This window comes from Paramormyrops kingsleyae, chromosome 2 (assembly GCF_048594095.1).
Source record: "Paramormyrops kingsleyae isolate MSU_618 chromosome 2, PKINGS_0.4, whole genome shotgun sequence".
NCBI classification, from domain to species: Eukaryota; Metazoa; Chordata; class Actinopteri; order Osteoglossiformes; family Mormyridae; genus Paramormyrops; species Paramormyrops kingsleyae.
Window position 1 is genome coordinate 21,569,437 of NC_132798.1, and position 144,179 is coordinate 21,713,615.

Below are 144,179 nucleotides of genomic sequence, written 5' to 3' on the forward strand. Positions count from 1 at the left end.
AACCAGGGAGTCAGTAACTGAATAAGCCAGTATGAGCGAGCAGGGGAGTTAGCAAGACATAGGCATCACTGTCACTGAAAACCTTCCTGCAGTCAAATCCTCCAACCTATCCTCGGTTCTGATTCTCTTGGACCTGTCAGCAGCCTTTGACACACTCAACCACTAGATCCTCCTGGATACTTTCTCCAGCCTTGGGATCTCAGGTACAGTCTGGCAATGGTTTGCATCTTACCTTGATAACTGGTCGTTCCAAGTGGCATGGCAAGGCTCCCAATCAGCCCCAAGAAGGCTGGCCACTGGTGTTCCTCAGGGTTCAGTCCTAGGACCCCTTCTCTTCTCCTTATACACGGGTTCTCTTGGGAAGGTCATATCTGCACATTGGCTCTCCTACCACTGTTATGCTGATGACACCTAACTCTTTCTTTCCTTTCCATCCGATGACCATCAGGTCTGAACTCGACTCTGACTGCCTGACTGATATCTCCTCTTGGATGACATCCCACCACCTCAAGCTAAACCCCAGTAAGACTGAACTGCTGTACATCAAAGGCAATTCATCACTGACTCTTGACCTTACATTTCCTTTGAAAACTCTCTTATTGACCCCTCAAAAACTGTAAGAAGTCTCGGTGTCATTCTGGATGACAAATTGTCATTCTTGCCACACATTAACAACCTGTCCAGGTCCTGCAGATTCCTTCTTTACAACATTAGAAGGATTCGTCCCTTTCTCATGACAGACACTACTCAGCTACTCATCCAATCCTTGGTCATCTCCAAGTTGGACTATTGCATCTCCTTATGGCTGGTCTTTCATTGAAGGCAACAAGGTCACTTCAGCTGATCCAGAAAGCAGCTGCAAGACTCATCTTTAATGTCTCTAGATTCTCGCACATCACACCTCTTCTTCGGAACCTGCACTGGCTCCCTATGGCTGCCCGCATCATGTTCAGATCCCTAACACTTGCCTTTAAGGCCAAGACTGGAACAGCTCCTCCTTACTTGGCAACACTGATCAAGCATCGTGTCACTTCCTGTCCTCTCAGAGCATCAAGCGCTGCTCGTCTCGAACCACCAACACTTAAAAGAGGACAACATGCATCAAGACTTTTTGCAATGTTGGCTTCTCAGAGGTGGAACGTCCTCTTGCCATAAGAACGGCCGAGTCCCTTCCTGTCTTCAAACGTCGTCTGAAGACACACCTCTTCAAGGAGTACCTTGGAGACTAGTACCCCCACTAACATTCTTTTTTCTAACAAGGTTTTTTTATACAACGTTCTTAGCGGTAGTTTGATCTTGATGACAGTTGTTGATTTTAGGTCTAGCTTATAGATCGAAGAACAGTCACGGACTACAAAGCACTGGTTGTAAGTCACTCTGGAAAAGAGTGTCTGCTAAATGCTGTAAATGTAAACGTAAACAGGCAATAGCATAGCCCAAGGGACTAAGAACTGCCCCTATATAAGGAGTCTATACATCTCAGTACTGAAAGACCTTTTTGATGCGTACATTTGTACTTTGTTGACATGATATAAAAATGCATGACTACAATGTGAAAAGTTGAATTTTACTGTGAAATATCGTTCGATTTTTTTAAGTAATCACATTTGCATTATGTGAAAAATATTTCATAATGACTGTCTAATGAAAATTACTAAGTTATTACAAAATGCAGTTTAAAGATTATATGTAGAAGACATATAATACCTTTAGGGAATTATTTTAAAATAAAAGGACACACTAATGGAACAGTGTGAATGGACATATTTAGTGCTATCTGCTTGTAATCGGATCACCCAGGACGTGTATTAATACCAGGTGTGAACAGTGCCAAAGACTCTCGGTTCCAGTAATATCCGGGCAGACAGGACAATCAATTGAAGTGTAAACTACCGCAACATAAAAAGCATATCTAGTTTTTTGTCAGGGGCAGCACCCGTCTGTCTGAGTCTTTCATGTCACCTCCCTGTTTGGCCAGCAGATGTCGCTGGCCATCCTGTTCTCTCCCGTTGTGCAAGTCTTCAGTGTGTTTTCCGGGCTCCCCAGATGGTTGCATGGCTCAATGAGCTGAGTGTGCAACTACCAGTAAACCCCTCAGATGTGTGTTCAAATTCCACATCCTCCGTTTTTGTATTTTTGTAAATTTTGTTCCCTAGTGTTTCATTTGTGTCAGTTTTCTAGTCCCTGTGTTTTTGTGATTTGTATTCGGTTATGGTTACTTAATGCCTATGGTTGTTTTACCTGTCTGTTATTCCCTTAGTGTTAGCTTCTGTTTCCTAGTTTGTGTTTCATGTTTTAATTTATTAGTTTCACCTGTTGCCTGTTTACCAGCCCTTATTAGTTGTTCTCACCTGTCCTGCATTACTCTTGTTATCCCTCTGTATTTAAGTTCCTGCCTTAGTTCAGTTCCCTAGTGCAGGGGTCACCAACATGGTGCCTGTGGGCACCAGGATGCCCCCAAGAACCACATGAGTCGCCCGCAGACCTGTTCTAAAAATAACACAACTCACCACTGAAAAGCGTCTAAAATTTAATTTTATCCTGTTGCTATTCTTCTTTAATCTCATTTGCATTTATATAGATTTGAAAATGACAATATCTATAAAAAAAAAAGCATTTAAAACATGTTTATTATACATGAAGTTTAGATAAGTTTAGGAGGGCGTTTCAAACTGGTAGCCCTTCGTATGGCTCAGTACCCGTGAAGTAGCTCTGTTTCAAAAAGGTTGGTGACCCCTGCCCTAGTGGGTCATTGTTGTACGTCAGTTGTATTTCATGTGCTTTTCAGTAAGTGTTTGAGAATGTTAGAAGTTTCCCTGTGTTGATCAATTTTTGTATTTTGTTCCTCACCTGCCTGCTCCTTGTTGCCCTGACTTTTTCTAGTTAGTCTTTGTTTTTCCCTATTTTCTTATTGACCCCTCGTGGTCCGTTTTGTTTTGTAGTGTTCCTCATGTTTTCAGTTCTGTTAATAAACCCGCATGTTCCCTGAGCCGCCAGTGGATCGTCCACCTTCTTCCCAGCCTGTACTATGCCTCGCCCCTGTGCCTGAGTTTGACAGTTTAACAAAACCTTATCAAATGTGAAAAAATAAGAGCTACAACGTGTTGCTTTGAAACATTTATTTATCACCAAATATTACGCTCTCTTACTGAAAGAGTGACAATAAAGACAATGGGAAGCGGGATCGTGCCAATAGCACTGAGGTTTCAAGCGCTGGCAATTCAGCACTTAGTGATACAAAAGCACTGGGCGTAGGACACAGAGAGATGGCAGACTGATGGCTTTGTCAGCAACGAGAAAGAACAGCTTTTGTGTAACAGATTGGGCTCACCATTACAGAGCCATACAGAGAGGAAGGGAGGACTTTGTTTGCATTAGTGTGCTGTGCAAAAATAAACAAAATCCTTCTTTCTTCAATTTGGTCCTTTTGCGCATGTAACCCAGAACAACGCACTGACCTTAAATCTGTGATCCTTTGATATGAAAGAAACCAAGCAGAGAATCACAAAGCTGAAGGTATTCTAATAAATCACAGAAGGTGCCAAACTCTTTTCTTTCACATGCTATGGAACACATTTGTGCTGATTACAATGTCTTTAAGGCCATTGGTCACTTGGTGTCATATGTTTACATACAGGAAGTATAACCGATGGGGCGGGGGGGGGGGGGGGGGGGTGCAACAAAAACGTAGCTACAAGGGAACATTGGGGAATGAGCATGTGGGAGAACATACAGAACATTTCTACTGGGCCCACTTCAGGAATCAGTGAGCAGCAACTGACCTGGGGATCAAAACCCTGAAGTCTCAGCTCCTGTACATCTCGCTCAGCTGATGTGCCCAATGCCAGTATAGCATTTCAGCCCTCCATTTCAGTACAGCATTTCAGCCCTCCATTTCAGTACAGCATTTCAGTCCTATGTTTCAGTACACCATTTAAGCCCTCTACACAGACATAACTGACATTCAATCAGTAGCTGTCAGCCCTGGTCCTGGACGTTCTGGTATGGCTTCTGCTCCAGCCATAATTGTTTGGGCTTATTCTGCCTGATGTTCCATATTTTTAATCTTCATTAGTGTTTGTAGTAACTATAAACAAATGTAATAATGTGTGTGACACTTAGAAATAAGGTAAATTATGATTGTTAATTCTTAATTGCCTCCAAGTAATGGTGCCACACGGTCAACATAAGTCTGATGAGAGCTAACTGCCACTGTTAGAGCCTCCTACCCCCCCCCTACATACACACCAAGTGTGGTGCACCGTCTCAAGTGTCATGCCCATAGTCCCAGCCCTTACTGCCGAGAGCCCAGTGAAAGTCTAGACAGACTATGGCAGCAATGTAACACAGAAGGCCACTTCACATTCACTGCTGCCCGGCGGCCCCCACACCACACCCAGATGTCCACCAGCACGCTGCCTGGCCTTCTGAAGCCTGAGCCGCTTTGTGTAATGCATGCAGGCACACGCAGGCCAATGGCTGAATACCCACAACAGTGAAGGTGTGTGGCTCTGTCAGCAGGACTGGCGGGGACTGCTCCAGTGACATGTGACACGTGAAGAGCAGAACCTGACCCCTCCCTGCCTTATAGAGCAAAGAAAGAAAGAAGCCCTGTGTCTCTGTGAGGCCTTTCAGGATCTTACATGGACTCCTGGGGGAGAGGGCCCCATCCGTGACGACGAGTACATCAGCCAGACGCCACGGGATGAAGCCGGCATGAATGTCCGGCTGTTTGACAGCAATGGAGGGTTAAATTGAGGGCTACAATTCCTGAGGGCAGATGAACCGCAAAACTCAGAAAACAGCAGAACAGCATAAAGTATGACAATGAGGACGAGAGTAAATAAGTGGTGCCACCCCCCCCGTCCAGTAGGGCTGTGCGATATGGACAGAATCTCATATCCCGATAATGATATGTATCACAATATGACCACATGGGCAGACCTATTTCTTATCACATTTTGAATCATATACTTGACAAATAAAAGGTGCTTATTTATTTTTAATTAATTTTTGCTTTTATTTAGAATATTTGTGCATATTTTCAATTAAGCATGTAACAAAATATAAAATACTGATGTATAAAACATAAAAAGGTAAACAGAGAACACTTAGAAGATTAGTGGCGAGTCTGTTGCAGGGACCAGTTTGCAGAGAATTTGCAAAGTACGGACTGTGCCACCTGCCCCATTTGCGCCTTGCATGTCTGCGCATGTGTAACATTACACTTTACGCCACATTTTACGATGGTGCCCTATTTGTGCCACTTTGTTTCATGACCCAGTCTGATCTGTTAGCATTTCTTTTCACAACACCAGGGCTGCTTGTGAGCCATCTCCATCAGCCCAGAATGGGATATTCAGCCAGATATTCTGTTTTCAGATTCTTTGTGTTCTGTCTCTTTAATAAAAGTTCTGTAAGGCACCTGCACTTGTGTCCAAGTGTTTATGGGTCTCCTTAGGTACCCCAGTCATGGTGGGGTGACCGTATGTCCCTGACGCCTGCCACTGTTTATGCTGCAGCAAAATCAGTAGATTATGCCAAAAGGACAAACAACTGGAGAAATGTATGTTATTTTGCCAATTTATTTTTCTGATCCAACTGATGTGGAGTGATATTAATATGGCTGAAACAAACGCAAAATACGCCAAACTTCATTTTTAAGTTAACAGTGAACCAAAGCTAGAAGTATACCAAAATACAGTGTTACTGAATATAAGCAATTTCAACTCACGGAAATATAAAACTATATTTTAGATACTTAAGTAATAGTGATGATCCAAAAACTGGAAATAGACAACCAGCGTGAGTTCTGAAATAAAACAAATAGTGAATGCTTAAAATCACAAGCAAATAAAGATTTTTTTTTCAGTCAGCATCTGATCTCTCTAAACGATGACAAAGTCACTCTAGTTCGCTGTAAATATAGTTTGCCGTAAAATGATAAAGTGAACAGCTCGAAACACCTCCAAATGCTGCATGTGCGCAGACGTGCACGGCACAAATCAGGCAGGTGGTATGGATTGGATAGTGACATCAGTGTTGCTAGATTTGGTGAGTTCCCGCCCAGTTGGACAGTTTGCTTTGGGCAGGTGAACAAAATTTGGACTGGTTTGGGATCAATTTGGCAGTTTTCACACATGTGTAGGCTAAAACCCAAGAGTGCATATATTCCATCCAAGGACTCATCAGGATGTTACCAGACAGCCACGCTCACTGCGGCTGGTGACGTTAATTCTAGAGATGCACCGATTCGTATATCACATCAGTAATGGCACCGAATCAGACCTATTAGATGGATTGGATGCTGGCATTGTGGCATAGGTATCACGCGCACAGACCTGTCTGTATGGAGCAAAATGTAACAATAGCAACAACCACTGATGAATCATTGTGCATGTAAATAATTATCGTAAATCTTTAAAATAATCTAAATCGACACTGTAAAAGTGTGTTCGAGTAGTGTTAACCCATAGGCTGTACGACACAGCAGTTAACATGATCCCTATGGGGCAGGGTGAAGGAGTCTCATTTGAGACGTGCATGACGTGTTGGTGAGAAACGAAGCTTCGTTTCCAAAGATCATGTGACAGTGTGGTTTCAGGTGAGGCTCCTGAGCATCGCGTTCAAATAGTGGTGAGACTAGCTGGGCTACTGAGCAACCCATCTCTACTTTTTAAGCATGGTGCAGTAAGTAATCGTCACAATTAAAATGCTGAACTATTGATCAAACAGGCAGTTTCATGTGCATTTTTGTGGCTTTTGAACCATTTTGGGCTGGAAAATGTGAATAAAAAAAGGAAAAGACCTCTTTTTGCTCTAGTCGTCTGCATGCTAATGAATAGTTCTTTTTGCTACTGAAATTTTTGCCGTTCCAGAACAGACACCATCAAGGCTGCAAAGGAAGCCCCCACTTGTGTCCTGTGTGGGCTCCCCCATGTGTGTGTCTGCATGCGTGTCCCGTGTGGGCTCCCCCATGTGTGCGTGTCTGCATGCGTGTCCCGTGTGGGTCCCCTCTCTGTGCGTGTCTGCATGCGTGCCCCATGTGGGCTCCTCCATCTGTGCGTGTCTGCATGCATGTCCCGTGTGGGCTCCCCCATCTGTGCGTGTCTGCATGCATGTCCCATGTGGGCTCCCCTATCTGTGCGTGTCTGCATGAGTGTCCCATGTGGGTCCCCTCTCTGTGCGTGTCTGCATGCGTGCCCGTGTGGGCTCCCCTATCTGTGCGTGTCTACATGTTTGTCCCGTGTGGGCTCCCCTATCTGTGCGTGTCTACATGTTTGTCCCGTGTGGGCTCCCCTATCTGTGCGTGTCTACATGTTTGTCCCGTGTGGGCTCCCCTATCTGTGCATGTCTGCATGCGTTTTCCCATGGGGGCTTCCCTATCCATGCATGTCTACATGAATGTTCATTGCATATAAACTGCTTGAGCTACTACTTAAAAGTAAGCGTACAGCCCTGATGCTTCATATCGCACAGCCAAACTGTCCAGGATAAGTGGCTGGAAATTAATACATTCAAAGTAGAATAAAATAAATAGAAAAGAGACAATTTTCATACATATATATGTATTTTCAAAAGCATGTGAGGGGCGTTGGTGAAGGTTCTAGCGCACGCTATGATATACCAGTGTGACGGGGCATTTTGGGATAGGCAGGACACCAGGGTACACATAACACTCAAACGTTTAACCCTGCCTGAAGGCCAGCTCATACTTCATTTTTCCATGTGCACTTTTGTCATGCAAGGGGGAGGTGATGTAAATTTCATCATCAGGGGTTGGCTGAGGTTGCTGCACAGGTTGCCCACATTTTTACATGTAGTGGAATCCGTGTGCATCGACTGCGCATAATTGACTAGGTATATCCAGTAGGGGGCATTCATGTAAACCTTGTCCAAAGTTTGTTCAATTTGTTCCGTTTAAAACAATAAACATCAAGAGTTCTGGAAACCTTGTCTCATTTGTATTTTATATATTCCACCTATGTTTTGATTACTATTGAGTTTTACCCGAAAATCATATTTTATCATAAGAATCGAATAGTACTTTCAATGAGAAATGTGATTGGGCAGAAGTAAATAGTAAATACTAAACATATTTACTGTCTATATTGTTTGTGAGACAAAGCCGACGTGAATTGTTTTACAAAAAATGTGATGTTTTTATCGTTTTAAAATCCCGACAAGACTTAAAACTTGCTGTTATAAACATTTTCTCTTCCTGCTTTTGCATAAGCTTCATTCCGATCAAGACAATGACATATGTCCTTCGCTAGTCTGGAGAAATTATTTCATTAAGCATGCACCGAGTACAACCATTCACATCCACGGTATGAACACAAACTGCTGCACGGACGACAGTCCCCAGCCCAGGAGTGCACAAAAGCGCAGGTGGAAAAAGTAAAGTATGAACTAGGCTTCACTCAGCGCTGGATTGTGGTCCCCATACACAATACTACAGTGATGCAAGACACTCAGTGGTCACAAACCATTTAAAAATGTGCTGTTCCTGTTCTGTGGTGGGGGGTGTTTCACTGAACTTCACAGTACGCACAAAACACATACAATGTTAAATTCTTTGGCTGAACAGAAATCGACCAACTATTTGAAAAGATGGAAAAGGAGATGATTACAAGAACCCCAGCCGTGACCCACAAAGCCTATAGCAGTAACACCAAAGATGATTACGGTATGTGTGCCTGTATCCCATAATGCACTGTGCTGTAGCTGTCCTGCATACCCAGAGCCAAAGGTGTATTATGCAGGACTGGTCCCTTAACTACATTATAACTCATTTGGACTACGTGGTTGGTCATTTTCAGTTCTCCCATCATCGTACGTGAATGTGACTATGAATAAAATGCTATACATGACATAAAAAAGCGGACTGTCCATTTAAGCAGTGGACTAGCCAGTGCTAATGGCAGTTACACCATTCACCAATAGCTTATCACCGGCTGCTTATTTATGTGCCAAGAAGACTGAGATATAAAAAGGAAAATAGGCAACCGATCAGGTCAGGGGGCAACAGCTGTGGGACCCCCCCCCAGAGCAGTTAGAGTGCCCAGAGCGCAGAGACCTGCAACACCTCAGCCCATGGGCTGGACACCAAGCGAAAGAGAACCAGGGATCCACTCCCATCCCACGGTCCATCTGAGGGGGGTGGGGGTGTGGAGAGGGACTTAAAAGCAAGAAAAGGCAGACAGGGGCTGGAGTTGGCCTCCATGACACATCATCTCTTGGCATTCTGGTCCTCAGTGGTGGGCGTGGTAGTGGGTGTGGCCATGGGTGTGTTCTGGGGCGGGGCCTCACCCTGGGCGTCAGGCTGCACCGTCTGCACGGTCTCCACCAGGCTGCCACTGGGCAGCACCACGTAGCGCGCTGCCAGGTCTTGTGGGGGGCGCTCCCGCTGGCCCTCTTTACTGTGCCACATCCCGTAGCCAAAGTATACAGTCAGGCCTGCAGGGAGACACGCATGCTGGGTTACAGAGGGACACAAAGACACAAGGACACTGACAGACACACACAAACAGATACAGATAGACACATTGCATGCTGGATTTAGGCAAATGAGTGAAATGCTTACAAACTCCCTAACTCACTCAGGCACTCATCTTTATGGTTGGGGATTCCTGTCCTGCCGGATATGACCCTAAAAGACAGTGCGGTCCCAACACTGCGGCTAAAACCCACCTAATCTGCCTTAATCATGCAGGCCTCGTGAAAGAAAGACTGACAGCCCTCCAAAGAACCGACATCCTCCAAACAGAACTGCAGTTGAAAGTCACAGGCCCACAAGCTGGGTGAACTGGGAACACTGGTACTATTCCGTTTGACTCCAAAAGCATCCCGAGGCTCAGGGCTGAAGATCATAAACAGGCTGGGGACATTCGGAGGGGTCCCAGGTGATCTGCTGACGATTCCTTATTAATCTTTTAAATGCTGGACCCAAATGGTGCCCGAGGAGAGTGACTTTCCAACATGAGCAGGGCCTTTGGTACAGGGTGCATGAAAAAGCCATTTATGTTGATCAAACCATTTGCCATCTGTTCATCCAATGCAGCCCTAAGAGTGTAGCAGGCAGCAGGTGGCACTAAGGATGGGATGCCAGTTCATCAGAGGGCATAGGGCAGGGGGCACCGAGGACGGGATACCAATCTATCATAAGGAACAGGGCACCAAGGACGGGACGCCAGTCTATCACAGGGCAAGGGGCACCGAGGATGGGACAGGAGTCCATCACAGGGCATAGGGCAGGGGGCACCAAGGACGGGACGCCAGTCTATCACAGGGCATAGGGCAGGGGGCACCAAGGACGGGACGCCAGTCTATCACAGGGCATAGGGCAGGGGGCACCAAGGACGGGACGCCAGTCTATCACAGGGCATAGGGCAGGGGGCACCAAGGACGGGACGCCAGTCTATCACAGGGCATAGGGCAGGGGGCACCAAGGACGGGACGCCAGTCTATCACAGTCTATCGCCAGCAGGGGTGCCTTACCTACAACAAGCCAGACGATGAAGCGCACCCATGTGAGGGGGCTGAGCTTGAGCATGAGGAAGACGTTGAGCAGAATACTGGTGCCTGGGATGAAGGGCACCAGCGGCACCTGAACCGGGGAGAGGAGAGCCGGTGTGGGGACAGCTGGGGCAGGGGAATAGCCAGGCAGATAGCCCAAGCGTCACCTCACCTCCCCCCTGGGCTCATCACAGCTGTTTTCATGCACAGTCAATTTATAAGGCAGTAATAGAGGTAAAAATGGTGCTGTTCTGATTACATGTATGTATATGTTTCCCATGTGGGCTCCCCTATCCGTGCATGTGTGCATACGTGTCTCATGTGGGCTCCCCTATCCGTGCTTGTCAGAATACGTGCCATGTGGGGACTCCCATATGTGTTCATGTCTGCATACATGTTCAATGCGGGGTCCCTTGCGCTCACCTGGAAGGTCTTGGTGTTGGCCTGCTGTTCGTGGACCCAGATGAGGGCCAGGCTGAGCAGGAAGGCCAGGCCAAACACAACCACCAGCAGTGAGATGCTCCACAGGGGCAATTGCAGCGCGCCGCTGCCGAACACCAGCACGGCACACAGCGAGAGGCCACTGACCATAAGCGCCAGCACAGAGAAGGCCACCACTTCTCCAGGCTCGCAGTCACCCAGCACATGGCCCAGGTAGGGCTCCCAGCGGGCCTTCAGCTGGCCCGCAGCCCGGCGCTCGCGACTCTGCTTCTCCTGCTCTACCAGCTGCAGCTTGTCAGAGAAGGACTCGTACTCCTTCAGCTCACCACTCTCCTGGGCCATGGTCTGGGGCTCCAAATCGGTGGGTGATGGCTCCTGCTGGGCATTGGAGGAGCCAGACCTAGAGGCTGCCTTCTCGGGCTGGAAGCGGAGCACGATGATGCTAGCCGCCACAAAGGTGTAGGCCAGCAGGGTGCCGATAGACAGGAACTGCACCAGAGCCTCCAGGTCAAAGATGAGGGCCAGCAGAGCCATGAGGCAGCCGAAGACCTGGATGGCGATGACGGGGACCTTGGTGACGGGGTTCACTCTGGAGAAGACGGAGAAGAATAGGCCATCCTCTGCCATGGCATATACTATCCGGGGCAGTGAGAAAAGGTTACTGAGCAGGACGGTGTTCATCGCTGAAGGGAGGAGAGGAGGAGAAGTTGTGCTTATCAGTGCCTCATCAAGAAGGCATTACAGTAAACATTGCCGGGGGGGGGGGGGGCAAACAAGCAGACAGAGGGAGAGAGAGATAGCAGGCAGACAGGCAGCTGGAGAGAGAGAGAGGGCAGGCAGACAGGCAGCTGGAGAGAGAGAGAGGGCAGGCAGACAGGCAGCTGGAGAGAGAGAGAGGGCAGGCAGACAGGCAGCTGGGGAGAGAGAGAGGGCAGGCAGACAGAGGGGGAGAGAGAGAGGGCAGGCAGACAGAGGGGGAGAGAGAGAGGGCAGGCAGACAGAGGAGGAGAGAGAGGGCAGGCAGACAGAGTGGGAGAGAGAGGGCAGGCAGACAGAGTGGGAGAGAGAGGGCAGGCAGACAGAGTGGGAGAGAGAGGGCAGGCAGACAGAGTGGGAGAGAGAGGGCAGGCAGACAGAGTGGGAGAGAGAGGGCAGGCAGACAGAGGAGGAGAGAGAGGGCAGGCAGGCAGGTACACAAACCCTCACCACAGATGGAGCCAATGGCCACAATGAAACCAGCCCAGCTGTATCCACGCCGGAAAAAAGCATCAGACAGGGCAGAGTTGGGGTCCAGCGTATGCCAGGGTACCAAGAGCGTGAGCACGGTGGACACCAGGATGTAGGCACTGGCCGCCAGGGCCAGGGAGATGGCGGTGGCCACTGGCACGGCTCGCTGCGGGTTCTTGGCTTCCTCGCTAGAGGCGGCAATCACATCAAATCCGACAAAGGCATAGAAGCAGGTGGCTGTGCCCGCCATGATGCCAGACAGGCCGAAGGGGGCGAAACCGCCCTCCTTCTGGCTCCAGTTTGCAGGCTCGGCCAGCATGAAGCCGAAGATGAGAATGAAGACGATGACGCATATGCTGATGGTGGAGAAGATGTGGTTTAGCCAGGAGGACACACGCACGCCAAAGGAGATGAAGATGGTGGCCAGCAGCAGGATGGCAGCAGCCAGTAGATCGGGGTAGTGGGCAATGAAGGGCACGTTCCACTGCATGATGTGGGTCTCCGTGAAATTCTGGATGGCATGGTTGAAGATGGAGTCCAGGTAGCCGCTCCATGCGCGGGCCACAGCGGCTCCACCTATCATGTACTCTAAGATGACGTTCCAGCCGATGAGGAAGGCCCAGATCTCTCCCACGGACACATAGGTGAACATGTAAGCAGAGCCAGTCTTGGGGACGCGGGCACCAAACTCAGCGTAGCACAGGGCGGCCATGAGCGAGGCCACCCCGGCGATGAGAAAGGACAGCACCACGGCCGGGCCGGCCGTCTCTTTGGCGACGGTGCCCGTCAATACGTAAAGCCCCGAGCCCACCATGCCACCCACCCCCAGCAGCGCCAGGTCCACCGTGGAGAGGCAGCGCTTCAGCGACGTTGCCATCATGTCCGCTTCCAGCGTCTTGCGCCGGTTGAGCTTCTGACAGAGTCGCACGGCTGGCGCACAGCCTGGGGTGTGTGTAGCCATGGCGATGGTGGCCTGGACTGGCGGGCCCTCAGTGGGACAGAGATGCGAGATGAGGAGCAGCTTTCAGACGAGGTGTCACGCCACACACATTCCCCACCTGAGGGGACACGGCACCTGTGACACACCGACAGTGTAAGCTATCAACAGGGAACTACAGGGGTACCAAGGGCCTCTGGACTTTAAAACTGTCCCCTGAACAAATACTGATGTGATTCATTGAACTATCAAACCAGCTTAGGATAAAACTGTCTGGCAAGAAACTAAATAACTAACTTTGTTTTTGTCATACATATCACAGACTTTATTTTTTGCATTAGCATCTCTAGCCTGAGCTCTTATGAACTGATACAAGAGGATTCAAGGGAGCCTATGATAAACCAGGACACAACACCACAGCGCAACATCTTTCCATTCTTGCTACCCACCAGCTAACCTCACCACAGAGAAGGCAGTCAGATATGCCAAGCCTGCAAGTGAGAAAGCTTCAAATACAGGCCTGAACACAGATATCTGATTCACAGAGTGCTACTGTATTCCACAGATGAATAATCTCAAGTGCCCATCAGCAGTTACTGGCAGTGCAATTCTAACCACCTTCCAATTTCTCTAACTAGATCTCGCTTCCAGGGACCTGTGGCCTGTTCTACGAAGCGGGATTACTGGCTTATCGGGGTAACTTGTCGGATTTAAGGTAGTCTGGGCAAAATGTAAGTGAGCGAATATGAAGTCAATTTAAACTGTGGTACCTTAAATCCAACAAGTTACCCCGATAAGCCTGCAACCCCGCTTCGTAGTGCAGGCCAGGTAACAGTTCCCTCTTTAATGTGGTTTTGAGCAAGAGGAGGAGCAACAACTGGCATCTGTGCTGAAGAAGATTATTGGAGAAGTTTAATGATCACGAAATGTGATCCTGCTTAGTTTTATTAGGAGGAACTCGCTTCTCCACTATACTAGTGCAGCCTCCACCTGTGCGATGTAGGTGGGTCACCACTCGTAGGCCACGTGGCTGATAGGGAGAGATGTCATTATTCAAAGATCTTGACCTGTCTGGCCAGGGTGAACAGCTGTTTTGGTCAGCACTGTTACAGCGAGAAAGCCAAAAAACACAAAGTATAAACCTGTTCCCAGACTGTTAAGGTCTGCCGGCTTTTGAAACGACATTTTGCAACTGTTTAGTTTGCCAGATTCTTATTTACCAAAACGACATGGAAGTGACTGTGGAGCGGCGGTCGTGACTCGTAGCATCTGTGTTGCCTGCCTCAACAGCGGTATCAATTCGGGTGTATTAGTAGCAATATTTTAAGAGGTACTGCTAAATATTTTACATTTGTCCACGTATCTAAAACCAGTATGCGAATTCAATAATCCTACTTTAGTTGTTTCTATTTTTTCAAATTGCCAAAATGACTAGCACTAAAGCAGAGTGTGTATCCATCCCCCTTGGCTGGACGGCAGTGTAGATGGAGGACCGCGCGGCCCCGAGCAGGACGCTCCGCGGCGCCGCACCGCCTCGTCTCATTCCCTGCGCTCGCAGCACCACGAAGACACGCCACGATTACGTAATTATCCCCCCCCCCTCCCCAAACACCAGCCAGGAATTAAGGTTAAAATCACCTGCTTTTCCCGGTGCGTAATAGGGAAATAAACGGAAGAGGCGCTATGGGTGAACTGAATATTTATGCTATTTAAAACAGCATCATTTATAATTTAAAACAAAATGGAAACGCCTGCTGTGCCGACGAAACACCGTCTGTACTATTTCTAACGAGAAATACTGCATCATTCCAAATATTATGTTTTGACATGTTTTCATCGATATTTTCCGGTATTTAAATAATATCCCCGCTTTCGTAATGTAAGGAGAGATACGATTGTGCGGCTGCGAAATCCTTGGTGAAAAAAAGCATCGTTTTTCTAATTCATTTAAGCCTATTACAATATAAGAAAAGAACGCAGTGGTACATTTGATAAGGTCCACCGGTAGTATTAAGCGGGAAAACGGGGACGCTACCTTTCCACCCAGGAGACGGACACCACTGTTGCCGGTCCGGCTGCGCTGCGAGGCGGATGAGCGGCGCTCCGGTGTGTTGAGGATCCACGGAGGGTGGGGTGCGTAGCCGCTCTTAAAGCTGCAGGGCCCCCGCTTCAGGCTAACCCTAATCCCAAGCCTGAGTGTCTGTTAAACGCTTCACGTTATTAAATGCAGGTTATTTCATCGGTTCATTTAGATAAATGTATAACACTGCATCCCTCGCGTGCTTAAGCTTTTACTATTAAAATAGAATAGTGATGTTTTAGTAATCCCCCTGGGGAAATTGTCTTTTTGCCTACAACATCTTGTTCTCTGTGAGACATACATACACATATATACAGGTGAGAGCAAGCTTGGGATGGTCACATTACAGAGTCTTGTTCGGGAGCCCATGGACTTCAGCGAACTATTATGCTGAGGCTGGGGCTCAAACCGATCACAGGCATAAAAGGTTAGCCGCTGAGCAACAGCGCCCCCTTTGAGTGAGTCGTCATTACATGTCTCACATAGAGTTCCTGGCCCTTGGTGGACAGCCAATCACAGGCCACTCGAGGGCCAATTCTGAGAAACTACCTGAATCTTGTGTTTTTGCACTGTAGGAGGAACCAGAGTATCCATGAAGAGGAAGTGAGGTGTGACAGGTAGTGGTGTGCGATACTACAAGATTTGGTATTGATGCGATACCAAGTAAATACAGGGAAAGTATCGCCGATACGATACCGATATTTCTTAATAATTAAGGTGGATGCATCATCAAATTGCTAAAACTGAATTAATTTTCATTACCTTTAAGTGTTTTTGTGATTTTTTTTATTAATTAGGTAAAACCCAGGACATAATTTGGGCAAAGTTTATATGTACAGTAAATAAATACTGCAGCGCGGAGGTACCGGCCGGAGCGCGGCATGTTGGACTGATGCCAGTTTGTAAATAGTTCTCAGTAATCCCTTGTGTGATTAAAAATGTGCTGTGTGTTATGTCATGTATAGTGGTTAATGTTTATTGTTGTATGTAGTGTGAGTGTGTGTGTGTGTATGTATGTATGTATGTATGTATGTGTGCGTGCGCCAACCGTGTGTATGAGGAGTAAACGGGGCGACGTGCACGGTGAGCAGTGCCGGTGTGTGCGTTGTAGTAGTGCGGGTGCAATAAACGCCATCTGATGATTAAACCCCGAACTATCCCTGCTGTTTAATTATTGCGAGCATGACTCAGCCTCCCACTATTATAATACGTTATTATAAATATTATAGTGTGTGTCCGCCCGCCTGCGCCTGTTTGCTAGCCTGGCCCGCTGAGTCACGTGACAGCCGGGAACTGCAATTGAGAGCAGCAGCGCGAACACAGACAGCCGCAGTGCATTCGGGAGAGAGATTGAAACTGAAGTATCGATCTAATTGAACTAGTATCGATCAATACCAACATTATTATCGATACTTGGATCGATCCGCCCACCACTAGTGACAGGCAGTGCAGTGCAGCTCTCTCCTGTATAACACCGAACGGGCGGCGTACACTCAGACAGCCCGTCAACCTTTTCCAATCAGACAGGAATCAATTTGCCACAACTAGTTTTGGGGTGATTACTAAAAAATTACTAAAGTTACCAATTATTTCTTTAAATTGTACCAGGACGCTTTTACTTGTTAATCCTTCTGAAACGTAATAACACTACTTATTACTTTTGAGTTACTCTGTAAAACTACAAACTTCCCATTTTACTACATAAAAATACAAAAACAAACGTCGTAGTCCTTTCATAACTTCATTTTCGATGCTTTGTGCGAGCATGCTGTCTTAGGTGCTTGGGCAGGTTGCTTATGGAATTTACAGCGATAGAAAGGTGTTTCCGACCTGGGCATGGCCTTTCCACAGTAATATTCTTGACTTTCCGTGCAGTAAACTGAAAATAATGAGTATCTCACCTTACTGAAGCACCCTGTCTCTTCTGTCATGTTTAAAATTTCCTTTCTGATCGAGAAATGTCTGACTAAAAACAACCAGCACGCACGCGCTTCGTATCGTCTAGCTCTAAAATAAGCTTACACTGTGGCCATTCTTGGTACACTGTATTGACCACCAAGCACCCAATGGCATAACTATTCGTTTTATAAGTTAAATTTAAATATTCAGCCCAAAAAAACATTCTTTTGAAAAGGCTGGTTGTAACAGAACACTCCATAGATCCCAGTTAGAATTCAGGGGAAAATAATGGTGAGTTTTGACCTCAAGTTCAAAGTGCCTACCACGTTACCCTGCCAGGTTCTGCTCAGCTTTTCTGTGCACCATTCCTGATCTTCGTTTAGATGCCAAATGGCAACATCTCCATTCACACCAGCTTCTCCTTTCAGCTCTGTGCTGCTCAACAGTTAGTCAGGTCCTACAAAACTGCTTCTGCCTGGTCTTTGCTAAAATAGTATAGTGGACTGGTAGTACAGTGGATCATTATTGGATGTGTTGGAATATTAGACTATCCCACTGAGTTTAGACAGATCTGGTGTCCTGGTTCTGTTGATGATCTGCATGTTTAGGGGCAGCAAGCACCATCTCCATTTCATATGAAATTTGAATTATACCAAGTTTTACCTGGTGACATATTGAAGCAAGGGTGAGCAATCTTATCCAAAAAGGCAGCTGTGTGTGTCAGATTTCACTGCAACGCCCTAGAGGACTGATTGTAAGACTCCTCGTGCCTGGGTTTGAACAGCTGACCTAAAGGTTATCCCAGAAACCCGCACACACACAGGCCTTCTGTTGCTAAGACTGGATTAAGGGGACAACCCTATTTAGTCATACTCCAAAGGGCACAGGACCCAGGAATTTTGTAAAAATTCTTCTAACGATTATAGCCCACTGCAATGATCCAATTCTGTTATACATTTAACTGCTATATGGAAAGACTGCTGATCTGAAATAAACAGGAACCTAGTATCAGAGGAGATATATCATTAAGAAAGGCTCTTGGTTGGTAAGCAAACATTGGAGTTAATGCTGGTTTTCACATGGCTTTCCTTCACAATGTGACACACCAAAACACGCTACAGATTAACAGAACTATTAACAGGTTTATTTACCATCAGATTTTCACACATTTTGGAAATGGGGCAACAGAGCCTCTTATTTTCATAAAGCAATTTTAGTTGCAGCTCAGGATTACAGAAAAAAAAACAGACTAAAGTGACGTACGTCAGTGTGTCATACACACAAACCAACATTCATGCTACCATACGGTAAGGAAACACAGAAAATAGGATTCTTGCGCTCAGTAGTGCTGACAGGACCCCCATTAGGTCGACAGACTCCATTTGCTAACTGCTTTTCCTCCAAAAAGTCCCCCTCAAAGACCGACTGTGATGGGATTTTCTACAGCATCACGGTAGGAGAGCGGAACACCACGGGGTGATGTTCATGTGAGTGTAGGTGGCAGGCTTGGCCAGGGCCCCCCTCCCCCAGAGGCACACTGCCCTCAGGAAAGGCTCCTAGACTGAGACTCCTTCTGCTGCAGCTTGAGAATCAGCTCCAGCAGGTTCATCTGCATGGTCAGTTCCTACAGCAAGGGGAGGAGACACCAGCTTACATCAACCAGTGAGCTACCATGCACCCCCCCCCTCCCCCACACACACACAGACACACACACATACACATACAGACAATAAGCATATACACATTTCAGAATGGAGCAACTTTTTAATCCACTGGCTTCACTGCTGTATCACATTCATTCATGCCATCCATCCAATTCCTGCAACTTAACAGGTCTGGGTCGCAGGGACAGCAGTCTGAGTAGAGATGCCTAGACCTGCCTCTCTCCAGCCACCTCCTCCAGCTCCTCCGGGGGAATACCAAGGCGTTCCCAGACCAGCCCAGAGATATCATCTCTCCAGCATGTCCTAGGTCTGCCCCAGGGTCTTCTCCCATTGGACATGCCTGGAGCACCTCCCCTGGGAGGCATCCAGCAGGCATCCTAGACTGATGCCCAAACCACCTCACCTGGCTCCTTTTCATGTGGAGGAGCAGCGGCATTACTTTGAGCCCCTCCTGAATGTCAGAGCCCCTCACCCTCTCTCTAAGGCTGAATGTCAGAGCCCCTCACCCTCTCTCTAAGGCTGAATGTCAGAGCCCCTCACCCTCTCTCTAAGGCTGAGCCCACTACCCAGGCTAAGAGTGATTCACGAAAAAGTAAAAACAAGGAACCAGAAACCCCGGCTGGGAAAGGGAGACCGGTGTCCTGTCCTGTAGCCAGGCCTGGGGGAGAGCTTGTTGGTGACCTCCTGGCGGCCTGCCCAAGCCCCAGTGAGCCCCATGGGACCGTACACCTGTGGGCCACCACCTGCAGTAGAGGTCATAAGGGTCCAGTGCTATGTGGACTGGGCAGCAGTCCGATGCAGAGGCCTTGGCGGACTGATCCTAGTTTACCGTGATCTCATCCATCTATCCATCTTCTGTACCCACTTCTTCTATGCAAGGTCGTGGGGGTTCAGAGCCTATCCCAGAGGCTATGGGTGCAAGGCAGGGAACAACTCAGGATGGGGTGCCCATCTCAGGGCTCACACACACACCATCCACTCACACATGCACACCAACGGGCAATATGACAACAATTAGCCTCAGCATGTTTTTGGACTGCGGGGGGGAGCAAGAGTACCCCCCACAACGTGGGGAGAACATGCAAACTCCACACACGGATCCCTGGGGTGAACTGAACACTGGTCCCAGAGGTATGAGGCAGTGTCTCATTCCTCCGACATAACTCATGAATAATACAGAGGGTAAGAGTAAGAGTGCAGTCTGCCGGGCTCCATGGGAAGGAAGTGGCTGGGAGGAACCTGGGAGTTGGTGGTCCGGTAGAAGCCTGGAACCCCTGCCTTCTCTAGTGTCGTCTGCTGGTCCACCACCTTCTGGTCCAGCTCCACTACAATCTTCTCATCCATCATGCTTTGCTCCTCCTTCACACGCTGCTCCAAGGCCTGTAGGGTGGAGAGGGTTAAATTGTACGATTTGGGCAGCTAATTACGGTTAATGGACAGCGTGTGCATGTGCAGCGTTTTATTCAGGATGGAGAGCAATGGCACTCAGTCCATCTGCAGAGAGACACAACTGTGACCAGCACAAGAGCTCGAATCAACCAAAAACATGAGCAACATTTGGCTGAACTGAAGAAAGATATAGGATAAGGGTGTTCTTCTGGGAGCGGGGGGCAGCGGTTGTTTAATATGCACATGCGTATCCAATACAGGTGCATGCATAAGAATATACTTCAGGTAACTGGAAATGGAGGGAAAACCCCAACAGGGAGATGGATGGATGGTACCGTGTTTTACCTACATCCTTGTTCCACAATCACAACAACCAGTTGCTGACCTCTGTCTCCGCCTGCTGGTTCATCCTCAGAACTGCCAGGTTGTGGGATTTGCAGGCCTGTAGTGCTTCCTTGTGCTTGCGAACAAGCTCCTGTTTGAGAGCTGCGAGAAAAAATAAAACAGAAAAAGAACAGTCTGATTTAATACACAAGTGATAGATGGACTGCAGAGATAATCAGATACAAGAAGATGGCAAATCACAAGTAGCTTAATAACACCTGCAAAACCAATCAATAGCACTGAAGAAGATTAACACGAATAACTATATAAACATTTAATCCACAGCATGCTTCTGAAGATACTGGATTATTTTTCCACCATGTACCAATTCATGTTCAGAAGTTTAGTCAAGCTTATAAATTTATCATATCACTCTGTGTGTATGGAGGGGGTGACGTGTAGTTCATGGGGTCAGAGTAATCATATCATCACTGGGCCCTTGGACAAGGACTTACAGAACACCTGCTCCAGTTGGCTGACCCTTGGTTTGTCTCTTACCGAGAGCAAGATGGGTAATGTGAAAATGAGCCACCAGTGTACCACTAACCAATTTTTCAATACCACTGGCAAGCTTCCAGGATAGGCTCTGAATCCGGACGGACGGACGGACGACTGTCAGCAGCCATACAACGTGCAGTGGAGACCAGGTAATCCAACTGAAGCTAAGCAGGTTTGGGTCTGGCCAGTACTTGGGTGGGAGACCCACTAGGAAAGCTGGGTTGCTGCTGGAAGAGGCGCTGGTGTGGCCAAGAAGTTAGCCCATCCTGTGGTCTGTGTGGATCCCAGTGCAATGGGCATCTTTCAAAGAGTAGGAGTGCTACCCCGATGTTCTGGCTAAAATTGCCCACTGTGGCCATTTTAGATCTCCTATTTTTGCCTAGTGAATTCCCTCCATGCCCCTTCACCAGCTTAGCTACTGTATGGTGAGCGTACTGGCACAGAAAGCCTGCCGTTGCATCATCCAGGTGGGGGCTACACAGTAGTGGTGGTTGAAGTGGCTCCCCATTGATTCTGCAAATCAATTTGGTTGTTTTGAAAAGCACTATATAAATGTAACATTTATTCATTGGGAATCAAGCTCAGCTTGTTAAACAATATGGCGCTTTCTGCTTCTTACCCACCTCTGTGTTCACTATGCAGCTTCTGTCTCTGATTGTACAAGTTCCTCTCCGTTAGGTGCTGAATCTCAAGCAGCCCCTGGACGATTTCGTACACGGTGCCATCGATGAGCGCAAGGGCCAGGTCACTCAGGGTGGTGTGCGACAGGCGCTGCTGGAAAGAGCTGGGGGGGGGGGCACGACACACACTAAGCTAGAGAGCCTCACGGCAGCACTTTGTAGTTTGTACAAAGATATTTTTAAATCGTGCACATGCACTACTAGCTGCTGCCGTCCTGTTTTATATTGACCAGGTACAGACGCCACGGTAACACCGTGTATCTATGCACATTAAAACCAAGGCTACAACTGAGGACTGCTTTACAGAAAAACACAGTGAACTCGATCCGCTTTCACCTGGCCAAGTCTTTTACAAGCGTCTGGAGCTCAGACAGGAGGTAGTAATGTCTCTCCTGCTGCTTCGCCGAGTCAGTCTGCTCGCCATAGGCACCGGAGTACGTCTCCATTAATTTATAAACACAGTTTAGCTCACACACAGGTCAGTAAGAATCTGCTATGAACCCGGGAAAGTTCTTCAAAAAATGAAACACAATGACAATACAAATTAATTTAGTGTCTGCAAGGAATTTCTAACATATTGTAATATAGAGTTTCAGTTACGAGAGGGCGATGTAGCGTGTTAACCACAGCGGGAGATTTACCAGAATCGCGAAGTTACAATAAAAACCAAGCAGTTGCTTTAAGGAATCATTTAAATAATTACAACTCTGATGGACTTACGGATCGATTTAGAGAAATTCGGAAAACAACCTACGAGCTGAGAAAGAACTTCAAGTCTGCGACACCGACGCGCTAAGCAGACGGAAGACCCCAAACTGTGCTGTCCACCTGCGTGCCGGTGCGGTTTTATCACCTTAATTAATATGCTTTTATAGCAAATCTACAATATTTGGTGACAATTCACATGTCAAAAAGTAGTAATTTTAGACTATTAACATGCATACGAATGGTACACGTATGAAAAACACGAAGGGGGGGTGGTGATTTCCGCAGGGGGAACGTGAGTTTGTAAGGGATGCGTCTCCACGCCAGATGGCGCCCTAACACCACTGTATCCATAGCCAGTATTAGCTGGGTGGTATTCACACCCCCTACCTCCCTCGGCTGCACGGAGGCATTTTCGGGGCTGTCATTTCAGCCAAAGACTGATATGCACCGGAGCAGCAGCTTTTTCTCTTCATTGATATTTATCTTTATGTTTTATATTCCCAGTTGCTTTCTTTTAAGACGACTGCCTTGCTATAAAAGTATGACGGAGTGTCAAGAAATCGGCGGTGTTGATTTCAGTCCGCTTGTTGTTCACTAGGAGTTCATGGGCTTGGGGTGATGCTGTCATGCAGAGCCGCAGCTCCTCGGGGGACTGTCACATATTCCTCTTGTCTATAAAATATCATATCGTGTTAATGTGTCAATAAAAGCGTATGCTTCAAACGTAGGTACTTACTGCAATATTTAAGAACGGAGGTATGGATGCACATGCCGGTTTGCGTCGGATGTGACAGGAAACAGGCGCATCATTTTCGAGAACACAGGCTAACGGCGAGCGTTTTAAGAATCTAGAAAAGCGGCGAAAATGGCGAAAAACACGTCTCTTTATTTTCGCATTGTGGAAGGACGGAATCTGCCTGCCAAGGATGTGTAAGTTTTAGAGATATCGCAACTTTACCTATTAAACTGGCACCGGTGATTTGCAGTCAGTACTGTACGATGTAGAATAAAAACGACAAAAGCATTTAATAAAACTAAAGAGCTGTCATATTGAATACATTCATATACAGTTATGGGCGTTAATTTACGGTTCTCTAGAACCCTGATTTTAAATTCTTAAATGAGGCACGCACTGATTGCTTATGCTTTGTTTGTAAAACCCTCTGAATAAGATTTAGGTTTGAACAGAAATGTGCGATTTTTGTTTTTTTTTTTCGTTTCTTAGTGTACATATTATAATTGTAATGTAACAGAGTAATGTTTGTAAGATAAGCCATTGTAAACTGCAAAGCTGTAAACTCAAAGAAAGTAAATCGAAGAATTCTGTAGTAAATTATAAAATATATCGTGTATTTCCAGATGGATTTAACGCATGCCTAATGAAGTTCTCCTTTTCTCTTTCAAATAGCTCCGGAACCAGTGACCCATACTGTATTGTAAAAGTTGACAGCGAGATCGTCGCCCGGTAGGTTTCTATGGCGCAAAACTACTGTACTTCCTTTTGTAAGTGAAATTTATGGTGTATAGGTTAATTAGTAATAAATGGCTTGAGCGTGGCTTCTGATACTAAAGCTTTACTTGTATAGAACCTGTACGGTCCCATGAGGTTGCCTTCTGACTCACTGAGAGCAGCGCAGCTTTGTTTGCTGTGCATTTCCTCCTCCTTTGCATTACGTCGTGTGGAATCGTATTGCTCCATCATATTTTCTTCAGTTAATAGTTATATCGCGGCAGAGAAGGCTTGGGGGGAGTGAGTCGGACACAGACACCACCGCGTCGGGCGGGGCAATAGGACAGATTACACCGTACGCCGCCCGCACACTGGGTGGCGTGTGCGGGCGGCAGAGGTTTCAAATGTTACCGTGTTTGCCGCGGACCAGGGGGACCGAGATGGGGGAGACACTTTGTGTGTGTGTGTGTGTGTGTGTGTGTGTGTGTGTGTGTGTGTGGAGGGGGGGAGGGGGGGGGGGGGGCTGTAAAATGTGTGATCCTTGTGAGCTTCTGAGAGCTCAGAATCTGATCCAGCCATAGAGTTTAAAGACACCAGTGGGTAACCATGGAGAGGTGCATAAATTATTACAAGGCAGCTTCTGTCAGGGAGAGGAGGGAGAGAGAGAGGCAGAGATAGAGGGATGAGGTGGACTGGCAGGCATGATAGTGGGGGTGGCTGCAGGTACATGTCGTGAGCTACAGTGGGAGGTGGTGGGGAGGGCTTTTGATCACTGGAGGGCTTATGATCCAGCCTACAGCCGTGCCAGTGCTGCGTCAGGGCGGCATTGGGAGATGCTCACTGGACCATTAAATTTGTGCTCCCAGGCACTTTTCCTCTTTCATGGTGGCATATGCTATGAAGTGAAAAGTGATTTGTTGTCGTTGTTGACACACCACAGCACAACAAAATGTATCCTGTGCATTTAACCCATATGTGACATCATGACATAGCAGGTGTTGGAGCACGGCGTCTCCACCGGGTCCGTGGATGAGAAGAGATTCACAGCTGACACGGGGAGAAGTTGCAAATCACCGGTTTATTGTCTGACAGATTGCAATCCGGGAGCGGCCGTCTGACATACATTCAGCATGTACAGGAGGAGGCTCTGCCATATGTATCAATTGTATCCCTTTTAAAGCCCTTTGGGCATCCCCCCCCCCTTTCTCGGTACCTTCCGTGTACGTGACAACCACATGTGTGGTTCCAGCCGGCTCGTACTGTTCTTGGCCTTCTGGAAGGCTAAAAGATAAGTAGGGGCCGCTGATGTTCTCTGTCGCCCCCCCCTATCTGTTCCGATTAGGTAGCCTTGGCTTGCCGGCGCGCCAGTCAGTTCTTGTTTTGCCTAGTTACAGCCTTATAGAATCATTCCCTTTATTTTATTAATTATTCCCTCAATTCCCCCTTTTGATCTCCACTAGGAGATCACCCTATTGGCGGGGGAGTTGTAGTTCAAAGCTGTCCAAATTACCTTTGCCCCTCTCCGGCCCGACAGGCAGGAGAGGCATCATCTGCGCTTGGATGCCATCCTGCTTCTCTATCACGGTAGTGATGAGACGAACTGATAGTGCGCGCAGGCAGGGAATACAACAACACCCGCAAGTAACTAAAATTGCAGCAAAAGTAGCAATGGATAATAAAAGCGAGCCCATTAAGCCTTTCCACTGTCCGAACGCTGAGGTCAGCCAAGCATCCCAGATGTTATTGATCCCGGAGTGTGTATGCATTGTTTTGGAGAGGGTCCGGAGACCCTCGAGTGCCCTGGTCACTGAGCCGTCTGGTGCTGTGTTGTTGGGAATGTAAGTACAGCATACTTCCCCAAACATAGCGCACACTCCCCCCTTTAGGACTCCAAAGAGTTCCACACACAATCCTGTCCATCCAGCCTAGGAAGGAGGGCAAAAACCCTGAGCTTCAGGGAAATTCCACTCCCAGCCCGCCACAGGCGCGGCCCCCCTTCGGGGTCCATGGCTGGCATGGCTCACAAACCACTAATCATTAACACTTTAAGCATTTTAAGCATCACACATAACACACTTGTTTCCCCCAACATTCCCCTTTTTTATCTTGATCTTCATCCTGGTCCTAGTGTTGTCTGGCGGTGGATGAGGTGCTTTTGTTCTTTCTGGTCGTTGGAGCAGGGGTGGACTACCCTGCTCTGGTTGCTCAGGTCAGAGGATTATTCTGCCCCTTCTGTTGAGACCTGAGTTGCGTCTAGTTCAGCCGAACTGACGTTCTGGATTCCTTCCCTCAGGGCCTCCTGGATCTCTGCCGTGGTTCTCCCTGGGTCCTCTGCAGCCGCGCACTGGCTCCAGTGAAACCACGTGTCGCCTTTGCCTTTCAGATGAACCGCGTGTGACGTCCTCTCAGTGACCTGGAAGGGGCCCGTCCACCTGGGCTCTGACCACTTCCGTTTGATGACTTTCAGTAGGACCCACTCTGGTCTCGCCTCCTGGATCTGTTTAGAGAAATCTGCAACGAGACCTTGCAAACAATCATAATATGCCCAAGGATTTTGCTCCCCCTTCTCGTCGGGGGTCCAGATTACCCCTTTCTGGGGTCCTGGGAACTGCCTGCCTGTCTGGAGCTCAAAGGGGGTGAACCCGGTCCCCCTGTTTATGGAACACCTCACTGACATCATTACCAGTGATAAAGCGTCAACCCAATTCATTTTGGTCTGCGCGCAGATTTTTGCCAATTTTTGTTTTATTGTTTGGTTCATTCGCTCCACTTTTCCCTGGGACTGCGGATGATACACAGTTCCGAACGCATGTCTCAATCCCAACGCTTTCTCTAGGGTCAGTCGGTAATTCGAGTGAACTTCCTCCTCTACCGTGATCATCTGTTTGGACACCACGTATCCTGCGACCCTCTTTGCTTCCTCATCTGCGGCCTGATTTCCTTTCGCTACCATTGTTCCTGACCCTTCATGTCCCTTGCACTTGGCCACTGCCCCTTTTTTGGGAAGCATCAAGGCCTTTGCAAATTCCCTCATTTCTGCTTCGTGTTTTATTGGCTTGTTTCCCGCGGTCAAGAATCCTGCCCTCAGCCATTGGCTGAGTTCCACATGCACTGCGCCTACAGCATATGCTGAGTCTAAGTCTATGGTAACTTCTTTCCCTTCTGCTAATTTCAGGGCCTCGATAACCGCTATCACCTCGGCTCTCTGGGCTGACTGGGCTCCCCCCAGCCTGTCTGCCTTCAAGGTTACATAATCCTGGCCTTGTCTGGCCACCACTGCATACCCTGCCTGCAAACCTCCTGTGTCTGTTCTTCTCTTGCCGTCTTGCTTTCCCCTCTTCCTGCTTGAAAATAACTTTGCATATTTGAGTTAGACACCCCATGTACAACTTCAACTCATAAACCTTGTTTTTTTCCTTTCATAGCACTCCCCCCTTGCGCAATGGTCAAGACCATGCGCATGCATTATTAAGGTGTCAACCACACGACAAAGGCACAACCAAAAATCCATCACGGTCGTAAAACAGACCATCAGAGTCCTTAGCATCCCCTTTGTTTCCACACAGAGGCCTCATAAGGCCCCTCCCGTGGCTGAACTCACACCCCAAGCATGCAGCCTGTTCTTATCAGTATTGCAGCTTAGCTTTGTGCACCTCAAGCCCCCCTTTCGCTAAGACCTTCAGCAACGGCGGCTTCAGTGCCTGTGCATATAACACAGAGCAGATCACCCACATACTGTAGCAATGTGATTCAATCCATCCAAATCTGCCCTAAGCATGTGTTCACATCCTTGCAGTATCCTCACGTGGATGAACTGCTGACCCCTATAGGTGATCGCAAACAAAAACTGTGACTGTTGTGTTAGGGACACCCTGAAAAATTCCATCTACAAATCCACAACTGTGAGCCACTCTGCACTGGGTGGCACATCTGTTAGCAGGGTGTGAGGACTGGGATCTCCCACTGATTGATCCTCCACTAACTATTTCACACAAATCATAAACTAACCTCCACATTTTGTCTCCTGCCAACATTCCTCTACACTTTATTTCCCTTCACACTGCACTCCTATCATGCTCCACAGCCACAAACCTCTTAAGTCTCCTACATACTCTGCACTCCACTGACTCTCACCAACTCACCTTCGGTAGCAGCCTGCATTCCATCACACTGAAATCTCTCCATCGCAACAAACAAGTATGTTTGTTCAATTCAGCCTATTGCTATATTGTTCCTGTATAAATGGGCCCCACTGTTCTAGAATTTCCCAAACTTTATCAGTAACATCTTCAATCCCGTATGAACTATGCTGTCCCCTATTGAACAACAAATTTTGTCGCAGAAGGCTGTACTGTCCACTGAGCACCTCTACGCCCCCCTCTGTACATTTTATGTCTATCTGCAGCTGACACAAAGCATCTCTGCCTGAAAAATTCACTGGGATATGCTCTAATATTAGTATGGGCATATTTACATGTTTGTAACCTATCTGAACTTCCACTAAACAAGATTTTGGAACATACAGGTGTGTCCTGGCTGATCACAGCTCCAGCACACCAGCTGAACCACCCTGTTCCCCAGTCTCTCCAGAGTCTGGGATCATCAAATTTGTGGGTAAATGGGTGCCCTTTGAGGAAACCCCCATCCATTGTATCTACTCACTCTGTTCCAATTAGGGACCTGAGGCCAATTAGTGTCCTGGGGGGCCCCAGCGACAGGGGACTGTCGGCTGTCCACAGGCTGCCCCCGGGGCTTGGGTCCGGAGAGACCACTGGTGCCTGGACTTTTTTCTTTTTAGCGGTCAGCTCCTCCAGCTGCATCTGATTCCATTTCTTTGTCAGTTCCCTCTCACGCTCTTTAGCAAAGTCCTCCTCCTCTCTCTGAATGCCGGATTCTGCAGGTCCTGCTCCGTCTCAGTGCGCCACCGCTTTTCTTGAGCTTGCAGATAGGCAGCTGGGCTCTCCCCCTCCTTGATGGGCTCCACCTTCATTTCAACCACACTCAGCCGTGGAGGAAACATTAGTCGCAGCTGATGCCAGCAGTTAGCACGGTAACCGTCAAAGTGACATGCATCATTCACAGGAGTCCCTGTCGCCGCTGCCAGGCCACTGCTTCGCAGCAGTCTCTCCATTCCATCTACCCCAAAAACGCAAGCCAGAACCACCTTTATGTCCCCTATCGCCAGGAGCCGACCCATAGTTTCCTCCTCAAATGCTTTTATCCATTTTCTGGCCCCTTCTGCCAGAACTGGGAGTCTGAGAATCAGGCCCTCCAGATCCTGTCCTGCCCACGGCACATACTGTGTCTGTGCTCCGTTCACCCTCAGCGGAAGCATTGGAGTGTCCCTGGTGGGGGGCTTCACAGCCCACCTGCTTCTCACTATTCTATGATCTGCATTATCCTCCTCTACTCCTTCCTCACTCTCTGTTTCTGTCTCCTTCTCCTGAAACTGACTCCATCCTTTAGATGGAGGGTTAGGGGTGTCCAGCAGATGCACCAGCCCTTCTGCATTACTACCACTTGCTCCGTACCCCACCTTTATCTCACTCCCTTGTTTCTCAGGCCCACATGCCTGGCCTTCTGTTCTTCTCTCACTCCCTCGCAGTCCTTCCTGCACTGCCTGCCGCAGCAATGCACTCACTTCCCTGTATCCATCTAAACAACTTGCCGTTCCGTTCTGCTCCCTACTTCCTTCATCCTTCTGTGTCACCTCACCTCTGAATTCTACCTTCCCCTCTATTACTGGAAACTGACCCTTGTATGAAGGAGGGGGGGCTTCCACTAACGGACACTGACTTTGATATGACAGTGGCCATATTTCTTCCTGTCTCATCTCTTCTTTCTCACCCCCCTTCTTCTCATTTATTGCCTTTCTCATGGCTTTCTGCTCCCTTCTCCAGGCCTCTCCCTTTGCTTTAAATAACCTCAGTACCTCCAGTTCCTCACTCCTTTTCTTTTTACGCCTTTCTGTGTTCTTATTAGCCTTATGATACTTTATCAGAGTCTCCATCTCCTCACACACTGCCACATCCCATGTGCCCCCTTTAGGCCACTTAGTTACCAGGGCCTTTGTTCTATTCCGCCACTTTTTAGACATCTTTTCTATCCTCGCTTTAAGCAGGGGGTGCTCTCTCCCCAACTGCTGTACTGGTGTTTCTGCTGCCTTTACCGGGGCCTGCATTTTAATGCTTTTCTGCACTCTACTGTCACTTGAACTGTTTTCCTGTCTAAAAGTTAACAGAGTTCCTCACAGTCAACCCGTGCTCTATTCTTTTTTTTTTTTTTTTTTTTTTTTTTTTGGAATTCTCTCCCTGACTGTAGCTACTTCACCTTGATGTGTGGCTCTAAATTATTTGTTGTTATTTTTTATTATTATTTATTTTCTACTTATTTCCTCTCCTAACTAAAATCCCTAACACTGCACCCAATTATCTACGGGCACACATATACTAAAACCTCTTGTCTATAAACTGTTATTTTTCTCACAAAGATGTGGTTTAATACCCTTTATCTCTAAACTTAGTCTCTATAATCCATAAAATCTATTAATCACAATATTTTATTCAAATACATTATTTTAAGATTTAATTATTATTTAATTATTATTTTAAGATTTATTATTAAGATTTTAAGTTCTAAATTTACCAACCCGCACTTCCACTACTGTCAATGACGTTTTATGGAAATGCACAAATGCTCTATCCCGACCCCTGCTAACTTGATCTCTTCTACTTTGTACTTATTTCTGCTTTATACATCTTTACTTGCAACTTATCTGTTGAACAAGGACCCAAAACTGCGGACGTAATTACTTTCCCCACTTCTGCATCAAATTAGCGCTCGCTCTCTGGCGTGCTGCTTCGTCCCTCTGCCTAGCATGCTCTCTCTCCGTTTTCCACAGTAATTCTCCCAGTGAGCGCCTGTCTCCTATCTGTTGTTCAGCACCCCGGACCACTGCACACATACGCTCCCAGGCGTCAGCTACCTCCTTATCCTAGTCGAATGTCCTACTAACAAACACCACCAATACATAAATCAACAACTTCTAAAATAATAAGACTATATTCAGAGCAGCTTACTGTTGTGTCCCCCCTGAACAGGGCACGTCTAAGCTCCATCCCAGTCAAACAGGCCCGCTCCCAGCCGAAACCCCCCCGATCCCCAGCAATGTCAACTTGGAAGGGGGTGTTCTGTGAGAACTCCCCTTCGGTTCTGACAAACTGTAAGACCGCAAGCAGTGACAGCAGAGCCACGGGCAAGTTCAACCAACACAGAGCAAGCGGCGAGCACCCTGAACAGGAAGAACCCACAACGCTGCTCACACACAAACCAGCACAACTGCACCCAAGCTGGTGCTTTGATTCACCCTCTCTCTCTTTTTTTTTTTTTTTTTAGTTTTTAGTTTGGGGTCCTGAATTCCCTGGGTCTCCCACCCAGCTTTTCTACCGCTCGTAAAATTCTATTTCCCTGCGTGGGTCCCGTACCCTCTGCTCCCTAAAATTCTATTTCCCTGCGGGGTCCCGTACCCTCTGCTCCTTAAAATTCTATTTCCCTGCGGGGTCCCGTACCCTCTGCTCCCTAAAATTCTATTTCCCTGCGGGGTCCCGTACCCTCTGCTCCTTAAAATTCTATTTCCCTGCGGGGTCCCGTACCCTCTGCTCCTTAAAATTCTATTTCCCTGCGGGGTCCCGTACCCTCTGCTCCCTAAAATTCTATTTCCCTGCGGGGTCCCGTACCCTCTGCTCCTTAAAATTCTATTTCCCTGCGGGGTCCCGTACCCTCTGCTCCTTAAAATTCTATTTCCCTGCGGGGTCCCGTACCCTCTGCTCCTTAAAATTCTATTTCCCTGCGGGGTCCCGTACCCTCTGCTCCTTAAAATTCTATCTCTCTGCGCACGATACCTAGACACAATGCATACACAACACATAGACAACACAATATACTGTATAAACACAGTGCGTGCAACCTCTCCTCCGTCTTAATTTACCAACGGGCCCCTGGACACTTCAAACTGCTCAATTTGGCATATCCAATGTGCAGATTTTGATATAACAGGCTCTGCTTACCTCTTCTGGTTGGGCCCTGCAGTTCTCTGTGTCCAAGTAGGCCGCGTCACCACTTAGCCGAATCCTGCGAATCTCCTGGGGATCCCGGACGAGCCCCCAAATTGTTGGAGCACGGCGTCTCCACCGGGTCCGTGGATGAGAAGAGATCCACAGCTGACACGGGGAGAAGTTGCAAATCACCGGTTTATTGTCTGACAGATTGCAATCCGGGAGCGGCCGTCTGACATACATTCAGCATGTACAGGAGGAGGCTCTGCCATATGTATCAATTGTATCCCTTTTAAAGCCCTTTGGGCATCCCCCCCCCCTTTCTCGGTACCTTCCGTGTACGTGACAACCATATGTGTGATTCTAGCCGGCTCGTACTGTTCTTGGCCTTCTGGAAGGCTAAAAGATAAGTAGGGGCCGCTGATGTTCTCTGTCGCCCCCCCTATCTGTTCCGATTAGGTAGCCTTGGCTTGCCGGCGCGCCAGTCAGTTCTTGTTTTGCCTAGTTACAGCCTTATAGAATCATTCCCTTTATTGTATTAATTATTCCCTCACAGGGGGCAGCTAATTCAGAACCCAGAGAGCAGTGCTTGGGGGCCGTACCTTGCTCAGGTACTCAGGGGTACTTTGCTGTCAGGGATTCAAACCAGCAATCATTTGATTACAAGTGCACTTCCCTAACCATTAGGCTACCACTGCTGAAGGCATGTACTAAATAAAAACAAGAAAAACAAACTACCATGTACACCTTAGTGCATGAAAAATAATATGCATCAAGGTTACGATTCCATATCTGAGTGGCTCAGTTACTGGTGTGCATCTTGGGGGAGTTTTCCACAGTTTGGCTTTAACAATATCCTGCCCATGTTGGCATTGTTCTTCTGTGTTGTGCTACATGTGACAGCAACGATCAATGTGGATATAATGAACATGATTAAGGAAGATCTAGAACCACAATTAATTAATTAGCATGTAATGTGTGGTTATTGTGCTGTACATTAATGTCATGTGAATTATTCAATGTTAATTGTTGTAAATAGTGATGTATGTTTGGCTACCGTGTGCTGTATGAGTAGTTGAGGCAGCCGGCGCAGTGTGTGAGTTCTAAGAGTGACGTGTGTGTTTTCCCGTACATTGACTCCATGTCATTAATTTGCTGGCGATCACCATGTTTGGTAGCTGCGCCACATTGGTGTCAGAAGTGGGAATGAAGGTGGAAGTGCTCAGCAGGCAGACTGTGAACCCACTGCTGCAGTGAACCTGAAGGGTCCCCCAGAAACCGAGCAATATTCCTTCCCAGGGTGACACGACTGTGCTCGTGCCCTCCACCTCCCCAAGCGACGGCACCGCGACCTGGAACGGCATGACATGGGGACACAGTTGATTCTGACAAAGACCCCCCTAAAACAGCTCTTCTAGGATGGAAAGGGACTCTGGAAACCTACCTCGTCCAGGTCCAACTGGCGATGTGGCTCAATGGTTGGTCCTTCATAGAGATGGCAGGCCACCTGGCGATGTTGGAAGGAAAGGCGCTGAGGGCACTCCTAAGCCTCTCTCCTGGGGAACCACCATGCTGGAATGGCAGTTTGGCCGGGGACAGTCTGAGGGGAAGATGAAGGAACAGCTTGGTGACCGGCGCCGTGGAGACTGCCGAGGAAGAGATGAGTGTAGATGTGCGTGCCACAACTACTGTACCTCACCAGCAACCTTCTCCCCTGTGTCGCACAGTCTGTCTCCACTGCAAGGAGCTGGGACACATCATTGGAAACTGCCGCACTCCAGTACCATGCTCTCACTTTGAAAAGCAACTAACAAATGCTGGGCGGATGGTGCCACCCATAATGCAGTTCAGTCGAATTCCTGCAGCTGCACCCAGAGTGGGCCAGCTTGGCAAGGCCTGTGGCCTGTTTGTCGACTGTCTGGTGGACGGCATGCCCCCATTGAGACCACCCTGATCCTCCCTGTCATGCTGCCAGGCACAGACAGAGCTGCGCCGGCGGGCTGGGAGGTGATAAACATCCAGCTGACCTCAGTGTCGGGCCTGAGCATGGTTATGAGGAGGAAAAGGCAGTTGGGAGTCATGTTGGCAGGACACACGGTGGTGCAGGAGGTCTGGCTGGCCTACATCGCCAACCTCTGCATCATTAGCTTAGACTTCTTAGTCCACCTTGGGGCCATCATTGATGTGCCAAAGGCAGCCCTCCACATCAGTACAGACGTGGTGGTCCTCTAGCACAACAGTGGCAGCCGGCAACAAAGGTAGAGGAAATGAGGATGAGAGGCACCCGTGTAGCAGGAGAAGAGTGCAGCTCGCAGATATCAAGGGAAGGTCTCTGCCAGTGACATAGCCGCAACTACAGCCCAGACCAGGGGAACAGCGGAACCACAACGGCACCATCTCCCAAGACAGTGCAGGATGTCCAGGAGCTTAAGTCAGGACTTAATGGCAGAGCAACAAGATGAACTCAAGGCTCTGCTGAGCTTGTTCCAGGACATCTCTGCTGCCCATCCGAAGACTGCTGAGCCTGTGACATCACAACATTAACACAGGAGACGCCCTGCCCATCTATCTGCGTCTGCACTGGCTGGCCCTGGCAAAGCAGCAAGAAGCAGAACAGCAGATCTGAGAGATGGCAGCAGCGGGACTCACGAAGCTGTCCAACAGCCAGTGGGCAGCTCAGGCCATCCTAATTTCCAAGAAGACACAATGGGACACAAACATCACCTCCATCACTAAGAAGGCCCAACAGTGACTGTACTTCTTGCCTCAGTTAAAGAAATTTAAACTGTCGCAGAAGTTCATGGCTGAGTTCTACACAAATGCAGTAGAATCAATTATTACATCCTCCGTCTGTGTCTGGTTTGGAACTGCAGCATCACCTTCTGAAAGGAGACTACAGCGCATAGTGTGATGCCCCCCTTTAATGAAGCCCTGTACTCATCTAGGATGATGAACAGAGCCAAAAAGATACTGTTCTGACCCCCTGTATCCTGGTCCCTCCCTTTCCAGCATCTTTCATCTCAGTGAAAGCGGAGAATAAGAGCCCTGAGCACAAGGACAAACCGTCACCTTAACAGCTTTTGCCCCCAGGCCATCACCCTTATAAATAAGGCCTCATGAGATACTGTCTCATACTCTAATCACCTGCCGCACAAGCTTCATTAACTTCGGAATTTGTTTGCACCAAACCCAAGCTGTTTGTGCATTACATCCATCTAAGGACAAACTGTCACCTTAACAGCTTCTGCCCCCAGGCCATCGCCTTTTTAAATAAGAACCCATGAGAAGCTGTCTCATATTCTAACCAACCACTGCACAAGCTTCATTAACTTATAGAACTCGTTTCCACCAAACCCAAGCTGTTTGCACATTACATCTATCCTTTTATCTATTTATATCTTTATTTGTCTACATGCTTACCTCACCATTGCACATCTACTGTACAATATTGTACTTCTCTGTACTTGGTGAATAAAAAGATTTCTGATTTCTGAACGTGGTGACAAAAAAGGGCTCCTGTCTGCTGCAATGCATGGATGATGCGCTGGGGTACATTACCAGGTGGATGGGGACCAGCTCGCAGGACCACTGGTGTAACTATTGGCAGGTCAACCTGGCCCCAGAAGCCTGTCCTAAGACCACATTCACTATTGCACATGGACACTTCCAGTTGATGCCATTTAGCTTGTATAACTTCCTGACTACTTCAAGAGGTTGATGGAGCACGTCCTGGTGCACATCCTCCAGACCCAGATCCATCTACCTCGATGATCTGCTGATCCACGTCTGATTTCACCTGGGCAGTGCTGAACCTAAAGACAGTGTTTGCGGTGATCTGCTGGGAAGGTTTGGGACCGAACCCCTGGAAGTGTTCCCTCCTCCAGTGAAAGATGAACTTCCTGCGCCATGTCATCAGCGGGAGGGTGTGGCCACCAACCCGGAAAAGACTGCAAGCTGTGTGAGATTGGTCTGCCAAGCGAACTGTGTTGGAGCTGCACAGCTTCCTGGGGCTAGCGTCATATTACCATCACTTTGTAAAGCACATCATCAGCATCAGCAAGCCGTTGGTGATCGCTGGATGGTGCAGGGGAGTGCTGCTGCAGCTTCCCCCAGGCTTCCTTCACCCCAAAGTGCCCTGCCCCCCACAGCTCCATGCACCATTCTCAACTTAGTGGGGCGCAGGGCACTTCGGGGTGAAGGAAGCCGGATGGAAGCTGCAGCAGCGCTTCTACTGGCCCAGCTGCTGGAAAGGCGCCAAGCTGTGTGTGCACTGCTGTGACGCATGCACAGCTCGGAAGAGCCCCAGCCAGCAGTCCCAGGCTCCCCTACAGCCATATCTGGTAGGAACCTCCATGGAGCGTGAGGCGGTGGACATTCTGGTTCCCTTTCCCCACACTGAGGTCACGAACCACTACATACTTTTGGGTGTGGACTACTTTGCGCAGTACATGGTTCCCGACCATAGCTCCACCACAGTGGCAAAGCTCCTGGAGGAGCTGCATAATGACCAGGGGAGAAATCTGATGTGCAGGTGTTCGGCTGGGAGTGCTGGTGGCTTGGGATCGGGCCCGGGGTGGTGATGGAGTGATGAACAGGGTGTGGATCCCAGGGCAGCACAAGACTGTCATGCTGCATCGCGACCGCCTGGCTCTGTACCAATCCCTAGCCTACTTAGAACAATCATCTCCAGGACCTGGGGTGAGTACCTCGGCAGTCAGAGAAGGACGGTAGGCACTTCGGGCCCAGCATCCATGGAGGGCTCAATGCTGCCCTGCACGCTATCTGGACTTTGTGGGGGTACCGGGATGGTGTAGCACTGGGATTGCCTATCCCAATATGGGGATTTTGAGCCTATGGAGGGCTAAAGAGTAACTCAGAGGGTGGTGAGTGCCTCAGCAGGCAATGATGCTGTGCCTGTGGTTGGAAGGTTGGCGGTTCAAATCCCAGGCTCAGCAGAGTGATTTCACTGTTGGGCTTCTGAGCAAGGCCCTTAATCCCCAACTGCTTTGGATGAAAGTGTCTGCCTAATTTTCTAATTTTTTTTTTGTAAATCCCCTTTTACTAAATATGATGGAATAGCCCATTAGACCTCCATGTATTTCTTTCTGAATGCTATGTAATTATGTAATGCTCTGTCCCAGTGATGAAGCCTTATGGTTTCCCTTGTGGGGTGCCCCCTACAGGACAGCCACGGTGTGGAAGAATCTGAACCCATTCTGGGGAGAGGAGTACACCCTGCACCTCCCCATGGGCTTCCACACGCTCTCCCTCTACGTCATGGATGAAGACACCATTGGGTAGGTCCATGCCTTGTCATATTCATGAACTTGCCGTCAGTTTTATCTCAAGATCGTAATTACAGTGAAATTCGCTAGAAGCTGAACCAGAAAATTTCATGATGGTGCTCCCAACCTGAGTGAGACGCTTTGTAGCACGGCCACTAATGCAGCCCAGTGGTGGCCTGTCCCAACAGCTGTGCTGGTTATGTAATACTTCACTGCCTTTGACAGTCCTGATCATTTCCTGCTGTGTGAATATGATGACAGGGTTCCATGCTAGTGCAGCCTGCAGACCACTGCACTGTCGCCTGCGCATCCTTCTCTGGACGTTTCCGTGCTTCTCTGAGAGCCAAACACTTGTGTGGGGAGCATCTCTGGTGGCACGTTGTTTGTGCGTCGGCCCTGATGTGGCACATTACCTCTCTGCATACATCTTTGCTCTGAACTGGCCTTGCTGCTTTACTCATACATCTTTAGTGTCTTTTTCTGACTGACTCTCCCTTTTCCCCTCAAAGCCACGATGATGTCATCGGGAAGATCTCGCTGAGCAAAGAGGCCATTGCGTCCCAGTCCAAAGGTATTTAGCTGCCTTTTCATGCGGGTGAAGGTGTGACCTCCAGAATAACTGGCTGCCATATCACAGCGCTTTTTTCTTGGGAAATAACTCAGCCCTGCTCAATATGCTTCCATATATTAGCAATGGGCAACAAGTATGTACACAGGCATGTACACACACTTCATTGTGTTGTGTTCATGTGTGCCCGCTGGCTACCTCTCTGCTCGCCCTCCGCTGCATCTGCAGTTCTCTCCCTTCGTGTAAAACGCATGATCTCGCCAGGACTGGACGGCTGGCTGAGCCTGCGGCGGGTCGAGCCGGACGAGGAGGTGCAGGGCGACGTCCACCTCAGCCTGGAGCTGCAGACAACCGGCCAGAGGCCCCTCCTGCGCTGTGATGTCATCGAGGCCAGGTCAGTCGTGGCCCCCCCGGGCCCCCCTCAAAATGTCATAAACGTGTAGCGTGGGCTTCATTCCCACAGCCAGCACTGTATGTGTGGAGTTGGTATGTCGTATATTCGCTTTGTATGTTCAGTTTGTGTGTTCACATGGGCTGCCCCAGTATAAAAACACGTCAGTGAATGAAGTGGTGTCTCTGAAGTGCCAGTAGCATGAGTGTCCTTGACCAGACTCCAGGCTCACCAACCGCAATAGTGAGCATGGATGAGTGGATGGATGGATGGATGGATGGATGTGTAAGTTAAGCTTGGAGATCCATCCAGCAGGCTGAGCTGATAATGACGGGGGCAGCATGGAAACCATGCACAGTCCCAGATCTTCTAACCTGGGCCACAATGATCAGCAACAGCGCTATGGAGCTACCGCTATGAAGGCCGTTATTGGAGCTCTGGAGCTACCGCTATGAGGGCTGCTATTGGAGCTATGGAGCTACCGCTATGAAAGACGCTATTGAAGCTAAGGAGCTACTGCTATGAAGGGCACTATTGGAGCTATGGAGCTACCGCTATGAATGACGCTATTGGAGCTATGGAGCTACCGCTATGAATGACGCTATTGGAGCTATGGAGCTACCGCCGTGAGGGCCGCTATTGGAGCTATGAAGCTACCGCCGTGAGGGCCGCTATTGGAGCTATGGAGCTACCGCTATGAATGACGCTATTGGAGCTATGGAGCTACTGCTGTGAGGGCCGCTATTGGAGCTATGGAGCTACCGCTATGAATGACGCTATTGGAGCTATAGAGCTACTGCTATGAATGACGCTATTGGAGCTATGAAGCTACTGCTGTGAGGGCTGCTATTGGAGCTATGGAGCTACCGCCGTGAGGGCCGCTATTGGAGCTATTTAGTGCCAGCCTATCAGTGACAATTGTGAAGTATTCAAAGTTTTATTACCATGTTTTCTATACATTTCTTAATTTTCTAAATTATTTGAAATATTCAAATTCAGTTGTTCTATTAGTGAACAACTTTTAATTGAAAGAGATGTTAGCACAACATGTAGGTTCTCGTTATAGATTCATCAAATGAATTTGAATTTATATAGTGTATACTCCTAGGTTGCAGGCTCACATCCTGACAGGGACTCAGTGACTACCTTGTGTGAAGAATACACCCAAGAAACAGCATAAGGGTAGAACTGCAGAATGGTACCAGAAGTCAGCTCAGCTCGCATCAGCAGCAGCCCAGATCCTCCAGAGACTTAAACACAGTCGATCTAAACTCTGGCAAGCGGTCCCCCATGATTGCTGGCATTAAAACAGAGAACGGCTGAACCACCCCACCCCCCCCATTCACCATCACAGGCTCCAGACCTCCTGCAGCACACATGCTCAGCAGCGCCCCCTACACCCACAGAAAGGCCAGGGATTGTGGAAAATGCTGCCCCCTCACTGTCCTTGCTTGCCTCTGACAGTCTGTGTGGTATGAAGGTGTGTGTCTGGATTGCAGTGTGCTTTATAACCTGTCAGCAGGGCTATCCAGAGGGCTTGCAGTGTTTGTGGGGCCGCAGGGGGGCAGCAAGGGGAGCAGCAGGGTGGTGACAGGGGGGCGGCTCAACTCTGATAATGTGACAAACCACATTCCTTTGGAATTTCTTTGAGATCCCTTCATCTAGAATGGGACTGGGTGGAGGTGGCTGGAAAGTTGTGATTTAGACAGTGGTAACTGATTGGGCAGCAGTGACTGGGCTGCAGTGATTGGTTGGGCAGTGCTACTTGATTAGGTATTGGTGACTGGGCAGCAGTAATTGGGCAGTGGTGATTGGGTAGCAGTACCTAGGCAGTGGTTAAGGTTAGGGGGTTAGGATCATGACACAGGAAGCCTGTTCAGAGAAATCACCAATCAGGACCATCCTCTGTGCACCCCTCCCTCTGCCCTCCAGGGACCTGGCTCCACGAGATATTTCCGGAACTTCTGACCCATTTGCCAGGGTCCTTTTCAACAACCACAGCGCTGAGACCTCGGTGAGCATGGGCAGCAGTTACACGCCCGGGGGGAGTTTCCTGAAACACAGGTGGGCGTCATTAACGATGGTGAGACTGACCCCTCCTGGAGGATGTAAGGTGGCTATGAAGGTGGGCCAGCAGTGTTCATCAGTACTGGGGCATTACACGGGGCTAGGACCTAGTGACACACCGTCATCAGGCGGCCAGGAAACCTCCAGTCATATTAGCTTCACCTTGGCAAAGTGGTGCATAGAACGATTGTTAATCTGTTAAATTTTAATAGCCATGGTGCTCAGTAGCAGAAGGATTATACTTCCATTTAATTTTAAAAAAGCATTTTGTGGTGCTTGTTCGAATCCCTGATCAGCAAAGTACCACTGGTGTGCCTAGTGCAAGGTACCGCCCCTATCATGGCTCCCTGGGCGCTGAATTAGCTGCCCCCTGCTATGTCACGATATCACATATGGGGCTGAATTAGCTGCCCCCTGCTATGTCACAATATCACATATGGGGCTGAATTAGCTGCCCCCTGCTATGTCACGATATCACATATGGGGCTGAATTAGCTGCCCCCTGCTATGTCACAATATCACATATGGGGCTGAATTAGCTGCCCCCTGCTATGTCACGATATCACATATGGGGCTGAATTAGCTGCCCCCTGCTATGTCACGATATCACATATGGGGCTGAATTAGCTGCCCCCTGCTATGTCACGATATCACATATGGGGCTGAATTAGCTGCCCCCTGCTATGTCACGATATCACATATGGGGTTAAATGCAGAGGAAACATTTCGTTGTTGGGCACTATGTGCTGTGGTATGTCAACAATGACAAGTAATACCTTCCCATTCCCTTCCCTGCAAAATGAGCCAGATGTACTGGGTATGAACAAGTAGATCCATTTTTATTCAATTAGGCATCAACATTATCGTTACTTAACATTTCTGTTTCCATTAGCTATTGCCTGAATGATTCGCACAATAGTCTCGTTTCCACAAAAGTGGTCCTGGTGCCAGACTTTTTCCCAATCCAGCACTGGTTCCATGTGCTTCCACCGCAAAAAAAATGGCCCTGGGACAGAAAAAAACGGCTCCGGTATGGCACCATACGAAAACCTGGGTTCAGAATGTGGCACCGTAACACCAGCGAAAGTGAGATGGTCTATGGCATCCATTCGTATACACAGAAAATAGTCTAATAACAACGGTGCTGGCAGTGAAGCAGCTTGCTAGCTTATTAGCGGAATCAGGTTACATCGTTTTTTTATTCTGAGAAAAACAAAAGATCGATCTGCTGGCCAGATTTAATAATAAAGTATAAATATGTCGTAGGTCGAATAAATAAAATATTATGGTGTTTGAGTGGCGAAGAAATGAGGCAGACAGCAAAGTTCAGTTTTTAGCAGTTTTTAGCATTACAACATGATCCTTTGAAGGACAGCAGTAAAACAGCAAGCGAGACACACAGATGGGGGAGCCTTTACAGAAACAAAATGTCATAAAATAGCTTAAAATGCAAGAAGATCTAATTGCCTGTAGAGTGGAGCTCCACCGGAAATACGTCACCTCCACAGGAAACACGTGATCTTTAAGGGCGTAAAGTGGAGCTCCAGTTAGGGTTAGGGTTAGGGTTAAGGTTAGGTTTAGTGTTTATTTGCTGTAACACAGAGTTGAGGTCACGTGTTTCCTGTGGAGGTGACGTATTTCCGGTGGAGCTCCACTCTACAGGCGTCTGCAGCTGGACCCTTGTCTTCGACTGTATTTTACAGAAAATATTAACTTGCACTAATATAGGTGCCGGGCTCATGATGTGCTCTGTTATACACTGTGAACGTAAGCGCAGTATATCAGTTTAATTTTTATTCTGCTTAACAGAGCAAATACTTCAAAATGGGGTGACACAGCATCTCTTGTGTTTTATCATTGAGTTTTTGAGCCTGGCAAGTGATTCTAATGACAACAACTGTGTTACACCTGTTACGTTCAATTAATAGTGCAGTCAAAAGCTTCAGGTGAAAGTCATCACAACAACAACTAGCACACACTGCTATTTGCGTGACTAAATTTACAACCCCACGAAACCCACATCTCCACAAGCTCCACATCCCCACTAACCCCACATCCTCACTAACCTCACATGCCCACTAACCCCACATCCTCAGTAACCCCACATGCCCACTAACCCCACATCCTCAGTAACCCCACATGCCCACTAACCCCACATCCTCAGTAACCTCACATGCCCACTAACCCCACATGCCCACTAACCCCACATCCTCAGTAACCCCACATGCCCACTAACCCCACATCCTCAGTAACCCCACATCCTCAGTAACCTCACATACCCACTAACCCCACATGCCCACTAACCCCACATCCCCACTAACCCCACATCCTCACTAACCTCACATGCCCACTAACCCCACATCCTCACTAACCCCACATGCCCACTAACCCCACATCCTCACTAACCTCACATGCCCACTAACCCCACATCCTCACTAACCTCACATGCCCACTAACCCCACATCCTCACTAACCCCACATGCCCACTAACCCCACATCCTCAGTAACCCCACATGCCCACTAACCCCACATCCTCAGTAACCTCACATGCCCACTAACCCCACATGCCCACTAACCCCACATCCTCACTAACCCCACATGCCCACTAACCCCACATCCTCACTAACCCCACATCCTCACTAACCTCACATGCCCACTAACCCCACATCCTCACTAACCCCACATCCTCACTAACCCCACATCCTCAGTAACCCCACATGCCCACTAACCCCACATCCTCAGTAACCCCACATGCCCACTAACTCCAATTGAGACTGTAGGAGTTCTTATCTTATTTCCTTTTCCACTCCTGCATGATCTCAGGTGCCGTAGATATTCTTGCAGCCCTGTGTTCGATGGCACCCCTCTGTCTGTGTCAGATCATCAAGAAGACACGCTTCCCGCACTGGGGGGAGCAGCTAGAGCTGGAGCTGGAGCCGAGGGAGCTTACTGGAGGGGGCAGCCTGACCCTGGAGATCTGGGACTGGGACATGGTGGGCAAGAATGACTTCCTGGGAAAGGTGTGTGACAGATAGGATGGAGCGTCCGAGGAAAGGGACATTGTTACATTTAGTGCAAGCAGAGGCAGCCTACTGTGAGTTTAGTTGCAAGAGGTTCATTTTATACAGGGTCAAGGTTGCCTGAGAACTGAACAAAGACTTAACAAGCTGACCATAAATACATTAAGAGCAGAATCACAGAAAGTTATCACGATCGCCACTGTGTTTTAATGCTGTGTCAATCTGAACATGCCATGTTTATATGCATTTGAAGGCTTTCAACTCTTGATATGAACTGAAGTAGAGACTCTCTACTGCATGATTGTGGCCTGTAGGTGGAGATTTCCCTCACCTGCCTGTTGAAGAGCCCCCTACTGGAGGGCTGGTTCCGCCTGATGCCCCTCAGAAATGCAGAGGATGACGCAGGGTGAGGCCATGGCCACCAGCCACTAAGCAAGCAAGGATAAGCTAGGGGGAGTCGTTGTGGTGGGCTTGTCTGCTTTGAACCCTCACCAGAGGGCTGTCAGGGGTCTCACAAACGACCACTAATGCTAATGATAATCTTGGCGAGACAGAGCCCATGTTGCAAGCAGCCACTTGTGGGGGGTTTATTACTGAGTGACTCATCCTCGGGGGGTGTGGGGGGGGGGGGGTGGCTCTTTTGGAGGCTAAACCGCATAAGCATATCTAACGGTTCTTTTTCTGAGCTAATGAGTCTCATAGATCAATGATAGCACAGGCTATTGTGATCTGCAGAAATCATTAGTGAAAATAAGCTTTGATAATCCTTTTCTTTCCAGTCTCAATAGCTCAGATAAGAATATCATTATATGGCAGAGAGTGTTGGATTCACCCTGCTCAGTCACTCACTCCTGATCCTGCCATACTGTCCGTACTCTCTGCTTAACGCCTCCCCAGTAGGAGCAAGCTGGGTGCCGTGCGGCTGAAAGTTCGCCTCATTGAGGACCAGATTCTGCCCTCCATGTGCTACCAGCCCTTGGTGGACCTGCTGGTGGAGTCCGTCATCTCACCTGCGGAGGCAAGTCACCCGGCTCCATCACCCCTTCTAGTTGCGCTTTCCCCAGCCCGGACAGTACACAATGTGCCTGTGGTTGCAAAGCTTTACTGAGGCACTCGGTCGCAGCCAGTTTTCTCTCAACAAGCACTGTTGTAGTTTAAGGCACTCTCTTGGGATTGCCCCCCCCCCTCCCCCCATTATTAGAGCCACACAAGACCAGAGTCTTAGCAGAAGTGCGCTCAGTATCAGGCAGACCAAGACGGTGCTGTTTTCTCCTTAGCTTTTTGGCTTGTTTGGGGCTTGAGCTCCAAGCATGTTACAGGGTATCAGATATTAGTGTGAGTGATGTGGGCACCAGTTTGGCTTACGGAGGTCTGTGTCTGGCATCCATTCTCTGAGCATTGTCCCCCCAGGTGGATGATGTGAGTCCGCTGACCATGCTGGAGGAGGTGACCATGACGGAGAGCCGGCAAGATGTGGCCATGACACTGGTGAAGATCTACCTAGGCCAGGGCCTGGTGGTGCCCTTCCTGGACTATCTGAACATGCGTGAGGTCAACCACACCTGTGAGGACACCTTTTTGTGTGTGTGTGTGTGTGTGAGAATTATTAAAAATTGAATTAGTTTATACAATAAAGCTGCGATATTGGGATACACAGCTGTTATATTGTTGCGGTACTACATGGAATGTTGCTCTCATGTTGTGTGAATCCGGGGATCACCCTGACCACAGCTGGATGGGCGTGGCCTGTTAGACTGGCCTAGCCCACTTGGGTTTCCTACCTGCTGGAAGTCACACGGCCATCACTGTTTAGCTTTGACAGGTGCCATAAGCCTGGCATGGTTGCCCTCTTCTCACTGCCATCATATTTATCAGCTAACTGGTGCTCGCTAACATTAATGGAGTAGAAGGATGGTTCAGGTCCCTCCTTCGTCGATGTCGACCAGGGGTCGCTTCCCTGAGGGTAGTTCCCCACAGGGTAGTTCCCCACAGGGTAGTTCCCCACAGAGACCTAGGAGGGTAGTCTAAATCCCCTACCGAGAATGCGGGTGGTTAGAATCCCATGTTTTTGGTGGTATTTTATTGTGCGATCATGTGCTTTGTGTCTGGGAAAGTCTGGGTACTTCATGGTCGGGGAAAGTGGGTGGACATGTGTACCTGAATGGGAAGGTGCAGATGAATGTGTGGTTAGTGGGTCAGGTGCTTCGTGATCGGGAAGGTCCGGTTGGTCATGTGCTTCATGGGTCGGGAAGGTGCAGTTGATCATGTGCTTTATGGGTCAGGAGTCTGGTTGGTCGTGCACTTCATGAGTTGGGATGGTGCGGTTGGTCATTTGATCATGTACTTCGTAGCCGGGAAGGGTGAGAAGAGGAGCTGAGTATGTAAGTCTCCTCTACTGCTAGTACAGAGCCTCACTATCACCAAAGCTTTATGTTGGTGGTGCACGACAGGCCAGCCTTGACCAACAAAGGACCCAGCAGCCTCCTGCAGCTAAGATGGGGGACTGGTCATCCTGGGTCCACCCATGCCACTGGATATGGAGTGGAGTGCTTGACAGACAGGCATTGGTCAGGTGAACTCAAATGGCATGAGATTACTTACGTTCTGCTCTGAGCACAACCTGACTATAACCAACCCCTTCTTCTAGCATAAGGCTAAATTTAAGACATCATGGATGCACCCTCACTCCAAACACTGGCACTTGATTGATTATGTCATAGTGAGATGTAGTGACATCAGGGATGTTCAGACTGGACAGGCTGCCATATTATTAAAACTAAGGTCCAAGTCCACCCCCCCCCCCCCCCGTGAATACGAGGGCCCAACGGAAAGTGACTAGATTGCACTCGCCTGGGAAACATTGATGCAAGAGTTCCGTCGTTCCCTTGCTGGAAAACTGATGAAGGTCTCCTTCAGCTCTGAGAACACCATGGACCAGAAGTGGACCTCTATTAGCTCAGCTGTCCAGACTATCGGCTATAGGAGCAAGAACCGTCAAGACTGGCTTGACAACAACTCGGATCCGTAACCATCCGTAACTTGCTGAAGAAGGTGCATATAGCACACTGGGCAACCCCAAACAACCCCTCATCCAGCAACACTAGGCAGCAATAGCAGAAAGCACGACAGGAAGTACAGGTGACTATTTGCACCATATAGAACAAGTGGTGGACAAAAAGACACATGAAATCCAGTCATTTGCTGATAAAAATGGCATGCGTAACTTTTAAAATGGTGTCAGAATTACGGTATATACGACCCAAGAAATTGCTGCACCGATCCTCTGAAAAAAACAGATGATTTAACAGTTTCCCGTAGCTTTCTTAAATTTACATCGTTCATCTTTTAACATACGAGCGACATAGTGTTAAGTAGGCTTCGGGAATCTCACCCCAGAACAGCATCCTGATGAGGTGGGCTGAATTTTTTGATACCCTATTAAATCAGAATTCTGATGTAGAGCCCACCATCCTGGATGCACTGGCTCAATGTCCTCCCATTCACAACACCAGCCAGCCCCCAACGTTCCTTGAGGTTTTGTCAGCTGTCGGTTCCCTTAAATTAAACAAGTCCCCTGGTACTGACGAAACTCCGGCAGAGCTGCCAAAACAGAGAGGGTACCTCTGTACAAGAACCCCACACTAATATATCACCAAAGTCTGGCCAGATGAGAACATCCCACCTACTGGAGTGATGCCAGTATTGTCACTGTTTACAAGAACATGATTGAGAAGGCTATTTGTGGCAACAGTAGGGGTATAACAGCCAGGAGACACTGAAGGAGACTCAGGAGGTACATATCCATGGCATGCATAAGCAGGAAAGGACAGCCAGGAGACAACAAAGGAGACTCAGGAGGAACACACCCATGATATGCCAGTGGAAGAAAGGACAGCACGGAGACAGTGAAGGAGACTCAGGAGGAACATACCCATGGCATGCCAGAGGAGGAGAGGACAGCCGGGAGACAGTGAAGGAGACTGAGGAGGAACATACCCACGGTATGCCAGAGGAGGAGAGGACAGCCGGGAGACAGTGAAGGAGACTCAGGAGGAACATACCCACGGCATGCCAGAGGAGGAGAGGACAGCCGGGAGACAGTGAAGGAGACTCAGGAGGAACATACCCACGGCATGCCAGAGGAGGAGAGGACAGCCGGGAGACAGTGAAGGAGACTCAGGAGGAACATACCCACGGCATGCCAGAGGAGGAGAGGACAGCACGGAGACAGTGAAGGAGACTGAGGAGGAACATACCCACGGTATGCCAGAGGAGGAGAGGACAGCCAGGAGACAGTGAAGGAGACTGAGGAGGAACATACCCACGGTATGCCAGAGGAGGAGAGGACAGCCGGGAGACAGTGAAGGAGACTCAGGAGGAACATACCCACGGTATGCCAGAGGAGGAGAGGACAGCCGGGAGACAGTGAAGGAGACTCAGGAGGAACATACCCATGGCATGCCAGAGGAGGAAAAGATAGCCGGAAGATAGCAAAGGAAACTCAGTAGGAACACACCTATGGTTGTTACTATCACTACCATCACATACACATGTCCCACCTACACTGAATTTGTGGGTCCAGGATTGGATTATTCAGCCATCTAAGAATTCATCGATAAAGACAGAAGTGGATGTCATCAACCCCCGTCACATTCAGTCTCAATGGACAACCATAAACTAATCCTGGATTGGGGCTGTCACACGCCCCCGTAAACAGCACAGCACTCTCCAGCCTGTGCATAGGTCTTATGACTTTCTGCCAAGATGCTGATGTCTGCAGTCACATGCTCACTTCAGATTCTCAAGGTTCTTTTCACATATGTCTCTTAATCCAAGTGAGAACAGTTCCTGGATTCAGCGTGAGCACTGTGATCCTGTGGGTGGTGATACTGATCAGAACCTCATACTGATTAGCTTCTTATTTTCTCAGGGGTGATATTAAAATATCTTACTTTCACACATTATCTCTCATATAAATTAAGTACCACCTAATAATAATGTAAATGATCCTGCAGCCAGAGAACTTTTCAGATGAGATCTAGGTCAAAATATCAGCTCATATTTAGGTCAGGATCCTAATAATTACAACTATCTTCTCACATCCTTACAGTACCTGTTAAGTTATAATGTATTTATAACTCTGAGTTTATTGCCATTGCACATTTACAGATGTCTTTCTCAGACATCGTTCTCTTTGCTGAGCACGGTTCTGTGCACAGTTTGGGGCGTGTAACCTTGGATGCTGCTGACAGGAGTGTCAACCAGGGCAGGTTTCTGTAAGACAACAGGCGATGCCAATGTATGGTCGCAGCGACCAACCCAAAATGATGCTGCTGTCCAAAAATATCTGACAAAGTATTGTGCAAAACACCACACTTAGGTTAATAAAAGGAACTTCAGTGAAAGCAAACTTTTTCTGCCTCGTTAAGCTTATAGACTTCAGTGTAATGTATCTTGTGCGTTCTTAGTACATAGATAATTGAGGCACGTTTAACCAACCAGAACATGAATTCAACCATCAGGAAAGATAAACTCACCAATATTCGCCAATATATCTGAATGTGGGCAGTGGTGGCTTAATGGTTAGGGAAGCGCACTTGGAATTGTAAGATTGCAGGTTTGAATTCCCGACCAGCAAGACACCACTGAGATACCTTGAGCCAGGTATCGCCCCCAAGCCCTGCTCCCCGGATGCTGAATTAGCTGCCCCCTACTATGTCATGATGTCACATATGGGTTAAATGCAGAGGACACATTTCATTGTTGTGTGCTGTGGTGTGTCAACAATGACCACTGATCACTAAATTGAATGAGCCAGGAGTTATTGTTCTTGTTGATCAGCTAATCTTGTGTATATACCGTAAAAAAGATGATTTGTTTTTATGTCCAGCTTTTTGATTGTGCAAAAGGAAAAATCAGTGTCTGATAGTTTGTCTACGAAGGCGTGTGTCCCCAATTAGCTGAACACAACGACACGGTGAAGAAAAAGGCTGATCGATGCCATTCCGTTTTCGGGTTGGCAGGAGCTGCCATTCAGGACACGATGAGAGTGAAAACTTTCCTGCTCTTGTTCTGGCTTTTGCTGGAGTGTTTGTGTTACACATGTCATGTAAAACAGTTCTGTAAAGCTGTATAGCCTACGCATATTTTAGTCAAGTCACTGCCGTAATTTCACTTGTATTTCTGAAAAGGACGCACCTGTTGTAAGCTGTTAAAAACATCATTTTTGTCAGCATCACTTTAGGAGCATCAGCTCTCCAGGTTAATAGTTACACAAATGAAGGCTCAAGATACAGGCTGAATAGGGCTACATGTCATTGAAATGAGCAACCAATGGAAAATGTTTAGGATTACAGTGTAATGAATGTTTTAATATTTACTGTAATATGTAATAATGGGGTGGAGTGGGGGGGGGGGGGTCAGTCTATAGAGTTTGCGTTGTTAATAATTTTGAACCGCTGGTCCTGTAAGGCACTGCGATGCTGATTTAGGTCATCAGGAAGGAAGACTCCTCTGATATGCACATGGCTGCTCCTAAGTGTCTATAAACAGGCCTATTATTGGCTACTGTTGCCATGGCAACAGCCAAGTTTATTTCCAAAGCCATGAAGGCAACCCATAGGGATGAAAATAAGGACAGAAATATTTTGTAGATTTTGCAGTATTTGAAGCATATGTAATTATTGATTGATAATAGATAAAAATACTAAATAGGCCATAAATGTGTAAATGCTGAAAACCTATTCAGACTATACAGAGAGTTATACCCTGATATACAATGTATGTGTCTTATGACATTTCAAACATGTGAATGAAGTTTCATTTTTTTTTTTTTTTTTTTTTTTTTTTTGATGTATGACCAGTATGTCCAAATCGAGCCTAGTACGTTGGGGAAAGTCTGTAAGTCTGTACAGATAATAAATACCAGTCGTATGTGAAAGAAATCATGTAATAGTACTGTCATATTGTCATATTATCATAATTGTCAATTATTGTCATAATTACAGCATGTTTGTGTCTGTCTGTACGTTCACACACAAGCTTGTAAACTGCCAACATGATACAGATGCCAATCAATCCAATTTTCTTGTTATTACAAATAAGAAGGAACCAAGCCAATTTTTCAAGATAGACTTTTTACAGCTGTGAGCAGCATCAGGGCAAGAGCTACACGATGCATTTCAAACATAGCAAGAAACTAATGGGGCAATGCAGTCAAAAGACAAAGTACAACACTGATGGCATTCAGCGACCACGAAAGACCAGCCAGGGGAGATAGAGAGGTGTGGGGTTGGGGGGGGGGGACCTCTCAGGCGGTGGAGAGTCCCCAGGTGGTGCTGGTTTGCTGACTGAAGAGGGATGCAGGTCTTGAGGAGCATCTTGAGGGAGATGGGTGCCTGTCCGTTAATGTAAGCCAGCACCAAGGACTTGAACTTGATGTGAGTTCCTCTAGCGAGCCAGTGAAGAGAGACCAGAAGGGATGTAACATGAGACCGCTATAGCTAAGTGTACCCCGACCCCTTCAGAGAATCCTGCAGCTCCTGCCAGCTGCACTGCGGCCCGTTTGAAACCAAATACGTGAAACACCTGAAGCCTGTCCACTGACGCTCTCTCCTTGTCTATCTCCCACTCCCAGCTGACCCCAACACTCTGTTCCGCTCCAATTCACTGGCCTCCAAAGCCATGGAGCAGTTCATGAAGGTGTGTATCCCGTTATTCCGCTCCCCATTTGCATGGGGCTTCCCATGTCTCACACTCACACCTGCTCTGCCCCACAGGCCGTTGGCATGCTGTACCTACACAAGGTGCTAAAACCTGTCCTCAACCGGATCTTTGAGGAGAAGAAGTACGTTGAACTGGACCCATGCAAAATCGAACTGAATCGAACCAGGTAGATGTTTTACTCGCACTCAGCCAATCAGGGGAGAGGAAGTGTGGGAGGCGGGGTTATGGGGCAGCTTTTGAAGTGGAGCTTTTCAACCTGTTCCTCCTCTGATGATGACAGGGTTTGGTTTGTGGCAGGAACAATCAAAATACAGCACAGAAACCTGAGTGTACCAAAAGTGAAACTCCACCCAATAATGCTTTTTTTTTTAATCCGTCTATCTGCATGAAAATTCCGTACACATGGCTCAGTATGTGTGTGTCCTGATCTATGAATCAGGCAGTATGCAGCCTCTGATTACATGTGTGTTTGTGTCCTCCTGACGTGAAGGTCTCTTCCCACCCACACACTGTATGCTGCAAATGCTACACTGCGTATATAAATATGATGGTTGCCCATGACAACTTCTTGTCGCATAGAAACAGTGACAATGTCAACAGAGGGTGATAAGTTTACTTTTCTGAGTTGTTTTTTGTTGCTATCAATTTTGTTTATATGTTTTTCTTAAGCTTTGGGACAGCTATCTTTGATAAGATGGACAGATTGCTGCAACCACTGCGACAAGCGTTAACAAACCCCTGACTGACTCTGCTTTACCCACAGCCACAGACAATAGCAAGCCTCTGAGTGACTCTACCATGCCCACAGGTGTTAGAGAACCTCTGAGCAACTCTGCTGTGCCCTCAGGTGCTGGCGAGCCTCTGAGTGACTCTGCCATGCCCTCAAGTGCAAGTGAGCCTCTGAGTGACTCTGCCATAGGGAGCCTCTGAGTGACTCTGCCATAGGGAGCCTCTGAGTGACTCTAACGTGCCCTCAGGTGCTTGCGAGCCTCTAAGTGACTCTAACATGCCTTCAGGTGCTAGGGAACCTCTGAATGACTCTGCCATAGCGAGCCTGTGAGTGAATCTCCTGTGCCCTCAGGTGCTAGCAAGCCTCTGAGTGACTCTGCCGTGCTCACAGGTGTCAGCGAGGCTCTGAGGGACTCTACTATGCCCTAAGGCATTAGCAAGGCTCTGAGCAATTCCACCATGCTCTAAGTTGATAGCGAACTTCAGAGTGACTCTTCCATGCCCTCAGGCATTAGTGAGACTCTAAGTGACTCTGTGCCATGCCCTCAGGCATTAGTGAACCTCTGAGTGACTCTGCCATACCTGTAGGCGTTACTAAGGCTCTGAGTGATGGAGAGAAAGTGAGTGTAGGAGAATAGTTGCTTAGCAACCAGCCCAGACCCTCTTTAGATAGTAACACACTTAAGTCATGGTATACTGCTAAGCAACTACGTGTAGCTGCTGTGTGACGATGACAGGTACCTGCATTTCAAAGCGAGCAGCCTGAGAATATTCAGGGAGCAGTAAACCAGGCTACAGAACTGCAAAGAGCTCATCTACACACACAGCTCCTCATTCAGACTGACGTTCCCTCCTTTACTTGCTCCCCCATCATCTGAATTCAAATTCAATAAACTGGGTCCTTTCAGCCTTTTAAAATAAACACCCCCCCAGGCGGATCTCCTTCAAGGGTGTGGTCTCCGAGGCAGAGGTGCTTGAGAGCAGCGTGGAAGTCCTGCAGGGCTACCTGTTGGCCATCATGGATGCCATCATCGGCTCTCTGGCACAGTGCCCCATCGTGATGCGTGTCGTCTTCAAGCAGCTGCACAAGCGTGTGGAGGAACAATTCCCAGGGCCTGAACACGAGGTAGTGAGCGGTGCGGCCATAAACATGCAGGAAGAGCACAAGGAGGTCCTCGCACGGGCACAAAGACACACACTGTCACACAGGAACATGCATCATGCATGAGATGCCATCTTAACATCCCTCAGCAGCACACGCCACCAGATGGCAAGATAGGAACAACTCACCGCTGAAACTGCATCTCCTTTATGGACAGGGATGAACGTGGCCTGTGTGATTTTGTGGCCTGTATGTCCTCTGCATGGATTTGTTCTGTCTGGTTCAGGCTTATCCTGTCTGTCCCCCAGGATGTGAAGTATCTGGCCATTGGCGGTTTCCTCTTCCTGCGCTTCGTGGCTCCTGCCATCCTGACGCCGAAGTTGTTCCACCTGCGAGAGCGACATGCGGATGCACGCACTGGTCGCACGCTGCTGCTGCTGGCCAAGGTGCACACCCTCACACTCGCACGCACGCTTGCACCACCCTCATACACCTTCACCCTCCCATGTGCCCTAACAGTGCCCTGGCACGCACCCTCACACGTGACCTCACACACATTCTTGCACCATACTTGCACGTGCCCTCACACTGCTCTGTGTGCCCTCATGCGTGCCTTCACACTTACCCTCATTCTTGTCCTCACATCATGCTCACACCAAGTATGCACTGCCCTCAAACACACTCTCACACGTGTCCTCACACCACCCTCACAAGCAGCCTCATACCTGGTTGCACTGCCCACACATGTGTTCTCATACCACCCTCACAAGCAGCCTCATACCTGGTTGCACTGCCCACACACGTGCTCTCTCATGTACCCTCACATGCGCCCTCATACACACCCTCGCACCACCCTTGTATCATCCTCACATGTTCCCTCGTTCGTGTTCTCACGTGTGCCCTCGCACACACCTGCCGCACACTGGCACACATCACCGGCCTCCCCCACAGCAGCTGTCCTGCTGCTACACCTGGGCTCTCTCCTGCCCCCCAGGCCTGCCCACTAACCGGACTGACCCCCCCAGGTGTGGTTGGCTGTTTGTCGGAGGGTGAAGTGGAGCTTTGCTCCCATCCACACCTCTCGACACAGAGCCAGGTTTGCCAGGGACAAAGGAAGCCGTCGGCATGATCTGTGGAAAGCAGCAACTTCAAAGTGGGGTTTGGGAGGCCCACAGTGGCCCAGCAGCTCTTTTGGGGGGGGGGGGGGCATGTGGTCAGTGTAGCATTACATCAGATGTGCGACTTTAACAGGAAGCAGGACAGATGTAGGGTTTGTGTGTGTGTGTGTGGATTAGATTTATATTATATTGTGGGGACCAAATGTCCCCCACAGTGTGATGATACCCTGTTATTTTAATGGTGTGGGGACCATTTTTCAGGTTCCTATGAAAATATATGAATGAAATCAAAAAACTAAAAATGCCAGAAGTCTTGGATTTTGTTTGGTTACTTAAGGGCAACGTTAGGGGTTACGGTGGCCATGTTGAGTTTTCCCCATAGAAATGAATGGAGAATCCCCACAAAAATATAACTACAAATCTGTGTGTGTGTGAGGGAGTAATAAATAAATCTCCCTCATCTTCCATTTCATTCCCTCTCTCTTTCCCTGATACCTCCTGCCACTTTTTCTCCCTCTCTCAATCTCCCCCTTACATTCTGTCTTTCTCTTTCCATGATACCTCCCTCCACCCTTTCTCCATCTCTCTCCTTTTCATCCCCCCCTCTTTCCCTGATATATCCTTCCACCCTTTTTCCCTCTCTCTCCCTTTCATTCCCCCTCACTCTCTCTCCCTGAGACCTCCCTCCATCCTTTCTCCCTCTCTATCATTCCCTCTCTCTCTTTCCCTGATACATCCCTCCACTTTTTCTCCCTCTCCCTCTCTCTCCCTTTCATTCCCCCCCTCTCTCTCTTTCCCTGATACTCCCCTCCGCCCTTTCTCCATCTTTCTCCCTTTCATTCCCCCCTCTCTCCCTGATACCTCCTTCCACCCTTTCTCCCTCTCTCTCCCTTTCATTCCCCTTCACTCTCTCTCCCTGATACCTGCCTCCACTGTTTCTCCCTCTCTCTCCCTTTCATTCCCCCTTCTCTCCTTCTTTCCCTCCTTCTCCCTCCCTTTCTTACTCCCCCTGTCTCTCCCTCTCTCTCCACTGCAACCTGTTCCTCCCATTCCCTCCTTCTCCCTCATGTTCTCCCCCCTCTTCTTTGACTGCACCCCACCCGACAGGCTGTGCAGAGTGTTGGTAACCTGGGTCTCCAGCTCGGCCAGGGGAAGGAGCAGTGGATGGCCCCACTGCACCCTGTCATCCTGAGCAGTGTCGGCTCCTTCAGAGACTTCCTGGACAAGCTCATCGATGTTGATTGTGAGACCGGTGAGGCTTCACTCTCCTCTGTGTGGCCGGGTGAACGATGACAGCTGTGTAAGGGAGGGACCTCGAGTACCTGGCTATCTGCGTGCGCTCACTCCTCCAGGCAAGTCCCCTGCGCTCAGGTGTCAGCGTGCGAGGCGACAGACAGGGGGTGCCTCATGAAATATGCATGGGCTGAACAGGTGGTGATGCTGTACTATGGGATTACCCTGTCAGGATACAATGTCCCTGCCCCTAGATGTACTCACACGCACTGCAGTGTTGGTACAGAACAGCTCCGTGACAGGGGGCGCCCCTAGATGTACTCACACCCACTGCAGTGTTGGTACAGAACAGCTACCTGAAATGGGGCGCCCCTATATGTACTCACATCCACTGCAGTGTTGGTACAGAACAGCTACGTGAAATGGGGTGCCTCTACATGTGTTCTGGCCCTCTGCTGTAACAGTATGGAACAGCTATGTGATGTTGGGCACCCCTAGAAGTATTTGTGCCCTCTACTGTACCAGCAAGGAACAGCTGTGTGATCTAGGGTGCCAGGATCTGAGAAGACACTGACTTTCCAGCCAGTTTCACGTGGATGGAGGGCACCGCACTGTAGGGGGAGGGGACTGGTTTCGATGACCCTGATAGGTTAGCATGGTGTGACCGAAGAAAAACATTGTAACTGATATAGGGACAAGAACACCAACATTTCAAAAAAGGTAAAGAATATTAATAGGGCTGACAAAACATGATTGTTTCGTGATGCTAATCCAGGGTGTGGCATGAGCTAGGAGAGGCACCGCAAATATATACGTTTATTTATATGCATAAATAGTTAAATTAAACATGTCACCTCTATGCCTCTAGTTCGTCTGTGTACTATAAAGTATAAAATAAAAGGTTGTCATTTATTTTAATTAGTATTAATTAATCATTCATTTACTGTATTGTTGGGGAGCTTTGACCTGTAAAGTAAGCTAACTACTTAAAAAATTCATCATCAATACTTTTCACACTGTATTATTGAGAGGGAAAAAATCCTTTTGAAAGGTTCTCCAGGGGTGAGGTGTCATGTCCTTTGAATGCCACTGAGTGTCTATTTCCCTTAAAGATAAATGCTTTTCGTCTGCTATAAGGAAACACAGTGGGGCTGTTTTAGCTCAGGCTTACTGGATCAGGGGCAAAGCGAGACACCCCCTACTGAAATGCCCTGTGACCCCTGTACTGACCCCTGCATTGCCCTGGCCGATGATGAAAGGGTGAGGTTTTACTATGGCTTGTTCTGACTCCTTTAGGTCTCTGCCCTACCGCCTCTATCTCTTCCATGGTGCCACACTTCTGTTCGTTTTTTCAGTGCTGCAGCCCCACCTTGTGTTCAGTTAAAATAATTGCGCCCTTGAGCCTTTATAAGGGACAACTGCTGAATGTTCAGTCCTCACAGAAAGCCTAGGGACAATTACTTAATTCTGTAAAAATGTAGCAAGTTTGTTGGTTTCACAACAAAAGTCCTTTGGCAAGCAATGTTTAACATATGTGCACATATCTTCCACACAAACATTTTCTTTTTTTATATGTCATAATGTTTTTGACTGATTCATTCAGTTGCCATTTTGCAATTAATTGCAGTTGTAGTCATTGGCTCCCAAAGAGATACTAAACACAAATGCTTGGTATTTTATGTTATTGCAAAGGTGTTACTAGTTAAAAAGCACCCAATGGGACTGCTTGTCAATTAACTTTTTAACTCAGAACTATAATTTGGGTTTCAATTTATTACTACTTAAAATCAATGTTTTACTACACCTACTGGGTGTTTCTAGTGTGATTTTTTGGTAAACAAATGAATAAAGTAATGAATGGGGGTGGTGGTGGGCATTAAAAAAAAAAAAAAAAAAAAAAAAGAATAAAGTAATGATTTTTCTTATTAAACCAAAAAATGCAATATTTTTATTAAATTAAGCAAGCTTCCCAAGAATTTCCGTGAGCATTGTATCTGCAGTTAAGCCCTCTGGCTTTCTTAGAGAGTTAAAGGGAGTGATGTTAGGTTAGAAACCAAGGCTTTGAAGTGTGTATTGAGTATGAAAGGGTGTGTCTGCTGCAGCCTCGCTTCGATGCTTGAATCATTCTGAAAAATTTAGGTGATTGATGATGAGCTGTGAAACCCAGTAGGACATCCTAAGTTTCGAATTGTAGAAGTGAAACTCTGCGTGTGAGTAATATTGGTTGGTTTGAGGATTTTGAGTGTTGTGTTGAAGAGGTCACTATTGCAAGCTGAGATTTTTGAGGAGTACGTTATACGTATATATTAGCCTAGTAATGGCAAACTCGAAACAGTGCATCGAAATGTTTGAAAACCTTTGCGATAATTCTGTACCTAAATGTTATCCCAAAATCCTTAACAAAATGACAAAGTCAGGTGACCTCTCTGAACAGGGCCTCATAAACTCATACCGTTTCATTTGTTTTCCTCCATTTGGTCCCAGCTCAAGCACAGTTGAACACTTCACTGTCTTTTTTTTTTTTTTAAATAACTTATAATTTTTAAATATAAAAATGATGACAGCAATAGAATTATACAAAAACTTTAACGTAACTGTATGCAGTTGCACATTTCTCCAAGACAGTGCCCATTTTGCCACTACTTGTTTCTGTGAAACAATGGTTTGAATGCTTTGAAAGATTACAACTGTTTCCAAATCGATATTTTCAATTGTCTCTGTCTCTCAGAAGCCCTATTTCTATCATTATTATATTCACCAGTAGGTATCATTACTGTACGCTGTTAAATGAGGCTTAAAGTAAGGAACCTTTCAGTGAAACATTTGGCCGGAAAGCCCCAGTGCTTCACGAAGCCTCATTTCACCATCACCATTTAAAAACTGTGAAAACATGTGGTAAGCTGCCCTCATTTTACATGTTACTGTGACAGCTGAGAGGCAAAGTTCCTCTGTAGTGAGCAGGCTCACTACCCTCATTTTACACATTACTGTGAGAGCTGAGAGGCAAAGTTCCTCTGTAGTGAGCAGGCTCACTGCCCTCATTTTACACATTACTATGACAGCTGAGAGGCAATGTTCCTCTGTAGTGAGCAGGCTCACTGCCCTCATTTTACACATTACTGTGACAGCTGAGAGGCAAAGTTCCTCCGTAGTGAGCAGGCTCAGTGCCCTCATTTTACACATTACTGTGACAGCTGAGAGGCAAAGTTTCTCCGTAGTGAGCAGGCTCACTGCCCTCATTTTACACATTACTGTGACAGCTGAGAGGCAAAGTTCCTCCGTAGTGAGCAGGCTCAGTGCCCTCATTTTACACATTACTGTGACAGCTGAGAGGCAAAGTTCCTCCGTAGTGAGCAGGCTCAGTGCCCTCATTGTACATGTTACTGTGACAGCTGAGAGGCAAAGTTCCTCCGTAGTGAGCAGGCTCACTGCCCTCATTGTACATGTTACTGTGACAGCTGAGAGGCAAAGTTCCTCCGTAGTGAGCAGGCTCAGTGCCCTCATTGTACATGTTACTGTGACAGCTGAGAGGCAAAGTTCCTTTGTAGTGAGCAGGCTCAGTGCCCTCATTTTACACATTACTGTGACAGCTGAGAGGCAAAGTTCCTCTGTAGTGAGCAGGCTCAGTGCCCTCATTTTACATGTTACTGTGACAGCTGAGAGGCAAAGTTCCTCTGTAGTGAGCAGGCTCACTGCCCTCATTTTACATGTTACTGTGACAGCTGAGAGGCAAAGCTCCTCCGTAGTGAGCAGGCTCAGTGCCCTCAACTCCCAACCAGACAAGCTAAAGATATGAAAATGAGCAGAACGGTAATTGATTCACTGGAATACTCCACATCCTGCAGAAAAGTGCTGTATTTCCCAGAATATGTCTAGGAGGTGTTTCCATTACACCCGTAAGATAAACCCAAACAACCGAGCTTGTAAATGGCAGTGTATTCATTGGGATTGACGTCGCAAAGCATCAGACACCTTGTCCCTTGCACCTCAGTTTCTGACAGGCTGCAGCGGGCTCCATTTCTGCCCTCGGTGACACTGAAGGAGGGATATCTGCACAAGCGCAAGACAGAGGGACCACAGCTGCTGACGCGGTTTGCCTTCAAGAAGCGCTACTTCTGGCTGAACAGCGAGAGCCTGTCCTATGCCAAGAGCCCCGACTGGCAGGTGGGCCCCGGGGTGAGGAGAGTGAGCGGGATAGATAGAATGCATAGAGAGGTGAAAGACAGAAATGGGGTGAGGAGAGCGAGAGAGGGAATGTGCAGAGAGGTGAAAGATAGAAATGGGGTGAGGAGAGCGAGAGAGGGAATGTGCAGAGAGGAGAAAGATAGAAATGGGGTGAGGAGAGCGAGAGAGGGAATGTGCAGAGAGGTGAAAGATAGAAATGGGGTGAGTAGAGCGAGAGAGGGAATGTGCAGAGAGGTGAAAGATAGAAATGGGGTGAGTAGAGCGAGAGACGGAATGTGCAGAGAGGTGAAAGATAGAAATGGGGTGAGTAGAGAGAGGGAGAATGTGAAGAGAGGTGAATGAGGTGAGGAGTGTTAGTGCTGTTCCTAATATTCCGCGTTCTTCTTGGTGGGAGAATAAAGTAATTGACGCGAGACTTCTTTAAACTTTCCAAATTCTTTGGTAAGTAAACATACCACAGTACAAAAAAAACTTAAACGTTCTTTCAATATCAAGGTAATATGTTTGTAGTCATGGTCAAAGACTGTTGTGCCCTCAGTTACATACAGCACTACAGTGATTTACGGCACTTAACACGTGACGTCAGACAGGTGTTCATATCCGGCAAACAAAATTAAACTGAAATTCAACATTACAAATAAACAGTCATTCCTTTAATCATTTCTACAATATCATACATCACAAAAGAAACAACATCATATTCTCTTATCTATACTATGGCTCTAACAAGGAGGGGGGGGGAATGTGCAGAGAGGTGAAAGATAGAAATGGGGTGAGGAGAGAGAGAGGGGGAACGTGAAGAGAGGTAAAAGATAAAAATGGGGTGAGATGAACTAGGGGTAATGAGAAGAGAGGTTGAAGATAGAAATGGGGTGAGGAGAGCGAGGAGGAATGTGCAGAGAGGTGAAAGATATAAATGGAGTGAGGAGAGTGAGGAGGAATGTGCAGAGAGGTGAAAGATATAAATGGAGTGAGGAGAGTGAGGAGGAATGTGCAGAGAGGTGCCTGGTGGATGTTCATCCCATCACGAATCCCTTTGTAGACGATACCTGACTCTCCCCCAAGGTCTCTGAGCCTGAGAAGCTCATTTACACATTAAAGTAGCCTCCTGCTCTGCTATTCATCTTTCACTTTGTCCATGTTCCTCTGGTTGCTGTCATTTTTTTGATCTCCCCGTTCTGGCTGTTCACTCTTTCAGCCTAACCCTAAGCCTAACCCTAACCCTACCTCCTTCTGACATGTCAGACTGTGCAGGGACAGTTTGTAAGGTTTCCTTCACTAACCCAACAAACCCACCCCAGGTGAGGTCCTCCATCCCCATGGAGCATGTTTGCGCTGTGGAGCGTGTCGACGAGAATGCCTTCCAGTTGCAGCATATCATGCAGGTGCTGATGCGGGATGGAGACGGGCAGACAAGCACCATGTACCTCCAATGCAAGGTGTGTGACATGCCTCCTGAAGTTCTGAAGCATGCCAGGAGTACAACATGCCTCCCAATGCTGGGGTGCATGCCGGGAGTATGACAAGCCTCCCAACGCTGGGGTGCATGCTGGGAGTATGACACGCCTCCCAAAGCTTGGAGTATGACATGCCTCCCAATGCTGAGGTGCATGCTGGGAGTATGACACGCCCCCAACGCTGGGGTGCATGCTGGGAGTACGACACGCCTCCCAAAGCTGGGAGTATGACACGCCCCCAACGCTAGGGTGCATGCTGGGAGTACGACACGCCTCCCAAAGCTGGGAGTATGACACGCCCCCAACGCTAGGGTGCATGCTGGGAGTACGACACGCCTCCCAAAGCTGGGAGTATGACACGCCTCCCAATGCTGGGATGTATGCTGGGAGTATGACATGTGTCCCAAAGTTGCAATGTGTGCATTTCCCACAATTCCATTCTCCTCTACTACTGGACACATCAGCGAAGTTGGGCGAGTACACACCATACATCCAGCTGTGGAAGGTCTGGATGAGGGGTGACGGTGGTGTGACTCTTGGGGTACCTGAGGCACATATGCCTTTGTGAAACTCCTTGCCCTGCCCCCTGCAGAATGTGAACGAGCTGAACCAATGGCTGTCGGCGATCCGCAAGGCCAGCATAGAGACCTCCGGCAAGCTTCCCTCATACCACCCAGGGACACATAGAGGGGGGAGGTGGACGTGCTGTCTGCAGAGCGACCGAGGAGGTGAGGAGCGCACACACACATACGCACCCACTGAAACACATGTTTGTATTCATATCTTTGTGGGGACTGTCCAGTCATTTCTATGGGAAAAACCCTAATCCCAACTATGACAACCTTAACTACTACCCAGCCCTAACCTTAGCTATAAGTAACTAAACAAAATACAAGACTTTTGATATTTTTAGTTTTTTTATCGCAGCCATAGATTTTTATAAAATTGAGTTTCTCCTTATGGGGACAAAAAAATGGTCCCCACAACATCAAAATAACTTGTGCAGGTCCCCCCTGACTCTTCTTCCGTGACCTTGGGGGGGGGGGGGGCTATTGTTAGCCATCAGGCTGGTTCTCCAGCGAGGCCTCACCTCCGCTGCCTCGGCCAGACACATCTGGCAGACGTGCTCCTGCTCCAAGCTGGCCAGCTGCTGCCTCCTGCTAGTGGGATCGCTGTTGGGGCAGACCAAGGGATTGGAAGAGCAAATGATGAGGAGACTTGGTTGCAGGAAAGAACCAGGCTCTTTTAATCAGTACTTAACAGGAATAACACAAGCATCAAACTACCACTGTGACACACACAAATTGGAAATGCAGGGAGGTCAGACACCGAAAGGAAAAACTCACACATGGTGGGTAATTTATACAGTGCGACAGACAGGGGAGGATCGGACAAGACACAGGCAAACACATACACAACAATAGGAAATACAACAAGGGGCTATTTAGAATAACACAAGGGGCTATTTACAAATACTCTTGGGGCATGCTGGGACAGCATTACAATATTAATTACTTTTTGCTAATATATTGTGTGTATTGAGTAGGGCTGTCCCACACATCTTACTCAACTCAATAAAACTATATTTAATGCTTTTGCGATATTTAAGAGTTCAATATTAAGTGCACATCCAAAGAGAACTTATCTAATATGGAAGTGTCAATAAGTTGGTGGTATTGCAGTTAATAATAATAATACATTTTATTTCAGGGCGCCTTTCAAGAACCCAAGGTCACCTTACAGACATAAGAAATAAAAACAATAAATTACAATAAGATAAAAGAGGAAAAACTATAGACAAGATTGACTGCAAGTAAATACTGTATTTAAAGCAAGTAGACCATTTTGAACAGATGTGTTTTGAGCTGTGACTTAAATGAGGAAAGGGAATCAGTGTTCCTTAGGACTGGGGGAAGTGAGTTCCAGAGCCGAGGGGCGGAGCGACTGAAAGCTCTGTGCCCCATGGTAGTAAGACGGGCAGAGGGAAAAATGAGATGAATGGCAGACGATGACCTGAGAGAACGGGAAGGAGTGGCAATATGTAGCAGTCAGGGAAACAGGTGTAGGTTGATGCTGCAGGTCAGATGACGTTTGTAAGTCTATAGTAAACTGTAGACTTTTTATAACACGTAGGCTATTAGAACATTTTGAAAGGAACCTTCGTTATATTTGCAAATCTTGCTATTTTGTTTTCCTATGACTTGACCAAAAATGTTTTAGCGCAACAATAATGGTTCGATCCCAGCAGGCTATTGTTGTCTTTACGATGTGACAATTGCATGCGCGTGAAATGCCATGTAGATACTAACATCGCACATCGTACAAGCTTGTGAGGGCGGCACAGTGGCACAGCGGGTGTCGCTGTCGCTGCACTTCGTGTGTTTGCGTGTTCACCCTGTGTGGGCGAGCGTGGCTTTTTGGCGGAGTCTCCGGGTTCATTCTACTGTCTCGAAACATACAACTTAAATGAATTGAATCCCCTTAAAGTGACCGTGTGTGTGACTCTGCAATTGTTGATTGGTTCCTGCCTTTAGTTTAAACCGTTCTTTTTAAACCGTTCTTTTTAAACCTTTTGTGAATTAAATTCGGCTAAAACACCGCGGTACTTAGAATGCGCGTGCACGCGAAAATGGGAGGGGCGGAGGGGGGTTCCGCACGACACCGGCAAAGACGCACTTGCCCGTATAGATCGATGCATAAACACCAGCCTCTCCTGGTATGCCGACATTCTCCTGCTTCTCCCAGCTCACGGCTGCAGCCGAACACATTCTGCCGTGACTCTGGGAGACTGGAGCGACCCTCTAGACCCCGACGCAGAGGCACAGACCATCTACAAGCACCTTCTTCATGGAAGGGACGCACTCAGGTATCCTGTTCTTAAAAGCGAAAGTGTGAAATTCTTTATATGACCACTAGAGGTGAGCATCAATGCACACGTGAAGCTTGCATGCCGTCATTCATGACCGTTAATTTCGGCGAAAGCATTTAACTCGGGCTGTCACATTAAAGTAATGATATGAAACTTTGAATTTAAGGGTGTGGCTGTGGCTATGATCAAAGGAATTTATTTGGATGGATAGTTGTAGCTCTATATTGAAAAGTCTAAATGTTGCTTGAGTTGGGTGCTCTTTCGTAGTGATGGTCAAAATTCTTGAGCCATTTGCTCTCTGATCAAAAAAAGGGTTCAAAGCAGGCCCAAGAGCACGCCCCAAAGCAGGCCCCAGAGCATGCCCCAAAGCAGGCCCAAAGCAGGCCCCAGAGCACGCATCAAAACAGGCCCCAAAGCACGCCCCAGAGCACACCCCAAAGCACGCCCCAAAGCACGCCCCAAAGCAGGCCCCAGAGCATGCCCCAAAGCAGGCCCCAGAGCATGCATCAAAACAGGCCCCAGAGCATGCCCCAAAGCACGCCCCAGAACACGCCCCAAAGCAGGCCCCAGAGCATGCCCCAAAGCATGCCCCAGAACACACCCCAAAGCAGGCCCCAAAGCACACCCCAGAACATGCCCCAAAGCAGGCCCCAGAGCATGCCCCAAAGCACGCCCCAAAGCAGGCCCCAGTTCAGGCTCCAGAGCACGCCCCAAAGTGAACCAGGAGCACCATGTAGTCAGCTCAAAAAATTCAGCAAATGGTTCATGAAGCATCGTTTTGGCCATCAATACTCTTTGGTATCAAGGGAAAAGATTCCAAAAAGCAAAAGAGAAGAACTCTGCAAATCAAGATACTTCCTAAGCTAAAAGGTCTTTGCGTTATTAATTATAACGACATGTCCGAACTGGACAGTTAAATTAATTGCCTGACTAAACCATAAAGATGTCATCAATACATTTCTTCTTGGAGTATTGGGGGAAAAGAGTACATTTTTAATCAATCAAATAAGCCCTTCTGGGAAAAGCTCCCGGTTTGGGGCATTATATTGATGACATCCTTATGATTTGGTTGGGCAATGAATGAATTACTAGGATTCTATAGCTACGCCATCACTATCAGCTCAAATATGAAGTTATCAATCGACTATACCAAAATACATACATTTTCTGGATTTGGCCATGGGTATAGATTGTCTTGCCTGTTGTGTCCTTGTGGGAGCTTTTATGTGGGTAGGACTAAAAGGAGATTAAAAGAGCGTTCTGCTAAATATAAATATGCGATTCGTATCAGTAATGAAGACTGCTCCATGACTAAGCACTATAAAGAGGTGATCAATAGCAATCCATTATCCTTAAAGATTCAGGGCATTGAAATTGTAAAACAATCTGTATGGTGGTGAATGATTGAAGTTGCTGCTTCAGCATGAAACTTTCTGTATCTGGAAATTGGAAGCTATGGAGTTCCCAGGTCATAATGAGGAAATAGATGAGTGACCATTTCTGTGACATTTTTTCTCTGTGCGGTTTTCTGAGTGGTTTGTACCTGAGAGATGTCTCTTCACATGCAGTAACAGGTGGCTTCAATGCTTGTCTACCTGATAGATTTTTGGGGGGGGGTGGGGGTGTGGTTTAGTATTGTTGGTGCAGCTGTTGTTTGATTATAGGCATCTGTACTTTTGCCTGACCAATCAAGTGAGCATATATACCAGGGGTAGCCAATATTATCAGCAAAGGACCAGTGTGTATGCAGGTTTTTGGGGTAACCTTTTGATCAGCTGTGCAATGCCCAGTGTGAGTCTTCAGCCCATCAGTCCTCATATTAGTAATCTAATTAGGGAGCTGCAGCGAAAACCCACATTCACAGTGACTCTTTGCGGATAAGACTGGCCTCTCCTGGCATACGTGCCTCTTACTCAGCTCATTTGTATTATGCCTTGAAGACAGCACAACCCGCTTAGAGTGGCTTTTTTAACCTTTCAGTTAGGATACGTCATTAAAGACATTTTTATTTAAGGATGGCCTTGGTTTGGAGAGTTTTTCTCTTTTGTTTAAAAGGAATTAATTTATTGTAGTTTTCTGCCTGTGTCTTTCCCGTTTGAGTGGCTTTCTCAGCGTGTAGAGACACAGACAGTTTTCCCAGCATGCTTTGCTCATCTGCGAGCTGCTCTGAATGGGCCGCTGTGCACTGTGATGACAGGGAGCGGTACCTGGAGCTGCCGGATGATGACGCCGGGAGGAAGCCCCAGACCTCCAGCCAGTCCTCAGGTGATGCTGCTGGCTCCTGTCCCATGGCCTGGACTCTTCACGCTCTTCCCCAGCCTTCAGCTCAAGACTGAGCCTTATGACTTTGCTAATCTTCAAGAGCGGCATTGATGAGGCAAGGTGTCTTGATGGCTGGGAAGGTTGTGAAAAGCTGATGTTCTTCTCCCGCTGTCTCTCCATCCTCTTCTCACACCCCCCTACCCACAGACGACACAGCGTGTGCTACGCTGCTGGCCCGGCGTGGACAAGCTGTGGCCTCCAGGCTGCTGGCCGTGGTACTGGACCTGGAAGGTGCCCACCTGACCTTCCAGCAGCGGGAAGCTGAGGAGGCCATCAACCACATCATGACCCCCTAGGCTTGGGGGCTGTGGGGGGCTGGGAGGGCTGGGGACCCTGGGTATTAACAGTTCATGGGCTGTCTTACGTCCTGCTGGTTTTTTGTTCATGAGTGGGCCCTGTCCTGCTGATTGGCTGATTATGGCTGGGGCTTCATTTCCCACTCTGGATGTTGCACGCACCATATTTGTCTGTTGTGTCAGAGAAGCATGTCTGCAGATTACGGGCTCTTCATGGAACCTCCTTGTCATTGGACCTACAGGAGTCACGGGCATTGGCGCCCTGCCAAGTGTGTGAGTTTTTTTACTTCTACTCCTTGAATTGGACCTTTGCGAGGTGGTGCCAATCACCATAGTGACTTCTCAATTGCCCTGTGGTTTCTGTGAGAGGGTAGTGGTGTGGCTCTGTTTATTTAAGGTGGTCCTGTGGTCATCCCACAGTCTGCACTGTCCATATGCTGTATATCCTCCTCTTGTTGGAGCATGTGCCCTTTCCTCAAAGAGTGCCATTTTGCCTGGCCCCGCCCCCTCCTTGCAAAATATGGGTGGAGCCAAACATGGGAGTTAGTGTGGGCAATGACATATATTTAGTCTACCTGCAATCACAATACTGGAAGTGCAATGATTTGACCACCATACTAGAGAAGTTGAAGCAATTCCTGCAGTGAAATGTAGTCCTGAATCACTCCAGAGACTTAAATTTAGGCTTAAATAAAATAGATAAAACACATTTCAGAGACTAAACTAAATCTAAAATTAAATCTAAGAACTAAATAGCAAATAAGTGATATGAACACTCAAGTAATTAGGATTTAAAGTGGCATTGTGCTTGTCCAGTGTGGGTTCTAGTGAGTGAGGCATGTCTTGGTTGAGGAGCCAGATGACCTGAGGAAAAAAGCTCCTTCTGAGTCTCTCTGTTCTAGTCATGAGGCTGCGGAACCATTTGCCTGAGTTCAGCAGACGGAACAGACACTTGATGAGATGGGAAGGGTTTTTAATGAGTTTGATGGCTTTGGTCCTGCAGAGCCTGGTGTAGATGTCCTGTAGGGAGGGAAGATAAGATCTGCAGCTGCACTCTGCTGCTTTGATCACTCACCGCAGGGCTTTGCAGTCTTGGATGGAGTAGTTACCAAACCACGCTGTGATGCTCATGGTCAGGATGCTTTCAATAGCACCTCTGTAGAAGGTCTTTAGGATCGTAGAAAAAAACTTAAACCTCCTTAATTGCCTCAAATGATAAAGTTGTTGCCTTGCCTTAGTAATTTGTCCATGTACACTATATTGCCAAAAGTATTGGGGCACCTGCCTTCACACACACACATGAACTTTAATGACATCCCATTCTTAATAAATATGCTTTAGTATAGAGTTGACCCACCCTTTGCAGCTTTGTGATTTTATGCGGCCTATCACTTCGTGGCTGAGTTGCTGTTGTTCCCAATTGCTTCCACTTTGTTATAATACCACTAACAGTTGACCGTGGAATATTTAGTAGTGAGGAAATTTCACGAATGGACTTGTTGCACAGGTGGCATCCAATCACGTTACCACGACTGAATTCACTGAGCTCCTGAGAGCGAACCATTCTTTCGCAAATGTTTGTAGAAGCAGTCTGCATGCCTAGGTGGTTGATTTTATACACCTGTGGCTATGGAAGAGATTGCAACACCTTAGTTCAATGATTTGGAGGGGTGTCCCAATACTTTTGGCAATATAGTATATGTGCATGGACCAGGTGAGATCTTCTGTGAGCTGAACCCCAAGGTACTTGAAGTGTCTCACCCTCTCCACTGGAGCCCCACTGACGTAGCAGGGGGGGGTAGCTGTGCTGCTGTTTCCTGCTGTAGTCCACCAGACTCCCCCATCTACACTTTGCAGTCTTTGGAATAGCACTGGGTGGTATATTGGTACATCCAGCTTACTGGTTCTAATTTCCCGTACAGTATGAATTTTTAATATACCGCCATGCCATAGCAGAGCTACACTGTAGCGCTTATTTGGCAGGAAATTATATAATATTCTTCGTACTAGAAGCGCTATGGATCACTGAGCAGAGGATACTGAGAGAGAAGCCCTTTTAACTGTCTGTACCCTTCTTACCAATAGTTTTAACTTTGTAGCACAACAATTGATTACCCACAGCTTACTTTCTTTAACAAAGAAATGATGAAAACTGCTACAAAAAAGTCAAATATGTGAACATGCAACTCCTAAAATGAATGTAAATACCTCAACAGCAATGGTCCAGACACATTTATACATATTTGCATTTATATCGATGTGGGCTCTTGTTTCAGTTATTTTTTAAACTTCATCATAACTGATCTAACACGCTAAAATGTTTTCCATGGCTGATATTTATGTGAACAGTCTTATGTAACATCTATTGTTCTAATGTCTTATAATTTCTAAATCATATTCCAGATTTAAACTAATAATTATAACTGTAGGGGTTCTCATTTGTATGATATTTGCAAGAAAATCGTGTTACTTATATTGTTTACACACAAACAATGGATGAACTGACTTCACAGAGATGGGAGCAAATACATCAAAAAGTCTTTAAATTACAAATACTTGCCCATCAATTGTAGCAAAATAAAATTCAAAGTTATTTAATTAAAATACAAGTAATTTGTAATTTGAAAATACAAAAATACATAGTAAAATAGTAATGGTACATGATGCGTGTACCGTTACAGCCCTAGTAATATGTAACATCTACAAAGTAACCCAACTTTACAACTTTAAATAGAATGTAATATTCATAATGTAATGAGAGATCGACAGGCTGCACCTGCAGCAGCAGATTGGGGTTGGGGGAGTGGAATATCCCGGTTCCGTCTCCTGGAACCGCAATACGAGATCATGAACATGTGTATTGTGGTTTCAGCCTCAGACCCACCGTTAATTTATACCCGGTATTTCCCACAGAATTAGTGCTGGTTGGCTGGCAGGGGTGCGGGTGTATGCACGGGCACACCCAAGGAGGCACACCAATGCTTTCTTAAGTGAATAATCATAATGCGTGAATTTCCCACTTTGTTCCCACTTTGTCTTACTGTTGGGTGCCAAACATGTGCAAACTGAAAGAAGAAACTGGTTTTTAGATATACGGTCAAAAAAGAAAAAATCTGAACCAGCGGCTGTGATGCATATAATATTCGATGTCAAGTTCCCCAGTTGGTTCTCCTTTTTACACAGGCTCAGTGGTTATAAAAACCTACGTTTTGCAGATAGAAATTAATTTTTGTCCATGGGAACAAACGTAGCTAGTCTGATTTATCTCTCACTCATCCTTGAGAATAGGGACAAAATCTTTAAGCTAGCTTTGCAAATTAGTGGCTAGTGGATTAGCGGATTAGCCTGCCCACCACTGGTGATCATATAGACCCTTCCAGACTTGATCTCCCTGTGGCAGTGGTCTGACCAAGCAGACCCTTCCAGGTTCGACCTTGGTTTGGCAGGCGCGTAACCACAAAGACCCTTCCGGGCTCGACCTCGGTTTGGCAGGTGCATGACCACAAAGACCCTTCCGAGCTCGACCTCGGTTTGGCAGGCGCATGACCACAAAGACCCTTCCGGGCTCGACCTCGGTTTGGCAGGCACATGACCACAAAGACTCTTCCGGGCTCGACCTCGGTTTGGCAGGCGCGTGACCACACAGACCCTTCTGGGCTCGACCTCGGTTTGGCAGGCACATGACCACAAAGACCCTTCCGGGCTCGACCTCGGTTTGGCAGGTGCATGACCACAAAGACCCTTCTGGGATCGACCTCGGTTTGGCAGGTGCATGACCACACAGACCCTTCCGGGCTCGACCTCGGTTTGGCAGGTGCATGACCACACAGACCCTTCCGGGCTCGACCTCGGTTTGGCAGGCGCATGACCACACAGATCTGTCAGGGCTCGACTTCGGTTTGGCAGGTGCATGACCACAAAGACCCTTCCGGGATCGACCTCGGTTTGGCAGGTGCGTGACCACAAAGACCTTTCAGGGCTCAACTTCAGTTTGGCAGGTGCATGACCACACAGACTCAGTTGAGTGTCACAAGCTCAGTCTTTGCTGCTGATGTCACATGTTCAAAGCCTTGCCTTCTTTGAGCAAATTTATAATGAATGTTTACAAATGTGGCTAAATTCTAAGAGCTCAGATGACCAGACAGTCCCTTACACAATCTGGAATGAGGAGTCGTGTTGGGGCAAGGTTTGATGTGTTGTGGGGCACCCTCACAGCACTGACGTGCCGTGTTGTGCCTCTTCCCAGACGATGGTAGCCCCCTGTGTCCGGCGCTGCCCCTCAGTGTGGCAGCACACTCTTCATGCTCTACTTCCTGTCTTGCTCCCTCTGCTGGGCTTCATGGAGAATGGTGGGCTTCTCCAGTTCTCCCAGAAACTGCAAACATGCTGACATGTGTTTTGTGTGAGCAGCTTTAGCCATAGCATATGTAGCCAAGACCTGGTTTTTATAGAATTTATATAGATTTGGTTTTTATAAAATTCATTTACATGAGTGATATAATATTTTAAGTGAGATTATTTTTTGAATAAATGTTTACCCAAAGTAATATTTTATACATATACACATAGCATAATATTCTAAGATTATTTTACTGTAATATCATATTATGAGATGTTTACAGGTGAGCTCAGGTGTGGCCCCTAATGTGGGGTGTGGCCCCTGTAATAGAACTGCAAAGGCATTAAACCAAAAACATGCATGTTTTACTGAGCCCAAGAAACAGTGGAATATATGCCCCCCTCCTCCCCCAAGCTCTGCCAAACTGCAGCATAAAGAGAGGTGCCTCATAGTGCCTCCCATCTGACCCCAGCCCAAACACTTGCCTGGTTGATTAAAAGTAAGGTACTGCTGCATTTTGGAGTTTGGGGCTGGAGCCTGGTTGTAGTTGCATTTCAGAGCTGTGAAACGTATCGGAAATACTGATTTATTTATACATTGTGTCGTCATGAATGACAATGACTGAATTCTGACGCAATGACTGACTAATTTCTCAATTTATAGGTTTGCACCTGTGTGAAATACACATTTTTTTTTGCAAACTCCAGCCGGGCTCACCCCTGCTTCTCATTGATGAAGGGCTTCTTCCTTGCTTTATGGGTCTTTAGTCCTGCTTCTTGGCACCTGTTATGAATTGTCCTAGCAGTGCACTGCACACCACTTAATGTTTCCCATTCTTTTTGAGGGTCAGTTGAGGTCATCCTCAGATTTATGAGGCACTGCCAGATAAGTTGACTGTCATTAGAAAGTTGCTTCTGCCCTCTACCTGGTTGATTTTTGGTTATGGCCAGTGTTGCCTGATTCACCTTGTTCTTGTGTACTGCTGTCTTAGAAACTGTGAGCCTGGAAGCAGCCTGCCTCAGAGCGTAGGGTAATGCCAGCAGAACCAGGATTAAACCAGGGTTTTAAAATGCCTTTTTTTTTTAAAGAATGGTCTGTCAATATATCCCAGAGCTCTGTGTGTGTGTGTGTGTGCGTGTGTGGGTGGATTAGGTTTACACGGTCATGTAAAAAAATTGACACCCTGTTAAATATTTAGTTTTTTATTAAGAAATATCAACATATCAGTACTAAATTTTCTTTCAGATTATATCTCTACATAAGGAAACAAATTCACTTATTTACGAAAAGAAATTAAGATGCTAATTTCCACTTAGGAAAAAGTTAGGGCTCACTCACATTCATCACTATTTGAAACTACTAGAATTAGATTCAGGTGCACTATATCAGGGGAAAATGACTGGAACATTGTTACAGAGCTTTTTGGTGGAGCCTCATTTAAACCACAGGCATTTAGTTTGGTTTGCTCTTGATTGTTGAAGTGAGTGGTATCACCATGGTGAGATCGAAAGAGTTCCCTGATGCCTTCAGAAGCTTGTAGATGCATATGAGTCTGGGAGGGATATAAAAAGATCTCAACAGAGTTTGGAATCAGTCATTCCACTGTCCGGAAAATAATTTACAAATGAGAACATTTAAAACAACTGCCAACATGAACAGGTCAGGCCATCCTAGCAAGGTCAGCTCAAGAGCAGACCGCAAGATGCTGAAAGAAATCTCCAAAGACACTAAAATGTCATCACGGGTCATACAGGAAGTCCTTGCCACAGTTGATTTCAAGGTACATGCATCTACCATCAGAAAGAGACTGCACAAGTTTGATTTACATGGGAGTTGTGCAAGGAGGAAACCCTTGCTGTCAAATAAACATCTGGGCAACACTGAAGACAGAGACTACCTAGACAAAGTCTGGGACTTCTGGAACAACATGCTTTGGACAGATGAATCTGAAATTGAATTATTTGGGCGAAGTAAGAGGGGACATGTTTGGTGTAGACGAAGGACAGCTTTTGAGCAAAATAACCTTATATGAACTGTTAAGCATGGGGGTGCAAATGTCATGGTTTGGGGCTGCTTTGCTGCAGCAGAACCTGGCCAGCTCACCATCATAGAAGCCACTATGAATTATTCATCATATCACAGGGTGCTTGAGGACAATGTGAGATCATCTGTCCAGAAGTTGAAGCTGAAGTGTGGGTAGACCATGCAAGTGACAATGACCCAAAACATTCCAGTAAATCTACCAAGAAATGGAAAGTTCTGGAATGGTCAAGTCAAAGCCCGGATCTGAATCCTATTGAGATGCTGTGGGGTGATTTGAAGCAGAACTGCATGCAAGACCCTTCAAACATCACACCGCTTAAGAAATTCTGCATTGGAGAGTGGGGAAAACTTTCTTCCAGTTGATGTCAGAGATTGATAGATGGTTATAGGAAACATCTTATTGAGTTTATTTCAGCCAAAGGGGGAAATACTAGGTATTTTCCTCAGTAGGAATTGGCATCTGAGTTAATTTCCTTTGTTAAATAAGTGAATTTGTTTCTTTTTTTGCATACCTGATGCAATTACATCACCTTTATCTATAGATATAATTTAAAAGAAGATTTAATATTGATATTTCTTAAAGAATTAAATATTATATATATATTTTTTTTTTTACATGATCTGTATTACATTGTGGGGACCGAATGTACCTCACAATGTATCAGATCCCTGTTGTTTTGACTTTGTGGGGACCATGTTTTAGGTCCCCACAAAGATCTGTGAATGCAGTCAAAAAAAACAAAAATCTCGTATTTTGTTTGGCTACTTATGGTTAAGGTTAGAGGTGGACAAGGGTTAAGGCTGTCATGTTGGGATTAGAGTTTTTCCCATAGAAATGAATGGAGACTCCGCACAAAGATATAAACCTTTATAAACCTGTGTGTGTGCTCAGTCTCTGCTGCCATTCCCTGGATGGGGCTTGTCCTTGGTGCCAATGCAACGCCCTCTAGGGGATGTAGGGGCATTCTTTGCCATAATGTGTTTCACATATTGCTGCAATGTGCTGAATGTGCTGCCTTTGTTTATTGGACACGTGATTTTGTATAATTGAATTGTTGATGTATCTTTGATGTTTTAAGGAATACACCCACATTGCAAAATAAATATTTTTCCTTGTGTGTGTGTGTGTGTGTGTGGGGGGGGGGGGGGTTAGGCAATATTCCTACCTTAGTTAATTTTGAAGATGAGACAAATATGTTACTGCCAGCCTAGCATTAGCTCCCCCAGATAGAAAAGGGCGCCTCCTGGGCTGCCCTCTGCCGGGGTCACTGCGGACAGGCCGCACTGCCGACTCTGCTGACCGGACAGTGGCCCAGAGGGTAACATGTCTCTGAAAGGAGCTGCTTTGCACTGGTGTCAGAACAGCGGCCGGCGCTCACTGGTGAAAGATGGTCCACAGGCCCGATCCGGCATCCCGCCTGCAGTGTTTCCGCCACAGCGGCTCAGCAGATGGTGGCGAGGAGGCCATGGGAGTGGGAGGTGGAGGCACACTCTGATCTCCATCTTCCTATAGCTATTATTCGGGTGGCAGTGCCTTCACCTCCATGACACTGTATCTATCAGTCAGATGCAGTTGGTACATTTTCAGTGGACAAATTTGTGTTTCATTGTCTATGGTGAAGAAATACTTAATTACTGACTTAAGTAAAGTCACACTTCCTTTGGTGATGTGTTTTTTCAGGTTGACATGCTGCTCTTATATGTCCAGTCACTGCAGAGACATGCAGCAAAGCGCAGTGACTCTCGAGAGCTGCCCGCATTTGTGGGAGGGGCTCACTGCAGCAGCGGGAGCTCTGGCCTGCAGCGACGTCTGAATGCAGGGGCTGCGATGGTGCGGAAAGCAGCTCTTGCGCAGGTTAGGCACCAGGCCAGAGATCTCCCGGAGCGACATGGGGCTGCATTCCTCCATATGTCCTCTGTGACACATTTTGCCATTAATCCCTGAACATGCTTGTGTCCTCTTACCCAAAAATAATCTGGGGTGGTGGAGGGGCGGGGGGGGGGGGGGTTAGTGCGTGACTGGGCAGCAATGTCACCCAGTGCTCCTATGTGGTTTATCCCCCACAGTGAAAAAACATTAAAGTTAAGGGAATTACTTTAAAGTTTGTGTGTCTGTGTCTTTTTGCGTGTGTTCGTGTTTGTGCCCCTTTGTGTGTCTATGTCCTTGTGTGTGTCTGTCTTTTTGTGTGTGTCTATGTCCTTGTGTGTGTCTGTGTGCGTGTGTGTGTGCATGTAAGCATGCATGCCCCATTATGCATCTATGTCTTTGTGTATGCGTGCCCCTTTGTGTGTGTTTGTGTATTTGTGTGCGTCTGTGTGTGTCTCTTTGTGCATCTGTCTGTGTCCTTGTGTGTGCGTGTGTGGACAAGGTTTATATTACAGTGTGTGGACCAAATGTCCTCCACAATGTAATAAAAGCCTATTTTGACATTGTGGGGACCATTTTTCAGGTCTGGGTTAGGGGTTAAGGTCATCGTGTTGGGATTAGAGTTTTTCCCATAGAAATGAATGGAGAGTTCCCAGAAAGATATAATTACAAACCTGTTTGTGTGCGTTTGTGTGTGTGTGTATATGTGTGGGTATACACCCTGGAACCCATTCTATTGTACATTCTGTGTGTCCTATTTAATAGTCATATACACCCAAAACAAACCCAATAAATGCTGATCATACAGTTAGTGAAAGCTAATTTAATCTTTTAGTTTTTAAGGTTTTCTAACCCTAACCTTAAATTATCAATGCTTTAGACAGCTTTCCAGGAGAGTTATTGCATGGCAGGAAGTCTCTAGGAAGTTCTAACAAGAATCTTTACTAAAAATACACAAAAAGAATAACAGCCCCAATTCCAGCATCTTTTTAATGAAGTATTTTGATTTCCCATCTGCACCTGCTGACGCTGGTGAAATGGCTCAAGATCAATTACTGTATAGAGCAACTGCAACTTTATAGAGCAACTGCAAATGAAGATTAATTGGTTATATTTTGTGTAAGGGTGGCCAGTTTAAAAATATATCTTTTTAAGCTTATAGGAAACCACATCATTAGTGAATAGGTTCAACCCTGAGCTGCGAACAGTACAGGAATCATGTGCTTCTTGAAATCTGGGCCTGGGGACATTAAAGCCGCATGTATGATGCCTTTGTGTGACGTGTAACAGGTCATGGCCATCATGGCGGCGGAAGCACAGACACACTAACACCAGCAGCTGACAAGAAGGCTGTGCGAGACCATATCTCACATAGATCAAGTGAAGTTCGGGCAAAACAGACCCAGAAACAACTAATGTGACACAAGAGAGGACATTGTGACCTTCAAGAAGCTGTTCATTTGGACATACCTGCTTATGCTGGTGTGTGCTGGAGGTGACCTACAGGGGCTCATGGAGCCAAAGACATCTGGAGGATGTTCTTCTTACGCGGATTAATCAATTTAAATGTTGACAATTTGACAACATCCTGGATTTGTCACAGCAACCAATACGTAAGCTCACACCTGCAGATTTATTCAATGTAAACAAGGTTAGATCACAGACATGAACAGGTATGTTTGCTCAGGTAACTGTTCAACTATGGCCGCACCATTCTTAAGGAACTGGTTGCAATTGATGTGATTATATTAAGAAGAGTGCAGTTTCTTATGTATAATAATATAGTACAAATACAAACAATTTAATACTAAGGCACATAAACAAGGAAAAATATGAAAAAGTACAGAACTATACAAGACAACCACTAAAGTAAAAAAACATTCATCCTTGGATGAAATAAAAGAGTTATACAAATGAATAATTTTTTACCAAATGAAAATCATCATAAAGTAAACCATTTAAGTATCTACAATTCAGAAAATGTTCATTCATATTTGTATATTGCATTTATGATTAGTAGTAATTTTGACAGTGGCTGCACCACCTGCCTTAGTTCATTTCAGATCTAACAGACATCTGCTTGGACACATATACAATTTCTACTTTTGTCCTTGATATCAAGTTTGTATATACAATTTAAAAACTAATCAGGTCTGATACTCCTAACGGAACTATTTTTTCTTGGAGGCTTGCACAGAAGATTGAGCAGATTCCTGTTCAGTGGAGCTATAAGGAAATCTGCTGAGACTGACCTCATCCCAATGGCTGCTGCCAAATGTCATGCAGCTGTACAGCTCAGCAGTTTTATGATTCAGGATTTTCCCAGCATGCTCCAGTGTGTGTTGAATGCATCTGCTGCCAAATAAATCACGACCATTGCTTTACATTTAACAAAACATTCTGGTGAAAATAGTGGGATTATAGTTCTGGAACAGTGTTGTGATGAGGTGATAAGTTATGATAATGCTGCTGTTCTTTACCGTCACTGGATGACTCGTAGTTTTGTCCATGGATCTGAATAAGTGAATAATAAATAAACATGGTAAATTTTAATTCTTTATAATAGATTTTGGCATTAACGAAAATAAGAGAAAAAAATTACTAGCAGCATCAGCACTGGCACAGCACGGTACGCTAATTCCAGCAGGGAATTATTAATTCTGCGAAGTGCACTTGAAGAGGAAGAAGAAAACCTGCAGACAATGCAGCCCTCCACGACCCCAGTCCTGCTCTCCTCTTCGATGTGGGATCCCACATTAATAGAAAGACTGTCTTATTATTTGTAATCATATAGGTGCTTGCGCAAGGTTTTTATACAGAACAACTTCATGTGTTCACAGAGACTCATAGAGAGCAAGGCAGGCTGAGTACATGGCCCTTTGGCACTATACAGTACAGCGCCCCCTGGGGGTCTTGGGACATCCCAACCATCATCTCTCAGCTTATATGGTGGAGGATGCTGTATTATCATTCATTTCACTGTTTCTCTTCCTTGGTGTTTTGCTATTTCACAAATGTTGTGAGGTGTTTCAAGCCAAAAGACTAAGACAGAATATGTAGCTTCTATTTTTTTTAGGTTAATATTGTTTGATATTATCTGGAAATGTGATTTAAATTTAGTTACTAACTTGCTGATTTGTTAAAGAGTAATTAATAGCAAGTTCAAATTTTGTTTAATTTTAGGACATGATTTATAGAAACTGCCAGGAGGTGGCGATGTATATATTTACTGTGAAATATAACTGAAGAAGTGAAAGATTTTTTTTTGTTGGCAAAGATGAAAAGTTCAGGTCCAGAAAGTAAAAATCCAGACCAGGATTTTGTTTCAACCAACCAGTTTCGTATAAAGACTCACAGTCTCAACTGGTCAGTAACCTCTGTTTATTGGTCAGTGTGTATGAAAAGTGAGTGACAGGTCTTGCAGTTGTAATCAAATGTGACATTAATATTGATAAAGTGATGCTGGAAGAAGCTGAAACGGTGTTAGTGACAGGAGATATGGAGGAATATGGTGTTAGTAACAGGAGATGTGGAGGAACATGGTGTTATTAACAGGAGATGTGGAGGAACATGGTGTTAGTGACAGGAGATGTGGAGGAACATGGTGTTATTAACAGGAGATGTCGAGGAACATCTCTGTGTGGCTTCCAGGAATCAACATCAACTTATGACACAAAACTACTGTTACTACTACTACTAATAATAATAATGATTACTATTATTATTATTACTATTATTATGAGTTAATAACAGTGCTATTGAGTTCAAAAGCCCTTCTCAGGAATAGTGTTTACAGCGCTCTCTAGGCAGCTGTGGTTACCTCTCAGCAACACACACCCATTGGAAAGGAGACCGAAAGAATGACAGACTGGCTCAGTTTGCCGGTTGCACCTAATGGGCCTCTCAGTGGGTGACATATGGTGGTGAGGCTTGACCTTCAAGTCTCATCTTGTTCTGGCTGTTGTGTGAATGCCTACAGTCTCCACCTCACAAGAGAGCTCATAACCCAAGGAGAGACACCAGCAGCTAAGGCCTACAGTCTCCACCTCACAAGAGAGCTCATAACCTAAGGAGAGACACCAGCACCTAAGGCCTACAGTCTCCACCTCACAAGAGAGCTCATAATAAGGCCTAATGATAGACACCAACACATAAGGCCTACAGACAGACATCAACAGACATGGAAAAATACGTATTTCTTTCTATGCAATATGAGATATTACTCATTGCTGCAAAAGGCTAACTTCATTTTGCCGTTTGATATTAATCATTTCCCCATGTTTTGCTCATATCAGGCCTCCCACAGCTCCTGGCTCTGCTAAGTGTTACAATATGAACCTAACATTAGTTATACTGCCTATAGGCCTACAGCAGAATTCACATGCATTTGTGCAGCATCACTGACCTGGAAAGCAGTGATGGCTGCTTAGCATGACATGATACTAGGGACTAGTTCTCTACAACTTTGGGGTGACACTTGAAAATTGTCCAACTTTGTATAATGATTGAAAAAATATGTCAGATGGGTGAATTGCTTGTGTGAACAGGCCTCATGTGAAAAACACCAGTTTGTTTGGCTGCTGTGAGCTGCACTGTGCTGCACTGTGATACTGTTTCTTACTTGAAATCCTACATTTTAGAAACCTCGTGGAATGGATATTGCATTTTACATTGGCAAATATTTATACCCAAAGTGATGTGCATTTGAGAAAGCAGGGTCAGCCAGTCCCTGGAGCAATTGGGAGTTAACAGCCATGCTCAGGGGCCCGAAGGTGACATCAGTCCACCAATCATGAGATTTGAATCCTAGCCAACAAAGCCACAAGCTGCCTAACTATATATCTTGTGTGCTAGAGTTGGCCATAAGTACAGTGAGGGAAATAATTATTTGACACCCTGTTGAATTACTAACTACATCAATTTATAAAAAAAATGAGAAGTCTGTAATTTCACTGGTAGGTTTATTTTAACCAGAAGATAGATTGGCAACACTTTACTTGAAGCAGTCTACATAAGGGTGACATGTAGCCATCATAAGAATGACATGACACATGTCATGCACATTAATGACACATCATTGATGTTTATGACTGTTGTCATAATGTGTCATTCGGGTTTTGGAACTGTTTGGAGGAAAAAGAATGCTGACTGTAACCCCAGGAACACCATCCCTACCGTCAAACATGGAGGTGGAAGCATTATGCTTTGGGGGTGTTTTTCTGCCAAGGATACAGGACGGATGCACTGCATCGAAGGAAAGATGGACAGGGCAATGTACTGTAAAATCTTGGATGAGAACCTAATTTCTTCAGTCAGGGCACGAAAAATGCATTGCGGTTGGGTCTTCTAGCAAGACAACGACCCTAGGCATACGGCTAAGGCAACAAAGGAGTGATTCAAGAAGAAGTACATTAAGGTCATGGGGTGCCCTAGCCAGTCTCTGGACTGTAATCCCATAAAAAACCTTTGGAGGATAGCTTCGTCTATCCAAGCGACAGCCTAAAAACCTTAAAGATTTGGAGGAGGTCTGCAAAGAGGAGTGGATGAAAATTCCTGATGATCTGCATGCAATCCTGGTGACCAACTACAAGAAACGTTTGACAGCTGTGCTTCCAAACAATGGTTATTCCACCAAGTACTAAAGCATGTGTTCCAAGGGATTAAATATTTATTTCCTGAGATGAATGACAGATTGATTTGTAACTGTTACATGATGATATTTTCTCGCTTGTTTTGTTGATAATCTATCTTTTGCTGGTAAAATAAACCTACCAGTGAAATTATAGACTTTTCATTTATTTATTAATGGATCAACTTAGGAATTCAGCAGGGGGGTCAAATAATTATTTCCCTCACTGTAAATGTTTACATTCACATTTACATCTATTAATTTAGCAGACATTTGTACCAAAGGGAACATTACAAACATACAGCTGTCGTGGAGTCGACTGGGCATGAGAACTAGGCTGAGCTTCTGATGAATGCCCACCATTGTGAAAAAATAGTGTACTAAAGTATTTACTTAAAAAATACACTTAGCACAAAAAATATACTTGCAGCAAAGTCTATTAAGTATGGTATATCCCTAAAAAATGTACTAAAGTGTATTTGACTACAGACATACATTGAAGTGTGCTTCAGTGTACTTAATTATTTTTAAATGCAAAATATATTTTCTAAAAGTACACAGAACTATAATGTCAGTGTATTAAAAAATATGTGTAAAGAGAATGCATTTTTATTACAATTCTAGTGATCAAAGCACACTAAATACACTTTAGTACATTATTTCTTCACAAGGGCAGGCACAGCTGTGAGCAGCTTCAGAGCAAGAGCTACACAATGCATTTCAAACATAGCAAGAAACTAATGGGGCAATGCAGTCAAAAGACAAAGTACAACACCGACGGCATTCAGCGACCACGAAAGACCAGCCAGGGGAGATAGAGAGGTGTGGGGTTGGGGGTTCCTAGGACACAGGGGTCTTCATGTGTTTCTGAAGGCCAGATGTAGTTTGGCAGCTCGCTACACCACACATGAGAAATGCCTCCAGTCATAGAAATATAGCAGCATTATTATCATGGTTGAGATATTGTGTTATGAAGTGGATGTTACCATACTGCCATCCCTGGTTAAAATGCCATCTCTCTGGATTCCTCTGAGTCCCTCCCAAAGACACACAGATCTGCTGACTCAGTATCGCCCTCAGAGTGTTGATGTGAGTCAGTACATCCTGTAATGGGTCCACCTCATTGCTGACCCAGGTCTCGTCGGCCAAAACATACACAAAGACCAGCTGAAAGTAACGCTGAAGATGTTACATTGTGCCGGTGGGCCTGGAGAAGGTTGCAGCTGATACACCTACATGGTGTTCCTTATGCCAATAAAGGATCAATCATCTAGTGAAAAAAGTGAACATAACTCAGCAAGATCATTCTGCCGCACACGCCTCAGCCACCTGATTTGAGCCTCTCCTGTCCCAGCTGCAGCAAGATCTGTGCCTCCAGCATGGGTCTTCAGAGCCTCTAACAGTGGCATCGCTGTCAGCCGCCATAAACCCTGTCAAATTTATGCATTATCTGAGTTTGCAATGAGCTGGTAACAGTAATGTCCAGCTAACAGTAATGCTAACAGTAATGTCTTGCTAACAGTAATGCTACCAGTAATGTCCCGCTAATAGTAAAGCTAACAGTAATGTCCCGCTAATAGTAAAGCTAACAGTAATGTCCTGGCTAACAGTAATGCTAAGAGTAATGTCCTGGCTAACAGTAACGCTAAGAGTAATGTCCTGGTTAACAGTAAAGCTATTTATGCCCTGTGCTTGCTGATATAAGCTGTAGAGCACAATGTCTGTGTGACACTTCAAATGCTGCTGGGATGGGCTGGAAGCACCTGAAGGTGTCATATGATACCGTGAAGGATGAGGTTGTGCCATGGATGGAACCCCAAGCAGCTAGTTTTACTTTCTCGAGAACTGGAGCATGGGCAGTCCCCTCGAGTGGCTGCCAGTGCTTTGCTCCTCACCTCTGAGGCCTCACATCAAATCCTGGAGAAAGTGCAGGTTTCTGGATGCTGCACAGCACAGCACCCTCCCACATCCCCATCCTACCTCCACCCCTTACTCCATCCACTCCGCTTACCTATGCGAACCCTCCTCCCACATCCCCATCCACTGCACCACTGCACTGGCTGGCACCATCTGGCCCAGGGAACGATGATGGTAATGTCAGTAGGTCTTCACATAGACAGACAGATATTCAGCCTCTGCTCTCTTCCATGGAGCCACACTGGAAGCTGAGGGATCCTGTCTTGGGAAGGCGGAGGGTGAGACATGCGTGTTCACGTGTGCGCCTTCCAAACTCCGCGCCGTCTCCCACCGAGCATGAAGAATGACAAGACAGCCACACCCAGCAGAGTGTGCGGATGGAACGTCTGCTCCCCATGGCCGCTAATTAAAATGCTAAGGAGGGCAGCTGCCCGTCCTCCTCATTAACACGTGATTAGCGCACAGAGGGAGAGTTCAGCACTTTATCATATGCACAATGTACATGCTTATATTTAAATAAATACAAATATATACATTTTTACTCCTGTTAAAAGACAAGTTTCTTCCACAGCCTGTATGCTGCTCTGGCAGATGTCACAGCATACCAGGCCTGTGTATCTTTTATGACAGAGGGACCTGGGGGGGGGGGGGGGGGGATGTGGACGTAATAACAACAGGAGGAAGCAGGGAAGAAAAAAAAGAAAAGGGTACAGAGAGTCCAACAAACCCTTTGACTGAGGGAACATTTATTGCACGAGAAATACAAACATGCAAGAAGCTCAACATGATTCATTAAAGATCAATAGAATAAGAAGCCCTTGGTGATTCTGGAAATGTTTCTAAATCTTGACAGTATTTCTTTAAAATAAGAGTAGTTTATATTTTAAAATATATATTACGATCTTTAAACTCCGACCTAGTTACAGTCACAACGAACAAAGAGGATGCAGGAAGGGCAGCTTGACCTCGACATCGTCTCGGTTGGGAAAATCAGAAACTTTCAAAAACAAGAATGTCAGATATTCACCATGAAACCAGCGGGTAAAACATGGAGAAAAGTGTAAAAAGAGAAGCGGCAGGCTGCCCTGCCTCAACTTCCTGCAGGTGTTTGTCAGGGCAACCTCAAAAAAAGCCAACGGGGGCACATTAAGGAGCGCAGGGTCTCCCAGGCAGAGACCAGGATCACGCAGCATAAGCACACCTTCACTGAAATCTACCACTCAGTTTTTCATTTTTATTTATATTCATTTTAAAGAAGCTTAGTAATTGTCTCTAGTTTCATGCTACCACACTGGTAACGTGCATTACCCCTCAAGTAACCCAATGTCTCAGAGTACTAAGAACTTGCAAACACAAAAATAGCACACACACTCACGCAGACGCACTCACAGAGACACACTCATACAGACATGCTCACAAACTCACACACACACTCATAGACACGCTCACAAACTCACAGAGACACTCACACAGACATGCTCACACAGACACGCTCACAGACTCACACAGACGTACTCACAGAGACACACTCACAGACAAGCTCACTCAATCACACACACAAACACTCACTCAGACAGGGTGACCCACTTTCACTCACAGACACACACATGCTCATTTACTCACACAGACACATACACACATAGACACACTCAATCACACACACAGACACGCTCACACACAGACACAGGCACTCACACGCACAGACAAGTTCACTCACACAGAAACTCACCTTCCCAAAAGACACCTGCCCCTGGGGAGCATATCAGTTACTCCATATACAGTACAATGCACGGTACAGTTAGAGGCCTCTCAAACAAACAAGCAAGCAAGTACACTCTCTCTGCACGATGGTAAGCACAGCCAGACAAACAGGGGCACAGTGTGAAACTGGGTTACACAACAGGTCGACAAATTCCTTGGTTATACGCATATAACGCTACTTTTTGGCAATAACATTTATTGTAAATATCATATGGAATGTGTGTCTCAAAATGTATGAATATTACATCAAATACAATTTAAAACGCTCGTAACGCAGAACACGTTTAAGAAAAATGGTCACGGCGTGAAACATTGTGTATAGGCGTTTACCCATTGGAAAAGGTTCGGCAGACTCTTGGACCACCCCTGAAACCTCCATAAACGTAAACTAAAGCGCAAGGCGAATGCAAAAGCACCAACGCAGCCCCTGACTACAGCTCTCTTATGTACAAACTCGCGTCTGCACTTAGGCAGCCGGACAGATGAGCCAATTCTTCGGGGCGGCAAGTGGCGTGGCTCAGCCGGGCCTCAGCTTTTGCTTCCCCACGGAGGATGAACGTAGCGCGGAGTGATGGATTGATCCAGACGAATGGCTACAGGATAAATGATCCGTCATGAGAGATTTGGCGGCCGTGAGAGCTGCTGCATAGTGTCCGGCCCCTTCACGCCCGCTTATCTGACCCCGGGCGTCACCTACGGAGCATTTACAACACGGACATAACAGACAGCAGCGATCAAGACTAATCCGCTAATATTACACAGTTACAGTTTCAATTTCATACATGTTTTAACAGTCCCTGACATACTGACAAAATAAACCTTTGCCAGATTTTAAATGTATAATATATTTTTATATATGATTTTTGTCATACAGAATAGTATAAAAAATAATTTTACCTCACACAAATTGAGCTTTAATATTAAGACAGAACATTTTATGTAAATGTATATATTATATAGAAGCAATACAAGACATCTTAAAAACTTAAACTTTAATAAACGAGCTAAACTAGCTAATGCATTTCAAGACAGCTCCTCAAATCGAAACGCTCAGTGAACAAAGTCTGCCGTCTCAAAGTGCAAAGGAAGACAATGATTCAGTCGGAAATTGAACAGCATTTTTAAAAGGATTACCCCAAAATCCGCTGACACGCGGCGAAACGCGCACTCAATTACTACATTAATCCCCTTTCGGATTCCAAAACATTTTCGGTAAAGTCGATTATATATATCAGGTGCGCCCTTTGCGAGAATGAACTGCACAGCCGAAAGGGATCTCTCTTTAAACTTAAAAAGGAAAGCAAGGCTGACACGAGAGCTGGGAATCGCAGCTACACTGGGGACACAGAGCGCTATCCCGCCGCCCTGCGCCGAAGGCATCCCGGTAGAAGCGCCCCCCTGTGCGCCCCAGGATTCCGTCTCAAGGGCTGCCATTAATACCGTTCATTAAGACAGCTTTCCCTTGTAAAATACCCCAAGCAGGACGCACCTATAGGTAGACAGCACGCTGTTTAACATAACTAGGGTCTGCCAGGGCTGTCTGAGTAGGCAGAGCGACGGGTCATCTCTCAGACGGTGCTTTAACAGCCTGTTAGGTGCTATAGCAGATACCTGATGAATGGTGGCAAAGGTAGGAATGCTGCAACACACACCTTCTCCGCGCGTGCTGTAACCTCTTAAAACCTCCCTAAACCGCATCAACTTTGCTCCTGTAATATTAAAACTAACCTTAAAAAACAGACAAACAAACATACAAAGAAAACAACGTTCCAGACACCACGTCCGCAGGAGAGATCGGGTGGGTTTTTTGCATGAAATACGTGCTGACAGTTTGCTCTACTTTGGTGTGACCTTCCCGTTAAACCGCCAGGACCTCGTTAAACTGCTAGGACCTCGTTTTATCGGCTTTGCTGGTTTAACAATTTTAGAAAGAGGCTCAAACGCTTCAACCGACAAACATTTGGCTTAAGCAGAAATCAAAGCTCCCTCCTGTTATAAAAGTAAAAGTAAGACTTGCTAACCTAATACATCTCACATAGTTTCCTAAATGAGGCGTATGAAACACTGCTCAGCCTCCTTATATCCTCTAAACGTGGTCTACATTTCCTGGAATTGCCCCCCCCCCCCCCCCCCCCCACCCACCCAAAAAAAATTAATAAATAAAAAAGCTCACTGTCTGCAGGCTGGCCACCCAGAGTAGTGGTCCTCACATTTCTACGCCTCCCTCAGCAGACAGAGGACCTGCTGGCTGGGGGGGAGGGGGGTTACCTCTCCCCCCGCAACAAGCCCAGATAGCTTGATGTTATCAGCCCCATATGCTGACACGGTCTGATACGTCCAAGAAGCGGACAGAACGACAGTAACCTTTTGCTTATGCATGTTTTTTTTAGCCAGACGCTAGAAAAAAATTATTACTGTTTTTTAAAAATATTTCCTTCACACGTATGTCCACTGAATATTATTCTTGTATGCAAGGTGGAATTAAAGACAGCGCTCATTGTTTAATTTCCATCCTTATAGTGCCCCCTGGTGGGCAATGTTGGCAGAGTTCTCAGTGCTGGGCCTTCCTGCACCCTCACTCCTTCAGATTCTCCTCAGCCACGCCCTGGGCAGACAGCTCTGCCAGCACGTTGTCCATGTATTTGGGGTCTGGGTATCCGTGGCCGGTCAGGTTGGAGCCAAACTCGGTCTTGTGATGGATCTCGTTCCAGACCACCGTGTCCGACTCCCCTGTGGTGCTGGAGGTGCCAATGGTGAAGATGAGCCGCCGGTCCCACGCCATGATCAGCAGCCTCAGGACCTGAGCCCCGCCCACCAGTGAGGCCGTTACACACTGTAGTTCAGAAAGCTCTTGCCAAACATACTTTTAGCTAGACTTGAAGGGTTGATGTCATTGCTCTCGTGGACCAGCTCACAGATCTCATCCATGGCTCCCTCCCTCACCCCCCATGCCAGAACGGACGAGCTCACCTTTCTGCCCTTCTCGTTGTCTGGGAGATAGCAGTGTCTTGGGAAACCCCTGGCGCTGAACTTCTTCCCAGGGTTTGGGTGCTCAGTGGTCTGGTTGGCAAAGCAAAGCAGGACAGTAAGGAATGATGTGGTCTTCCTCATTCATGATACAAACGGGCCTGACAGCTCCACTCTGACTCACTGTGTCCGTGAACCAGCACTACAGATGCATGCATCTTTTAAATAGCTGCTCAACATTCAGGATAAAGCGCACCCCGCAGCCCTACCTGCTACCTCGACAAGGGCATTAAACCTTATTGTCACACTCTGGTACTCTGGCTGTTTTGGAATATCTCACATTGTGTCTCAAGTTGATCAAGCTACAAGCTGCTTGCTCAGACAATACAGATGGAGTCAAGGTGGAGTTTTTTACTCCAGAAAATTATCCTTTTTTTGGATCAATATTAATTCAATCAAAATCACCTTGTTCATAAGCTGCTGACTTACTGCACATTCCACCATCTGCCTGGACCAGACAGGTGACAGTGCTCAGTATGGCTCGAGGAACGTGCTGAGCAGCGATTTCTAAGCGCTTTTGCGCACAGTGTGTTTCTGGGTCTCTGTGTCTCTGGTCCACCATCAGATAGTGACCTTCAGGAGGTAAGGAAGAAGCCCTGTAACCCACTAGCGTTTATCATCCTTCTCTTCTCCTGGTTGGTTGGTTGGTAATGTGCACTTGGCAAGTGGTACCAGGAATATTCTGTTGTGGGGGCTTAACCATGGTCATGGATATCACCCTGACAGAAACAGTACTCCCCGCATCTATCGGTCTGGCCCCAGATGAAGCAAAGTGGGTCACCGACCTGGATACCGGCAGGGATGTCATAGACGATGCGGATGGTTTTGGACTCCAGGTAGCCTGGCAGACTGTGCGGGATGACGTGGTACTCCATCTTCCCTGGAGGCTGGGTGCCTGTCTTCTCCCCGTAGATGGCCTTACAGGTGGGGCACTGCAGGCTGCCATCCTGGGGAGGCAGAGAGGATGTCAGGCTCATTACATGGTGCCCCCACCGGAGCATTTGCTGCATGGCATGCAGCAGCAATTATTGGACTCATCCATCCATCATGACTGCGCATGCAGCCATGCAAACAATAACACATAAAGAACACACAGAGGTAACCTGCAGAAGCAATGGAAAGCAAAATCTGCTGAGAGGAGAACAAGCAAACAAGAGACCTCACAGGCCAGCTGCCCCTCCCACAGGCATGCTAAAGTTATACAATCAGAAAGATTAAAAATACCGCCCCCCAGGCATGACAAACCTATACAATCAGAAGATTAAAAATAACAGCAGCGCAGTGGACGCTGTTCCATAGAACGCCACCCCTGAGACACTAATTATAATCTGATTTTGGTTAAGAAACATTCTCTGGCTTTCACTATAATAGACTGATGTGATCACAAGGGTGCGGAAACATGACCTTTCCTGGGGCTTAAACCAGAAACCTGCTCAAGGCCTTAAGCTCCTGCACGCTGCTGCTTGTTTTCATACAGTTCTGGAAAAAATTAAGAGACCACTCCAAATTTTTTAGAATTGGCATCCTGGTTTAATCGTGGTTCTGCTGGCTGAAAACTACAATGAGCGGCAGATTGCTTCCAGGCCCAAAATTTCTGAGACTGCAGTACATACAGTAAGAACAATGTGAAGCAGGAGCCACTGCAAATGGCCAAAAACTAAATGGGTTGAGGGGAGAAGCGACTGCCTAATGCCAGAGATCCGTCAGCTTATCCAACAGTGCCTCATGAATTGGGGGATCACATAAAGTGACCATCACAAAGAATGGGAAACATGCAGGTGTGAAGTGTACTGATAGGACAAGTTCGTAGAGGCAGGACTGAAGACCCATAAAGCAGGAAAAATGTTGGAGCTTACAAAAAAATGTATATTTTATGCAGAATAATACCCATAAATTGAGAAATGACTGAAATTTTTTTTTTGCTGTGGTCTCAATTTTTTCCAGAGCTGTATAATGCCCTTCCTAGCACATCTGCCCTGAAGTGCTGAACATGATAGAGAGTGATATCTGCCAGACAGGACTGGACACTTAGGAGCCCCCCCGGTTTGGGGGCTCCTCCCCTGCCTGCCGGTGCTCACCTTGTTGCCGTTGTTATACATGGCCACCAGGCACAGCAGGTGGTACATGTGGCCGCACTTTCCCAGCTTGCCCACCAGCTCGGCCTTGATACCCTTGTGGTTCAGCAGGCCGTCGTAGCCGGAAGAGGTCACCAGCCTCTCCATGCAGATGGTGCAGTCCTGGGAGAGGTAGAGTGGGATGGGTGGGCATGGATGTAACTGGAGCCTCAGCCCAGAAAAACATGTGGGTCGTTTGGGTCGTCTCACAGAGCTAGGCTGGCTGACAGGCTGCTGTGTGCTGTCACAATGCTGACTTGGAAATGTCTGCCTGAGAACCTGGCTCTGTCACAATACTGACTCTGCACTGTCTGCCTGAGGACCCAGCGCTGCCCACCTGAGAACCCAGTGCTGTCACGATACCAACCGGCACTAACTGCTTGAGAACCTGGCTCTGTCACAATACCAGCTCTGCACTGTGAACTTAATGACCCAGCGCTATCCACCCAAGGACCCGGTGCTGTCACGATACCAACCGGCACTATCTGCCTGAGAACCTGGCTCTGTCACAATACTGACTCCGCACTGTCAGCCTGAAGAACAAGCACTGTCCACCTGAGGACCCGGTGCTCTCACGATACCGACCCAGCATTGTCTTCCTGAGAACTTGGCTCTGGCACAATACCGACTCTGCACTGTCAACCTGAGGACCCTGTGCTGTTACGATACCAACCTAGCACTGTCTGCCTGAGGACCCGGTGCTATCATGATACCGACCCAGCTTTGTGTGCCTGAGAACCTGGCTGACCCCTTGAGGACCTTGCTCTGTCATGATCCAGCCGAGGACCCAGTGCTGTGACATTACTGACCCGGCACTGTCTGCCTGAGGAGGGCCTCAACCAGACGTCCATGATGCAGTGCTAATATTTTAGCTCACCTCATCAGGAATTATTTTGATTTTCTCGGTGTATCTGCGAACCACATCTTCTGGGTTTTTACCTGTGGGGGGAGAAAACACTGGTTGATGTCAGACACACAGACACATACACATGTTTGTATCCATATCTTTGTGGGGACCATCCATTCATTTTTATGGGAAAAACTATAATCCCACCAACCCTAACCGCTACCCAGCCCAGACCTTAACCATAAGTAACCAAACAAAATACAAGAATTTTTAGTATTATAAAATTAAGTTTCCCCTTATGGGGACCAAAAAAGTAGTCCCCACAACATCAAAATATCATGTTTTTATTCCACCGTGGGGACATGAGCTCAGGAGCTGAAAGCAGGTTTGGATTTGATGCAGGGCCCATGGAAGAGAGACCTCTATATCCCATTTCCTCCTAAAGGAAGCAGCATTGACTTGTTTCTGTCCTGTCGCTTACAACACACCTCAGATGCACCTTCAGAGATACACGCTACACAGAGCATCCAGTCATGCCCCCCATGACTCACAGCTCTAAGAGGCTTAACCTTGGCTGTGAGATATACTTCCTGTGTGTCTGTTTTACGCAAAGCTCATAAACTCACAGGCTGACTGGGATAACAGCCCACAGGATACCTAGATGGAAGAGATCTGAGAGCAAGGAAGAGAGCTGAGGGGACAGTATGCTGGCTCACTGCTACAGCACTACCACAAGTACACACAGACACACACAGACATACAGATACAGATACACACACATATACACACACAGACATACATACAGTACAGATACACCACATACACATATCTATCTCCCTCCTATATGCATGTAAATCCCCTCCAACCCTAACTCTCCACTAATGCCCACTCACCCCTCCTCAGGTGCTTCTTCTTGGTCTTGCGACGGATGCCATTGACTCCCGGCACTGGCTTCATGTCGCTCTTGTTGATGGGTGGGGGGTGCAGGATGGGCTTGGGGGCGCGGGTTAGGCACACAGGCAGCCCTGCCGCACACATCAGGATGCCTGTCATACCTGCAGCGTGGCGAGAGAAAAAAAACGGCCAATGGCAGCTACACAGCCCACCAGAAACTGAGGCAGCACCCCTTCACACCCGTGTGCCCCTTACCTGCCAGGGCTGGGTGTACTGGGCCGGAGCCTGTCAGGTTCTTCACAGGGAGGGCAGGAACTCTGCAAAACAGAGACAACATGGAAAAGAAAAAAATTCAAAGTGAGGCATTAGGTAGGTTTTCACATCCCAGGGCCCTGGGGCTGCTTTTGCTTCAAGTGGGCAACCCATGGCTGTGCTATCTGTCTGTATAAAATGGTGGCTACAAGGCACTTCTGTAAAAACTACCAATGGAGAAGAGCGTGTTAATGACAAAGTAACACCAATAACATGGGCAGAGTGTGGTAAACATCAATGACAAAGTCACACCAATAATATGGGCAAGAGTGTGGTAAACATTAATGACAAAGTAACACCAATGACAGGCAGAGTGTGGTCAACATCAATGACAAAGTCACGCCAATGACATGGGCAGAGTGTAGTAAACATCAATGACAAAGTCACACCAATAACATGGGCAGAGTGTGGTAAACATCAATGACATAGTCACACCAATAACATGGGCAGAGTGTGGTAAACATCAATGATAAAGTCACACCAATAACATGGGCAGAGTGTGGTAAACATCAATGACAAAGTCACACCAATAACATGGGCAGAGTGTGGTAAACATCAATGATAAAGTCACACCAATAACATGGGCTGAGTGTGATAAATATCAATGACAAAGTCACACCAATGACAGGCAGAGTGTGGTAATCATCAATGACAAAGTCACACCAATGACATGGGCAGAGTGTAGTAAACATCAATGACATAGTCACACCAATGACAGACAGTGTGGGGTAAACATCAATGACAGTCACACCAATGACATGGGCAGAGTGTGGTAAACATCAATGACATAGTCACACCAATAACATGGGCAGAGTGTGGTAAACATCAATGATAAAGTCACACCAATAACATGGGCTGAGTGTGATAAATATCAATGACAAAGTCACACCAATGACAGGCAGAGTGTGGTAATCATCAATGACAAAGTCACACCAATGACATGGGCAGAGTGTAGTAAACATCAATGACATAGTCACACCAATGACAGACAGTGTGGGGTAAACATCAATGACAGTCACACCAATGACATGGGCAGAGTGTGGTAAACATCAATGACAAAGTCACACCAATGACAGGCAGAGTGTGGTAAACATCAATGACAAAGTCACACCAATGACAGGCAGAGTGTGGTGAACATCAATGACAAAGTCACACCAATGACATGGGCAGAGTGTGGTGAACATCAATGACAAAGTCACACCAATGACATGGGCAGAGTGTGGTAAATATCAATGACAAAGTCACACCAATGACATGGACAGAGTGTGATAAATATCAATGACAAAGTCATGCCAATAACATGGGCAGAGTGTGTTAAACATGGGCAGAGGAACCCGAATTGGGGACCATCAGGAGGCAGCGGGGGAATGACAAACTGTGGAGACATGCCTCACGTGTTTGAGTATTTCCGTGTATGGCTGAAATAGACAACACATGCACACCAACACAGACAGACAGACAGACACACACACACACAGGTTTGTAATTATATCTTTGTGGGGACTCTCCATTCATTTATATGGGGAAAACTCTAATCCCACCATGACAACCTTAACCCCTACCCAGCCCTAACCTTAACCATAAGTAAAAAATGGTCCCCACAATGTCAAAAAAAGGGTGTAATATGAACCTAATCCTAATCCACACACACACACACACATATGGCTAGATCAGAGGGCCTCTCTGTGCTTTGCAAAACAAAGATTCCCCAAAAACACCACAGCTGATGAACACAGCCCAGGGACCAGGACCAGGATTAACCATCACTGTAGCTGCAAAGATCAACCACTGGGGGGTCATGGCACATCAGAAGGCAGCTATATTAATGGACTGCCACGCATCTGCAAGCTTGAGAACAAGCTAAGATGCTAACATGCTACATGCTATCCTGCCTACATTTTTCTTCCCTCAATATCCAGACCAAAATAAAACAAATTCACTCAGTGACACTTCAGCTAGCTACTGCTTGCAAATCTGGCTGGTCCACTTTGCACTTCCCTAGATAAAGCAGGCAGAGATAGCTTCTAGTCTGCGAGTACCTTGGAGTTCCTCCTGGATGGTTCCTTAGGGATGTTAATCCCTTGCTGCGCTGCCTTATAAATAAATAGTTGCCTAGTGTTGCTTCTTTCCCTGGAGGCCCCACATCTGTGTATTCTGTGAGCCGCCAATTACAATTAGTATAAAAAACAGATGAACAAGGCAGCTGATTATAATCGGACCATGATCACTGGCCTCAAAACACAGAAGATACTTCTCATACTGATTGGCTGCCAGGACTGATAGTCAGAGTCAATCTCATCACAGCACAGCCCACTCTGGGGTGCTGGGTTTTGCTCTATAGCTAACGACAGAAGGAGATCTGTTAACATGCAGGCTTAATTAGCTAGAATGTTGATTATAATCAGCTCTATTGCTCTGTGATAGTAGCAAATTCCCCCATTACAACAACAGCAGAATACGGTCACTGGAGGTAAGTTCACACTTGACTCAAACACAGTGGACCGCTGCATTCACATGGCCCTGTATCATGACCTGACCCTGACCCTAACCTACTCTGTTCATATACGGCTGCTGGAACAGTTATTCTCTAAGCGCTGCTTCCTTGCACTGTCAGGTACAGGGGTCTCCAACTTCGGTCCTGGAGAGTTACTACCCAGTAGGTTTTCTATCCAACCTGGCTTCTGATGACCCACACCAGCTAGTTTCCGATATTTACCTGAGAATAGGTGTGGCTCATCAGCAGCCACTTTCATTTAAGAAGCCAGTCTAATAGCACCACAGCTAATCTGCCCGCTTTCTTGGTATGGCCGGTGCACCACTATGAGATTATGCCACTGGTCCAGCAACTTCCCTGAAGAAACTTGGAATTTCCATGCTTACCATCTAGTGGAGAGTAACCACTGCATACACATTAAGGATAGCTTGTAGAACATAAACCTCGGGGTCAAGGATAGCGCATAGAACATAAACCTCGGGGTCAAGAATAGCTCGTAGAACATAAACCTCGGGGTCATGGATAGTTCGTAGAACATAAACCTCGGGGTCAAGGATAACTCGTAGAACATAAACCTTGAGGTCAAGGATAGCTCATAGAACATAAACCTCGGGGTCAAGGATAACTCGTAGAACATAAACCTTGAGGTCAAGGATAGCTCATAGAACATAAACCTCGGGGTCAAGGATAACTCGTAGAACATAAACCTTGAGGTCAAGGATAGCTCATAGAACATAAACCTCGGGGTCAAGGATTGCTTGTATAATATAAAGATCGGGGTCATGGATCGCTTGTAGAATATGAGCCACAGGGTTAGGGTTAGCAGGTTAAACATAAACCTTGGGGTTAAGGATAGCTCGTAGAACATGAACCCCAGGGTTACGGGTAGCTCATAGAACATGAACCCTAGGGTCAGGCTTAGCAGGTCAAACATAAACCTCGGAGTTAAGGATAGCTTGTAGAACATGAACCCCAGGGTTATGGTTATCAGATTGAACATAAACCTTTTAGGTTGGGGTTTGCTAATCAAACACAATTTCAGTGGTTTCGGATAGCACTTTTAACATAAATCCAAATACAGTTAGCACGTTAAACATACACCCTGGGGTTACGGTTAGCATGCAGAACATAATTGTTCCGGTTTGGATTAGCACGTTGAACATAAACATTTGGGGTTAGCGTTAGCATGTGGCTAACATAATGCTCCTCATAACTTATCTAAACACAAACTCAAGTTAACCTGAAAAAGCCCAATTTAGCTTCCAAGCACTAAAGCATTGTGAGGACGGACAGTGGGGGTGGGGCCTACAGGAGACGAGTGTGTCCGTAACTCCACATTCGCTTTTACAGCCTCCTCTTCCTTGTTAATTCACACTACCAGTGCCCCTACACCCCCTGCCCTGATTTCCCCTTTTGGTCTTAGTTGATACTACCCTGTGGCAGAGTGAAGGCCCCCGTTGCTGGGCGCCTCAGCGTGCCTCCACACGGGCACAGAGGCAGTCGTGTGCCTTGTGCCTCCTAGCCTGTGAAAGTAGGTCAATGGGATGGAAAGGCATTATGGGAGGGAGCCCCCACCATGAGGAGAGAGCCCCCCAGGAGCAGACGGAACCCTGCATGAAGCTTTGCGAATGAAGACTGACTGCCTTACCCTCCATCTTCCTCCTCCTCCATCTTAGCTCCGTGCTGATGATGCCTTACCAAGCTGCTTCCTGTCCCGGCCGCAAACACTGCGCGCGGCAATGGGGAAGTGGAAAGGGGAAGCTTGGGCGGGCCCAGGGTCACATGACTTCCTTCACAACGCCCCCCCCCCCCCACCACAAAGTCACAGGCCTTCTGGCCCTGCGGGGGCTCTTGTCAGGACCCAGTGAAGCAGCAGCTGAAAGCATACTCATGCACAGTCCTCCCCACCCTACCATCATCATCAACTGGTGCAAAACTGATGGAGATTAAATGCAAGCAGCATTCTGGCACGGTGGTCAAGAACAGACTGTTTCAGATTAGAGCTGAGGCAGATGCTTCCTGTTCGGTTATGAGCTGAACAGTGTACAGAGGATGCAGCTTTCAACATGCTTTTGGCCATTTTGCTTTTTGTCGCTTTTTATCTCGAGAAAGAAACTACAAAGCAAACCTAGCTAATAAGTCTTACTACAAAGTTGTAATGCTTTTGAAGTATAACATTTAGGGATGTGCATTCCATCATTGAGGCCATTGCGATACACATCTCAATGCATTGCCAATGATCCAAGACATTAAGGATACATATAAAGCAACTACTAAAGCGATACGATTCCCCCCTACTGAGATGCGATGCTATTTAACATGATGCACTGCATCGCTGGGCAAGCCTCCAACTCACGTGAGACGCCAAGACACTTGAGGAATTGGCCACTGACAGCAGTATTATACATGAGAGATATAGCTTAGACAGGGAGACTCAATCTAAATATAAAATTATTGGTCACATTTCTAAATAATAAAGGCATAGGTCGGGTAAAGAACAACAAGAAGAAAGAAGTCAGGTCAGGTTGGGGAGCAGGCACTGGTGCAGCGTGTTGAGATCCCAGTCAGCGACCCCCCCAGGCAAACATATGGTCCAGCCCCACCCTCCATAAATGGCCATCCATCTGCCACAGCCAGGTGTTACGTGGGTGTCCCCTCGGCCTGCTCCAGCCATTTGGGTCCTCAGCAATGAGGGTCCTGTGAGCTGGATCAGCGTAACTGACGCTCCCTCACAATGCAGGTAATGTGCCTCATTCAGGACTCCTCTAGCAACTGCTTGTTCGACACAAAGTCAAACCAAGGATTCTCCGAAGAGGCACAGTACCGAAGGAGTCCAGTCTCAGTTCACTGGATAGCATCCATGTCCCATAGCCACAGCCATACAGCAAGACAGGGAGCACCAGGACTCTAAAGTTTTGGACCATCCTCTTGCAACGATATCGGGAACGCCTTCTGTCTTTCCAGCCCCCTATGCTCTCTCAATCCATCTGCTGACTTCATAGGAAGAGTCACCAGAGACGTGAATGTCGGTGGTAGGTGAACCTCTCATCGTGGCCGACATTCTCTCTGCAGACAGACATACTGCTGAATGCTATGCCCAAGAGGTCATTAAAGGCCTGGATCTTGGTTTTTATCCAGGACACATGCAAACCCAGACACTCAGACTCCTTGCTCAGTCTCTCAAGAGTCTTGATCAGGGCTGCCATTGACTCGGCAATGGTCAAAGCATCATCAGCAAAGTCAAGATCAGTGAATCTTTCTTCACCAACAGATGCCCCACAGCTGCTGGACCCCATGACCCTGCCCAACACCCAGTCCAGAAGTACTCAACAGAGTAGGAGTAAAAACACACCCCTGACACCCCCAGGATCCACTGGGAAGCAGAGGTGGTTGTACCCATCAAAAAGCATTTTGTTACAAATTACAAATACTTGGTCAACAAATGTAACAAAATAAAATACAAAATACTGGTGTGAGAAAATGTATTTAATTAAAATACAAATAATGTGTAATGTGAAAATACAAAAATACATGTAAAATAGTAACGGTATGATAAATACGTGTAACATTACAGCCTTAGTAATGTGTAGTATTTACAAATACAGCTTGCCCTAACTTTAAACAGAATAATAATTTTGTGATTTACATGTATTATACCATTAATTTGTGAAATGAAAAATGACTTTTGTAACATTAGTAATGTAATGTAAGGTCAACAGGCTGCAGGTTGGGGGGGGGGGGGTTCTGGGAGACGGAACCGCGATACAAATGGCTAGGTCAGGCCCACGACCCTCCCGTTGGAGCACTCTGTGTTGTGTTTTGGTATGCTGGTGATGTGACGAAGAAATTCATATACAAATTCATAAATCGAAGGGCATAAGTCCAGGCATTTAGTACTATATGCACTTTGTGGACAAATAAGCAAATACAGAGTAAGCTATATTGAGTTGAGCACAGAAGAGGATCTTGTATTGGACAGCCAGAAGATGGCGCTGTCTTAACTACTTGCAGACAATGGTTGAGGAGGCTGGGTGTGGTGTGAGGGAAGGGAACAGGCTCCTCCCCTCACGTTGCTACTCCTCTATGATTTGCTGTACATAGAGAACTGAGCCTATGGTTGTCTTTTCTGAGTGTCAGAAAGGTTCACTACAGCAGCGGTTCTCAAACTTTTTTGCACCGTGAACAAATTTTGCCCGCTCATTCACGACCCTACTACTCACTAGTTTAGTGTTAAGCTGTTGCAGACCCAAGACTGGTTTACAAATTTGGGTTGTGACCCATGGGTTAGTAATCGCAGCACTATAGCGTTAAAATGACCATTTCCCAGTTTATAGATAAAACTGTTCTCTTCAAACAGCAGATTACCATAACATTAAAAATCACATTGACGGAATCCCACAAACGGTCAGTGATGGTTAAGGTCAGAGCCAGGGAAATTAAAACATAATGCAGGGAATTCAGAAAGGAGACATTACCCATGTTAGTCACCAAGCGACACGACTAGCGTTTCTGGTGAGACATTAAAGGCTGATTATGGTTGGATCTGTTCTAAAGTTAATCTCAATTCAGTAAAGCAGCCGAACGCATCAAACAGTACAATATTGTGTGCTTGATTTCTTCTAGATAAAGAACACCTGCTTAAACTCAAAGCGCTTAGATTTCTCTGATGAATTTCACTCAGCTGAATTTAAGAAAAGATCCTGAGGCTTTCCAGTGAAGCCATGTATCACTGAAGATGTCTCAGGACATCTGAAAATAAGAGCAAGGAGGTAACTACCATTCCAGGGTAACACAGAGCATAAAGCAGGGTGATGCCAGTTCATCTCAGGGCACACAGGGCACATAGCAGGGTGATGCCAGTCCAACCCAGAGCGCACAGGGCACAAAGCAGGGTGATGCCAGTCCAACCCAGAGCACACAGGGCACATAGCAGGGTGATGCCAGTCCAACCCAGAGCACACAGGGCACAAAGCAGGAGGATGCCAGTCCAACCCAGAGCACACAGGGCACATAGCAGGGTGATGCCAGTCCAACCCAGAGCACACAGGGCACATAGCAGGGTGATGCCAGTCCAACCCAGAGCACACAGGGCAAAAAGCAGGGTGATGCCAGTCCAACCCAGAGCACACAGGGCACAAAGCAGGGTGATGCCAGTCCAACCCAGAGCACACAGGGCAAAAAGCAGGGTGATGCCAGTCCAACCCAGAGCACACAGGGCACAAAGCAGGGTGATGCCAGTCCAACCCAGAGCGCACAGGGCACAAAGCAGGGTGATGCCAGTCCAACCCAGAGCGCACAGGGCACAAAGCAGGGTGATGCCAGTCCAACCCAGAGCGCACAGGGCACAAAGCAGGGTGATGCCAGTCCAACTCAGGGCACACAGGGCACAAAGCAGGGTGATGCCAGTCCAACCCAGAGCGCACAGGGCACAAAGCAGGGTGATGCCAGTCCAACTCAGGGCACACAGGGCACAAAGCAGGGTGATGCCAGTCCAACCCAGAGCACACAGGGCACAAAGCAGGGTGATGCCAGTCCAACCCAGAGCACACAGGGCACAAAGCAGGGTGATGCCAGTCCAACCCAGAGCACACAGGGCACAAAGCAGGGTGATGCCAGTCCAACTCAGGACACACAGGGCACAAAGCAGGATGATGCCAGTCCAACTCAGGGCACACAGGGCACAAAGCAGGAGGATGCCAGACCAACTCAGGGCACACAGGGCACAAAGCAGGAGGATGCCAGTCAAACCCAGAGCACACAGGGCACAAAGCAGGGTGATGCCAGTCCAACTCAGGGCACACAGGGCACAAAGCAGGAGGATGCCAGTCAAACCCAGAGCACACAGGGCACAAAGCAGGGTGATGCCAGTCCAACTCAGGGCACACAGGGCACATAGCAGGGTGATGCCAGTCCAACCCAGAGCACACAGGGCACAAAGCAGGAGGATGCCAGTCCAACCCAGAGCACACAGGGCACAAAGCAGGAGGATGCCAGTCCAACTCAGGGCACACAGGGCACATAGCAGGGTGATGCCAGTCCAACCCAGAGCACACAGGGCACATAGCAGGGTGATGCCAGTCCAACCCAGAGCACACAGGGCACAAAGCAGGAGGATGCCAGTCCAACCCAGAGCACACAGGGCACATAGCAGGGTGATGCCAGTCCAACCCAGAGCACACAGGGCACAAAGCAGGATGATGCCAGTCCAACCCAGAGCACACAGGGCACAAAGCAGGAGGATGCCAGTCCAACTCAGGGCACACAGGGCACAAAGCAGGATGATGCCAGTCCAACTCAGGGCACACAGGGCACAAAGCAAGCAATTTGAAACAGTTCTTTTTTCCCCCTCACCTGTGCCCTCCTGCAGGTCCTTCTTGCCATACCAGAGGGGGGCGCCCCACAATTATGATTACCTCTGGTATAGACATATATTTTCGAAGGATTTATTTATCACACATATATAAATTATGCAGCTGCACTACTTTTCACTTTTAGATTAGATGCATACTGTACCTGCATTTTGTCTGAGTGCTTGTCCTTTGTGCAATGATAATAAAGTTAAATACAAAAAGTGTGTTCAACTGCCAGACGTCACTTATGCAGTAATTTTCAACAGCTCTACAAAGCACCCTGAAAAAAAGTGGTCAGATCTTAATATGGAGAGAATGAATACTTTTAATTAATGAAACAAATTAAATGATCAAAAGCAAATACATAATCTTTGGCTTACCCAAATAAAGGTAATACCAGTAGAATAAAATAAATGAAATGGTATAATAATAATAAATTACAATAATTGAAACACATTCCAGTTAACATTTTTAGATTTACTGTTTTTCGCTTGAAGGCGCGGGTTGAAGAATGATTTTCTGGCATGTTTGCGGACATTTTGCTAGTTTACCTGCAGTTCCCTGCTTTACAGTGGGTGTCGCCTTTTCCTGATTTGTCCAAACTGTTGTGTACATCTCCTCCTGAGTATATGTAAATATGCACATTTTCCCCAAGAAGTTCTGCTTGATAAACCCAGGGTTTTGCCTGGAAAGCTCTGCACGTGTATTTAGGGTGTCTTTTTGTGCGTACGCAACTTGGATAAATGGGCCCCTTAGACAGGGTCTGGACTCTATTCTAGGGATGGCTCGATACAACTTTTTTTGGTCTGATACCGATACCGATTCCAGAACATTGAGTATCTGCTGATCCCGATCCGATATTTTATTCTTCTCGCTAAGTCAACTAGGCTGTCAATAGTACATACCGCTCAAACAGTGAACCAAATGTTCTGTTTCCCTAAAGGAAGAAATACAGTGCACAGCCTGATCAGTTATGTAATCACTGCTGATTCTTTTTATTTTAACGTTCTCTAGGCTTTTCGAAATGAACTCCACTATGAATTAGACTGGCACTATGCATTCAGCGACCTTCTGTGTAATCAGCATGGCTTTGTTGCTGTCCGAAGGGAGCTTCAGGCATTTCTGAATTGTTTCCTGCAATGTTTGTTGCTTCGGAACGGTTTTGTTCTTGGTCGATGTTATCTGTATAAATTCGGCGTATTCTTTTGCATGATATTTCTGCAAGTGTTTAATCAAATTCGTTGTGTTAACATTTCTACTACCCCTCAAAGCGCTCCCATTGCATACTGTAACGTCCGCCGCGCAGACAAGCAGGTACACAGGAGAGTCGAGCCGGTAATACGGGCAAACGGGGTTTATTAGGGAAGACGAGGAAACACGGCAGACAACATCAATGAACGATCTGGGAAACAGAAGAAGACGCGGACTGATATACACAAGACTAGCCGAAATAACAGGACACAGGTGATCACAATCGGGAATTCACATGAGGTAAATGAGGGGGCGTGGCACACACGAGGATCGTACAAGCCGGGCGTAACACATACAGTGCACACGGTAGTTTGGCTTTTTTCTTCCGTGAGCTTAAAGTAAGTTCATACCGCGGACATGCTGGCAACACACTTGGAGTCCGACATTGTACATGTACATCAAGTGACATTCTGCTCATATGATACAGTTCCTTTACTACATACTGTATCGTTCAGCTAAGCATTTACATGACGCGCTAATGGATCGGATCAGATACTCCTAGTTTATTTTTATAAACTTTCTTGGAGACCCCCCAAGAAATAATGCTCATGTGGGTAGTGACAGTGAAACATGGAAAGTGTTGGACTTCTGTGCTAGCCACAGTTTGTCCCAAATCAACACTGCACTTTATGGACACATGTATTGGGACACCTGGCCATTACACCCACAGGAACTTTTATGACATCCACTTCTAAATCCATAGGCATCAATATGGAGCGGGTCCCCCCTTTGCAGCTATAATAGCTGCCATTCTTCTAGGACAGCATTCCACAAGGTTTTGGACTGTGTCTGTAGGAGTTTTTGCCCATTCATCCAGAAGACGATTGTGAGATCAGGCACTGATGTGGGACATGAAGGCCTGGCTCACAATCTCCATTCTAGTTAATCTCAAAGGTGTTTGATAGCGTTCAGGTTAGGGCTCTGTGTGGGCCAGTCAAGATCTTCCACACTAAACTCACCCAACCATGTCTTTATGGACCATGCAGGAATAGAAAAGGGCCTTCTCCAAACTGTTCCCACAACATTGAAAGCATAGAATTGTCCAAAATGTCTTGGTGTACATAACCTTGTATTGCTATGTGCAATTCTATGCTTCCAGCTGTGCATTAGGGTGTGCATAGGTGCACCTGCCACCAGAACACCCAAGGCTGCACCTGGATAATCGATTTTGTAATTCTATCATTGGATCTGTCACTCTTGACTCATTCTGCATGTTAGACACCCAGGTAAAGAGAGGAGCCAAGCTGTCAACTAATCACTACCTGGTGGTGAACCAGATCAGATGGTGGACTCAAACATTTAATGAGGGTGTGCTGGGAGCATATGGCAGAGGTCCCTGTCTGGGAGATCTTGAACTTACACCTCCGGCAGAACTTCTCTTGCATTCCAAGGGAGACTGGTGACATAGAAACCAAATGGGTAATGTTCTGTGCCTCCATTGCTGAGGTGGCTCTGCAGAGCTGGGGTTGCAAGGCTGTTAGTGCCAGTCATGGCGTCAACCCCCAAACCCAGTGGTTAATTTACCAGCAGGCTAAGTGGAATGCAGCTTTGACAGTTGTGGATGCAAAAACTCGGATGTGACGAGAGTTTGGTGAATGCATGAAAAATGATTTTTGGTTGACCTCGAAGAGATTCTGGCAAACTGTTAGGTGACTTAGGAGTGAAAAACAGGGCATTGCTTATGCTATTTACAGCAGGGATGAAGTGCTGGTGACATCAACTGGGGATATATTCAGGCAGTGGCAGTGGAAGTTGGTGAACTCAGAGGAGGACTTGCTGATCACTAGGGCTGAGGTCACTGAAGTAGTCAAAATGGGCTGACATGCTAATTCAACATCATTTAAGAGGTCGGGGACAGTGGATTGGCAGACTTGCGTGGTGGGCCCAATCTTTGAGAAAGGGGACCAGAGGGTATGATCCAACTTCAGGGGCATCGCACTCCTCAGCCTCCCTGAGAAGACCCATGCCAGGGTACTGGAGAGAAGGGTCTGTCCATTAGTCGAACCGCAAACATCAGAAGAGAAATACCAATGCCGTTCTGGTCATGGAACAATGGATCGGATCTTTACCCTCACAAGGACACTGGACGGTTCATGGGAGTTTGCCCATCCAGTCTACAGGTATTTTATGGACTTGGAAAATGCATACAACCATGTCCCTCATGGGGTCCTATGGGGGGTACTTCCAGAATTGCTTCAAGTCCCTGTATAGCCAGAGTGAGAATTCTGTTCAGACTGAAAAGTCAGACTCATTCCTGGTGGGTGTTGCTGTCACCAGTTCTTTTATGGACATAATTTCTAGGTAAAGCCTAGTAGTTGAGGGTGTCCGGTTCAGTAACTTCAGGATCACGTCTTTGCTTTTTGCAGATGATATGGTCCTGTTGGTGTTGTCGGGCTGTGACCTGCAGCATGCACTGGAGTGGCTTGTAGCTGGGTGTGATGCAGCCAAGATGAGGATATGGACCTCCAAATCTGAGCCCATGGTTCTCAGCGGAAATGGGTGGATTGCCCTCTCCTGGTGGGGCACGAATTATTGCCTCAAGTGGAAGAGTTCAAGTATCTCTGGATCTTGTTCATAAGTGAGGGGAGAATGGAGCAGAAGATTGGCAGACGGATCAGTGCAGCATCAGCAGTTATGCGGGTGCTGTACCTGTCTGTCTTGGTGAACAGATAGCTGAGCCAAAAATTGAGTTATTGATTTACGGGTCAATCAGCATTCCGACCCTCACTTATGGTCACAAGCTCTGGGTAGTGACCCAAAGAATGAGACTGCGGATGCAAATGGCAGAAATGATCTTCCTTTGCAGGATGTTTGAACTCCTTAAAGATAGGGTGCGGAGTTTGGACTTTCAGGAGGGGCTCAAAGAAGAGCAGGAAGTTGGAGGAACCTCTGGAACTCTGACCTCAGAATTCAAGATGACTGCACCCTTCATCAACAGAAGTGAAATCTGTAGTTATATACTGTCTGTTAGCACTTGTGTATTATTTGTGTCCCATTGAATTGGCGGTACACATAGTACTGTCCACCCGCTATCTGTGAACTTGTTGCTGTGGTGTTTGTATGCGCCAAATACCACTTAATGTACAACTGGTATTGCTAACAATGGCTAACAACAAACCTGGCTAGAACTGGTATTGCTAAATGGCTTTCCGACTTATTGTACTGAAACGTGATTAACTTAAGTGTGAGGTCATTCCTAGCTCTGACGTCCGACCTCCAAGCTAAATGGAATGCAGAATATATCTCTTGGCTGGCCTGGGAGAGCCTGGGTAACCCCTCAGAGGAGCTAGAGAGGTGGCTTGGGGGAGGGAGGTCTGAGAATCTCTGCTCAGGTTGCTGCCCCCACGACCTGGAGCCACATTAGAAGCAGACAAATGGATGGATGGATGGATGGATGGATACATTTGAGCACTTCAATAATGTGTGCGGAGGGCTGTGGTCAAGCCTCAATAATGCACACATGTTCCAAACAGTGGTGGGAAAAATACTCAGTTTTCCTACTTAAGTAAAAGTACAGATACTACACCAAAATGTTACTCAAGTAAAAGTCTTCCAGTAAAATACCTCTCAAGTAAAAGTAAAAATCCTGGTTTACTTAAGTAAAAATTACTATACAGTGGTACCTTGGAAGACAAACTTAATTGGTTCCAGAAGTCTGGTCGAGTTGCGATTTGGTCAAGGTCCAAGCCGCATTTCCCCATAAGAAATAACATAAATTAATTTAATCTGTTTAAACTTATCATATATATGATATAACAATCAATATAAAAGAAATACACACATGAAAAATCACACATACAAAAGCAATAAACATGACATACGTGCACCACCTCGCTATAATTTCCTTTTTAAGTTCTACAGTTACTCTCACTACTTTCCTCTTTGGTTTGCTGCTATCACTGCTCACTTTCTTAGGGGGCATGATTACTGTATCACTAAACGTACTGTAGATAAAGCACAAAAAATTCGAGAGGTACCACGACACTGAGAGCGATTAATAGGCATAAGCAACCCAGTAGGTCCATTTGCTATTGTGTAAAAAGCCCATCAGAGACATGTCTTGATCCAATCCATTTAGCAGGTCTGTTTTGTTTTGTTGTTTTCAGTCAAATTGCGGCTAGAACCGTTCGAGGTCTGAATTGGTAGAGCTGAACGCTTATTGAACCAAGTTTTAGCAGGAACGGTCAAGTTCCAAGATTTCGGTCAAGGTACAAGTCGAAAAAAATTCAACAAACCCATTCGATGTCCAAGTTGGTCGAATTAAGAGGCGTTCAAGTTCCAAGGTTCCACTGTACATACAAATGTAGCTATCCCTTAAAATTCACTCAGGACAGGTTTGAATATACAAGGTGTCCATAAAGTCTCATTACAATTTCAAATGAAAAGATAAATATGTGGAAATTATTACAAAATGAGACTTATATATTTAAGTTTTTTGCCTCATTTAATACACCTCTATATGGGCACCATTAGTTGCACGAAGCACATGAAGACGGTACTCGATTTCTTGCCATGTTCCCTGTAGCATCCCCCTATCAATGGTGGCAATGGCATCAGTGATCTTCTGCTTTAGATTAGTGATGTCCCGTACCTTTGTTTGCGATGTGATAAAAAAAACTTTGATAACCACTGAGTACATAGAACAAATCTGATGAAGATATCTCATCAATTGCCTTTGTGATACATTTTTGAAATTGTAAAGAGACTTTATGGACACCCTGTAGTATTAGAAGTTATTGTGCAGCACAAGAAGAAAGAGAATAAAATTCCCCACAATAAATTTTGCATTTCTTCTCATGAAAAATTTCGCCTGCCAGCTACTGGACTGCAACTGATAAAATTTGCCAAATGGGGGGCTGGCAACAAAAAAATTGTAAACTTTATTTTAGAATATTCAGCAAAACATCTCGGGCCCAAAAGTTTGAGAATCTCTGACCAGTACAATGTTCCTGGGAAGATCCACAGGATACGTTCAGATGACAGATGGCTGTATTCACAAGATTCCTAATGCAGCCTCTGTTGTCACCCTCTGCTGCCCCCTGTTGTTACAGTTTCTAATTTTCAGGTCTATCAGGTACAGATTTTCAGGCATAGATTTTTATCCATATGATGTTTTGGTGAAGTGGTAATAAAATCCACTGAAGAGTAATAATATAAAAAAACAAGAGGCTCAAGTGTCTTACCAAAGCCTCTCTTCCCTTTGCTGTCACTGAGTGCTGTTGTTTCAGTTTTGGTGCAGTTTGTCTCAAAATTTGAACAGGTCCAGATCTTCACTGTGTTTGGAAAAGATCCAACAAATGATTATTGAATTATCCAGATCTAGTGCTTGAGGCTGCCCTTCTCTTTATCACTATGGAACGCTGCTTTAATTTTGGGGTTATCGGTCTCAAAATTTGATCAGGTCCAGGCTGTCACCCATACAATTCCTCTGCAAGTTTGAAAGACATCCATCAAATAGTTCTTGAGTTACGGTCTTAACAACAAAGTTAAAGGTATAGTGGTGGTGGTCCCAAAACCATAGGCATTCCCCATCTGGGTTGCCAGTCCCACCTTGAACCTGTGCTGCCTGAGTTAGGCTCTCTGACCAGGACAGTTGGAAGATGGATGGATGGGTAATAATTAATGTTGGTAGTAATAAGAAGGGTGATAAAAGAGCCCCAGAGAGACGGGATATCTGTTACACAGAATGGAGCGTGAGAAAGTCCTCATGTTGTGCGACACATCTGAACACAGGCTACTGAAGCAGTCACGGTGCATTCTTGGGTAAATACATCTCAGTGTGTGTGTGTGTGTGTGTGTGTGTGTGTGTGTGTGTGTGTGTGTGTGTGTGTGTGTCGCTGCACGCGTGACGGAGGAGGGTGTGGGTGTGTGACAGGACCAGCAGATGTAATTTTCAGTGTTAGCCTGCATGGGGGGGGGTTCTGTGTGGGAGAGCGAGATGACCTGTGTTTGTTAGGTATGAATGTGTGTGTGTCTCTGAGTGTGTGGGTCTGTATGCAGGGGTGCCGTAAAGGGGGGAGAAGTTAGGATGATTCCAAGGGCCCTTGAGTGACCGGGGGCCTAAAAATTTAGACTATACCTGGGTTGTAAACTTAATACAGTCGAACTTCGTTACAATGTACCTCGGGGGAATTAAGAATTTGTATGTTATAACCATAGTACGTTGTAACCAAGTCCCTCAAAATGAATGATAGAACACAAAATGTATATAAAAAAACTTTTAGAAAACACCCCTCAAGTAGACACTATGACATACAGCTTGTGTAGTTTGAAGAATATACTGTAATAGGAACTATATTCTTCAAACTAGGTTAATATCAGTTACTCATAGACAGCCGACATAACGCAAAATCCACTGCCGGCTTATCGTTCAAATCGCCTTACTGTAACCTAATGTCAAACCGAAATTATGCACCTGTATATGATTCAATTGGCTGAAATAAATTTCGATACATGTGTTAGACATCTGTCTTTTGTTAATTTCTTTCACTATATGTCACACAATTACCCCAATAACCACACAGTTTCAGAACTTAGTTCGCGTCGGCAGTATAAGGCTGCCATGTATAATTCTGAATTATTTCCACCTTGGTCGGTCAGCGAAATCCGTTTCCTTTTAGCAGGCATCTTGCTTGATATGCGGCAGCATGACACCATGCAAAACCATGAAAAAACGGGGGCTGCATGCAAGGAGTCCGGCCGGCGTGGAATGCTTCGTGAAGATAAGTTCATACAGTTAGGCGTTGCTAAGCGATGTAGATGGCCGGCAACAGCCGATTCTGAATTGTGCGCGCGCTCGGAAGATGAGGCTGTACGTTGTAACGAAGGTCAATTTGCCTATTTTCCTCTGAAAATCATACGTTATATCGAAGTTTACGCTGTAAAGGTGTACGTTCTAAGCGATACCGGCAAATGGAATAATGCATTACGCGAATTCGGGACATCGAAATTTGAACGTTGTATTGGTGTAAACGTTATAAACGGGGTACGTTGTAACGAGGTTCGACTGTATGATATGCCGTCATGGGGGCTAAATTTCTAGTAATGCCCCTGTCTGTATGTGTGTGTCTGTGTGTCTGTATGTGTGTGTCTGTTTGCATCTGTGTGTGTGTGTGTGTGTGCGTGTGCAGGTTCTCAGCACAGTGTCAGCCGCAGCTTTCATGTGTGCAAAGCCACTCGCCTGGGAACAACCTTGCAGCCCCTGTACTCTCTCTCTGTATCTGCCTCTCTCTCTTTCACACACACACACACACACACACACACACATACCGTGAGAGCTGAGCGCCTGCTGCCACTGCTCTGATTTGGGTCATTTCCCCAAATGTCGCCCGGCTCTTGCTGCCTCTGCCGCCCCCTCAGTTTCCCTTCTGAAAGCAGCGCTGGTGACGGTGATGTGTGGCTTGAAGTCAGGGCCGAATACGTGTGAATTACGAGGAACCCGCCTCAGCCGAAAAGTGGTGGGATCAGGTCCCGCAGAGATCCCTGACGTCTTACCTTTGCAGTGGGCACTTAGCAGGAATTCCCCCAGTGCTCCATACCATGAGAGCAAACACGGAGAGCCCGTGCAGCTTATTGCCGCAGTATACAAACATGTGCTGCTGAGCAGAGATTACAGCACAGGTGTGTTTTTCATAACGACTCCACAGGAAAACTGCACAGCTTGAATGCAGCTTCCCAGCACAATAAACCACAGGATAACAACACTGCATTGTTCACGGGAAACCATTCGCACCGTAGCTCAAAGAGATCGCAGCCACGAAAATGGACTACAGGACTTTTCCCAGCAATGTCCTGGTTGCCGTTGATCCCAGAGAGGAAGAGGTGCAGGACTCTGAGAGAAAGCAGGCTGAAAGAGCAGATGCAGTGCTGGTTCACGGAACCGCGAGGTCACTGGGATGAATGGACAGGGGAGGGAGGCACTAATGTGGGTCAGTGTTGGGATGAGCCATCTCGTGGTGCCTCCATCTATAAGATGTGGAGAACACGCCCCCTGCTGGATGCTCCCTCTCTCTGTTTCTTTATTGCATCCTGCACAGACTCACTGTCCTTCCATTTTGCACCATATTTTTCCCTAACTTGAAACAAAATCCACTCATTAATTTAATTACATCGGTTAAACACGTGAACTTTTTCAATGATAAATCACGAGTGATATTTGCCTCATATTCAGGAAACTGTGCATTTCAGTGTATTCTTGTAATAAAGCATGAAAAATGTAGCTAATTAAGGGCTAGTGGGGCATATTCAGCCCTGTGAAGAGGACTAGGTGTGGAGGAGCACACACTGGCTGGGCTCATGGTGTTTGTTTTGCGGCAGCTGGAGAGAAACCAAGAAAGATCCTGATCTCAAGGCCTAAAATGTGCCAGAGAAGACCATCTGATGCAAACACACACACACACACCAATGCAATTTACATTAAACACTCAATAATTCCATAATATACACACACTGCAGTGTGCATTCATGTTTAAGCATACTGATGACCAAGGGCGGGGGGGGGGGTGTTGCAACACACATAATAATCAGGATCGGCCACCCCCCCCCCCGCCCCCCCCGCACATTTCAAAAAATGACAAATTGGGTAGAGACCACAAACCCCCTCAATGTTCAACTCAATATAAGCCCTTGCTGATGACACCCACACACAAGCCGGTTTGGCCACCACACAGAACCCCATTATAGCTAAAGTCATGCTTTCTCATTCCAACCCTTCAGAACAGACACAAACACACAGATTTGTAATTATATTTTTGTGGGGACTCTCCATTCATTTCTGTGGGGAAAACTCTAATTGCAACATGACGACCTTAACCCCTACCCAGCCCTAACCTCAACCGTAACCAAACAAAATACGAGACTTTTCACATTTTTAATTTTTTGATTGCATTCACAGACTTTTGTGGGGACCTGAAAAATGGTCCCCACAATTTCAAAATAACCGGTTTTTATCACATTGTGGGGGACATTTGGTCCCCACAATGTAATATAAACATAATCCACACACAGACACAGACATTCACAAACAGACACACATAGATAGCACTTCGGTGGGTGATGATATGCAAAAACAACCTGGTGGGGGTGGGGGGCGGGTTCAGGTTGCACAAGGTGTTCAGCCTCCCCCCCCCCCCCCACCTCCGTCAAGCCATTGCTCACCCCGTTAGTGAGTACTGCAATAAATCACAGGCAGAAGACATAAAGTGAGAGAGAGATGAGCGGAACAGGGAGGAAAAGGTGCTGGGTCACATGGGCCTTGTTACTAGGGTACGGAAACACCAGGTGGTCTGACCACAGATACCACTTCCTGCTGTTCTGCACTCACTCACTCGCTCTGCAACAAGCACACCTACCCTGGTGGGATGGCTCCGCGGGCTGTTCCCATGGAGACGCGTTGAGTGCCAGGTCGGTTCAGGTTGTTCTGCCCGTTGATGGTGAGGCTGTGGGCGGCTGGGAGGTCGGCGGGGCTATGGGCAGTGCCTGAGCCACTTCCCACCCTCTCACTGCTGCTGGTGCCACTCACCGTGCCAGAGCCTGAGGACCACAGCGGGGCTCCGGCAAACGTGTTGCTCTGGCGCACGGTGGAGGTCTGGTTGCCATTGGAGGGCGGGTTTGCCCCCGAATACACCTTGCGGCGCTGCGAGGCTAGTATGGCATTGGATGCGGCCCGTGTGTTGTGGACCAGAATACACTGCTGGCAGGAGCAGGGCTGGCCAGAGCTGGCACCCACTGGCCACGACTGCGACTTGGGGATGGAACCCACGGTAAGTGGGTAGGCCAGGTCCATCCGCCGGCGCAGCCGCCGCCGCCGCTGGCTCTGCCGGTTGGTCTGTGCCATACTGTTGAAATCGATGAGGTAGCAGAAGCCCAAAGAGCTTAGGTCCAGCCACGGGTGCTGCTTCTCGTAGGCGTTTTGGATGGTCACGCAGATCTCCATGTCATAGGGTGTCCACGTGCCGTTGTCATTCTCCCATTCCCACACCACACCCTTGCCCGGCGCCGACGACGGCTCGTAGAAGTTGCGCTGCACGGGCCGCATTGTTCCTGAACAGAAGGGGAGGAGAAGCATTACTTTGGGGATCGCCTTTTTGTCAGTGCCACGCGCGAGATGGACCCAGATGTGGCCACGGAACATGAGCCCATAACAGGGCACACAGCAGCCTGGTAGTGTGTCAGAGCTGAAATGGTGCCGTTTCATCCGGAAAATGTCACGCATCATGTGAACCGTCAAGTGTGAGAAAGCAGAGAATACCTGGGCATGGAAATGGGGAAGCTGTCACTGTCATCTGCATGCCATCATCACCACAAACAAACAAGAACAGGCTATATGATAAATGTCAGGTATAAAAATGATTATAATAAAGCTTATGACTAACATTATTAAGGAGCATCCCCTTCCTCACGCTCCAGTTACCTGGTACGAGATGAGGCCCAGTTTTATTTGTGACCCAATGGAAAGGCATCAGGAGATTACAGCGCCCCCACCTGCCACCTGCAGTCAGTGTTAGGCTCTCAGGTGAGGCTGCCTTCCACACCCTTTAGTACTAAATTACTGTAGCTGCATCATGTGCTGCCTGAAATTATGCCCCCCAAACTACGTCATATTCTCTCAACAGCAGGGGCATTGAAAGCTGCAGCCGTTAGCCTGTCCCATGAGCTAAAGGCATGGCCCTCTGTGGCAGAGGGGCCCAAAATGATCAGCACTGCCCACCCGCCCAGCTCCCCGGAGGTGAAACGGCAGCAGGAGAGTTTGACCTGCTAAAGTGCATCAAGGTCAGCACTGAAGGTGAATCCCAGTCTGCGGCCCTAACCCTCATACAGGAACCATACGGCAGGTTTGGGGCTGATCATAGAAGTGCATGTTTTTCAGGGCTGAGGTACACCCAGGAAAGGGTATGATCCCATCGCATGGCATACGGCAGGGGTACACCCTGGAGAGGGTATGATCCCATCGCTTGGCACATGGCAGGGGTACACTCTAGAGAGGGTGTCATCCCATTGCAGGGCACGCGGCAAGGGTACACTATGGAGGTATTATTGGTACAAAACACCTGAGCATCTGTAACAGTGCAATCTGTAGCTGTAGAAAAGAGTCACACTAGGGCTGTGCGATATGGCATAAAATTCAAGCTGCGGTAAAATTTGAACCATAGACGGTATATATTGCGGTATATAATTTGATCTGTAGATTTCAATATAACTGTTTTTGAAAGGGTAACATATGTCCATAGTAAAGGCATTGCAGCAGGAAGTTGCATAATAAACTCTTAACACATTTCAAAGTAGTCAGGAACGTAGAATATTTATTGTGCAAATCTGCAGTTATAGAAAAAATATGAAAACATTTCAAGTAACTTCCCTGATTTTATCTTATATTAAAAACACAGGTTGGTTTTGTAAACTGTAGGTAAGCAAAAAACAAGACACAGAACCAAAAGCTACAAAACTGATACAATTAGACTAGTGTCATAACTCCATCTATATTAGAATGACCATCTCTCCCATAAAGGTCCTGCCAGGCAGAGTACTGCACGGGTTCGGGTACCCGCGGGTGACCCGCAAATTTTGATGAAATGGGTGAAAAATATTCTACTGTGTCGGATATGGGTTCGGGTCGGGCCGTACGCAGGAGAGCGTATTCTAGATTGCGGTTTTCAAAACATTATGTGCCAACAAAAAATACAAAAGGGCTATATTTTAATGACACACAAAATTTTCAAAAAATGCATGCAATCTCCTGCAGCTGTTCGAAATGGATGCTGAAGAGTTGAAAAGAAAACTAGCAAGTGGAGAGTTTAAAGTTGTGGCCAATACCGCCACTAAAATCAAGTCTGACGTGTGGGAGAATTTCGGAGATAATGAAAACAACTCTTTTGACGTCTTGTTTTGGTGGAGAGAGCATGAGCGTTTGTTTCCCAATATTGCTCATATATATTGCGAGACCTACTCTCGTTATCCCGGCATCCAGCACCGCAAGTGAGCGAGATTTCTCATGCGCCGGATGTGTCATCCAGGAGCGAAGGAGTCAGCTCAAATTTCTGCGGTAGGGCGGTATAATTTATATCGTATACCGTTTATACCGCACAGAATACTAATTAAGTCACACATGTGTATCAGTAAATTTGAAGTCACGGGATTTCCACAAACACAACACAACGGTTACGCCTTCTCAAATTTTTCATTACAAGTGCACAAATCCTATTCCATGCATCACAAACTAAAGAAACTCAGACGCTCGCAGTTTTGCTACACTTGCTACAGAAAATATGGTGCAAAACACATTCGCACACCCGTAATTCAAAAATGTGAACTTATGGGCAAAAGTGACACATTGGCATATTAGTTCGTGAATTCGTACAATGAGAGCTGCATACACGTAGAACATTTCCTCGCAACTATATTTTTTTGTTGGACATTTTTCTAGTAATTGTAACTGCTCGAATCTGCCACTACGAGTCTCAAGTATTGTTCTCTTGCATGCTCTCACTTTTGCACCAAATATCTCAGGAAAATGTGGTGCAAAAGTAACGGTGCGTTCGTTTTTCTCTCGGAACTCGGAAATTCCGAGTTGAGTGACATCACGTCCGACAATCTCCAGTTCGAGCTACCCACATCTCGGAACAAACATGGCTGCCTCCATGAACACGTTGCTGTGTGTTGTTGCTTTATATTTTAGCAGATTTGGAGTTTTCCAAACGGAGAAAATGGAGAAATGGAAATTTTTCCGAGAGACAAACAAGAAACACGAACTAGTCAAACCACATTAAAAGCTTTATAAAATATTTTAGTACATTCATAGTGATATTCTTTTTTCGATCGGTAAGCAAACTACAAACAAACCAAGTCGCCATGTTGAAATTACGTCACAGGGGCAACTCGGACAACAAAATCTTGTCCGACTTCAACGTCATAAAAGGGGCGTTTCCGACGGGAAGTGACGTTTTTCGTGACGTTTTCATCCGAGTTCCGACTTGGAGAGAAGGGTCCAGCTGCTGACGCCTGTAGAGTGGAGATCCACCGGAAATACGTCACCTCCACAGGAAACACGTGGGCTCAACTCTGTGTCACAGCGAAAAAACCCTAACCTTAACCCTAACCCTAACCGGAGCTCCACTTTACGTCCTTAAAGATCACGTGTTTCCTGTGGAGGTGACGTATTTCCGGTGGAGCTCCACTCTACAGGCATCTGCAGCTAGACCCTCTTGGACTTGGAGAGAAATAATCAAACGCACCATAATTCGTACCAGTATGGCCAGGGGCGGGCACTGTTCAGAGGGGCGGGCACGGTCATAGGGGCGGACACTATTCGGAGATCAGATCGAGTACCCTTTTGGCCAATCAAAGGAACTCATTTGGGCACCCAAACCAGGGTAAAAAAAGGGAAGAAGAAAAACTGACTTAGTAGAGGAGCTGACAACTGATATATTAGGTGTGCTTTTTGGTATCACCCACCATTATACTTTTGATTAGTGATGCACCGGAATTAATTTAATTGTTATTAATTTTGTGTTGTTTTACCGAAATCGAAATTTATTATTTTTCGGGCGCATACCAGAACCGAAATAAACTTTAGGTAATTACTAGGGATGTATCTCGCAATATTACAACTTGAGATTTCTCATTGGAGTGAAAAGCGGTTTCACGAATGCGCTGCAAATCTGCTGTAAGCATGTCGGCATCTGACTAAATTACCATAGTAGATGCCCCAGACACTTTTAAATCTTTTGTGTGGCAGTATTTTGGGTACCCGGCAGAAAATATAAACGGCGAAAGGGTGATAAACAAAACACAAACCATCTGTAAGCATTGTAGGAAAATAATGCCGTACACAGCGGGTAATATGCTAATATGCAAAGTCATTTGCAGCACCATCATATTTAAATGATATTTAAATTTATTTAATGGCACAAAAACCTCGCGAGAGCAAGACGACTTAGGACAGATCATGCAGTGCAAGTGCCGTATGCGTGCCAGCTGCACGATCGGTTCCGCGCATGCGCCGCCATGTTGCTGCAGGATCGGTCCCACGAAACGCTTTGTTTTACGGCAGACAGCGCGGTTCTGGACCCACACATAACATGCTTTATAGTGAAACTTTAAAGCAATATATGTATATTAATAAATTCGAGTTCTAATGAGTTTGAGAACTGAGGTATGTATATATACAGTGGTACCTCAGTTGTCGAACTCATTATAACTCGAATTTCTTAAAAGTCAAACCAACCAGTTCGAAAAAAAATTACCTAGAACTCGATCTGAATCTCAGAAGTCAAACCGTGAACGCCAACCTAAGATAACTTGTACGCGCAGGGAAATGAGTCATGCGGCATGTCTCTCAGCGGAAACAAAGGGTAACGCTTCAGTCTCAGCCTCGCGTTCGCTGTGATAGCATCGTGCATGTTTATACTAGCTGAATACATATATTTAGACAGTAAAAATATTCAATGATAGACAGTAACAGTAATTATTATTATATAATAAAATACATTATTTTAATATTAATAATAAACCATTAATACATTTATACATTATAATAATATTGTTGTGCCCAGCGGGGACGGAATGGAGACAAAGGCACAGATGTCAGGGTATCGGGGAATACGGGGTTTAATTACAGGTAAGTCAGGCAAAACGCAGACGGGCAATACAATGACCGGACTGGGGAAACAAATTGAAACGTGGACGAAGTACAGAGGACTAATGACAACAACCAGAAACAGCTGATCACACGGGGATTACACACGGGGTTAACGAGGGGGCGTGGCACACGGAAGAAGTGGACTATCGGGGCAGGACACATTGTTTTTTTTAACTTTACACATTGCTTGGATACATTTTCTTACTTTACAAATTACTGTTTTGATAAATGTGCTTAGATGTGTTTAGTACAGTATATGCTCTTCTTGTTTTATTCGGTTCATTTTGTGTTTAAATGCTAAAAAAAAACATATTTAGGTGTAATTTTTTTGGGGCCGGGAACCAATTAATTGGTTTTCCATTACTTGATTTGATAATTTGATCAGAACTCGAACTTTATAGGATTCGATTTAAATTCGAGTTCTGAGGTTCCACTGTGTGTGTGTATATATATATAGAATTTTTTCCGCTCTCGGGGGGCTGCATAAACATGGACATCCTCGGCGGCTTTGAACGCAGTAACTCACCATAACAGAAAATGCGGATCTGACTGTGCCATAAAGTGCTTTACGACCTGGGACCTATCGAGCAGCAACATGGCGTCTTTCCGAGTGCGCATGCCCGAGCATGCGCGGAACCAATCGTGCAGCCGGCACGCATAGGGCACTGACATGCAGCACCTCTCAGCCAGCTGCAGAAACTGGAATCGCCTCCATGACGACATAACTTTGCCCTTATTGGCTGACGATTTTAGTCACACGCATGATGTTTGTATCCCTGGAAGTTCCGATGCGTGCTATTTCTCCCAAACAGCACGTAAAGCAGTGAGAACTGGTTTTCAGTTAATTTGCCTGGTAAAATAAAGTTTAAATAAATGCCATAGATGCCGTAATCGTACACATGAGTTAGTTGTTTATTTATTGTTAGTTACTGTAATGCTGCGCTGCTTTATTTGTTTAATCGTCTAGTCCAGGGGTCAGCAACCTGCAGCTCGTGAGCCACGTGGCTCTTTTACCACGTGGCTGCGGCTCTTTCTGGTTAAATGGTATACTTTCCGGAGTTTTCTTAAGCACCTGGATGTACGCTTCAACGTTTATTGGGATTCCTAATTCTTTCATATACTTTTTGTAGTAAATCATCACATCGCCTTTTATTTACAGGTGTGCGAATGTGTTTTGCACCATATTTACTGCAGCAAGTGTAGCAAAACTGCGAGCGTCTGGGTTTCTTAGTTTGTGATGCGTGGAATAGGATTTGTACCCTTGTACCCCTGCCGTGTGCCCTACGATGGGATGACACCCTCTCCAGGGGTGTCATCCCTTCGCAGGGCAAACGGCAGGGGTACACCCTGGAGAGGGTGTCATCCCATCGCAGGGCACATGGCACAACACGAGGAACCAAGTAGTGAAATGAGAGCGCAGCCTGGATGTGTTAGATTACGCCCGCAGCCTGCGGTCATGCACCGTGCTGTGGGGGGATTTTCACTCTCGCCACTGCTGCCTTATTCGGCCTTTCTCACAGCCTGAGAGTGTTCTGTTTTCCTCTTTTCCCTGCAGTCCACTCATATTGAAAAGGCCACCTTTTCTTTCAGTTGCTCTCTCTTGCTTTGGGAGCTGTAGCCCTCCCCCCCCACACACACACACCCCCACCAGTGCTGTAGTCAAATAAAATCACTGTTCCTTCCTCCAGTCCCCGTGTCACGCAGCTGTGTTCCACGCCAAATGCGCTGCTTGTGAGAGCACAGAAGTGTGTGCATGTTTGTGTGTGACACTGGGGCACTGTGGGAAACCTGCCCCACCTCACTCTGCCTCTTCCGTTCTCTCTCTCTCTCACCCTCTCTGTCTTTCTCTCTCTCCCTCTCACTTCCTCCCAAAAGGTTCAAAAAGAAATCGCAGCCAAGAAAGAGGCGACCAAGAGGTGAGTTTCACAACTGAGGACAGCAAGGTGTCTGAGAAGGTTGGGTGGGGGGCAGCTGACTGAATGGGGGGAGGGGGCAGCCTGAGATGGCTGACTGTCTGACGTATAGAAACATGACGTCTTCTTCCAGCAGGTGGAAAGGGTTTTCTGTGCCAGAAGCCTCCTCCAGCACCCCCCCCCGGCTCCCCCTGAGGCTTTTGCACTGACCAGAATGAGGAAACCAGAGACCCACTTTTCTTCTGCAGCATGGGGCTGCTGACAGGCTGGAGGGGAAGCAGAAGAGCAGACTAACAGATTTATCTCCCTCCCTGCCAGCAGCTACAGTGAATGCAAGGTACATGGGCACCCACCCGTAACTATAGAGAACCCAAGTGCTGCCAAACGCTAACCCCCCCCCAAAAGCTGGCACTTGGAACGGATTGGGGGGGGGGGGGCGGGGCACACGCAAAGAAACAAAGAAGCTATATTTACCTACTTAAACATGACTGACAACAGTCAATAAATAGCCCATCCATCCATCCATCAATCAATCTTCCAACCTCTAATCCAGGAAGAGATCAAGGGCTACACAGTGGGCAGGCAGAGGGAAATACTGGATGGAGAGCAGTGTTTCCCCTACCATTATATTAGGGGGGCGCCCCGCCCCCCCTAATGGCACCTCCTGCCCCCCCTTGAAGGTCAAGTTAATTTTATTTTATTTTCTATATAGTGCCAGATCACAACAGAAGTCATTTAAGGTTACCTTTCCTATAGAACAGGTCTATACATTGTCCTTTTATTAAACTAGCTATATAGCCTTATGTTATTAACTTATTTACACAACAGCTTGTCATTTTTGTCTGTACACGGTCGCACTTTTACAATTCTCCTCTGCTCTCTGTATCGCGCATGGCGGAGTTCCGCCGTGATGCGCACGTACAGACACGTGTGTGCACACACAGGTGAGCACACTCCCACCAGGTGACAGAGAGTGCGCGTGAACCACCTGAAAAGCAGACAATGGTCATAAAAAGAAATGTTCTGATGTTTAGTTCAGTTGTTACATTGACTGCTGTCATTAAAAGAAACACATGAACACCGACCCAAAGCTGTAAACCTAGGGGAAACACTGGAGAGCCAGTCCATCTCTAAGGAATCAAGTGGCAGTAGCAGATGACTGAACTGTAGGGACACAAGAATGCCTGAATAACAATAGTGCTGCTGTGCTCTAACACCGGGGTAAACCTCAGCTGGAGAGCAGAAAGACACTGATCGATTAAACTGCAAGTGGTCGATACAGGGAACACAAGTCAAGAGAGCAAAGAATGCGAGCCATTGCCCCTCCTGATGCTTCTGATATAGCGGGATGGGACTGGCAGGGCGGAGCAGGCGGGAAGGGGCTGGCGAGACGGGGCTGGCGAGACGGGGCTGGCGAGACGGTGCAGGCGGGACGGGGCAGGCGGGACGGGGCTGGCGGGACGGGGCTGGCGAGACGGGGCAGGCGAGACGGGGCTGGCGAGACGGGGCTGGCGGGACGGGGCTGGCGGGACGGGGCTGGCGAGACGGGGCTGGCGAGACGGGGCAGGCGGGACGGGGCTGGCGAGACGGGGCTGGCGGGACGGGGCAGGCGGGACGGGGCTGGTGGTCAGGCGGCGCTGTAGCACAGCCCCACAGCCATTGGCCCAGCAGCAAGCAACCCGGTAGCAATCGGCCCGGCAGCAAACAGTCTGGCAGCCATCGGCCCGACCTGCTCAAAACCGAAGCACATCCACAGTCGTGAATGCATGTATCAAATAAAAAGGGAACCTGGGACCTCATTTATCAAACTTATATGTAAATGTCATATGCACCAAAAAAATTCAGATTTATCAAGCCTTACTATTTATGCTTTACTATCTAATCTGGCTGTCAAATCAATCTTTACTTTGTACTAGGGATGAAATGGTTACAAGTTTCATGGGAAAATCTCATGGTTTGCCCAACTTGCAGGGAAACAATTTTTGGGGGTTGGGGGTGGGATTAGCACTCTAGCCACCGTAAAAGAACTCACAACTGCTCGATTTAAACAGCCACAATACCTTTCTGCTCTCCGGGGAATAAGCTCTGTTGCAGCTGCCCGCAGGAAGGCTGCACGCACCATGAAGGGGATGGGGGAAAGCCTCCGGGAGCCCCATCCCTGGACGAGTCGAAACCGTCGAATTGCTAACAGGGTCAAGGCTGCTGGGGCTCGGGGCTGGTGTGGTGCTGAGGTGTCGCCTGCTGCATGGCAGCACTTGGGTCCCAGTTTGAGGCCCATCCGGGTTTGTCTGTCTCACTTGCTAATAGTTCATCAATAATGTAAGCTGAAGCTTTCAGTGTTACTACTTCTTGTAAGAACACTACACGTTGTCAATAGTGTAGTAGAGACGGCGCTTCTTTGCCTTTGAATCCCCCTTTGCTAAGAATGAATTCTGTGTGCGTTTATATTTATATATTCTTGAAACAGAACAGTTTAGACAAGTTTCCTTCTTCTTTATGGATTTTCCTGCATAGCTATGATGTTATGGCTTTTTTGTATTTATTGCAGTTTGTGTATCAATAGCTTTTGAACATTTTCGGAACGTTTTAATCATACCACGATAATACTGATAAGCACTGACCTCAAAGCAAAGCTTAGAGTTGCAAACAGAATCCCAGACATGATTGCACAGTTGCTGAGAGTAATACATTGTTCCTTGCTAGTTGGCCAAACAGTTTTAGTTGGTAATGTGTGTATCTGGAAGCACATATCTTTGTGAGAAACTTTTCTCCACTTTGAACTTCAATAAATCAAAATTCCAGCATATATGGTATAATGGAGCAGAAAAATTCCCATCACCTCGTGACATCAGTTTGTGGAGACGCTGGTGTAAACAAGTCTACTGCGTTGCCAGCTGTGCAAAAGTATAGAACATACAATTACGTGCAGTAAATAATACTTGGTAACGAGTTTATGTATTTACTATACTGTACTTTTTATTAAGCTATATCGTATCGTCTAGGTGTGTAGTAGCCCAGCACACCAGTGTGCCATTATGACTGGCCAGGTGAGCTGTGTATATACTGTATATATACTCGGTGACAAAATCATTAAGCACCCAGACGGAGTGGTGGAAGGTCATGTGACTATCACAAAGATTATAATATCAGATTAAACGGACAACAGAGTTGGCAGTATGGGCGTACTGCTGGTCTCATGTCAGTAGGGTGTGGCACCCCCCCGGACCAGGACACATGCGCCGATACAGTGCGGAAGGGAGTCAGACAGCCGCCGCTTGTGGCTGTCAGCCCACAGCTGTTGCAACTGGCCCTCAAGATCCTGTAGATTGGCACTGGGTATGAATTGATGTTCATGTTGATCCCACACATGTTCGATTGGGGAAAGAACTGGGGACCTCGCTGGCCACAGGAGGACCTCAACGTGACGCAGACAGTCCATAGACACACATGCTGTGTGTGGACGAGCGTTGTCTTGTTGAAAGACTCTACCAGAGTGCTGTCTCATGGTACATCCATGGTAATGCAGAACCGAAATTCATCACTAAACATGGTACAAGGCCACTTGTCATCAGTCTATGCCTCCCGATTATGGCACCACTCCAAACGCAGCCGTCTCTGTGTTGGTATTAACGGCAGCCTATGCATGGGACGGTGAACCCATAGTCTGGCTGATACCACATGTTGATACACGATGTGGGATGACACGGGGTGTCGTAGAGAATCCCATACCTGTGTCCGGATGGCAAGGAACAGATGTCATGGGGTTCTGTAATGCTTGGCGCACAGTATGACGATCCTCCCTTGGTGTGGTCCATCTTGGGGGACCGGAACCTTCACAATGTGTGTGGGTGCCCTCATGTGCCCATTGGCTCCAATATTAGGTGACTGTGACATCTGCATGCCCAACATGCTGGGCAATTGCACGATACGACCACTCAGATTCATGCAAACCCACAATGCGAGCCCTATCAAACTCCGTCAAGTGTTGATGTCTGGTGACTAGACGTATCATACTTGCAAATCGAATCATTTACATACCCATTGCTGGTCTGTACGTGTACCAAATTGCATCCAAATTGGACCATTATTTCTGTGTGCTTAACTTTTTTGTCACTGAGTGTATTAAACACTATATGAATGTTTATGTATTATTTTTGAAAAGGAATTCAGAAAACGTACTTGTTCCTGAACCAACACCCTCCTGCAGTGGAGATAAAAAAAGACAGTACAGGGACAATTATCTGAAATATGGATTCATGTTCCTGTTGATTAACAGTTAATCACTGGCGTGGCCTGGGATAATTACCTAATGAAAAGTGTGCCATGAGAAGAGGTTGGGAAACACTTTAGTAGGCTATACCATCTAGGTTTCGCTAAGTGCACTGTATGATGTCCTCACAACGCTAAAATCGCCTGAAGACACATTTCCTAATCGTTAAGCGATGCATGACTGTATCGATTCTGGAATGTACTTGGCTGTCTGACATATTGGCACTAGAAGTATGAACATCCAGGACTGTAGATGCCTGCAACACAGATGGTAGACGAGAGGGCAGGAGCAGTGTGACTGGTTAAAATGTTATGAGCATTCATTCTTATGTAAACACAATTTGCTAATAACGAGGTCAGAAAAAAAATGATTGAGGTTATGCCCATATACCGTGCGATAAGTCAATAACATAATTACCGTGATAGACCAAGTTCTGACACTATCTCGCCATCAGCTAATCTCTCTAATCTCAGTTTTCTCTCACTCTCCCACCACGCCGCTGTCCAGATTCTTCACAGGAGGTTAACAGCCCCATTAATGATGCACAAGCCAGGGTCTGCCATTGCCCCTGAGCGCAGAGATATGCTGCTGAAAGCAAGGCGCTCTGCCTGCACCATTCAGGAATCCTCACTTATCAGGAATGGTTCCGATTTTTCCAATGTTGTGGGCAGGACCTATATGGCGCCACCTTATGGTCTCACAGCCACAGGGAGACGATCTCACAGAAGCGATAACCGCTTCCTCACATAACTGGGACTCCTGGGGCTCCCATCGCCACCAACGGCATCCATGCTGGAGGGGGCATGCCAAGCAGACAGTGATCTGTGGCAGCATGTGTGGGTGAGGGTTCTCTCAGCATGACTATAATTCACCTTGAAACCACACTCAATAAATGAGAATGCCTCCGAGGTGATGTGCTTGCCAGAGGACTCCGCTTTTATTTTAGCCAGCTTTGGAGGCAAGACGACAAGGCATCGTGGACAGTGTCAGACCTCAAGCACCAGGAATGGCAATCAGGCTCTCCAACAAACCAAGCCACACTCTGAATCATAAGAACCTGACACTACCAGGTTCTACCTCCAAGTATGTCTATGATGGTGGTATTCACTGTTGCCTGTTTACCGTCTCAAATTTATTGACTTATATTTGTTTAGCTGGAGACATTTGGCCCTAAATGAGCACAGCAAGGGGAAGTCTGAGCTAAACATGGTGAAAGATCTTTAGCTAAAAACAGAGAACCAAGGACCTGGAGAGAGGGATGGGAATGGGTTTTTAGGTGAGAGGTGAGGCTCCATGGGGGTTGCTGGTGATGTCTGCTTGTCTCCTCGTTAGATGTTTGCTGTAAACCAAGAAACAGGCTCCACAGCAAACCAAACGCATGCATATTCACAGGCACAGGCTCACATGCAAATACTTTCTCAAACAACGTGCACACACACATGTATGCACATGAAGGAGCATGGACACTGCCATGGCTACTGAGCGCCATAAGCATGCAGCTGAGAGGAGACACATGCAAACCAAGGAAGCCAGTGCAGGCCTTCTGGGATGCAGTGGGTGGAGCCGAAGCTCCGCAAGCAGCATCAATGAGTCCAAATCCGCACAGGAGCAGGGAGCCTTCCTAGGTAACCACAGAGCAAAGGTGCACTGGGGTAGCAGAAGGGGTGCCATAGAAACACCCCCACGCCAAAAAAATGTAAACACAGGAGCTCTCTTATCCCAGTGGGGGAGTGGAGATCTTTTGATGTGAAGCTGTAGGCTAATCCACAGGCACCCCCATCCTGTGCTAAACCTGTGCCTACCATCTTCCTCACTGACACAGTGTCAACGCTGAGTTTTGCATTCTCCCAGCCTTTCTCTGTAGCATGTCCACTCCTATTTAGCAACTTTTTTCGATTTTTTGAATTTGGGAACACATCCACACACCAGGCCAGGGTGAGGCCCACGTTCCACAAGCCACCCCAGCAAAAACCACATCCTCCACCAGACCTGCTCCCAACCTCTAAAACAAGGATGTGGCAGTGAGGTGGGGACAGTCAAAGGGGAGGCACCAGAGATGTGCTCATGGTAAGAGATGAAAGCACATGACTTTGCCTGTGTGAGCTGTCATTCAAAGCATAACAAGAAGACAGAATGTGAAGTGAAGTTAAGGTATCACCTGTCACAGACAATACAACAAGGGTTTATATAAGCTTTGGTGAGACAAGGGATGGACATCTGGAAGAGCAAAGCCATAGAGAGACCACTGCAATATAAGAAAGACTAATGCAACAGAGAGAGACCAGTGCAGAACAGAGATTAGAGGGAGAGACAGGGGAGGGAGGGAGTGAACAGACTCACAGACTCCCCTGCATGTGAGTATGCAGTGTGTCTGGGTCTGTATGTGTGTCTGTGAGTCTGTGTGTGTGTGCCTGTGTGTGCCTGTGTGTGCCTGTGTGCATGCGTTCACTGGTTCTTTGCCCATGATCATTGTGCCTCATCAGGGAGGTGTTCTGTGTCTCTCTGTGGAGGCCATGGGGGTGGAGGCAGCAGGAAAGGATGGATCAGAGCTAGTCAGACACTGACACATGGCTCAGAGATTAAGAGGTGACCTCTTGAGGCTGTTTCCTTAGACCACACTGACACTGCTCAACATGAAGCAACTGTAAGTACGTCGTCAAACAAAATGTACAGATAAGTAAAGTTACAATATGACAATAGACAACAAATGAACTAATTCTCAATACTGTATACTCAAAGAGTGTCGAGGACTCTGGGACAAGCAAGCCTCAGCCCAGGTGCTTGGAAGTCCATTATCTACATTGTTTTGGGCACATCTTTCTGTGGGGACGTTTTTAGAAGTCCATCTAAACTAAGATTAAGATTAAGAGTGAAACGGAGAAACCACTTCCTGTCACTTCTGGGTGTTCAATCTCTACAAGATCGATAAGCTGAAATGGCAAAGTGACTCTAGGGCTGGGACAACAACCACAATGTCTTCAGAGCCTCTTAGAGCAGCACATACACCCCGGTCAGAAAACATGCTTCTTGTGAATGGAGACCTTGTTTTCATCGCCACTTGCTACAAAGGTGAATCAAAAAGGATTTTGGGCAAAAACAACTTAGCAGCCAATTACCATTATTCTCCTTCCTCTATGCAAAGCTAACTTAACCTTTGATACCCAGAGCTGTCAAATTACTTGAAACCCAGGTCCTTAATCAATGCAGTACCTGCTGCTATTATGCTCTCAGCCACAAATGCATAGACCACCCTGAGTGACTGCCTCTTAGTGTAAATATGATTACATCACCCCTTTATTGGCAGGAAGCAATAAAACTGTGCCTTTAGCATTTCCAGTGGAAACATTCAGCACACTTCCTGTTGAGTACTTCCTGTTGGGCGATATACATGTTTTTTTGCACAGCAGGGCTTAATGCAGTGTGTTATGATACAGAGTACAGTACTCCCATTACCACCCACAACATTGCCAAAGGCCATACTACCTGCAGTTCAGACTTACTAACTCATCTGAAGCTAGGTTTGGGCCTGGCTCATACTTGGATGGGAGACCATCTAGGAAAGCTGGGCTGTTGTTGGAAGAGGTGTTGGTGTAGCCAACGGTTAGCATCTTTCAAATGTGTAGGGGTGGTACACCAATCTCCTCGCTAAGCGCCCTTTCAAATCTAGCCTCCTAATCATCCCCTATATCTAATTGGTGAATTCTCTCCTGCCCTTTCACCACCTTAGCTACTTTGTGGTGAGTGGAATGGTTGCTGTTGCATCATCCAGGTGAGTGATACACAATGGTGGTCAATGATTCTGTACAGTGGTTTGGGTGTCTTGAAAAGTGCTATATAAATGAGACATCCAAAATCACCTTCTAGTTGTTCCACAGTGGCCTTTCTGTTGGTTTGTACAACGCAGGACAGCCTCTGTTCACATTCTGCATTGATGAGTCCTGACTACCCAACACCCTATTGGCGATTTGTTTTTTTCCTCCTTAGACCATATGCAAGACATACTCATAATGGCTGACTGTGAGCACCTCACATGCCTTGTTGTTTCGGAGATGCTCTGCCCATAATTATTTGTCTCTTGGGAAAGTCACTCAGATCTTTACTCCTGCATATTTCTTCTGCATTCAACATTTCGACTATGAGTACCAAATGTTAGCTTACTGTCTAATATATCCCAGACAATAACACTATCACAATAACCATATCACTGTTTTCATGAGACAGTCAGTGTTATTCACCTCACCGAGGGTATAGAGATATGATAGAGATCTGCTCCCAGAGGACTCACCATCACGTGCTGGAGCACTTGACCCTACTGTACTGTAGCAGAAACTGAGATTTACACCCACAGTGTTACCCTTCTGCAAGGCACCAGAATCAGAAATCTGCTGTTGGAGCATTCCCCGTCCCAGGTCGGACAGCTTGACCCTGCTACATGGTGCCAGAATCAGAGATCTGCACCTGGAGTGTTCCCCATCCCACCCAGGAGCGCTTAACCCTGCCACACAGCACCATAATCAGAGATCTGCACCTGCAGTGTTCCCCATCCCACCCCGGAGTGCTCAACCCTGCCACACAGCACCATAATCAGAGATCTGCACCTGGAGTGTTCCCCATCCCACCCAGGAGCGCTTAACCCTGCCACACAGCACCATAATCAGAGATCTGCATCTGGAGTGTTCCTCATCCTGCCGCGGAGTGCTCAACCCTGCCACACAGCACCATAATCAGAGATCTGCACCTGGAGTGTTCCCCATCCCACCCAGGAGCGCTTAACCCTGCCACACAGCACCATAATCAGAGATCTGCACCTGGAGTGTTCCTTATCCCGCCGTGGAACGCTCAACCCTGCCACACAGCACCATAATCAGAGATCTGCATCTGGAGTGTTCCTCATCCTGCCGCGGAACGCTCAACCCTGCCACACAGCACCATAATCAGAGATCTGCACCTGGAGTGTTCCTTATCCCGCCGTGGAACGCTCAACCCTGTCACACAGCACCATAATCAGAGATCTGCACCTGGAGTGTTCCTCATCCTGCCGCGGAGTGCTCAACCCTGCCACACAGCACCATAATCAGAGATCTGCACCTGGAGTGTTCCCCATCCCACCCAGGAGCGCTTAACCCTGCCACACAGCACCATAATCAGAGATCTGCACCTGGAGTGTTCCCCCATCCCACCCAGGAGCGCTTAACCCTGTCACACAGCACCATAATCAGAGATCTGCATCTGGAGTGTTCCTCATCCTGCCGCGGAACGCTCAACCCTGCCACACAGCACTATAATCAGAGATCTGCACCTGGAGTGTTCCCCATCCCGCCCAGGAGCGCTCAACCCTGCCACACAGCACCATAATCAGAGATCTGCACCTGGAGTGTTCCCCATCCCACCCAGGAGCGCTTAACCCTGCCACACAGCACCATAATCAGAGATCTGCATCTGGAGTGTTCCCCATCCCGCCACGGAACGCTTAACCCTGCCACACAGCACCATAATCAGAGATCTGCACCTGGAGTGTTCCCCATCCCACCCAGGAGCGCTTAACCCTGCCACACAGCACCATAATCAGAGATCTGCACCTGGAGTGTTCCCCCATCCCACCCAGGAGCGCTTAACCCTGCCACACAGCACTATAATCAGAGATCTGCATCTGGAGTGTTCCTCATCCTGCCGCGGAACGCTCAACCCTGCCACACAGCACTATAATCAGAGATCTGCACCTGGAGTGTTCCCCATCCCGCCCAGGAGCGCTCAACCCTGCCACACAGCACCATAATCAGAGATCTGCACCTGGAGTGTTCCCCATCCCACCCAGGAGCGCTTAACCCTGCCACACAGCACCATAATCAGAGATCTGCATCTGGAGTGTTCCCCATCCCGCCACGGAACGCTTAACCCTGCCACACAGCACCATAATCAGAGATCTGCACCTGGAGTGTTCCCCATCCCACCCCGGAGCGCTTAACCCTGCCATACAGCACTATAATCAGAGATCTGCACCTGGAGTGTTCCTCATCCCACCCTGGAGCGCTTGACCCCACCACATGGCACCAGAATCTGAGATCTACCCCTAGCGGGTTTCCTGCCCTGCCTTCCTTCTTGCTGCCCCCAGTTGCCTCAGTGCTCTCCCTTCACCCCACCCTCAGGACTAGGGCTCATGCTGGACAGGAAACAGGGCCGCCTACGTCCTGCCAAGCAGAGCAAAGACTTCCATGAACATGCTGGATGGGCAGGGGCCACAGCTGGGAGGCAGCTCAGTCCATTTTCTTTCTTTTAGGTCCTCCTGTTGTCTCACACAATGCTGCATGTGATGTGGTACCTGCTGGAATCATGCAAGTGTATGGCACACAAATATGCAGAGAAAGTCACAGGTCCATTAAAAAAAAAAAACTGCATCAAACTAAATGCCTATGACAGCCATAGCTGCATGCAGAGCTAATCACATTAAAAGCAGATGCTAAAGGAAACTCAGGACATGGCCTGCGCCGAAAATGTGTCTCCGAAGATTTATAGACGGATAGATGATCTACTAGACTGACACAAGTATTACATTGTACAGCACAGCATACTTCAAATGATAAAGCAACACTTTACAGATTTATAATTCACACAATGTTTTCTTTCATCAAAATAAGCACTGCATGCTCTCCTGTGACATTTCAAAATAAAACCACACTGCTGTCTCCATCTGAGAACTGTCCTGACTGCTGCCTTGTATTTCATTTTGATTACTTGTGAGTGCGTGTTTTTGGATGGAATAAACAGATCATTCTCCCTTTCCCATCAGACAACAGGTCTACACATCGATTCCCCGTGGTGGGTGGAGCTATGTGGCTTGCGGTCGACAAGCTGATATTCGGATGATCTCCCAGTGGGCAGGATCTCAGCCTCTCCTGGAGTCTGCTCAGCCCCCCCATATTGGGAAGCTCAAACTACGTCTCCTGCATCTTTCCTTTTTAGCTTTCCTCAGAAAAGGGTGGAGTGATGTGATACATTTACTAAAGGTGCAATGGGTCAGAGGAAATGTGGTTCCCATGGTTACATTACCAAAACAAATGAAGAAGCTGAAGCAGCAGCACGATGTGGAGTGTCCCATCCGGCAACAGGGACAAAGCACTCATTAGCGGAGTTTATCTCTGAGCAACAGCCCAGTCTGAGTGATCGGTGGCAGCGGACCAAAGACTCTCCGCTCAGAATCTACTGGATTATGGAGGAGAAAAGCAGAGAATTACAGCGCTGACAGCAGGCAGATCACTGACTGGACTGCGCAAGGTGCAGGATCAAAACATAAACTAGCATACAGGGCATAGGTGGGCAGCTTTTGTAAGAAGATATATTAAGCAGTTCACTAAATGTAACTATAATTCACTGAGGAACTGCAGCTGCTACCCAGGAGGAATGTTCTGCCTGTTTTTAAATGCAGTCACAGTACGGTCAGCAACCAGAATGTTAGCTAACCACTGGCAACACAGGCACGCTTGAGTCACCCCTCATGCCCTCTGCAGTGAGTCCGAGAACATGCCCTGGCACAGCATGGGGGCGCTATGTGGGTGACCTCCATCTTTACCCTCCCCTTTCTGCCATCCCATGTGGGTTCTTTTACTTCCCAGGATGATGGGCTGCTGTTTCGGCCAGATTCCCGCTGTGCTGGTTAAAATACAGGAGAACTGCATGTCCAAAATAGGCTCCAGGGGGCTTGCAGGGGCCCGTGGGCCTGCACCCTGGCCCTCATCCAGGCCACAGAAAAGAGGGTTGCTATACTAGGCCTGGTGAGGCGTGACCTATCCGCTGCATCAGCATCATGATGCACTGCCGCTGGGACCACCACTGCTGTTTCTGTCCGTGCCACCATCATAGTGGAGGGAAAACCAAAAAGAAAAACCTAGCTACCAGAGCTGTGGCTTGTACTACGAAGCAGGGTTACTGGCTTGTCGGGGCAACTTGTCTGGGCAAAATGTAGGTGAATGAATATGAAGTCCATTTAAACTGTGGTACCTTAAATCTGACAATTTACCCGGATAAGCCAGTAACGCCACTTCGTAGTACAGGCCACTGGACTTTGACCCATTGCTGGGCCAAAGTATAGATACTCCTGGTCAGATATTACTCCAATTCAAGTGAAAGTTGTTCAATCAAATTTTTCCTTGAGTGAAAGTACTGGAGTACTTACTGGCTTTCAAAAATACTTAAGTATTCAAAAGTACATTTTCTTATACCATATTCTGTGCGCCACATGAGAAAAACCAATCACTGCTCCTATGCTGTCAGTCAATTTGCTGCTGAGCAGTTACTAAGCTAGAGGTGTGTAACTGGGTTGGTTGTTTTATTTATATTTTATTTACTAAGGAAGTTTCACTGTCTGTCTACTGCACATATGTGCATGAACATGTACACATACATTCATACCCAGACACACACACTACCATGCTATTTTGTGGGGGTGGGGTGTTTAAATGACAATGGTTGTTCTTTTGTCAATTAACTGTCTGAATTTTCCAGCCATGTGTGCTGGCAAGCTTGCCTGCTGCTCCCTGGCATCTCCTGCCTCCTTGATGGGCACGGCTCGCTGACTTAAAATGCTCCCTCATTTGCACCCCACTTCAGGACCCACTGGCTTCCTGTTAGACTGAACCCCAGGAATCTCCCATCATGCACTGGGTGAGGCAGGAGCCCCAGGAATCTCCCAACACGCGGTGGGTGAGGCAGCCAGCATTGTCCATTTCTGGCAGCTCTTGCATTGAGTAGCAGACCCAATGGGAGGAGAGTGCAGCTCTTCCATGATTAGTACTGCTTTCACATCCCAGCAGGGGCCTCCCCCATGGCACACGCCCCTTTGGCCTCCTAATGAACTCCTCCCTCCCTGCCTTAGGAAGCTGAGGCTTCTCCATCCTCCCTGATCCCTGAATAATCTGCCTTTCAGACATGCTGCTCAAACACTCTCGTGGTTAAGGAAATCCCCATGACAGCCCCTATGTCTGCCCTCCTCGCAGTGGCCCGTTTAGCTCCATTCTGTTACACTGTAAATTACCATTTGCTCTCGTCTTCCACAAAATGATTTTTTGCAGTTCCTGCCAGTCATGTGCCAGTCTGGTGTACTGTTATGGAGGGTTAATGGTGCCTATCCATTCGGGTTACCAGACCTATCCATTCGGGTTACCAGACCTATCCATTTGGGTTGCCAGACCTATCCATTCGGGTTACCAGACCTATCCATTCGGGTTACCAGACCTATCCATTCGGGTCACCAGACCTATCCATTCGGGTCGCCATCAGTACCATGTGAGGAGCCAGACGTACCATGGGAATCCAGGTGTTTGGTAGAAACCAAACCAATGCATGCTGAAAAGCAGCCATCTTTTTCCTGTACTTTTGTTGCTCATGGGCCAGCTTGGAGCAGATTGGTCAGACAGATTCAAATGGGCGGTCAAAAGCTGTTTTTCAAACACCCTGTTTAAAACAGATGTGTCACATAAGATGGACTCCCTATGAGCACCAGCACCACAACCAAGGCAGACATTTAGGCTGATCGATGCTGACAATTAATATCAGCCAGCAAAACTGCAATATCAGTTTGGCAGTCCAGTCTGTGTCAAGGGATGTTGATGATGTGCTGGTCCTACCACATGCTAAATTCCTTCTGATTGCTTGGGGGACTGTTTGCGTAAAACACACGTCCACGGTTGACATGGCGACACCACGTTGCTACAGCGTCATGGAAGCAGTGGTGTCCCACATCAAAGCGCTCCAGTGAGGCCAGGCCTCAGTGTTCCGGGGCTGTTCTAAAGCCCCACCCAATGCACGCACAAATCAGACAGCGTTCCGAGATTCGGGCGGCCGGCATTCGGCTTGATGGGAGTATGATGAGGAGGAGGAGTGAAGTGGACCCAGCGGGGCAGTGTCCCAGCAGCCAGCTAGCTCTTCACACCGGCACGGTGATGCCACACTCTGCTGTGAAATGGCAACGGCTAGAGGTGTGAACAGAAGCCGCGCATGGAGGCGGCAACAGCTAAACAAATAAGATGCCCGACCCAGGGGGCGGAGATTACAGGCAGCAATCTCAGGATGTGCTGACTGCAGCCACTGGACATGGGACTCAGTGCCCTACATCATTATCAGTAAGAGGGGAGATTATGGATGATCCTTACCTCATGCCCCCTAGGCTGACCGCCATCACATGACCAGTTACAGTGGGGGGGGGGGGGGCTTTTTTTCCTCCTGCTGATATGCCTTTCAGGTTGACTGCATGGGCTGCTCTGCCTCGCCTTCGCCCAGCTAATCTATGAGCCACTGCCCCCCCTATCTGCTCCAGAGCTTATCTCTGCCTGTTGGCACTGAGATGTATCTCACCTTCTTCGCGCAGTGCACATATATCTGGCGAGAATACGAACGTCATTAAGAGAAGTCTGCCATTTGTGTTGACGTCAACTAATAAATGACATCTCTCCAAGCGAACACGCGCGTCGCGTTCATCAATCAAAGTACTTGCCTATTTTCAGTAACCACTGATACAATCTGAGTCCCACTGACCCAGAGCGCTTCTCTGGACACAGAGGGTGCATGGTGGAGAACATGCCGGAAGGGACAGTGTTCACACACAGTGAATCAAAGGGCGAGTCAAAGTCGCACATCCATTTTAACAGCATTGTCTTTGAACCCGTGAAATGCAGGGCGCGCCGCAGCACAAAATAAGATCCGAAACATCACTGACCTGAATGTTGGCATTAAATCTGATTATACTTAAGCCGTTTTCTGTTTACCACTAATGAAGCCTGCTCACCGATCAATGAGAGCCTTAATACCAGTGTAACATGGACCCAGCAGAGTCAGCAGAACTAGCAGCAGGCGGATCCCTGCTTTGTGTCGACATCGAGGGAGACAAGGGCCACTTTGCTATGGACAGTTACCTTGGATGGAGCAGAGCAGGACAGCAGACTGCTGAGACAAAGGAGGCACATTTCTGAGAAGATAAGTGAGCAGTACCACAGTCTTTAATGAGAGAGGCTGCAGAGGCAAACCTGCCAGCTGCCTACACTTCCAGCAAAGCAGGAGCACGTGGGGAGAACGGATAGTATCGAGGGGATAACAGGCTCAGCAACAGAAGGGGAAGGACAGCCAGGTGACTGCAATGAGAGGGAACGCCACCCCAGCGCAAAGTAACAATTCTCACAGGCACATCCGAACATAGGCTCTGCCAAATGCCGATGGCTGACGTCACTTTCTTAACGTTTGCCATCTTAATATGAGCATGCCATGCGAAACTGTGAAAATGATTGAACTTCAAACTGTGAAGTCCTCTTTATGCACGTACACATACATTCATAACCAGACACACACCCAGACACACACACAAAGCTGTTGCCAAAACATGCAGCTCTGGTAAATGGGTCTGCCTGCCAGCACATCCCGGGAGATCCCTTGGAGCATGACGTATCCTTTATTTGAGCGCCTGCCACATTTTAGTGACAAACACGAGTAAAGAAGCAAAGTGGCCATGTTTATACATAAACCTCTCTCTCGAGCCAATGCACAAACCCCCAGAGAACCACAAAGCAGGTCAAGGAAACTTGCAGCTCAATCACTCACAGGGTCATAAATCCTCCCCCCCCCCCCCCACACACTCATGGAAAGCCTGGAGACAGAGGGCATGTTGCATCTGGCCATGTGCTGGAAGTACTAAGACCTCTGTAGAAGTTTGCCTCCTACTGGTTATGCACCTGGTTCCTTGCCCCTCCCACCTATTGCCTGTGATTCTGGGATGGCGGGGAACCCCTGTACATCCATGGGGTCATAAAGTCTTGGTCAGCCACCTCAACACTATATGATATATGGAGCAGGAGTGAAGCTCATGTCAACTCAAGGATGTAAATGTATCAATGCAATAACCTCACTACAGACCATCTGGGCCATAAAGAAGATGAAGAGCCTCTAATGAAAACTACTACCTTCATAGTCCATCCCAGTGCTCCTCAAATGGTCACTGGTTTCAATCTATTTCACATGTCTGCCACCATTCCTACTGCTGTATCTGCACCTAGCGATGTCTTGATCCACTTTTTGGTACCCTGGTCTGATTCATTCATTATTTATATCTGAAATGTAACTAAATATTTAAATATACATACACATACAGTACATTCTGCAAGTACCTAATTACATCTGTTGTATTAAAAGGTGCTCTCTTGCTACCTCTTCTCAAAAAGCTTTGCAAACATTGCAGGTAGCTGTTAGGTAAATTTTAAGAATTTCTACATGGCTAATATCTTGATAGTTTGTAGTTTCAAGCAAAGTGCCTCAGGTTTACTGTAGTGTATGATGGAACCGTACAATCTGACGTAAAGAAATTACATAGATCAGGCTGTGGTACCAGAGATTGATCAATTTAAAAAGTACCTAGATCGGCCCCGATTCTGATCTTTGATATAAGCTTCGGACATCACTACATGCAACTTTTGTAGAACTTGCTTGACTGATTCGTTTTATGCTTATGCTTAACCGAAACTCACTTCTCTTTGATGGTTTTATCCATATATACAGATGGATAATTTTACACGAGAAATTCCCTTGAGACATTGATTAGCCTGTGATAACAGCCACGCTCTCGGAGACTGCAGCTGATCGGGGTTTATTTGGCACAATGCTACTAGCTGAGGGCCCTTTCCCATGAGCCAGGGGGAGCAGCCCCAACATGAGGAACACGCTTTAACTTACCCATAAAAAAAAACATAAACCAACAGTAATATGTGCATAGTACTCTGAAATTTAAAGCAAACTCAACAAAAAAAACACGCGGCAAATATGGGGAGACTCTGATCCCTCAATATATCACAGCCACTCTACTATGGGGGCATTTGGAAGGGAAACATCAAGATCTTTGTGGCCACCTTCTCCTTTGGTGCTGATAAATGTTTCCTTTGCTGTGATTCCTCAGAGGCTGCTGCCAGAGCAGCAGACGGCACTGTGAATGTGCTCGCTGACATCACTTGGAGCTCCGGCTCCTCTCGCCTGACACCCTGCTGTTCCTCTACATTTGATTAATAGGGTCATTAATAGGCTATTCTGCTGAAACAGAGCTTACGCTCTGATCTTCAGCTGACCTCCAGGAACTATCAGACACTTGAAACTTTTTGGGGTGCACAGGAAATACTAGATTGGACTAATCTTTTTTAAACACGGTAATAAAGATCCTTTTCCTTTACCAATTAACCTGAAAAAGCAAGATCCATCCCACAAACTAAATATGATACTATTTAGATATAGTTATTTTGCTAACAACATCCTCATAAAATCACCATGGCATTAAACTGGACGATGGAAAAAATGAAAGGAAAAATGTCATCATCAGATTATATATATTTTGTACTCAATAGTCTTCACTACCAGGATTTGGAAATTAGTATTCTCTATGTGAAAAGCTCGGTTTTCCAATTTTGCTCATTCCCACAGGAGATAATACCAGAACATATCATTGTGCCAAGCTCTTAAATGCTCCATCCTGAAATCATACGGTACTAACCAAAGCCATGTGACTTACCAGTGTCCTGGCGGAACTGATGCATAGACTGTAGGTCGATGATGTAAGGTGCCAGCTGGGCATCGACCTGGCCCAGTACCACAGTGCCACGAGCATCTCCCTTCAGAACGTTCTCTATATGGTGGCACACGGCCGCACCGTAGGGACGCCAACGCCCGTGCTCGTTCAGCCACTCCCAAACCACCACCCGCGCGGTGTTCTGAGGAGGGTAGCCCAGCCCGTTGCCCGAGACCAGCACCCCGGAGTTGGGGCGTGCCATCACAGGTCTACTGGTGACACGGGACTCGCTAACAAGGAGGCCGGAGAGGGAGGCCAGAAATACGGCCAGGCTGACGGCAGCAAGGAAGCCAACAGCTACCGTCTGCTTGATCTGGTCGACTTTGAAAAGTCTTCAATAAAGCTGGTCCTGGGTTCCAGCTCAGCTGGAGAATGGTCAGGTGTGATATCAGCCCTCCACTGAGACACTGTGCTGTGGGCCTCTGAGACACTGAGAAGAGAGACACCACGTCCTCAGCCACTCCGTGATGTGACGGGCTGTGACGGGATGCCACACAGGGGGGTGCTGCCTCGCAGAGGGGTGCTGCCACGCAGGGGTGACGGTGCCCCACCATAAGCACCTCGTGCCGTGGAAACTGCCTCCAGATGTGCTGGATTCGCCTCCCTGGATCAGATGGGGAAAATTAACAGAATAATGGGGAAGGCTTGTTGGGGATAGCGACAATTATGTGTCTTCAGAGATATTTTAGGCAAGCATTGCTGGGTAAGATTCCATTGTCAAACAATTTGGTCGGTTTTCCTGTTGTTAAGACACCATTTTGCCACAGACCGTATCCACAGTATAAACATATATAAGGACGATCCGAAACGAAATGCAGGCATCGCGGTAATCTAAAAGGGTTTCCTTTCGCCTTAAAATGGATATCTCGATGAAGCAAAAAAAAGAAATCTCTTGTTTTCACTGCATATTCACGCCCGTCTGTGTTTAATGGAACTGTGCGCTCCAGCCTCACAGCATGCCACAATGCCAGCAGGAAATCTCACTGCTTTTCAAACGATTACTGCGATGTGTTTGCACGGAGAATTGGGATGAAGCGATTTTTTGACTACATCCGTAAACATAACATCGCAGGTTTAACAAGAGTAATGGAGCCACACAGACTTTATTCTGTCCGCACTCCTCGCATTGTCACAATCGCTACACTCACTGTGCGGCGTATCGGCCGAATTGTTTTCAACATCGATATTGCATAATTTTAATACAGACGTCAAAAATCGCCAATACGGTGAATATGGTCTCCTAATTTCAGTGCACAGTTCATTCAATAAGGCGACTGAATTCCGTAACAAAACGCGAATACAGGCATAATAGCGACCGCGTATCTGCGCTTGACCCGAAAAGCCGTAGCGTTGTTATGCTGCGGATGGCTGTTCGACGTACTCCGTTGAAACTATTCACCGTAAACGCTCTATTTGCCCCTATCTGCCGTTATAACTACGCGTTATGACTTCAAATTCCATTATAAATAAATAAAATCACTTACGAATAATTAAAGCAGTTTTTTCCAGCGTCGTCCGGGCAGACTCGGGCGTATAATTTATATTTACTGAGGAATATGGAAGTTCGATGTAAAAATTACATGCGGAATCACCGTACCTTTTTGTTATATCCGAGAATTTTTCTTAAACTAATGCGTGTCCTCCATTACTTTACAATCGGCTATCCAGAAATGTATTGGAAAAAACATGCCCCAGTTATATCCTTCCAGTCGTGTGAGGTGCATATTCATTTTTGTATGGTCTAGTAATTCAGTGCACGATTTTCCATTCAATGACCGACTGCACCGTTTGCTTCAGAAATAACCCCTTTTCATTCAGAGGATTTTCGCACAAATTATGGGATTCACCTGAATTCAGACGTAAAACGGCATATGACAGACAGCTGCGCTCACTTTCCACAGGCAAAGCAAAGATTTCCCGATGTAAGCAAAAGAACCACTTCATCTAAATCAATAGGGCATGAACCCATGTAATTTTTAGCGTTGCACCATATGAATGTATAGTCGCTTCACTAATATTTTGGCGGACCGACGTTGAAGGACCGATGGTGGCCAAACGTGCGATGTGTTGCAGGAGATCGCGAAGCTGTTGCTCTCGCCGAGTCTCTGCGTCGACTGTACGCGTAAATAGACCGGGAGCAGCTCCGGGAGGCTGGCCAGCATCATCTCAGCGCCTCCCGCTGCCGCTCTCTGCGCCCCAACCTGTTTTACAATGGCGGGCGCCGACGTGTTGATTTGATCCTAGCCTTTCATATATCCTGCTAAACTGTATATTTGGAACAAACTGAGAGGGACGGGAAATATATAGGCGCATTTTAGTTTTCGATTATTATAATTGCGACACACGGCCTTCGATATCCCCTGCAGAAGGTAGCCTAGCTGAGCTAATTCTAATTTAACGGCGACCGGGTTCATTTTATATACATCTTATTTGATTAATTGTAACGTTATATATACAATGAAATGTGTATGCATAAACACACACTGGGTTTATATAAATTTATCACAACTCATAATTCATATGTATAGTTATGTTAAAACTTAAACCAGTCTGTCCTATGGCCAGTAATGTTATATATATATTTTTCATGTGCGCTAGATCAATGCTTTGCTTACTTTAATCGCAGCGTGTTTGTGCTTCAGCACAATAAAGGGAGAAATATTGGGAGATATCTAGGTTGTAAAAATTTCTTGTCATTGGCGCTACAACCAAACACATTGTAACGTTTAATTACCTTTAATGTATTTCATAAAAATGGAAATTTTTCACTATGTGTGATTTACATGCTCTTTACCTACCTCAATAAACATTCGTGAAAATTGAGCTTCATGGGCCACAGTGTTAAGTGCAGAATATAAATTTAATTTCAAAATTTAAAAACAATCTGCGAAAAAAATAACCTTTGATACTTTAACTAAATATTCTTTGATAACTAATCAAAATAACCTACTTACACACCAATATAAACGTCAACAAAAACAAAAATCGGTGGAAAATAAGAACAAAGCATTTTTTTATACAGTATTATGATCCAATTCTCCCCATTTTCAACGACAGACTATTAATCCTGCCGCAGCCCATGCTAATTGTTTTTACCGTTGAAAACTAATAGTAATATGACTTTACTATAGGCCCAGGCCGGTCTGAGATTTCCAATTCAGGAGAAGGCTGCACACGCATTTACATGTATGTAAGAGTTTTACTAACTTGTAAATAGTCTGTAGGGTTTGCAGACTACCCTAACACATTTGATGTAGTCAATTTTAGGTTTATAATGGAATAATATAGACTTGCTGTAAGATTTTTTTGCATGAGTGTAAGAGTCTGACAGCGAGTGTCATGCCAGATGTGTGAGAACTGGCAGCCCTGTAGGCCTATTCCAATTCCAATCCTGGAGGGCTAGTCTGCAACACAGTTTGCAGGTTTCCCTGCTCAAACACACTATGTTCAGCTCGCCAGCCAATTGTAAGGTTTAGTAGGTGTGTCTGAGCTGGGAAATCTGCAAACTGTGTTGCAGACTGACCCTCCAGAACCGAACTAGGGAAGCCTGGCCTAGTGTCTGCAGTCAGTGCATAATAGTTAGACTTACATTAATTTTGACAGTTTCAACATATTGACATTTCCCCCCATTTTGGACTAAAATAGTATATACTATTAAACATGTCATCAGTAGGCCGACTCTTTATCACATAAATTATTTACTTTTTCTTTTTTTTTAGCTTAGGCTGTCGGTGGGTTGCAAGCTTGAACCAGACTGCCACCTTGTGTCAGTTAATAAAAATAGTGATTTTGTGGGTGTGAAGCTGAAACGTTTGTCTCTGCTTACCTAAAAGGCAATGGGAATTAAATACTTTTGCCTTATATAACGAACACACAAAACCAAAATTTAAATGTAACTAAAAAGACACATGTACTTTCACTGTATGTTTTTACGAATTATGGAAATGAATTCACCTTAAACTGGTTCCAGTGCCTCTCTAACTTTTTGCTCAGGCTCCCCTTTAGTGCATAAAGATTTTCATGCTCCCCCCCAGTACACCCGCTCTTTTGGCATTTTTTTATTGCATTCACAGATTTTTATTAAATTGTTTCCCCCTGTGGGGACCAAAAAATGGTCCCCACATCAAAACAGCATGTATTTATCTCATTGTGAGGAGATTACATAACCCACACACACACAGCGAGAAAGCAAGATTGGCCTCTCAATATTTAAATAAATATAAATAAAACCACAATTTAGTCTTGCATATGACACATATTAACAGAAAACAAGTGCAAAGAACTCTCAAAAATGTAACTCAAGAAAACTCAAGCGTCCTCTCAAAAATGTAAACAAGCATCAGCCTAGTGAAAACCAATTGGATTGTGCTTATTTCCACACCCAAGGGGGTATTCCAGAAAACAGGGGGCTCATTTATAAAGGCTTTGTATGAATGAATAAGATAAGATAAACATTTGTAGGCACATTTATATGATAAATTTAGGATTTATAAAGAAGCTATACATAATTAAAATGGTAACACTCTACTTGATGGTGCTCAGATACTTAGCAATAACTTAATTACTACTGAAGTATAAATTATGAGCAAATCATAAAGAAATATAGTTGCTACTTCAGATACAAGGTGCATCATGATTTATTAATGATTGTTACAATGAGGCATGGTGACAGTGGGGATGAGAGTGATGATCCATGGAATGGCTCCAACAAAAAAAAAGGGGGTCAATACAAAACGAAACGGAAAACCGAAGAACTAACTAAAATAAACCATAAGTAACGCCACAATGGAACTAAACAAAACAGGGAGCAAGACTAAGAAATAACCACAGCTACAGACACGAAGTAACACCTATAACAACTGACTGGGGAACTGACCAAAGGCGGGCACTTAAATACTTAGATAACGAAGACTAACAAAGGGCAGGTGTAGACCATCACAAACAAATCAAAATAAGCAAGTAACAAACACAGGAACTAGTATACACTGGCAACACTGAGGGCTAACACTATGGAAGACTAGGAACAAACAAAACAAAGTAGAACAGGGCATAAGCAAAGTAAATCAAATGGGGACAAAACAGATGGGACAGACACCGACCCTGACAATGATGAACAAACATGAGATCAGCATATCACTTGTGTTATTCATTAGTGTCAGCGTCAGCACCCACCTGCCCTTGCCCTTCGTATCTCTACCCTATTTGGTCAGCAGGTGTCCATGGATATCCCGCCTGGTACTCCCTGTCTAACCCCTTTATGTTCCCCTGCTCTCTAGACTGCCACATGACTCAGGGGGTTGAGTGTGTGGCACAAAAGCTGCAACACTACAATCACAAATTCAAGACCAGCCTCACCTGTTTTGTTTCATTTTTGTTTTTTGTTCCTAGTGTGTGTTGTAGTTATTCCTTTATGATTTGTTAATTTGATTATACTTTGCACCTGTTCATTGTTTTCCCTGGTGTTCCTGTATATTTAAGTGCCTGCCTGTGATCAGTCCCTTAGTGAGTATTTGTGAATGTTACTGCAGGTTTGTTACTCTGTTCAGCTGCCTAATTCTCAGTTCTATTCCCTGTATTTTGCTTAGTTCTATGGTTTTAGTTCATTCATGATTATTCCCCCTCTTCTTGTGCTGGTACGTTGTCGTGGTGGGGAGGCTTGTGCATCTCGATGACCACTGAGAGCTATAACGGTGGGGGCTTTGCTCCTGGCAGGTTCAACCAAGCTGGGCAGGTTTCAGTATAGAGACCAGATGAAATTCAGCACCTGGTCCCCCGGGTTGGGCGTGGGGCAAATGACTCCACCCCATAAAACTTCCATAAAGTTATGGAAATGACGACAATTGCTACAATTATGGATCCTGTAGTGGACCTGAGCCAAAAACTGGCAGTATGATTACTTCTGATGAAAGCCCAACCCACCACCAGGTAGTGATCAGTTGACAACATATTCACATGCACTAAGCCAGCAGGACAGCACATTCAGCATTACAGGTGCATGTTTTCTTTCTTTTTTCATGAACAGGACTGGCTATTAATAAACAGCATTCAGAGGCAAGGTATGGTACTGAACCTAAGAATGTAAAGTAGTTACTAGATAACGAGGCTATTCCTCAATAAGCCTCATTGGTTTCACAATTACACATCCACTTGCCGTCTTAACAGGAAGCATTTCGGACCCTGTTGGACTGACACTCCTTTCAGGTGTGTTGTTTTAAATGTCTTGTTCTTTTGTTGTGCAGGAGTTGTCACAATAATCCTGTCACTTACTGTCTGAGTGCAGAAGAGCCTTGTTATCTTGTTGCTTGGTATTCATCCAGAGAAAACTTTTGTTTTCTCCTGAGCACATGTCCATCCAGTGTTTGTACCACATAAGATCTGGGGTGTTTATCAAGTGCTGTAACCCATGTCTTGTGCCACACGCTATCCTGCCAGTCTTACACTGTCTCCTACCTGAAGCTGTTGAAGCAACTGGAACCCTTGATCAAAGTATTTCTTCTGCCTCCTTTTCCTGGATTCTAACAAACTTTTCACTGAACTATTTGGTATGTGCATCTTTAGCAGTTTTTGAGGTTCTTTTTCACCTGCCCATCAGCAGCTGTGCTGGTGATGCTCCAATGTCTTCCATTGGGATACAGCTCCAGTTCAGCACAGCAAGGTAAGGATCTCTTCCTGCAGCCTTAGACTTTTTCAGCATGATCTTTGTTATGATGTTAGTGGTGTGTGTGCGTGTCTCCAGCCACTCAATTTCAATGAATTTAGGGTAATAATTCACCAAAATGAAATAGTCTTGCTGGTCAAACATAAATAAGTCAACACCTAACTTTTGCCACAGGTTTTCAGGTGCACTATTGGGAAGAAGTGGTTCCTTGTTTTGAAACCTTTTGAATGTAAGGCACACATCACAGTTGTTCACCATGTCTGTTATGCTCTTAGACATTCCAGGCCAGAAAGGCAAATCTCTCGCTCTCCGCCTGAAACTCTGTACTCCTAGGTGACTTTAATGACTTTGTTTCAACATCTCACCTCTCATTGTTTCTGAACAATAATCCTCTAATTTTTGAAGAGAACTCCTTCCATGACTGAAATTTCCTCTCTGTAATTGTCCTGCCCCGATCGTCCGCTCCTTCCGTGTGTCACGCCCCCTCATTAACCCTGTGTGGATTCCCCGTGTTTACCAGCTGTTTCTGATCTTTGTCATTAGCCCAATGTATTTAGTCCACGTTTCCATTTGTTTTCCCAGTCCGGTTATTGTTATGTCAGCCTGTGTTTCTGCCTGTTCCCTTTCTTGTCACTTCGATTAAACCCCGTATTTGCCCCCGACTCCTGGCATCCTGTCTGCGCTCCGGGCGCTCTCCATTGTGACAGTAATTCCAGTACTCCTGTATTTCTTTTGCACTTTCAGGTCATTCATTGTGCACTATATCAAATAGCTTCCTTAATGTCCCATCCTTACACATTTCCTCTGAAATAGTCACAGGTAAATGTGCCATAACAATGTAAACCTGAGCTTGAGTTTCTTTGTCAGTCTTTGTCTATGTCAGCCTTTGGTAAGTATGCTCTGGATAAAGCATCTGCAGCATGCATTCTACCCCCAAATAGACCTTACCAGGGAGGCTGAGGAGTGTGATCCCCCTATAGTTGGAGCACACCCTCTGTTCCCCCTTCTTAAAGAGGGGGACCACCACCCCATTCTGCCAGTCCAGAGGCACTGCCCCCGATGTCCACGCGATGCTGCAGATGCGTGTCAGCCAGGACAGCCCCACAGCATCCAGAGCCTTCAGGAACTCTGGGCGGATCTCATCCACCCCTGGGGCCCGGCCACTGAGGAGCTTTTTAACCACCTCAGCGACCTCCGCCCCAGAGATAGGGGAGTCCACACCCAAGTCCCCATACTCTCCTTCCACATTGGAAGGCATGTCGGTGGGATTGAGGAGGTCTTCGAAGTACTCCCTCCACCGACCCAAAACGTCCCGAGTTGAGGTCAGCAGTACCCCATCCCCACCATAAACAGTGTTGATGTTGCACCGCTTTCCCGCCCGGAGCCGCTGGATGGTGGACCAGAAAGAGTGGCAGAGGAAGATGAAAATTCGCTAAGGCATGCAGAAAAATTTTAACCTTTTAGATAAGATGTAAACCAATCAAGGGCATTACCTCGGACACCTACACGCCTCAAACATGATAAAAGAATCATATGATCCACAGTATCAGAAGCAGCAGTGAGGTCCAGCATAATTAGAATATCAGTGTCACTAGAGGCAATAATTAAAAGATCATTATACACCTTTACAAGTGCCATTTCTGTGGCGAGCTCTGAAACCAGACTGAAGATCATTCAAAATAAAATGTTCATCTAAAAAAGTGCTTAAGAACAACTGTTTCAAGAGCTTTAGAAAGGAATGGCAATTTTGAGATGGGTCTGTAATTAGACATGGTGAAACGATCCAAGTTTGGCTTTTTGATCAGAGGCTGCATCACGGCTGCTAGGGCACTACCTGAGGACAAACTAGCATTTACCAAAGTAAGAACACTTGGTCCAACAGAATCAAAAGCCTCTTTGAGTATTGGAGGGGGCAGAATGCTAGCTGCTCCTTGGCTGACAAGAAGACCCTTCAAGGAGTCATCAAATAAGCAT

At 46.7% G+C, this 144,179-nt stretch overlaps 4 protein-coding genes across 14 annotated transcripts; 1 reads left to right on the forward strand and 3 right to left on the reverse strand.

The window, feature by feature from the left end:
- Nucleotides 1-4,992: 4,992 nt before the first annotated feature.
- slc7a4 (solute carrier family 7 member 4) lies at nucleotides 4,993-15,580 on the reverse strand. Of its 3 annotated transcripts, XM_023803120.2 has the most exons (6): nucleotides 15,509-15,563; nucleotides 15,159-15,323; nucleotides 12,166-13,261; nucleotides 10,942-11,642; nucleotides 10,501-10,609; nucleotides 4,993-9,459 (listed from the first exon to the last, which is right to left on the reverse strand). In XM_023803120.2, exons 3-6 carry the CDS (start codon nucleotides 13,145-13,147, stop codon nucleotides 9,233-9,235), a joined length of 2,019 nt encoding a protein of 672 aa, XP_023658888.2. In that variant the 5' UTR covers nucleotides 13,148-13,261; nucleotides 15,159-15,323; nucleotides 15,509-15,563; the 3' UTR covers nucleotides 4,993-9,232. The 3 variants fall into 3 exon arrangements, with proteins under 3 accessions (XP_023658888.2, XP_023658890.2, XP_023658891.1); XM_023803122.2 differs by having other exon boundaries at nucleotides 12,166-13,244; nucleotides 15,159-15,580; XM_023803123.2 differs by having other exon boundaries at nucleotides 15,159-15,580.
- Nucleotides 15,581-18,224: 2,644 nt separating this feature from the next.
- Nucleotides 18,225-22,687, reverse strand: dgcr6 (DiGeorge syndrome critical region gene 6). 4 transcript variants are annotated; one of them, XM_023803139.2, is made up of 7 exons: nucleotides 22,472-22,687; nucleotides 22,054-22,229; nucleotides 21,661-21,821; nucleotides 21,473-21,550; nucleotides 20,541-20,641; nucleotides 20,006-20,146; nucleotides 18,225-18,726 (listed from the first exon to the last, which is right to left on the reverse strand). In XM_023803139.2, exons 2-7 carry the CDS (start codon nucleotides 22,161-22,163, stop codon nucleotides 18,646-18,648), a joined length of 672 nt encoding a protein of 223 aa, XP_023658907.1. In that variant the 5' UTR covers nucleotides 22,164-22,229; nucleotides 22,472-22,687; the 3' UTR covers nucleotides 18,225-18,645. The 4 variants fall into 4 exon arrangements, with proteins under 4 accessions (XP_023658907.1, XP_023658905.1, XP_023658906.1 ...); XM_023803137.2 differs by having other exon boundaries at nucleotides 22,438-22,687; XM_023803138.2 differs by having other exon boundaries at nucleotides 22,359-22,687.
- On the forward strand, nucleotides 22,478-73,794 carry LOC111839324 (rasGAP-activating-like protein 1). Of its 3 annotated transcripts, XM_072708007.1 has the most exons (22): nucleotides 22,478-22,555; nucleotides 23,154-23,355; nucleotides 23,834-23,890; nucleotides 37,113-37,226; nucleotides 37,724-37,785; nucleotides 38,047-38,176; nucleotides 40,106-40,187; nucleotides 43,120-43,260; nucleotides 43,575-43,666; nucleotides 44,158-44,278; nucleotides 44,671-44,824; nucleotides 50,897-50,961; nucleotides 51,039-51,151; nucleotides 52,648-52,840; nucleotides 53,125-53,262; nucleotides 55,042-55,186; nucleotides 59,159-59,331; nucleotides 60,654-60,791; nucleotides 61,402-61,537; nucleotides 63,555-63,675; nucleotides 65,876-65,943; nucleotides 66,148-73,794. In XM_072708007.1, exons 2-22 carry the CDS (start codon nucleotides 23,291-23,293, stop codon nucleotides 66,294-66,296), a joined length of 2,457 nt encoding a protein of 818 aa, XP_072564108.1. In that variant the 5' UTR covers nucleotides 22,478-22,555; nucleotides 23,154-23,290; the 3' UTR covers nucleotides 66,297-73,794. The 3 variants fall into 3 exon arrangements, with proteins under 3 accessions (XP_072564108.1, XP_072564109.1, XP_072564110.1); XM_072708008.1 differs by lacking the exons at nucleotides 22,478-22,555; nucleotides 60,654-60,791 and having other exon boundaries at nucleotides 22,818-23,355; XM_072708009.1 differs by lacking the exons at nucleotides 22,478-22,555; nucleotides 23,154-23,355; nucleotides 23,834-23,890; ... (1 more) ...; nucleotides 37,724-37,785; nucleotides 38,047-38,176 and having other exon boundaries at nucleotides 40,102-40,187; nucleotides 43,064-43,260.
- A 12,195-nt stretch (nucleotides 73,795-85,989) lies between these two features.
- On the reverse strand, nucleotides 85,990-137,701 carry dtx1 (deltex 1, E3 ubiquitin ligase). 4 transcript variants are annotated; one of them, XM_023803029.2, is made up of 11 exons: nucleotides 137,395-137,701; nucleotides 137,032-137,094; nucleotides 135,491-136,151; nucleotides 110,492-111,182; nucleotides 90,990-91,051; nucleotides 90,734-90,895; nucleotides 89,871-89,932; nucleotides 88,958-89,116; nucleotides 87,665-87,826; nucleotides 86,823-86,912; nucleotides 85,990-86,652 (listed from the first exon to the last, which is right to left on the reverse strand). In XM_023803029.2, the coding sequence occupies exons 3-11, from the start codon at nucleotides 135,747-135,749 to the stop codon at nucleotides 86,428-86,430; spliced, it is 1,872 nt and encodes a 623-aa protein (XP_023658797.1). In that variant the 5' UTR covers nucleotides 135,750-136,151; nucleotides 137,032-137,094; nucleotides 137,395-137,701; the 3' UTR covers nucleotides 85,990-86,427. The 4 variants fall into 4 exon arrangements, with proteins under 4 accessions (XP_023658797.1, XP_023658796.1, XP_023658795.1 ...); XM_023803028.2 differs by lacking the exon at nucleotides 137,032-137,094; XM_023803027.2 differs by lacking the exon at nucleotides 137,032-137,094 and having other exon boundaries at nucleotides 137,145-137,701.
- Between the last annotated feature and the right edge of the window lie 6,478 nt (nucleotides 137,702-144,179).

Coding starts and splice junctions, on each gene's coding strand:
- dtx1 (XM_023803028.2), bottom strand. CDS start 135,749: ATGGCACGCCCCAACTCCGGGGTGCTGGTCTCGGGCAACGGGCTGGGC. Junction 111,183..135,490: donor TCAGTTCCGCCAGGACACTG/GTAAGTCACATG, acceptor CCTTCTGTTCAG/GAACAATGCGGCCCGTGCAG. Junction 89,933..90,733: donor GAAGAAGCACCTGAGGAGGG/GTGAGTGGGCAT, acceptor CTCCCCCCACAG/GTAAAAACCCAGAAGATGTG.
- dgcr6 (XM_023803139.2), bottom strand. CDS start 22,163: ATGGAGACGTACTCCGGTGCCTATGGCGAGCAGACTGACTCGGCGAAG. Junction 21,822..22,053: donor CTTGTAAAAGACTTGGCCAG/GTGAAAGCGGAT, acceptor CCCCCCCCCCAG/CTCTTTCCAGCAGCGCCTGT. Junction 18,727..20,005: donor ACCGGACCACCAACTCCCAG/GTTCCTCCCAGC, acceptor CCCTTGCTGTAG/GAACTGACCATGCAGATGAA.
- slc7a4 (XM_023803122.2), bottom strand. CDS start 13,147: ATGGCTACACACACCCCAGGCTGTGCGCCAGCCGTGCGACTCTGTCAG. Junction 11,643..12,165: donor GGCCATTGGCTCCATCTGTG/GTGAGGGTTTGT, acceptor TCCTCCCTTCAG/CGATGAACACCGTCCTGCTC. Junction 10,610..10,941: donor CCAACACCAAGACCTTCCAG/GTGAGCGCAAGG, acceptor TCCCCGGTTCAG/GTGCCGCTGGTGCCCTTCAT.
- LOC111839324 (XM_072708007.1), top strand. CDS start 23,291: ATGGCGAAAAACACGTCTCTTTATTTTCGCATTGTGGAAGGACGGAAT. Junction 23,891..37,112: donor GACAGCGAGATCGTCGCCCG/GTAGGTTTCTAT, acceptor TGCCCCCTACAG/GACAGCCACGGTGTGGAAGA. Junction 44,279..44,670: donor CCGTCATCTCACCTGCGGAG/GCAAGTCACCCG, acceptor TTGTCCCCCCAG/GTGGATGATGTGAGTCCGCT.